At 34.3% G+C, this 144179-nt stretch overlaps 1 pseudogene; it reads right to left on the minus strand.

Annotated features, from left to right (window-relative positions):
- Window positions 1–125671: 125671 nt before the first annotated feature.
- On the minus strand, window positions 125672–126627 carry LOC127546779 (glyceraldehyde-3-phosphate dehydrogenase-like; annotated as a pseudogene).
- Between the last annotated feature and the right edge of the window lie 17552 nt (window positions 126628–144179).

A 144179-nucleotide genomic window follows, 5' to 3' on the forward strand; every position in this document is an offset into this window, starting at 1 on the left:
TGCTCTATCCACTGTGCCATCTAAATGATCCTTACAGTAGATTTCTATACCTAATTAAGTGTGTTTGTTATTCACTCTTTAAGCCAATTCTGATGAGTAAGAATCATTCACTTTTCCTTCTTTATTGTAAAAGCCTTTTCTGCTTCTTTTATGTGAGATAATTTATCCCATTCTGCTTCTCTCTTTCCCTTTTTTCCAGTGTATCCTCCCATATCCCTTTCCCTTCCTATTCAACCCATACTTGGGCCCTCTATTCATAAAATCTCTTCATAACTACCCTAATAATGATAAAAATTATTTGAGTTACAAGTATCATCTTCCCATATAGTAATATTAACAGAGAAATTTTAATAAGTCCCTTATGATTTCCCTTTACTGATTGCCTTTTTATGCTTTTCTTGAATCTTGTATTTGAAAGTCATATTTTCTCCTCAGCATAAGTGTTTTTTATCATAGATGCTTGAAAGACCTCTATTTCATTGAATTTCCATTTCCCCCTGAAGCATTATACTCAGTTTTGCTGTGTAGGTGATTTTTGCTTGTAATCCTACCTGCTTTGCTCTAAGGAATATCATATTTCAAGCCCTCTAGTCCTTTAGTGTTGAAGCTGCTAAATCTTTTGTTATCTCAACTGTGGCTCCACCATATTTAAATTGTTTCTTTTTTACTTCAATAGTATTTTATTTTTCCAATTACGTGTTCTTTAAGATTTAGTGTTCACTTTTTTCTTCTTCCTTCCCTTCCCTTTCTCCTCCCTCAAAACAGCAAGCAATCTGGTATAGGTTGTATATGTACAATGATTTTTAAACATATTTGAATTGTTTCTTTCTGAATTCTTGCAATATATATTTTTTTGACTGAGGAGTTCTGGAATTTGGCTATAATATCCTGGAAGTGTTCATTTGGGGATTTCTTTTAGGAGGTAGTTGATGGATTGTTTCATTTTATATTTTGCCCTCATATTCTAGGCCATTAGAACAATTTCCTAATTTCTTAAAAGAAGGTGTCTAGGTTCTTGTTTTGATCATGGCTTTCAGGTAGTCAAGTAATGTTAAAATTCTCTCTCCTGGATCTACTTTCAAAGTCACTTTTTTTTTCAATCAGATATTTTACATTATCTTTCATTTTCTTTATGCATTTAACTTTGATTTAGTGTTTCTTGATTTCTCACAAAAACATTAGTTTCCATTTTCTCAATTCTAACTTTTAAGGAATTATTTTCCTTAGTGAGCTTTTGTACCTCCTTTTCCATTTGGCTAATTTTTTTAAAGATATTCTCCTCATTGCCTTTTTGCATTTCCTTTTGTATCATTCCAATTTTTCTTTCCAATTTTTCCTGTACCTCCCTTACTAGATTTTCAAAATCCCTTTTGAACTCTTCGATAGCCAAGCCCAATTCTTATTTTTGGAGGGAAGGCTCTGCAGACAAGAGCTTTGACTTTTTTCTTTTTCTGAGTGTGTTTTGATCTTCCTTGTCACCATAGTAACTTTCAACTTTTTCTGTGTGCTCATTTTCCCGGTGTATTACTTAGCTTTTAATTCTTTATTAGAGTAGATATGCTCTGTTTGCATGTCCAAAACTTCAAGGGTTTTGAACAGCTGTTTTCAGAGGTCCTTCTAGAGATGGGTAAGTTTTCTGTTTTTCTATGATGGTATGACCTAAGGAGAAGTGTTTTTTATTACTCTTGTATTCTGTACTCTGGGTCATAGGAGATCACAAGCACTCTTTTCTGCTCTGGAACTGAGCACTGTTTCACTGTGGCTCTAAGTTGTAGTGTCCTAGGGTTCCTCCTCACCCTGGGACTGTGAGGCAGGACTGTGTCTGGAGTGTGAGCATGGGCCAAGCAGCAGAGTACTGCCTCAGTGCTAGCAAGGAGACTCCTGTAATCTCCTTCTCACTTGTCTGTGGGCTGAGACCCTCGGAAGTAACCAGTGCTGATTCAGAGGCTCCCCAGCCCTACTCCTAGTTGGCTCAGGCTTGGGCTGTCCTGGCAAGCTGGGTCTCTTTCATCCCAGTCCAAAAAGCCTTCCCTGCTGATCTTCTAAGTTATCTTTGGTGTTTGTGAGTCATGGGGTCTGGAAATGGCCAAAGTCGCTAGTGATTCCGAGGTCCCAAGGACGTCATCTAGTGTTGGGGCCATGGAGTATGGCTGGATCAAGCTACTCCGTTCTCACCCTGGCTCAGCAGAGCTTTCCTGCTGACCTCCTAAGTTGGCTTCAGCCGGAAAATTGCTTCATATTCCTTTCTGTGGTTCCTGCTGCTCTGGAAGTTGTCTGGTATCCTTATTTAAAGGTATTTGGAAGGGTTGGGGAAGAACTCAGGCAAACTCTGCCCTCATTCTGCCATCTTGGCTCTGCCTCTTATTTTTTAAAATTTATTTTCACCATTTCCTTTGGAAGCATAGAGCTTGTTTTGTTTGTGACTAATCCTTCCCTCATTCTCATCCACCCTGTTGCCAACCCTTTGGAATTTAATGTATTACTACTACAAACTCGGTGCATGTGTTTGTAGGGGGCTGGAACTCTGAAGACATGTATGTGAATCAAGGACAGCATGGTGCTTGTGGTTGAGCATCTACTCAGTGTAAGATAATGATTTTCTCTGATGATGTAATGGTTGCATGGACTCTGTGTGCTGTAAGTGATGTAATCATACTTGGGTATTTAAAGGGGGTCTCAGACAGAGACGACTCTCTCAGCCACAGCTCTCAGCTACAGCCATAGAAAAGACTTCAGCCTCCAGAGTCCATCTTTGCCACTTGGCAGCTCTCCTACCTCCTTCACTTCTCATCTAAAGACCAAGGACTCAGGCTTATCCTGAGGTCCTCCAGAAAGTTAGCCAGGACATTACATGTGTTCTGTCATGTTTGGACTAGTTCTGACTAACACAAATAAAAAAAAACCAGTAAGTTGTTTTCTTAATATATCAGCCACCAGTTAATTTTATTAAAAAGAAGAAAACCAAATTCCCAACATCAAAAAAGAATTCACAAGAAATAAAGGAAAAGATGTTAGAAACTATTTTGATCAATTATATGCCAATAAAATTTACAATGTAAATTTAAAAAAAATGAACACTTATAAAAATAAAATACCTGAATTAAGTGAATGAGGAAAAATAATATAAACAATCCGATGTCAGAGTAAAATATTGAATGAACCATAAACGAACTTTCATTTATTTTCTCTCTCTCTCTCTTTTTTTTTTTTTTTTTTTTAGGCAATTGGGATTAAGTGACTTGCCCAGGGTCACACAGCTAGACAGTGTCTGAGATCAGATTTGAACTCAGGTCCTCCTGACTTCAGGGCTGGTGCTCTATCCACTGCGCCACCTAGCTGCCCCTCATAAATGAACTTTCAAAGGGATGTGAAAGCTAGAACTATATTGATTCACAAGTAAATTCAGTAAAATATTTAAAGAATGATTTATTCTGATATAATATTAACTATTACAAAAATAGCAAAGGAAAGGACAGTTTTACCAGATTTGTTCTATGGCATAGATATGGTCTTGATACACAAAAGAAGGAGAAATAAAACAAACAAAAAAACTAGACTCACATATATTGATGCAAAATTTTAAAATAAAATATTAGCAAATAAGCTTAACAAAATTGCTGCTTTAATTCTTAAAGAAGACTAAAGTGAGATGGCTATATTGGGGTTAAAGTACAGTGTATTTAGCAGCAGCTAATCTCATATATACATATATATATATAAAATCATATACATATAATCATATATATAAGCTCAAAAGACTACCACAGGTTAGGCACAAATATTCCTTATGAACAGTTGTTTCTAAATGTGTACATCTCACATTTCTTTAGAGCTACTGTAATTCTGTTTTGCTCATAGAATAGTGCCAAAGAAGCTAAAACAGCATATTAGAGGAATTTACTTTATGACTAAATTGGATTTGTTTCAGTAATGTAGAACTGGTTTAATATCAGGAAAATTATAAATTTAATTATCCATATTAGTAACAAAAGGGAAAAATATGATTCATAAAAAGTACAGACAGAGGGTTTGGGAGGTTTTTTGTTTTTATTTTTTAAAAGGACCTTTCCACAAAATGATAAAGACTCCCTAACCAAAAAATGATATATTGATGTACATAATGAACATGAATACTTTCCAATAAAATGAAGAGTAACATTGATGTCTATTGTTATCCTTTCTATTTGACATTGTGCTAGAAATGTTGTCTGTAGTAATAAGACAACAAAAATAAAGAGAGTAATTATATTTGACAAGTGTAAAGACATGATTTTTGAGATAAGAATTCAGTGTTTTTAAAAAAAATTTGGGTAGAGAAATGTAAAACAGTATGCCAGAAACTGGACATAAACCATTATTTTATACAGCTTCCTAAGATAAAATCAAAATGAATACATGACCTAGATATAAAGAAATATTACAAGAAAATTAGGACATGGAATATATTACTTATCAAACTTATGAATGGCAAATAATTTATAATTAAGCAAGGGATAGAAAGCAAAGCTATGTATAAAATGGATAATTTCAATTACCATAAATTAAAAACTGTTTGTTCCAATGAAACAAATGAAGGCAAAATCAGATGGAAAACAAAATTGGGGTAAAAATATAGATAGTTTATCAGATAAAGGTCTTATATAAAAATATATAATAAACTTTGTCAAGTCTATAAAAATATGAGTTATTCTCCAACTAATAGCAAAGTATATTAACGGGCAATTTTTCCTTGAAGAAGTCAAAGCAATTTATAGTCATATAAAAAATGCTCTAAATCTTATTAATTAGATAAATGCAAATTAAAAACAATAACTCAAGATGTCAATTTATAACTACCAGATTGGCTAACATTTTTGAAGGGGAAAAGCAACAAATGTTAGAGGGAATGTGGAAAATTGGAATACTTATTCATTTAAATTATCTATCCTTTGACCTAGCAAAAGGTCTATTTCCAAAGATGATTAGAAGAAAAGGAAAAGAATCTATACAGTCTAAAATGTTTATAGCAGTTCTTGTGATGGCAAAGAACCTCAAATTACAGGGATTCCCATCAAATGGGAACTGGCTAAATAAATTGTGCTATGGGATGATGATGGAATAGTGTGCTATGTTATAAGAAATGAGATTGATGATCTCAGAAAAACATGCAAAGATTTGCACTAAATATTGAAGAGCAAATGACTAGAACCAAGAGAACATTTTCACTATCACAATAATATTAATTTAATCATTACTTTGAGTTAAGTTATTTTGACTATTATAAATCAAATTAACTATAAAGCACATATTGAAAGAGATGGTATCTGCATCTAGAGAAAAAAACTGATAGAAGCAAATGTATCTAGTACATTTACTTTAAAAAAACAAAAAACAAAACTATACTCAATGTGATAGGACTATTTGACAGTAACTGATGGAAAAATAGATGAAATTAGATTATGCCAGAATTTCACAACTTTAACAAAGACTAACTTAAAATGAAAACATACCCTCAATATAAAAGACGTAATAAACATAAAAATCACATCATAAATAAATTATTAAAAAAAGGAAAAAAATCTTTTCAGATTTATAAGCAGAAGGAAACATCATGACCAAATAAGAGATGGAGATTATAGATAGATAATATTAATGATAGCAAAATTTACAGAAATGTAATCAATAAAGATAAGATTAAAAGAAGAAAAACTAAAAAGAAAAAAAAAACATAGGAATTTTATCTAATAAGGATCTGTACTGCAAGATATAGTAGGTGGCTAGTGTCTAAAGTTTTAATAACTTTGATAGAAAAGATGAAATCTATCTACACATATATGTATATATGCATATAGATGTACAAAATAATTTCTAATTAGTAAAATGAAAATTAAAATAGTTCTGAGATTCTACCCTAATGCTAATTTAATTTATAAAGTTGACAAAAAATGAAATTGACCAATGTTAGAGGCATTGTAGGGAACAAGTGTTTCACTGCTTTTGGACTTGTAACTTGGTACAACCATTCATGAAAGGAATTTGGAATTATTCACAAAATGTTACTAAACAGTGCATTCCCTCTGACCAAATTATACTACTCTTAGGCCTATATCCCCAAAAGATCAAAGAAATAGGAATGTGTTTTTTATGTACAATACAGCAGATCCTATTGTGGTACCAAAAAATTGGAAATTAAAGAGATACTCATCAATTGAGGCTGAAGGGCAGTGACTAGCTTGTGAAAAGCTCACTGTCAGATTTTTATTATGAGCAGTAATCATCAAAAGCTATAAATCAGACTTTAAAAATATTTAGACTTAAGAAAGTAATAATGGAGATCAAATTTAAACAGATATACACATATATTAGTATTCTTAAAAAAAGAATATATGTATTTCTTTTAGAGAGCTTTACTGTTAAATATTTATCAATACACCCCTGTATTTCCCTCTAAATATTATTTAAGTTCAGTGAAAGTGTAATAAGTATCTCAGAAATGAAATTAAGAATAAGGCCTATATACAAGTAACGCTGATGCTGCTGCCCCCACGTGTAATGCTGATGTGCTGTCTAGTGTTTCTAAAGCGGAAAAAGGCTGTGATGTACATTATCAAGAAAATACATGTATTAAATAAGCTTTGCTGAAGCTTCTGGCTGAGAATTTGATGCTAATGAATCCACAATGTGGTTCTACTGCTACTACTAATTCTACTACTATAACTCCTCCTTCTGCTTTTCTTCCTCTTCCTCCTCCTCCTCTTTCTTTTTCTCTTCCTACTACTACCTGAAATTATATATTGCATTTTGAGGTTTGCAAAATGCTTTGCATCCATTATTTCTTTTGAGCTTCACAACACCACTGGGAATGGCTGAATAAATTATGGTACAGTCGATTCTCATCATTCATGGTATTTATGTTCTCTATAGTCACTGTGAACAGTGAATTAGCCAATACTGAACCATTGCTCCTAGGAGAAATATAAGGTTCGTTTCTTTGAGCCTCTAGTCACAACATTTACTTTACCACTTTACAGAGCAACCTCATGTACAGCAAATTTCCTTTTACTTTTCCTAGATGAACCACATTGTTGATTCATTAACATTGAATTCACAGCTAGCAAGCACTATAATTCATGCCTCAACAAAGCTTATTTAATACATGTATTTTCTCCATAATACACATCACAGTCTTCTTCTGCTTTAGCAACACTAGGCAGCACTTCAGCATTACACGTGGGGGCTATTTTAAATAGTGAAATCCCTAACAAAAAGACCATAAAAATCTAAAAAAAAAATGTGGTACTAAGTAGAGTATAAAAAGGATAATTATTTACAATATGAAAGCTATGACAAGAAGGCAGAGCATTCCCTTGTTTTTTCTCAATTGGGACCATGCATATCAGGTGACTAAAATGTAATACCACTCTGCATGTCCACAAATGACCATGAAAGCATTTTGAGTATTTATTTTGGGATTACAAATATATTTTAGTAAGTAAATTTGCAAATTTTGAATCCACAAACGATGAAGAATGATGCTATATGAATGTGATGGAAAACTATTGTGCTATAAGAAGTAAGGAAATAGATGATTTTAAAGAGACAAGGAAAGATTTATATTGACCACTGCAGAGAAACTAAGCAGAACCAAAAGGACAATTTAAACTGGATGTCAATATTTTCTTTTTTAAAATGAATTAATTTAATTTTTTTCCAGTTACATTTAAAATAATTTAAAAAATATTTGTCTTGAAAACTTTAGAGTTTCAGATAATTTACACCATTTCATTTCTCCCTTTCCCTTTCTCCAGGACATTCCTGTCTCATTCCTTAATTTCATTTTTTAGTATTGTAAGTATTTTTAGTATATAAGTATTTTCAAAAATGAACAATCTTGAAAACTTTTATGAATTGGTAAAGACTAAGATTAGCAGAAGGTAAGGCAATAATAATTGTAAAGATACACAATTTGGAAATTGTAAGAACTATGATCATCAATACAGTAAACCTCCATCATTCCCCAATATTATGATGAAATATTTTATGATCCTCCTGACAGTTGATGGATTTATAGTGCTGAATGAAATATATATTTTTATAAACAGTGATGCAATTTGTTTTGCTTGACTATGGAAGTTTATTACAAGCAATTTATTTTTCCATTCTTTTTCTTTTTCAATAAGGGATGTGTATGTGTGAATGTGTGTGTGTGTGTATGTGTATGTGTGTGTGTGTGTGTGTGTGTGTGTTGGGGGAAGGAAGTCAAAATAAAATTTTATTATTAAAACACTTTAGAGGTATGTGTATTATTGATGTGTAATGTTGCATTCACTTTCAGGTGAAAGTCATATTATTGGCTTCATTAATTATTTTAACTTGTTAACAGGAGAAGTCTCGTGGAATGTGGGCAATCTAGAAATGTTTGTAAAGTAAAAATAAAGCATGTCAAAAATTTTTTAAAATATTTTTCATACAAGTAGTTCCGATCTCATCACTTTCTTCTTCAGTAAACTCCAATGGCTTTCTATGGTCTAGATAAAAAGTCTTTGCCATTTAGAGCCTTTCACAACCTAATGCCAACCTATTTTGACAATTGTGTTATATATTACTCCTCCTCTAGTACTCTGTAATCAACCAAACTGATCTTGTCTCTATTCTTAACACATGTCACTCCATTTCCCCTTTCTTGGCCTTTGTGTTAATCACCCTCCCACGTTTGAAGTAGAGAAATTTCTTCCTATGCAGCCAAAGACATTTTTAGGGGAAGTTTTATATTTCTAGAAGCTTACTTGCATAAAATAGAGAAAAAGATCAGTGAATTGGACATGCAACTAAAAAAAGCTAGAAAAAGATTAAAAAAAAACAATTAAATGCCAAATTTTAAATTCTGAAAACAAAAGGGGAGATTAATAAAGTTGTAAGAAAACTATTGAACTAATAAACAAAACTAAAAATTGATTTTATGAAAAAACCAACAAGATAAGCCTTTAGTTAACTTGATTAGAAAATGGAAAGAAGAAAATCAGATTGTTAGTGTCAGAAATAAAAAAGGGTGAACTTTCCACCAATGAAGAGGAAATTAGAGCAATAATTAAAAATTATTTTGTCCAACTGTAAGTCAATAAATCTGATAATCTAAGTGAAATGGAGGAATACCCACAAAAATATACATTGCCCGTTTTAAAGGAGGAGGAAATAAATTATTTACATAATTCCATTTTATAAAAAGAAATTGAACAAACAATTAATCCACTCTCTAAGAAAAAATCTCCAGGGCTAGATAGATTTACATGTGAATTCTATCAAATATTTAAAGAACAATTAACTCCAATACTATGCAAACTGTTTGGAGAAATAGGGAAAGAAGAACAACTATCAAACTCCTTTTCTGACACAGATATGGTGCTGATACTTCACCAAGTAAAGTCAAAATAGAGAAAGAAATTTGGAAACCAATTTTCCTAATGGATATTAATGCAAAAATCTTAAATAAAACATTAGCAATGTGATTACAGCAAGTTATCCCCAGGATAATACACCAGGACCAAGTAGGATTTATATATGAGGAATACAGGGCTGGTTCAACATTAGGAAGACTATTAGCATTATTGACTATATCAATAATCAAACAAAGATCATCTGATTATCTCAATAAATGAAGAAAAAGCATTTCACAAATCCAACACCCATTCCTATTAAAAACACTAATGAATATAGGAAATTAATGGAGTTTTCCTTAAAATGATCAGTAGCATCTATTTAAAACCATCAGCAAGCATCATATGTAATGGGGATAAACTAGAACCATTCCCAATAAGATTGGGGTGAAACAAAGTTGCTCACTATCACCATTACCATTCAATATGTATTAGAAATGTTAGCTTTGGAAATAAGAGAAGACAAAAAAATTAAAAGAATTACAGTAGATAATGAGGAAATCAAATTATCACTCTTTGCAGATGATATGATGATATACTTTAAAAATCCTAGAAAATCAACTGAAAAACAACTAGTAATAATTCACAACTTTAGAAAAGTTGCGGATACAAAATAAATCTGAACAAATAATATGCATTCCTTTATGTTACCAACAAAGTCCAACAGCAAGAGATAGGAAAAAAATTCCATTTAAAATAACTGTAGGTACCATAAAATATTTGGATTCTACCTGCCAAGACAAAGACAGGAATTATATAACACAATTACAAAACACTTTCCACATGAATAAAGTCATATCTAATCAATTGGAAGAATATCAAGAGCTCATTGATAGGCTGAGCCAATATAATAAAAAATGAAAATTCTACCTAAATTAATCTAATTAGTCAGTGCTATACCAAACTGCCAAGAAATTATTCTACAGATCTACAAAAAATAATAAATAAGTTCATCTGAAAGAATACAAGGTCAAGAATTTCAATAGAATTAATGAAAAAAGTATCAATGAAGGTGACCTAGCTATACCAGATCTAAAACTATATTATAAAGCAGCGGTCATCAAAGCCATTTGATATTGGCTATAAATTACAGTAATTGATCAGTGGAATAGGTTAGGTTCACAAGGCACAATAGTCAATGACTATAATAATCTAATGTTTGATAAACTCCAAAATCTCAGCTTCTGGGACAAGAACTCACTATTTGAAAAAAAAAAAGTTTCTGGGAAAATTGGAAATTAGCATGACAGAAACTAGGCATTTACTCATATCTAATATCCTATGCCAAGATAAGCTCAAAATGGGTTCATGATTTAGATATAAAGAGTGATACTAAAAGCAAATTAGAAGAACATAGGATAGTCTACCTCTCAGATCTGTGAATAAGGAAGACATTTGAACCCAAAGTAGAACTAGAGAATATTACAAAATGCAAAATGGATAATTTTGATTATATTAAATCAAAGTTTTTATACAAACAAAACCAATGAAGACAGGATTAGAAGGGAAGCAGTAAACTAGGAAAAAAAAATGTTTATATCCAAGGGTTCTGATAAAGGCCTCACTTCTAAAATATATAAAGGATTGATTCAAATTTATAAGAATACAACCCATTCTCCAATTGGTAAATGGTCAAAGGATATGAACAGGCAATTTTCAGATGAAGAAATTAAAACCATTTCTAATCATATGAAAAAAAAAAAACTCTAAATCACTATTTATCAGAAAAATACAATTAAGACAACTCTTGAGTACCACTACAGATTTGCCAAGATGACAGGAAAAAAATAATGATGAATGTTGGAGTGGATGTGTGAAAATTGGGATGCTAATGCATTGTTGGTGGAGTTGTGAACTGATCCAACCATTCTGGAGAGCAATATGGAACTATACCTAAAGAGTTATCAAACTGCAAAGAGAGCATAAAAAAGGTTTCCCAGATGTGCAAAAAGGTTGGGACAGCCCTTTTTATAGAGGAAAGAAAGTGGAAACTGAGTGGATTCCCATCAATTGGAGAATGGTTGGGTAAATTGTGGTATATGACTCTTATGGAATATTATTGCTCTGTAAGAAATGACCAGCAGGATGATTTTAGAGAGGCCTGGAGAGACTTACATGAACTGATGCTGAGTGAAGTAAGTAGAACCAAGAAACACTGTACACAGCAACAGGATTATATGATGATTCAGCGAAGTGATTCACGCTAGTTCCAATGGTCTTGTGAGGAAAAGAGCCATCTACACTCGGGGAAAACTGTGGGATCAAAATACAGTTTCACTTTTTTGTTGTTGTTTGCTTGCATTTTCTTTTTTTTTCTCATTTCTTTTTCCTTTTTGATTTGATTTTTCTTGTACAACATTATAATTGTGGAAATATGTATAGAAGAATTATACATGTTTAACATGTATTGAATTACTTACTGTCTAATGGAGGGGATAGAGAGAAGGGAAAGAGAAAAAAAAATTGAACCCAAGGTTTTGCAAGGGTAAATGTTGAAAACTATACATGTGTTGTGAAAATAAAAAGCTATATATATGAAAAAAATTTCTTTCTAAATCTGCCTTCCAGAATCTCATTGTTTCTTCCTTTACGATGAAGATCAAGCACTATCCTCTAAGTTAGTGGGCTTAGGCCCCTTTTACATGTACTCTTAAAAAACACTGAGGAGAACAAAGAGCTTTTGTTTTGTTCTTTGTATCTATTGATATGTATCATATTAGACATAAAACTGATACATTTAGAATGTGTTTACTAATTCATTTAAATAGAAGTCAAGCTATTACACATTAAAATTAGAAATTTTGTGAAAAAGAGCTATATTTTTCAAAACAAAAAAGTGAGAAGAGTTGCAATCTTTTACATATTTTGTAAATCTCTTTGGTGTCTACTTTAATAGAAGACAACTAGATTTTCATATTTGCTTCTATATTCATTCTGTTGGGATATGTTATTTTGTTTGAAGTATATGTTTAAAAAAAGATGACCTTACACAAATATGTAGTTGGAAAAGGGAGGATTATTTCAATAGACAAAAAAATCTTAGCATTACTATGAAAATAATTTTTACCTCAGACTATGCTTTGAGAATATATGTTCTGCATGAATCCTTTCCTCCTCCCCCTCATTGTTAGTGCCCTCCCTCTGGTAAATTTGTTTGTATGTATATTACATTTTAAAAATACTTATTTTCATATATTAAGTATTTTCCCTCTCCTGTATGCCATTTCAGAAAAAGAGAAACACAAAATCTTTGTATCATATAAATAGGCATGAAAACCAATTCCTTACATTAACTATGTCACAAAAATATTTTTCATTCTGGATATTAATTAGTCCATTCCTTTCCTTTCATGAGATATTTTTCTTTTTATTATTAATTTTTGGAAACATAATTTCTTTTCTATAATTTTTAGTTTTTTTCTTTGGAATCAAAATTGATCATTGCATTGATTAGAGTTCTTATGTCTTTCATACTTATATATGTAATTTTCTTTACTTTGACAATGTATGCTCTGTGAATAGGAATTATTTCATCATTTGAATTTGTAGCTTCAGCTCCTTAAAAAATGCCTTATTTATTATAGAGACTTAATAAAAGCTTATTGATTAATTAACTGCTAGGACTACTGGGAATATAGACAAAAAAGGTATAGTTCCTTCTTTAAACATTTGTGCACTTGTTAAGGCAATAAATTATGCATGTGACATAATTAGCATATTTAAGACATCGTGTACAAAGAAACAAGAAATAGGTTGTAAAGTTCAGAATATAACTTCGGCAGAGAGAAATTTCCCTGTGACCTTAAAAATTGTGAAGTAATCAAATGGTATACACAGTTTGGTTGCTCCTTGAGAGCAGGAACTGCTTTTGCCTCTTTTGTATCATCATTGCTCTCCAGAATGTCTGGATCAATTCACAATCTACTGACAGTACTGTAGTGTCTCAATTTTTTCACATCCTCTTCATTTATCATTTTTCTTTTTTTCTTGGTCATATTAGCCAATTAGATAGGTGTGAGATGGTATGTCTGAGTTATTACAATTTGCATTTCACTAATGAAAAGTAATTTAGAATACTTCTTCCTATGGCTATAAATAGCTTTGATTTCTTTTCTCAAATCTTTTCTTTTGACCACTTATCAACTGGGGAATAGCTTTTGCTCTTAGACATTCAGTTCTCCATGTATTTGAGAAATGAGGGCTCTATTAGAGATACTTGCTGTATATATTATTTCCCAGCTTTGTTTTTTCCTTGTAATTTGGGTTGCATTGGTTTTGTTTGTATAAAAGCTTTTTAATTTAATATAATCAAAATTATCTATTTTATATTTCATCATGCTCTCTGGGTCATGAACCTGTAACACAATTTCTCCTTTAAAAATTTGGATGTTCTACCATTTGTTTCATACTGATATTGTTTTATTATCTATGATACCTTTTAGTAAAATATAGTTGCCTTATTTTCTCTTTTAAATGCATTTATTTTTGTTTTTGTTTAGCTGAGATCAGGATTGCTATCCCTGGCTTTTTTTTTATTTTTACTTCAGCTCACCCTATCCCTTATGTTTTACTCTGTGTCTCTTTGCTTCAAATGTGTGATTCTTATAAACAACATATTCTTGGATTCTGGTTTTTGATACACCCTGTTATCTGCTATTGTTTTATGGGAGAGTTCATCCCACTCACATTCACAGTTATGATTACTAATTGTGTCTCTCTCCATCCTATTTTTTCCAGTAGACATCTTAAAGTCAATATGTCCAAAATGGACCTCATTATCTCTGTTCCAAAACCTCCTTTTGCCCTCCTACCTTCCTTCTTATCAAAGGGCAACAGCATTATACCAGTCCTTTAGTCTTAAAATTTAGGTGTTGTACTGAATTTCTCAGTATGTCTCATTCCCCAGATCTAATTATTTATAAGGTCCTTTGATTTCACTATTGCAACATCTCTCAAATTTCATCCCTTTTCCCCTTGATATTTCCAACACTCTGGTGTAGGTCCTCATCACCTCATACCTGGATTATTGCAATAGTTTCAGTAAACTCTGGTGACTTTCTATTGCTCCCTGGTTCAAATAAAAATGCCCTTTTGGGTACTGAAACTCTTTCATAGCTTAGCCCCCTCCTAGGAACTTTGATCCAGTTATCCTGGCCTTCTGGCTTTTCCACAAATATACTATTTCATGTCTGTACTCCAGGCGTTTTCTCTGGCTATCTTCCCTGCCTATGATACTCCCCTTCCTCTTCTCTGACTGCTGATCTCCCTGACTTCCTTTAAGTACCAATTAAAATCCCACCTTCTACAAGAATCCTTTTCTAACCCCTCTTCATTTCAGTGCTTTCCTTCTGCTGATTATTTTTTATTTCTCTTATATATAGTTTGTTTTTCTTTACATAATCCACCCTGTTAGATTATGAGCTCCTTGAAGGCAGGAACTGCATTTGTCTCTTTAATGTTTGGCAAGCTGTTGGCACAGAGTAGGCACTGAACAAGCAACTGATTGATTGCTCTTTATGTAGACAATCCCCAGATCTATATACTCAGCTCTATTCTTTCTCCTCAACTCCAGTGTATATCACTTAACTGAATCATCCAAAATGGATGTCCTCCAGATATCTCAAAACTAATATTTCCAAAGCAGAAGTTGATATCTTCCCTTCTACTAACAGACTTCTCTTTCTATTCCCTATTTTCTATTCCCATTTCTATGATAACTATCTTAGTCTCCCAGGCTCCAAATGTGCGTTTTTCTTTACTCCCTATTCCCAATCAGTTTAGAGCTTTTATTGATTTTACCTGCATAACACCTTTCACACTCATTCTTTTTTACTCATATTGTTACCTCCATGATTCATATCATGTATGATTGATTTCTGATTGGTCTCTCCTTACCTCATCTCTAATCTATCCTTCATATAGTTGCCAATTTATTTCCCCTAAAGTACAGTTCTTTGTCATACCCCCTCTCAAGAAGCACCAGCTCTCTATTACCTCTAGGATAATTTAAAAAGTGTTTTCTGTTTGTAATTTAAAGACTTTCAGAATTTGGTTCCATTTTACTTTTTTGTATTTATTAAGCATTATTTATTTTCATTTACTCCACATTTCAGTCAAGTGTCCCATACTTGTGTTTCTTGTATGTGGTGGTCCACTTCTTGTCAATTCATTTCTCCAAGTGAAACCATAGGACAATCCATTGTCACACCTTTTCCAGAAGAAATTGTAGTAATTATGTATTTACTGTTCCCAGGACAAGGGAAAGGAAGGGGAAGAAATGTGTGAAGCAGCATGGTCAATGCTAAGGACATGACTGACATGGATGATCAGATGATATGTTATATGGTCTAAATCCAGCTAGTTTATGACAAGTCCTGTACATTTGTATTGATTGACAGAAGCCAGGACTACAGATTTTCAGGATAAAGCAGGCATCCTCAAACTACCCAGATGTGGCAGCTGAGGACGATTAATCCCCTCACCCAGGGCTATGAATTTTCTTTATTTAAAAGCCCACAAAACAAAGTTTTTGTTTTTACTACAGTCTGGCCCTCCAACAGTCTGAGGGACAGTGAACTGGCCCCCTATTTAGAAAGTTTGAGGACCCCTGGAATGGCTTCAAAAGTAAGTAGATTGTCAGTCAGGCCAAGGTCTTAGAAGGTCTGATGTTCTCTGGGGAGCAAGCTGGGTAGAAAGGAGATAATAATTGAATTTGTGGGAGCTAATGAAATTTGTAAGATAAGAGGATATAGAGATAAAAGATGAAAGTTCATGTCAGAATTTTTTTTTGGGGGGGGGCACTTATAGTTAGTGTGCAGGATTTGAATAATGATTTCCATAAGGAAATTTAGAGGTAGTAACCAGAGAGGCAGAAGGTGTATCAAGATAGAATGTTCTCTTGAAAATCCACAGACAAAAGGGTATCCACATCCTAAGATTAACAAACAATATTATGTACTGAAGAGAGTTTAGGGAAGGTGCAGATTGAGAAGGGCCAATGGAGTTAGTCATAGAGTTGAGGCTTGAGGTCAGAACTTAGATTCTAGGAAGTTGAGAAAAGAACAAAAAGAGAATTGAAACAAATATAGAAAGGTCCCCTCTCCCAGGAGTTTGACTATGCAAGAGAGAAGAGATAGTTTTAAGGGATGGCAGATAGTAATGAAAGGTTTTTTTTGTTGTTTTAAATGTTTCCAATCCAACAAGCATTATTTTATTTGCTGTTTTTACACAGAGAGAGAGGTGTGTCCTCATTCGACAATTATCTTGAAACTGGTAATTACAGCTGTAGCACTGAGGAGTTAAATAACTTGCCCAGGGTTGCACCACCAGTTTGGGTCTGAACAAAACTTGAGTTTAACTTCTCTGACTGAATCCAACTTCCCATTCACCGTACCACACTGCTTTTCTGATCTCTCAAGTTCCTTGCTGTTCTAGCTTCAATGACATGATATCATCAAAGTAGGAACACACTTGATTAAAAACACTTTTCAAAGAGTTCAATGAAAACTAGGTGGCTATGGTTCAAATGTAAGTGCTTTTAAAAAGCACCCTTTTAGAAATTGAATTCCTGACCATTAGAGAAAATCTGTGAGCTACTCCTTGTCATGGTACCTGCTTGGGCTGCCTCTGAGATGGTCACTTGGTTTGCCACTGGGCATCATTGATTTCCCGTCATGAAAGAATTGTTATATCATCAATTTGATCTCTCAGCATCTATTTTTGAAACCCATGGAGTTAATAGCAGAGTCATGGGGAAAGAGTAGATACATCTTCATCCCTGTTGAGAATGCCCTCCTGATTCCACTCTTTCATAACAAACTCATTCATCCCTCACAGTTAGTTTAAATCCTACCTCTTCAGAGTAGTCTCATCATATGTAAAAACCTTGCCCAAAGTATTTTCTTATTTCGCATATCATTAGAAGCTTCATGGTCATCTAAAATTGTCCTATATATCTAAATCTTGATTTGTACCTTCCACAGGACTAGGCTCTAGCTCATGCTCACTGAATAATTCTGGCTTGAATTTGAGAATTATAGGATGTTAGCGCTTGAAGATGCATCACAAATCATGCAGTACAGTCCCTTAATGTGAAGAATGAAAAATATGAGATGCATAGAGGGAGAGTGAATTGTTGAAATTCCTAAAGCTAGTAAGGGAAATACCCCAAACTTAAAACTCCAAGTCCAGTCCTTTTTTTAAATTCTAAGACAGGAAAGACAATTTAGTTTAGACTTCTACCCCAGGTTAATGGTAAAGAAAAATTAATATCTGGCACTAAGCCCAGAGCCTTTCAAACATTCATAATATCTATTGAATTATCAGAAAAATATAATTCATACTGATTAGAAGAATATTCTCAGGAATAGAAAATATAGATAACACTTTTAAAACCATTAATGTTATCTTAAGAGACCACAACAATCACATAATGTGTTATTAATGTAGGAACACTTTAGAAAACAAATATTAAGCTCAATCTGTAACAAAGTGTGCCTTTTGGGTATAGAAAATACAAAGAAATCTTCATGTTCAGAGCATTTTTGAAACTAGTGTCCCATTAAAAGCCTCCCAAATCAATTGCATTCAAATTAAGTTTTTTTTTTTAAATCATAGTCTATTGAAAACAAAATGTTTTCAAGTATTATAACTATTTGTAGACGGCCAAGTGTACTTGAAACAAGTATACATACATCCATCAGCATGGGAGGTATTACACAAGCATATAGTAATATAACATAGGTTAGTAGTGATGTAACAAACAGCATGGTCATCATGAGGAATTATACATGTCTGTATGTAATGACTGCGTATTTAAAATCAGCCGGAGTCAGGAATTCAGGTTAAGGGAAAAATCTTCAATCTTTATTGAAGTGAAGAGATGAATAAGGATTGTGGTAGCAATATGGGCAAGAAAGATTGCGATAGCAATATGGGCAACTGCAACAGGAAGCCAGCTAACAGAGGGAGATCTGAGCTGAAAGGGCCGTGGCAATGGCAAAAACAAGCAGTCTCTCCTCCCCTTCCTTTTCCACTCCCCTGCCTCCACCCACCAAAATCATCATTTCCTATACAACACATCAGGACTTGCACAAAGAGTGGGCACGGGCCATTCTTTCTCCAAGCTTATAAATTAATAGAGTATAGTCCAATTACTATTTAGCCTCAAGTGCTTGGGACCTCAGTGCATCAACTCAAACCTCAACCCATTACATCCGTAAGTCCTGAAATAGTCCAAAACCAATCAGTTGTCCATTACTTCATGTGTCAGGGATTTATGTATACTTGTTTCAAGTACACATGGCCCTCTACATATATCTTCCTTCTAGGACTTATGGGCATGTATAATTCCTCATGTTGTTTGTTACATCACTACTAACCTGTGTTATATTACTATATGCTTGTGTAATACCTCCCATGCTGATGGACTTATGTATACTTGTTTCAAGTACACTTGGCCCTCTATAACTATTATCTCCATTTTATTCCTGGGAAACAAATTCCTAAGATGTTTGGTGTTTTAGCCAAAGTTATTCCCATGCCTAGTAGTGGACAGACCTGAGACTAGAATGTAGGTGTCAGTAAACCCTGTGACAGTTCTCCAGCAGCAAGCAGTTTCCTGAATTCACTGCATTTCAAGGCAAAGGATGTTCAGTTGTTCCTTATGGGGCGCTTCAGAAATACCAAGAAGCAGCCAAATAAAGCATCAGGACAGTTGCAACAGCAGAGATCTCAGTTGAGCTGGTAAGTTTTCTTTTTTTCTTTTTCCATCTTTATTGAATCAGATTTATCAACTGACTGATCCACTGTAAAAGTAGAAAAAGCATTGAAATGAGCGAATTTGAATCCTTATTTTATGATAAATCCTCATTTTACCTATTTTAATATATTTTCTTTTTAAATTTTGAGTTTCAAGTTCCCTTCACCACCTCAGATTGAGAATGCCAGTCATATGATATGAATTATACATGTGAAATCATACAAATCATATTTTGGTATTGACCATATTTCAAAAAAATCAAGAAAAATAAAGTAGGAAAATTAAACTTCAATTTGGATTCAGAGTTCATCATTTCTCTCTCTGCTGATGCATAAATTTTTTTTCATCATGAATCCTTTAGAATTGTCTTGGATAATTATATTAATAAGAATAGGAATGCCTTTCACAGCTGATCATTGGGACATTGCTGTTACTGAAAAGAATACTCTCCCAGTTCTTTTTATTTTACTTTGCATCAGTTAATATGGATCTTGTGATGTTGGTTTTTTTTTTTTCCTAAAACCAATCTCTTTATCATTTCTTATAGTAAAATAGTAGTCCATCACAATCATATATCACAACTTATTTAGCCATTAACCAATTGATGAACATCTTCCTTTTCGATTCTGTCACCACAAAAGAGCTGCTTATATGGATGAATGTGTGTGTGTGTGTGTGTGTGTGTGTGTGTGTGTGTGTGTGTTTATGTATGTATGTAAGCTTTTCCTTTTTCTTTGATATCTTTTGGATTGAGACCTAGTAGTGGTATTGCTTGGTCAAAGGGTATGCACAGTTTTATTGCCTTTGGGGCTTAGTTCCAAATTGTTTTCTAGAATGATTAGACCAGTTTACTACTCTATCAACAGTTTATTAGCATACATATTTTTCTACTCATCCCTCCCAGAATTTGTAATTTCTCATAGGCATGAGATGATACGTCAGAATTATTTTAATTTACCTTTTTTTAAAATAGGGATTTAGAACATTTTTTAGTGTAGCTATAGACAGCTTTGATTTCTTCTTCTAAAAACTGCCTGTTTGTATCCTTTGAAAATTTATCAATTGGGGAATGTCTTATTTTTACAAATTTCACTCAGTTCTATACTCAGTTTATGTTTAAGAAATCTTTATCAGATAAGCTTGTAAAAAATTTACGCTATTACTCACTGTGGTATCTTTTAACAAAATGTAGTTTCTCTGATTATCTCTTTAAATTAGATTTATATTTTGATTTTGCTTTTTCTGAGATCATGATTACCACTCCAGCCTGCTTTTAGATTAGCTGAAGCATATTAGATTCTGCTCCAGCCCTTTATTTTAACCTTTTATTTAACTTTTTAATGATATGTTTGCAACATATCATTCGATTTTAATTTCAGATACACTGTTATTTGCTTCCATTTCACAGGCTAACTTATCACTTTCATATTCACACATGATTACTCTGTATTTCCCTCCATCGCACTTTAGTCTATTCCTTTCTTTCTTTTATTCCCTTTTTATTCTGTTCCTTCTCAAAAGTCTATTTTGCTTCTAATCACTACCTCCCTTAATTTGTTCTCTCTTTTATCATGCATTAATGTTCTGTTACTCTCTTCCTCTCTTATTTCTCTTGGGTAAGTTGCATTTCTATATACAATTGTGTGTATACATATGCATACATATACACATACACATAATATACATTCATATATACATATATATCTGTGTATTTTTTCCTCTTTGAACGAATTCTGATGGGAGTGAGATTCAAACATTAGCTGCCACTGCCTCCTCTATTTTCCTTCGCCACTGTAAAAGCTCCTCACTACTTTTATGTGAGAAAATATTCCTGATTCTACCTTTTCCTTCCCCAGTGCACTTATCTTTTTCATCTCTCTTCATTTTTTTTGAAGGGCAAACATGCCAACACAATCAGCTTATAAACATGTCTTTTATTTAACTGCCCTAATTAAGATAAAATTCTTAGGAGCTATAGATCTCATCTTCCCATATAGGAATGTAAGCAATTTAATTTCATTGAGTTCCTTATGATTACTCTTTCATATTTACCTTTTTATGTTTCTCTTGAATATCACATTTTTTTTATTTCACTCTGGCCTTTTCATCAGGAATGCTTAAAAGTTCTCTATTTCATTAAATATCCCTTTTATCCTGAAGTATTATGCTCAAATTTGCTGAATATGCTATTCTTGTTCGTAATCCTAGATCCTTTGTCTTTTAGAATATCATATTTCAAGCTTTCATTATTTTGATATGAAAGTTGCTTGAGCTTTTGTGATTATGCGTAAAGCTTGAATTGTTTCTATCCAATTAAATAAAATTTAGACCTGGGAGCTCTGGAATTTGGCTGTAGTGTTCCTGTTAGTTTTCATTTGAAGATCTCTTTCAAGAGATGATTGGTGGATTATTTCAATTTCTATTTTACCTTTTGCATTTAAGATATTGTGACATTTTTCCTTGATAACTTATTGAAATATGATATTTAAACTTTTTTTGATCAAGGTTTTTAAGTAGTCTGATCATTCTTAAATGGGCTTTTCTCAATCTATTCTCCAGGTCAGGTATTTTTCTGATGATGAATTTCACATTTTCTTCGAGTTTTTTTTTTTTTTTTTATTCACTAAACTTCACTTTATTATTTGTTGATATGTCATAAAGTCATTAACTCTGACTTGTTCAGTTCTAATTTTTAGGAAATTATTTTCTTCAGTGAGATTAAGCTTCTTTTCTTTAATGAATTTTTGTGTCTCTTTTACCAACTTGTTAAATTTTCTTTCATAATTTTCTTGCATCACCCGAATTTCTTTTCTCAATTTTTCCCTTTCTGCTTTTATTGCTTCCAAAAATTCTTGTTGGGCTTGGATCAAATTAGCATTTTTCTTTGAGGCCTGTATACATTGTTTTGTTCTTTTGAGTTTATTTCTTGGTTTTCCCTGTCAACATAGTAGTTGTTTAAGGTCAAATTTTATTGTTACTACTGCGAATTTTAGTTCTTTTAGCTTTTAATTTTGCGGTCTATTTCTTGACATTGGACTTTTTGTTAAACTTGGGTTTTTTCCTCCTCTACTGTACAAAACTTCAGGCTGTTTGATACTGCTATTTTGAGGCTCTTTCTGGAGGATTTCATGTTTTCAGTGCTTCCAAGTTGATGTGATGTGGGGAAAGGTATGGTCACTGCTCTCCTGGCCTGCTCTCTAATCTTTATCCTGGAAGGTTCCCAGAAATCCTCTGTGCCCTAGAATTACAATCTAAAACTATATATAGTCTGCAAAGTTGAAAATCACTGCAAGTCCCCCCACCCAAAGCAATTGGGATTAAGTAATTTGCTCAGGGTCACACAGCTAGGAACTGTTAAGAGTTTGAAATCAGATTTGAACTCAGGTCTTCCTGACTTTGGGGCTGGTTCTCTATCCACTGTGTCATTTAGTTGCCCCCAAATCACTGCAAGTTTTACCCAGCTACATGCAAGGGTAGCCTTTTTGACCACTCTGACCAATCTCCTTACCATTTCAGGTTTGAAAGCTCCTGAAGCTACCGTTGCTACTGCTGCCATGTATGCTGGCTCTGAAGGCTTCTGCCAACATATTAAGTTTTATAAGGCTTGAAAAATATTTTTCTTTGACCTTTTATTGGTTCTGCTGTTCCAAAATTTGATTTGAGGCATTATTTTAAAGTTTTATCCAAGGAAGATGTTGAGATATTTCAGCTGGATTGCCTCTAATCTATCATCTTGGCTCTATCCCCTGGCTTAGATATCGTAAAAAAACAATTCTCATCTCTCCAGAATGTGATGGCTAAATGTTACAACTCAAGTAGACTGATGGTAGGCAAAATTCACAGTTTAAAGTTATTATTTTCCAAAAGAAATTAAGTATTGTCTACATAATTCAATAACAAACTGAAATGTTGCTGATTTTTCCTTCTAAAAACTAACTTTATTTTTAAACATTTCCTCTTTATTTTTGTTATATTTCAGCTTACCCAGAGAATTCAGAGTTTATACTTGTCAATATTAATAATGGCTGAGGGAACAAAGGAAGCCATGATGATGGAGAGAATTTTACCCTCTGGATCTAGCAAGTGATGGTAACTTTCCTTGATGAAAAAAAAAATGATCATCAGGCTATTTTTGATCATGACTTTCAGCTACTGCAATAATTTTTAAATTATTTATCCTTGATTTATTTTCTAGATTAGTTGTTATTCCAATGAGATATTTCACATTTGTGTGTGTATGTTTTATCTGTTAAAAGTCTGTTTTATTGTTTCTTAATGTCTAATGGAGTCATTGTCTTCTAATCCCCAAATTTTATTTCTTAAGGAATTATTAGTGAACTTTTGCACTCCTTTTTCCATTTGGCCGATTCTACTTTTTAAGGAATTATTTTCTTTGATATTTATATTCCTCTTTTAGCAATCTGTTGACTGTTTTTCTTGATTTTCTTTCATCATTCTTATTTCCCTTCCTAATTTTCTTCTACCTCTCTTATTTGATTTTTAAAATAATGTTTGATCTCTTTCAGGGCATGTGAAGCCAATTCACATTTTTCCTTGAGGATTTGGATGTAGCTATTTTGACAATGTTTTCTTCTGAGTTTGTGTTTTATTCTTTTCTTTCACCAGAGTAACTTTCTATGGTCAGATTATTTTGATGCTGCTTATTGATTTTTCCAGCCTATTTATTGACTTTTAACTTTATGGACAAAGTTGAACGCTGCTCTTGAAGTGGAAGGTGAACTGTCTCAAGTTTCTGGTTTTTTTGTACCACTGCTTTTTTCAGAGTTAGTTCTAGGGTCATGTAGGTTTTCAATTCTTTCAAGGTAGCATGGTATAAAGAGAAGAATAGTCATTACTCTTCTAGCTATTCTCTGTTCTGTGAGTACTTTCTTCATTCTGGAACTATGTTCAGGGCCCTAGCTCCTGCTAGTGCTTCTTTTCATCCTGATATTGTGACTCAGAATTATATATATATATATAGTTAATGCATTATAGTCCTGTTCTCAGTAATCCCAGAGTGTCTCCTGTAATCTCCTTTTAACAAATTGTCTGCCCCCTTACCATCCATGGACTCAGTTCTCCTGAAAATGTACTTTTGCTGATTCAGTCTCCCTCAAGTACAAATGCTGGTTTGCCAGGGTGTAGCTTGAACTGCTATGGCTTGTGTTAATGCTCTCCACTTTGATCCCAGTGAGATAGACTTTTCCTGACAAATTGCCTTGGAATAGCAAAGTGTTTCACCTCACCCTTTTATTGATTCTGTTGCTCCAGACTTTGAATCATTATTTTAACATTGGAGAGAAATTTGAGAGAATTCAAATGAGACCCTCTCTGTATTCCTCTATTGTGGCTCCACTAAGCTTTTCTTTCTATTCAAAAATTTATTATTTTTATTTTTCCCCAGTTACATTTAAAAGTTTTTTATATTTGTTTGTAAAACTTTGAGTTCTAGATTCTCTCCCTTATTCCACCAGCCTCCAGTAAGAAAGTACATGTGAAGTTAAGCAAATCAAAAAAGTCATGTTGTAAAAGAGAGAGAGGGAAGGAGAGGGGGAGGAGAGAAAGAGGGAGAGGGAAAGGGAAAGAGAGAGACATGGGAGATGAGAGATGAGAGAGATAGAGAGAGAGATGAGAGAGACAAGAGAGAGAGAGATGAGAGAGAGAATGTGCTTCAGTCTGTATTCAGACACAGTGAATTCTTTCTCTGGATATGTATAGGCTTTTTTAAATCATAAAACCTTCAGAGTAGTAGTGGATCATTGTTTTTCTGAGAATAGCAGTCATTCACGGTTGATCATTCCAGTTCATTACTATTACTTTGTACCCAGTACATTTCACTTTACTGGAGTTCATGGAGGACTTTGCCCGTTTTTCTACAAACATTCTACTCATTACTTTCGATGGAACAATAATAATCACATGCCACAGTGTATTTAGCCTTTCCCTAGTTGATGGGTGTCCCTTTAGTTTCCACTTTTTTATTCTGAGAAAAGAACTACTATAAATAATTTTGTACATATAGATGCTTTTCCTTTTTTAAAAATCTCTTTGGGGATTCATACCCAGTAGTGATATTATTAGGTCAAAGGTTTTGCATGATTTTATAGTCCTTTGAGCGTAGTTCATATTTTTTGATCATTTATCACTTAGGGCATAGCTCTTTTTTTTTTTTTTTTTTTTTTTATAAATTTGACTCAGTTCCCTTTAAGTTTGAGAATTGAGGCCTTATCAGAGAAACTTGCTTCAAAATTCTTTTTACAATTACTATTGCTATTTCTCCCTTGTTTATTTTATTCTTTCTCTCTTTTTACCCTGAGCCTTTTCAGAAGTATTTTGCTATTTAACACTCCCTCCCCCATATGTCTTCTTTCATGTCACTCTCCCTCTTCCCATATTCCATTCCCTTCCTAATTTCCTGCTAGATAAGAAAGATTTCAATACCCATATTGAGTGTGTATATTATTTCCTTTTTTGAACCAGTTCTGATGAAAGTAAGCTTCGCTCACGCATCCTCGCCTCTCCCTCTTCCCCTCCACTGTAAAAGCTTTTTTTGCCTCTTTTATGAAAGATAATTTAGCAGGCCATTCCATTTCTCCTTTTTCCTTTCTCTCAGTACATTCCTTACTCACCACTTAATTTCATTGTTTTAAAGATATTTTCTCTTCATATTCAACTTACACCTTTATCATTAGTCCATATTTATCCCTTCTAACTGCCATACTAATGACTTATAAGAATCATGATCCGATGTAGGAATGTAAACAGATGAACTTTATTAATTTCCATATGATATCACTTTCTTGATTATTTCCTTATGCATTCCCTGAGTCCTGTATTTGAAAATCATATTTTCTATTCAGCTCTAATATTTTCATCATGCATTCTTGTAAATTCTCTATTTTATAGAATATCCACCTTTTTTTTTTGAAGGATTATAGTCAGTTTTGCTGAGTAGATGATTATTGATTGTAATCCTATCTCCATTTCTTTCCAGAAAGTCCAAGAGGATTTTCCAAGTCCTCAATCCTTTAATATATTGAATCTTGTTATTATTATCCAGACTGTGGCTCTACTGTACTTGCATTGTTTCTTTCTGGATACTTACAATATTTTCTCCTTGACCTAGGAATTCCAGAATTTGGCTAAAATATTCCTGGGAGTTTTCATTTTGGGATCTCTTTCAGGAAGTAATCAATAGTTTCTTTACATTTCTATTGTACCATTTGGTTCTAAAATATCAGAGAAACTTTCCTTGATAATTTCTTGAAAGATGAAGTCTAGACTTTCAGGTGAACCAATAATATTTATTTATTTTTGTAGAGGGCTACAGATAGTGGGGGAACTCTGGGTAAGGTATAAGACTCTTCAGCCCAGAGGGAACCTTCTGACAAGGTCTGGTTTAGCTCCTCACCTCCCTAAATGTCCTCACCCTTCCTGAGAAGTCAAGGAGGGCGTGACCATCTGTGTTCTACTTGAAGCAAGGGATACTTACAGTAAGAGACATTTACATATCAATAGCAGGATGCTTATAGTTAACATATGCTATAGCTAACACATGCTAACACGTGTGCTGTGGTGATGTAAAGCTACCCTAGTTAGCACTTGAGCAGTGTGCTGTGGTGATATGGTGATGTAATGGTTCTACAGTTGGCACATGCTCACTGTGCTGTAGTGATGTAATACTACTAAGGTATTTAAAGATTGAGAAGCTTGAAATAAATGGACTCCATCTTCCACCAGCCTGATGGGTCTCCTACCTTCTTCAGTTCTCCAGTAAGACCAAGGTTGGGCTGGTCCCTAGATCCTCTGGAGAGCTAGTCCAGACAATATATTTCAGCACCCCAGTGTGGGGGCTCTAGAAAGTTCATTACATATTTTATGGTAGTTATTTTTTATTTTTTTAAATATATGCAGGTGTAATTTTCAAAATTCACTTTTGCAAAATCTTATATCACAAAATTTTATCCCTTTCTCCTCTTTCCCTAACATAGCAAGCAATCCACTAGAGGCAAATGTGCAATTATTCTAAATATATCTCCATATTCTTTATGCTGTTCAAGAAAATCAGATCAAAAAGGAAAATAAAAACATGAGAAAGGAAAAGAAAAACTTCAAGCAAATAAACAAACAAACAAAAGTGAAAATACAATGTCTTAATCAATATTCATTCTCCTTATTTCTCTTTCTGGATGTGGATGAGACTTTCCCATAAGTCTATTAAAATCATCTTGATCATCTTATTGAAAAAAAGCCAAATCCATCACAGTTAATCATCACATAATCTTTTTACTGTGTACAGTATTCCCTTGGTTCTGCTCACTTCATTTAGCATCAATTCATGTAAATCTTAACAGACTTTTCTGAAAATCTGTTCATCCTTTCTTTTATAGAACAATAATATTCCATTACATTAATATATCATAATTTATTCAACCATTTCCCAACTGAGGGGCATCCATTAAATTTCTAATTCCTTGCCACTATAAAAAAGGCTGTTACAAATATTTTTGTATATACCAGTTCTTTTCCCTTTTTTTATGATCTCTTCAGGATGCAAACACAATAGAAACATTGCTGAATCAAAGGGTATGCACAGTTTTATAGCCCTTTGGACATAGTTCTAAATTGCCTTTCCAGAATGGTTGGATCATTTCACAACTACACCAGAACTGCATTAGTGCCCCAGTTTTCCCATATCCCCTCCAACATTTATCATTATCTTTTACTGTCACAATATGAGAAGTGTTGAGTTGCATTTGAGTTTGCATTTCTGTAATCAATAGTGATTTAGAACGTTTTTTCATTTGGTTATAAATAGCTTTAATTTTTTCATTCAAAAATTGTTCATATCCTTTGATTATGTATCAATTGGAGAATGGCTTATATTCTTATAAATTTGAATCACATTTTAGAAATGATGCCTTTATCAGAAAAACTTAATTTAATATTTTTCCTCCACCTTTCTGCTTCCCTTCTATTCTTGGCTGCAAGACCAATAATTTTAAAATTATCTCCCCGATTCTATTTTTCAGATCAATTGTATTTGCAATGACATTTCATATTTTTTGTTTTACTTTTTTGTATCTTGATTTTTCATAAAGTCATTAGCTTCCATTTGCTAAAATCTAATTTTTAAGGAATTATTTTCCTCAGGGAGCTTCTGTACCTCTTCCCATTTGGCCGATTTTGATTTTTAAGGCATTTTCTCCTCATTAGCTTTTTATATTTCCTTTTAGATCACTCTCAATTTTCTTACTAATTTTTCTGCTATCTCTCTAACTTGATTTTAAAAATCCCTTTTGAGTACCTTCATCTTGTGAGACCTGTTCTCATTTTTCTTGGAGGCTTTTAGGATATTATCTTCTTCTGAGAATTTGTTTTGATCTTCCTTGTATTATAGTAACTTTTCATGGTCAAAATCATTTTTTCTGTTGTCTGCTCATTCTCCTAGCCTATTACTTGGCTTTTAATTCTTTGTTAAAGTAGGACTCCATTTCCAGGGTGAAGGGTTCACTCTCCCAAGTTTCAGGGAGTTTGTGCAGCTGTTTTCAGAGATCCTTCTGGGGGACTTGACTTTTACTCTGGAGCTGTTAGAAATGTCCCTGCCCCTCAGCAGTTGTAAGAACTAGTGTGCTAAAGCAACAGAGTCCTTCCTCAATGCCAAAAAAAAGACCTTTTTTGAGCCGAGACCTCCAAAAGCTGCTGCTGCCATCACTGCGCATGCTTTCTCTTTGTTTGCTGGTTTCCCAAGGTCCTCCTACCCTATTGACAACCTTTCACGCCAACTACCAAGTTGTCTTTGGTGTCTGGACTGAGAGATCTAGAAATAGCTAGTACATACACTATTTCAGAGGTTCCTACAGAGATTCCTGCTTTGCTGGCTTGGAGCTGAGAGGTCTGGGAGCCAGAAGTCCTGCTGCTGCTGATTCAGAGATCCATATACTTTCTGCTTTGCTGTTGTGGGGCCAGAATTGGGATGAGAGCCAGGGCTAAGGCTAGGGCTGGGCTGGCATGACCTGCACTAAGAGTGCATGCTGACACTTACCCCAGTTTTGCAGATCTTTCCTGTGTACCTTCTAAGGTCTGTCTCTTAAGCTGGAAAATGTTCTACTCTGTCCTTTTGGCTATTACTGTATACATTGTTCTGGTTTGGCTATTTCACTCTTCTTTATTTCATGAAGATCTCACCATAGTTTTCTAAAATTATTGAGCTCATCGTTTATTAGCAGAGTAATATTTCATCATGAACATATTCAATAATTGATTTAGTCATACCCCAATAAACTTATTTGTACTTTATTCAAAGTTCAAATTTTAGTTATTTGAACTTTATTCAAATATCATGATATGATGATATGCTTAGAGAATCCTAAAGAGTCAACAAAAAGAAAAAAACTTGTTAAATCAATGAACACTGGCAAATTTGTAGAATATAAAATGAATTTACACAAATTAGCAGCATTTCTGTATACCAACAAAATCCAGTTCAAAGAGATAAAGAAGTTTCATTTAAAATAACTGCAGACAATTTAAATGCTTTGGAGTCTACCTGCCAAGACAAATCCAGGAATTATATGAACTCAATTACAAAGTTTTCACACAAATAAAGATAAATGTAAGCAATTGGAGAGACATTACTTACTTATGGGTGTGCTGCATTAATGTAATATAAATGACAATACTTGTTAAATTAAGTAGTTATTCAGTGCCATACCAATCAAACTAATAAAGAAGTGTTTTATAAAGCTAGAAAAAATAATTACAAAATATATCTTGAAGAACAAAAGGTCAGGAACATCAAAAGAATCATTGCTAAACATGTAGGAAGGCAAATTATGGAAAATTATGCCACAAAGTATTACTTATAAAAAAAAAATCTGGTACTGTATAAGTAATACCCATACTACATACAGGAGTAAATGACAATAATTACCTATTGTTTCAGTAAACCTGAAAATCCTAGTTTGTGGGGCAAGAATACACTATTTGATAAAAACTTTCAGAAAAATTAGAAGGCAGTCTAGAAGAAAGTAGGCACAGACAAGTATTTCATAATGTATTACAAGGTGAGTTTAAAAAAAAATGCCTATCTTTAAACACAAAAGATTGCAATATGCAAAACAGTGAAACATGGGAAAGGGGTGGGGAGGGGAAGAGATATTTGTCAGATTTATTTATAAAGGAATAGTTCATGACCAGGAAAGAGAGATGATTGTGAAGGGTAATATTAATATTGTTGATTACATTAAATTAAAAAGATTTTACAGGAAAGAAGTTAGGGACTTCCGGTTAAGATGGCGGAGAGGAGGCTCACAGCTGCATAAGTTCCATGCTTTCTCTCACTATCCACTTCATTACAAGCCTCTGAATCAATGCTTGACTGAAAAAAACCCACATATAGTTACCAAGAGAAACCATCCTTGAGATCCGCCAAGAAAGGTCTGTCTTTACTGGAGGGCTGGGACGGTTTTGGATCGGGCGCAGGCTGAGGGCAGCAGCAGTGAGAGCACGGGAGCAGACTGGAGAGGGGGGTGGGGAGTGATCGCAGCCGTCTCTGCGGGGAGAGCTTCGCTACAGGTTTGGATACTTTGCTCCGGCAGCAAGTCAGCAGCCCAGCAGAGAAGCTAAAAACACCGGGGCTGAAGAATACAACCCCAAACAGCTGGAGTCTCTCAGGATCTGGAGATCCCCCCTTTTCCCCCCACAGTGACTCAGCACGCTCTGGGCTCAGATGCACACAGTCCTGCTAGTGCCTCACTGCTGCCCCCTGCAGTCTGTAGAGGAAACTCGATAACATACCCAACCCCTCCCCCAAAGAAAGACTCCAGTTTTTTCTGTTTTTCTTTGGTAGTTTGTCTCTGATTAATAGACAGAATGAGCAAGAAGCTGAAGAGGACTTTAACCCTTGACAGCTTCTACACAGATAGAGAGCAGACTCTAAATCCTGAGGAGACTAAAAACAGGCAGTCCCCAGGTGATTCCCCAAAGGAGGAGATCGTCTGTTCCTCAGCACAGATGAACCTCATAGAAGTGATTAAAAAGGCTCTCACAAGGGAGCTAGAAGAAAAATGGGGAAAGCAGAGTGAGGCTTGGCAAAAGGAGAGGGAAGCTTGGGAAAAGGAGAGGGAGGCTTGGCAAAAGAGCCTGGAGAAAGTTAAAGAGAGAGTGGATAAAGAAGTAAAATCCTTGAAAAATAGGATTGGTGAACTGGAAAACAAAATTGGCGAAATGGAAAAAAATTCCACAGAACAAAAGAACTCAATTGGACAATTAGAAAAAGATTTTTTAAAAAGTGAGTGAAGAAAATACTTCACTGAAAATCAGACTTGAACAAGTGGAATTGAATGACTCGAGGAGACAAGAAGAATCAGTCAAGCAAATCCAAAAAAATCAAACAATGGAGAAAAATGTGAAATACCTTCTGGGGAAGACAACAGACCTGGAAAACAGATCCAGGAGAGACAATCTGAGAATCATTGGACTTCCAGAAAAACATGATGAAAAAAAGAGCCTGGACACTATTTTCCAGGAAATTATCAAAGAGAACTGCCCAGAAGTCATAGGAACAGAGGAAAAAATAAACATTGAAAGGATTCATCGATCACCCACTGAAAGGGATCCTAAAATCAAAACACCAAGGAATATAGTGGCCAAATGCCAGAACCCTCAGATGAAAGAAAAAATACTGCAAGCAGCTAGAAAAACCCAATTCAAGTATCAAGGAGCCACAATAAGGATCACCCAGGATCTGGCAGCATCCACATTAAAAGATCGAAGGGCCTGGAATATGATATTCCGAAAGGCTAAGGAACTTGGTATGCAACCAAAAATAACTTACCCAGCGAGAATGAGCATCTTTTTCCAGGGAAGAAGATGGACATTCAATGAAGTAAGCGAATTTCATCTATTTCTGATGAAAAAACCAGAACTTAACAAAAAGTTTGATCTACAAATATAGAACTCAAGAGAAATCTAAAAAGGTAAAGATTAATCTTGGGAACTATATTTTGACTATATAGATGTATAAAGAATACATGTATACCTTGTTCTAGAAATTGATGTGGAAAGGACATTGTATCAGAAAAAGGGTAAAGTGGGGGTAGTACATCTCATGAAGAGGCATAGGAAACCTATTATATCTGAGAGAAAGAATGGAGGGGGATGAATATAGTGGGTATCTTACTGCCTTCAGAATTGGCTTTAAGTGAAAAATCTTAAGACATTCAATCTATGGTGAAACTTCTCCCACCTCAATGAAAAGTGAGAAGGGAAAAGTGAAAAGGGAAGGAATAAGCTAAGCGGAAGGGAATACGGGAACTGGGAGGGAAAGGGGTAAGATAGGGGGAGGAACTCTAAGGCGGGGGGAGGGATACTAAAAAGGGAGGGCTGTGAGAAGCAAGTGCTGCTCACAAGCTTAATACTGGGAAGGGGGGGGAAAGGGGAAAGAAGGGAGAAAAGCATAAACCGGGGTTAACAAGATGGCAAGTAATACAGAATTGGTCATTCTAACCATAAATGTGAATGGGGTAAACTCCCCCATAAAGAGGAAGTGGTTAGCAGAATGGATTAAAAGCCAGAATCCTACAATATGTTGTTTACAGGAAACACACCTGAAGCGGGGAGATACATGCAGGTTAAAGGTAAAAGGTTGGAGCAAAATCTACTATGCTTCAGGTGAAGTCAAAAAAGCAGGGGTAGCCATCCTGATCTCAGATCAAGCTAAAGCAAAAATTGACCTAATTAAAAGAGATAAGGAAGGACACTATATCTTGCTAAAGGGTAGCATGGATAATGAAGCACTATCTATATTAAACATATATGCACCAAGTGGGGTAGCATCTAAATTCTTAAAAGAGAAACTAAGAGAGCTGCAAGAAGAAATAGACAGTAAAACTATAATAGTGGGAGATCTTAACCTTGCACTCTCAGAATTAGATAAATCAAACCACAAAATAAATAAGAAAGAAGTCAAAGAGGTAAATAGAATACTAGAAAAGTTAGATATGATAGATCTCTGGAGAAAATGTAATGGAGACAGAAAGGAATACACTTTCTTTTCAGCAGTTCATGGAACCTATACAAAAATTGACCATATATTAGGACATAAAAACCTCAAACTCAAATGCAGTAAGGCAGAAATAGTAAATGCATCCTTTTCAGACCACGATGCAATGAAAATCACATTCAACAAAAAACCAGGGGGAAGTAGACCAAAAAATAATTGGAAACTAAATAATCTCATACTAAAGAATGATTGGGTGAAACAGCAAATCATAGACATAATTAATAACTTCACCCAAGAAAACGATAATAATGAGACATCATACCAAAATGTATGGGATGCAGCCAAAGCGGTAATAAGGGGAAATTTCATATCTCTAGAGGCCTATTTGTATAAAATAGAGAAAGAGAAGGTCAATGAATTGGGTTTGCAATTAAAAATGCTAGAAAAGGAACAAATTAAAAACCCCCAGTCAAACACTAAACTTGAAATCCTAAAAATAAAAGGTGAGATCAATAAAATTGAAAGTAAAAAAACTATTGAATTGATTAATAAAACTAAGAGTTGGTTCTATGAAAAAACCAACAAAATAGACAAACCCTTAGTAAATCTGATTAAAAAAAGGAAAGAGGAAAATCAAATTGTTAGTCTTAAAAATGAAAAGGGAGAACTCGCCACTAACGAAGAGGAAATTAGAGCAATAATTAGGAGTTACTTTGCCCAACTTTATGCCAATAAATTCGACAACTTAAATGAAATAGAAAAATACCTCCAAAAATATAGCTTGCCCAAACTAACAGAGGAAGAAGTAAATATCCTAAACAGTCCCATCTCAGAAAAAGAAATAGAACAAACTATCAATCAACTCCCTAAGAAAAAATCCCCAGGACCAGATGGATTTACATGTGAATTCTACCAAACATTTAAAGAACAATTAACTCCAATGTTATATAAACTATTTGAAAAAATAGGGACTGAAGGAGTCCTACCAAACTCCTTTTATGACACAGACATGGTACTGATACCTAAACCAGGTAGGCTGAAAACAGAGAAAGAAAATTATAGACCAATCTCCCTAATGAATATTGATGCTAAAATCTTAAATAAAATATTAGCAAAAAGATTACAGAAAATCATCACCAGGATAATACACTATGACCAAGTAGGATTTATACCAGGAATGCAGGGCTGGTTCAATATTAGGAAAGCTATTAGCATAATTGACTATATCAATAACCAAACAAACAAAAACCATATGATCATCTCAATAGATGCAGAAAAAGCATTTGATAAAATCCAACATCCATTCCTAATAAAAACACTTGAGAGCATAGGAATAAATGGACTTTTCCTTAAAATAGTCAGGAGCATATATTTAAAACCATCAGTAAGCATCATATGCAATGGGGAAAAACTGGAACCTTTCCCAGTAAGATCTGGAGTGAAGCAAGGTTGCCCACTATCACCATTATTATTTAATATCGTATTAGAAACACTAGCCTCGGCAATAAGAGTCGAGAAAGAAATTAAAGGAATTAGAGTAGGCAATGAGGAAACCAAACTATCACTCTTTGCAGATGATATGATGGTATACCTAGAGAACCCCAAAGATTCTACTAAAAAGCTATTGGAAATAATTCATAATTTTAGCAAAGTAGCTGGCTACAAAATAAATCCCCATAAATCCTCAGCATTTTTATATATCACCAACAAAACCAAACAGCAAGAGATACAAAGAGAAATTCCATTCAGAATAACTGTTGATACCATAAAATATTTGGGAATCTATCTACCAAAGGAAAGTCAGGAATTATATGAGCAAAATTATAAAAAAGTCTCCACACAAATAAAGTCAGACTTAAATAATTGGAAAAATATTAAGTGCTCTTGGATCGGCCGAGCGAACATAATAAAGATGACAATACTCCCTAAACTAATCTATTTATTTAGTGCTATACCAATCAGACTTCCAAGAAAATATTTTATTGATCTAGAAAAAATAACAACAAAATTCATATGGAACAATAAAAAGTCGAGAATCTCAAGGGAATTAATGAAAAAAAAAATCAAATGAAGGTGGCCTAGCTGTACCTGATCTAAAATTATATTATAAAGCAGCAGTCACCAAAACCATTTGGTATTGGCTAAGAAATAGATTAGTGGATCAGTGGAAAAGGCTAGGTTCACAAGACAGAATAGTCAATTATAGCAATCTAGTGTTTGACAAACCCAAAGCCCCTAACTTCTGGGAAAAGAATTCATTATTTGATAAAAACTGCTGGGATAATTGGAAATCAGTATGGCAGAAATTAGGCATGGACCCACACTTAACACCATATACCAAGATAAGATCAAAATGGGTCTATGACCTAGGCATAAAGAACGAGATTATAAATAAATTAGAGGAACATAGAATAGTTTATCTGTCAGACTTGTGGAGGAGAAAGAAATTTGTGACCAAAGATGAACTAGAGACCATTACTGACCACAAAATAGAAAATTTCGATTACATCAAATTAAAAAGCCTTTGTACAAATAAAACTAATGCAAACAAGATTAGAAGGGAAGCAACAAACTGGGAAAACATTTTCACAGTTAAAGGTTCTGATAAAGGCCTCATTTCCAAAATATATAGAGAACTGACTCAAATTTATAAGAAATCAAGCCATTCTCCAATTGATAAATGGTCAAAGGATATGAACAGACAATTTTCAGAGGATGAAATTGAAACTATTACCACTCATATGAAAGAGTGTTCCAAATCATTATTGATCAGAGAAATGCAAATTAAGACAACTCTGAGATACCACTACACACCTGTCAGATTGGCTAAGATGACAGGAAAAAATAATGATGAATGTTGGAGGGGATGCGGGAAAACTGGGACACTATTGCATTGTTGGTGGAGTTGTGAACTAATACAACCATTCTGGAGAGCAATCTGGAATTATGCCCAAAAAATTATCAAATTGTGCATACCCTTTGATCCAGCAGTGTTTCTATTGGGCTTATATCCCAAAGAAATACTAAAGAAGGGAAAGGGACCTGTATGTGCCAAAATGTTTGTAGCAGCCCTGTTTGTAGTGGCTAGAAACTGGAAAATGAATGGATGCCCATCAATTGGAGAATGGCTGGGTAAATTGTGGTATATGAATGTTATGGAATATTATTGTTCTGTAAGAAATGACCAGCAGGATGAATACAGAGAGGATTGGCGAGACTTACATGAACTGATGCTAAGTGAAATGAGCAGAACCAGGAGATCATTATACACTTTGACAATGATATTGTATGAGGACATATTTTGATGGAAGTGGATTTCTTTGATAAAGAGACCTGAGTTTCAATTGATAAATGACGGACAAAAGCAGCTACATCCAAAAAAAGAACACTGGGAAACGAATGTGAACTATCTGCATTTTTGTTTTTCTTCCCGGGTTATTTATACCTTCTGAATCCAATTCTCCCTATGCAACAAGAGAACTGTTCGGTTCTGCAAACATATATTGTATCTAGGATATACTGCAACATATCCAACATATAAAGGACTGCTTGCCATCTAGGGGAGGGGGTGGAGGGAGGGAGGGAAAAAAATTGGAACAGAAACGAGTGTCAATATAAAGTAATTATTAAATAAAAATTTAAAAAAAAATAAAAAAAAGATTTTACACAAAATAACTCAATCAAAATTACAAGGAAAGAAGGTAGTTGGAGGAAAAATATAGCAAATTTATCTGATAATGCCCTATTTTTTCAAATAGTTAACAGACAAATATATAATATGTTAGAGCTATAAAAATCAAAGCTATCAAAATCAAATAAGGTCTTCTAAATCACAAATTAAAGAAATTAAGATTAAAATATATTTGAGTTACCACCTCACACTCATTAGACTCCTTAATATGACAGAAAAGGAAAATGACAGATGCTGGATAGAATGGGGGAAAATAGTGGACTAATACTCTATTCATGGAGTTGTGAACTGATCTAGCCTCCTCATTGAAAAACTGACTTGTAAAATAGATTCAGGAGAGACAGTATCAGAATCATTGTACTATCTAAAAGCCATAATCAAAAGGTAAAAAATGATGACAGCTTATTTGAGAAATTATCAAGAAAAACTTCTCTTTTATCTTGGAACCAGAGATCAAAATAGTCATTTAAAGAATCTACTGATCACTTCAAGAAAGAGATCTTAAAATAAAATTTCCAAACAAAATTTTATAACTATCAGATCAAGAAAAAAATACTCCAAGAACAAGAAAGAAACATTTCAAATACTGGGGAGTCACAATCAGGATAACCCAGAACTTGTCAACTGTAACATTAGAGGATCAGAGGTTATGGAACATGATATTACGGAAGGCAGAGTAGCTAGGGACTACAATCAAGAAGCACCCTGCAAAAACTAAGACTAATACATCAAAGGAAGAAATTATTGTTCAAAGAAACAAGAAGCTTTCATAAGACCAGAACTAAGACAAAAATTTGACTCCAATATTAACACCCAGGAAAAGCATAAACACATAAAAAGTGGGAAAAAATATAAGGGATTTAATAGAGATAAACTATTTATATCCCTACACAAGAAAATGATACTTGTAATTCTGTGTAAATTCTGGGCTAGCTCCCTGGAGGCCTCAGAAACAGTCAGAGTCAGGATAATCAAAAGTCCTTTTTTAGGGGGAGAAGTGAAGGAGATGGACGAAACTTCCAGGAGTTTTGCAAAGGATCCTTCCTTGATTCTAGTGTCCAGAATCTCCATACTTTTGTCTTCCTCATCCTGAGGCCAAGGGAAATTCTCTGCTTTTTTCACTCCACTCCCTAATCCTTACCTACAATTCTCTTAACCCCAAGTATTGAGCAAGCATTAACTGAGAGAGGAGAAATTCAAAGCATATGCTAATAGAGTTATTGTCCAATAGGTAGCCTTAAGTGCTTGGTTGTCTGATTCAAGCACACCTTCTAAGAGTTTCAGCCCTTTACAATTCTGAAAGACTATACCAATAATAGGAAAAAAATATACATAGAGGGAATGGATATGAAGTGAATTTGAGGAGATCACAGAAAAAAAAGTTAAGGGATAAAAAAGAGGAATACATGAGGTGCAGAAGAAAAGAAGAAATACAATGGTATAAATTATTTCACATAAAAAGATGTAAGAAACTTATTACAGTTGAGGGAAAGATGGAAGAGTGGGCAATAAGCATCACTTGAACCTAATTTTCTTTAGTATTGGTTCAATGAGAGAATAGTATAAACATTCATTTGAATACAGAAATCTATACTACCTGACAAAGAAACAGGAGGGGAAGAGATTAAGTGAATAGGATGGGATGGAGAGTGAGAAAACAAAAGGCAAATCATGGGAGGTGGTGTTCAGAAGTAAAACATTGGTAAGGAGGGAAAGCATGAAAGTAGAGTACAAACAGAAGAAAGAATGGGATGTAGTAGCACCAGTGGTACACATAGCTATGAATATGAATGGGATGAACTCTCCCATAAAATTGAAACAAGTAACAGAGTGGTTCAAAAACCAGAATTCTACAGTATTTTGTTTTTAAGAAACACGTTTGAAAGCAGAGAGACATATACAGAGTAAAAATAAAGGACTGGAGCAGAATCTATTATGCTTCAGTAGAAGAAGGAAAAACAAAGCAGGGGTAGCCATCCTGATCTCAGTAAAAGCAAAGGAGAAAATAGGTCTAATTAAAAGTTATAAGGAATGAAATTACATGTTGCTAATTCTTTGATAAGATCTCATTTGTCAAATATATAGGTAACTGAGTGAAATGTATAAGAATACAAGCTATTAGCCTATTGCTAAATGGTCAAAGAAAATAAATATAGTTGTCAGATGAAGGAATCAAAGCTATTAGGAAGTATTCTGGGAAGATGGCAAAGTAAGTAAAAAAAATTCCCATCTTTACAGATTTCCCCAACAAGGAAAACAAAATTGTACCTCAGAGTAAATATAAACTGGTGAAAAACAAATGAGTCTTGGGATAGAACAAGGACAACTTGAGAAGACCTGAAGAAAGACCATCCCAGCACCAGGGTTTAACCAGTATGCAGTGTAAACAACTCTAAGCAGGGAGCCCTGGACCTAGCTGGGTCCAAAGATAGCCTTAGAACAGATCACAGGAACTTTAACCTCCCAGATTGCCTGAGAAATTGTCATCTGAGTCCACAAGGACTGAGGGAAACTTGGCTGATGAGGAATGCCAGACCCAGTCATGCTCCTGAGATGCTACCCTGGGAGAGAAAAAAAAAATTGAATTAATAAATAAAACTAAGAATTGGTTTTATGAAAAAAACAATAAAATAGATAAACCTTTGGTAAATCTGATTAGAAAAAGGAAAGAGGAAAATCAAATTGTTAGTTTTAAAAATGAAAAGGGAGAACTTTCCACCAATGAAGAGGAAATTAGAGCAATAATAAGGAATTACTTTGCCCAACTTTATGCCAATAAATTTGATAACCTAAGTGAAATGGATGACTACCTCCAAAAATATAGGCTTCCCAGATTAATATAATTCTTTATTTATAATCCTCCAAAACAGATAATGAATGCACCCAGAGAGAGGACAGTGAGAACTGAATGTGGATCATAACATAGTATTTTCACGTTGTTTGTTTGCATTTTGTTTTCTTTCTCATTTTTTTTCCCCTTTTGGATCTGATTCTTCATGTGCAGCCTGATATTTATGAAAATATGTCTAGAGGAATTACATGTTTTACATATTTTGGATCACTCACTGACTGGTGGAAGGAGAGAAGGGAGGGAAAAAAAGAGAATACAGGGTTTTGTAGGGATCAATGTCAAAAATTATCTGTGTATATATTTTGAAAATAAAAAGCTATAATTTAAAAACATCTATAAAGAAATAAAGAGGGAGGAAATAGGATAAAATACAGTATAGAAGGGTTTTTAGATTAATGAAAGTGGGGTAAGGTATATAGATTAATGAGAATGAGATAAAGAGGGAGATTAAAAGGGTGGGGAGAGAAGCTGTGGGAGGAATCCATGAGTCGGGGAAGGTTAAGTAATAGCAAGGCAAGTTAAGGAATAGAAGTAGAAGAGTTAGAGGGGATAGGGATTAAGACATATATATAAACATAAGAAGGATTAGGAGTAGAATTTATTTAAAAAAAAAAACTGGGTTAGTAATTATTGATCCAGACAAACTTAAAGAATCAATCAAGAGAGAGATCTACATTGTATGTCAGCCACATTACGATTGTTGTGCATGCATGTCCACATATGTGTAAATATGTATGTGTGCAGATGTATGCATGTGTATTTATAGATATTTGTATACATGTGGGTGTGGATATGAATATATAAGTATATAAATACATCTGTCCCTAACTGTACCCTACTCGAGTGATATGGGGAAGATGAAAAGGGAAAGAAAAGAATAAAATAAAAAGTGCATAGTAAAGGACAAAAAAATAACCAACAAGGAAACAAAGAAAAATGGATAGTCATGAATATATTATTGGACATGCTTTCTTGAAAAGGAAATTTATTGTTGTATATTTAAAATTCTCCCTGATGTTCTGCTAGGTACCTGATAATATACATTTTTTTTTTTATTTTCCTTTTCCATCTTTTTCTACTTTTTTTTTCTTACTTAGTTTTAAACAATAACAAGAAGTAAATCAAAGCTATCTATAGGCATATCTGTAAGTTTAAGTTTTAAATCAATTTTGATTAAAGAAATACAAATTAAAACAACTTTGAGAGAGACCACTTTACATCTATTAAATTGGCTTAATATCACACAAAAGGAAAGGAGATGATATCTGAAAATAGAACACTAATGTACTGCTGATGGACTTGTGTACTGACTAACCATTTTGGAGAGCAATTTGGAACTATACCCAAAGGGCAATCAAATTGTATATAGCTTTTGACCCAACAATATTACTATTAGATTTGTATCACAAAGAGATCATAAAAAAGGGGAAAGGACCTATATGGACAAAATTATTTATAGCAGCCTTTTTCATGGCAAAATATTGGAAACTGAGGGAATGTCCATCAATTGGGGAAGTGATTGAATAAGCTGTGGTATATAATTATAATGAAATCCTATGGTGTAATAAGAAACAACAAAAGGCAAATTTCAGAAAAATCTGGAAAAATTTGTACAAAATCATGCAAAATGAAGTGAGCAAAACTGGAAAACATTGTACAAAATATCAACAACATTAGTGTAATGATTAGCTATGAATGATTCAATTCTTCTCAAGCAACAGAATGATCCAAGATAAATACAAAGAATTCATCAAGGAAAATGCTATCTACATCTAGATAAAGAACTGAGGGACTCTGAATGCAGATAGAAGCATACTTTGCTAATCAATAGTGATTTTAGAGACATTTTTAAATGAATATAGATAGCTTTGATTACTTCATCTTAAAATTGCCTTTTCATCTTCTTTGATCATTTATCAATTTGATTGTTTACTAATCAAATCCTATAAATTTTACTTGTTTGTGTAGTTCAGAATTTATGTCTTTATCAGAAAAATTTGCTGTAATTTTTTTCACAGTTATACTTACTATATATCTCCCTCCATACTATTTTTCCTGTTTATTCTATTCTCCCTTCCCCTTTTCAGACTGCCCATTCTTAAATGTGTTTTGTTTCAGACATTTGCCTTACTCCATTTGCCCTTACTTCTATCACCACAACTCTTCTAATATCTCTTTCCCTTCTTACTTTCCAGTATAGTTAGATTTTCATATTTGACTGTGTATGTTATACACTTTTTGTCCAGTTTCAATGAAAGTAAAATTCACTACTCCCCCATCCCACTCTACCCTACCTTCTCCACTATAAAAGCTCTTTAATACCTCTTTTAAGTCAGATAATTTACTCCATTTTGCTTCTCCTTTTCCCCTTCTTTCAGTGCATTTTGTTTTTTCACTCCTTACTTTTATTTAATTTTAAATATAAATATTTTCTTGTATTCATTTTGTCCCCTCTGAGTCTAACTATCCTAATAAGAAATTTTTTAGAAGTTAAAAGTATCATCTTTTCGTGTAGAAAGGTAGACAATTTAACCTTATTTAATCCTTTTTGATCTCTCTCGCTCTCTTTCTTTCTCTCTCTCTCTTTGCTGAGGAAATTAGGGTTAAGTGACTTGTTAGGAAGTGTTAAGTGTCTGAGGTCAGATTTGAACTCAGGTCCTCCTGATTACTACAGAGCTCTATCTACTGTGCCACCTAGCTGCCCCGATTTCTCTTTCTAATTTACTTTTTTATTCTTCTCTATTGTCTTGTATTTGAAAATTACATTTTCTATTCATCTGTGGTCTTTGTATCAGGGATGCTTGAAAGTCCTCTGTTTCCTTGACTAGCCAGTTTTTTTTCCCCCCAATAAAGAATTATACTCAGTTTTGCCGAGTGTGTTAATCTTGGTTATAATCTTAAATCTTTTCCCCCCTTAGATGTCCTATTTCAAACCTCCAGATCCTTTAATGAAGAAGGCGCTAAATCTTGTGTTATCCTGACTATGGTACCACAATATTTTAATTGTTCTTTTTTATCTGTTTGCTGTATTTTCTTCTTGAACTAGGGGTTCTAAAATTTGGTTCTAATATTACTGGGAGTTTTCATTTTGTGATCCTTTTCACACATTGAGCAATGGACGTTTTCAACTTCTATTTTTACCCTCTGGGTCTATAATGTCAAGGCAGTTTTCCTTGATAAGTTCTTAAAATATATTTTCTAGGCTCTTTTTAAAATCATGGCTTTTGGGTATTTCAATAATTCTTAAATTAGCTCTCCTCCATCTATTTTCTAGGCCAGTTGTTTTTCCAGTAAAATAGTTTATATTTTCTTCTATGTTTTAAATTCTTTTGGTTTTGTTTCATTGAACTTGTTGAAGTATGCTTTCCCCAAAATTAGCCTTCATGTCAGATTATTTCCAACTTCCCTCTCTCCTGTCTCAGATTCTAACATGAAATAATGACTTCTATTCATGATTTTTGCTCTAATTTTTATCAGATCTAGTATTGACTTTTTGTTGTTAAGATTCAAATCTTGGAAATATATTCTTAATAGTTTCCTCATATTTTAAAGAATGAAATTATCATTATTGTAATTTAAAAAATTGCTATTCCTCTTTTAGATAAAGAGAGTATTCTCATAATGTCAAGATAATTGACTTCTCTACTATTATATTAATGTTTCTGTGGAGTTTTGTGATTTATTTCCTTACTATGTTTTTCTTTTTTCTTTCCAATTTGGATAAAGAAGGGGAGGAGAAGAAAAAGGAGAGAGAGAGAGAAAGGGAGGCAGGGAATGAAAGAAGGAAGTAGATCTCTCTCTTAAAACTTCCTACTTCTATTGTTGAGTTCTTCCTCGGTTCTATTTTTTATGAAAGAGTCCAAGCCAGTTTTCTTCTGTCTCCTTATTTTTGAACTTCAAAAACATATCTCTGAGCTGGGTTCTTCAGTCTCCTCTCGTCCTTTTCATCTTAATTTTCAGCTCACTTTGTATATTGCAGCTTCTTTTATATATCCTAAAAGCAACTCCTTGATAACAGAATCTGCCTTCTTTTTTTGTATTTGTGTTTTCATTACTTAGCAAAATGTCTGACACATACTAAGCCCTTAGGATATGCTTATTTCCTTCTGTTCTTCTTTTACTCAGTTTTCTGGCTTTGATTACATTTAGCTAACATTTATATAGTATTTTAAGATTTACAAAGTCTGGTATATTAGCTAATTTAATATTTCCAGCTAGCTGTGCAGTGGGGTACATACATAATCTCAATTTTATCTCAGTTTTATGGCTGGATAAACTGAGATTGAGAGGGAAGTTAAATAACATGCCCTGTATCACACATGTATTAAATAGTTCAGGCAGGATTTGAACTTAGGTCTTCCTATCTCCAAGTCAATCTCAGTATCTATCACATCACCCAATGGCATCAAAATTCTCATGAAAGATGATGATGATTATTATTATTTTTGTCTACCTTAGTTTTTACTTAGATGTTTCAAAAATGTTTTCCCCTTACTCGGTACCTAGATTTTTGCATATGAGGTTAAATTTCTAATATACTATACTAATACTCTTCCTTTTCTTTTTTACCTTCTCTGTTGCTTTTTGCAATTTATGTGCTCTCCCAGAGTTATATGTTAGTCATGGGTCTCATGTTAACCTCAGCGATACTAATGAGACCATATAACCCTGGTTCTTTATTTAAATAAATAGTAAATAGTATAAGCAAAAGGTGAAGATTGGATAGCATTATATATTAAGAATCCAGTAAATGAGTTTAATTGTCTATGAATAAATACTACAAAATGAAGAAAAATGATCCAATACTTAAAGAGACAGAGGTTCCTTTAGGATTTGAGGAGAATATGGATCCATAACATGTTCTTTCTGAGTGGTTTAAAAGAGAAATAAGAATTATGAGAGAATAATATATGGCCTGCACAGCAAAAATAATAATCAAAATAGAAAAACTAGAATTTGTAATTGTAAGATTCAGTAAGGAAATAAAAGAAAGACCAATAGATTGGGAATGCAGATACATAAAAGTGAAATACAATTTAGAAGAAGAGAAGGAAAAATAAAAGAATATATGCTCACTTTGCAAGCAAAATGTACTGATCTTGAAAATAGGAAGAATAGACAACATAAGAATGATAGATATTCTCCCAAAAGAGTACAATCAGTCTAAAAAATCTTAACAGAAGAGAATTTAACAGAAGTTTTGAATATAGAAATTAAATCACAATTGAAAGAATTCATAGATTGCTTTCAAGCTATAAATTCCAAATAGTTGTTAAATTCACCAGTTCAATTCAGAAACAAGTCATGCAAGCTATTAAAAAAACAGGCAAATACAAAATAAAAATGATAAGACAGATCTATTTTGCATCCGCTTACAAAAAGGAGAATGGAATGGAATAATGTGTTCTGAAGAACACTGAAGCCTAGGATACAGCCCAGGATGTCCTATCCAAATCCAAATGTACATGTAATGGGCAAAAGATGGATATTAAATAATGAGAGTTTCAAAAGAAATATTTAGAAAGAAACATTTTTATAACTAAAGAGATTATTTGCTTCTTCAACATCTCAAACTGCAGAATTGTAATTGGAATGAATAAATGCAGATAGCAACAGCACCAGAGTGGCAGTAGTCACTATACTAGTGAGACTAGTATACTATTAAGACTTCATTCCATTTACATAGTAGTAAATACTAGTGAGACTTCATTCTAAAGAAACACAAGGTGACAGATGTAAAGGGGGAAATCTGGTAGAACTAATGGTAAAATGATAGACAGGGGATCATTAGACAATCTGATGAAACCATGGCTACAAGTGAATGCTTTTCACTGTAACATTCACAGAGTACAAGAAAGAAGAGGTAATCTGGGGAATAGAGAATAACATTAAATGTCTAGTAATGAGGAGTAATGCCCTTTATGGCCTGAGGGGAAAAAAAGAATTTTATGGGGGAGAAAGAAGGGAGGACGATTGAAAATGAAGAGAGAGAAAGAGATGATTGGGAGTTCCACTGATAAGTGGGTGACAAGAAACGAGTATTTACATTGGATGAGGCCTGAAGGATTTGGTACCTTAAAAGTCTACTTGTCCTGGGAGGTGGTGTGAGATGGAATCCCTGGAGGAAACTGTCCTTTGGAGGAGTGGAAGAGCATGGACACAAGGGAGGAGATTTCTAGGGAAAGGTGTGGGGAAATGGTCAACAGACAGATTGTTGAGTATGTGCCTGACCATGGGTCAGTATCCCCTCTGATATATGCAACAACTAGCATTGCTCTTGGAGTGTAGCATAAGTGAAAAGGGTAGAGTGCTAACAGAGCCGAGACTGAATACAATGAACACTATGATTGTATAAAGAGAACAAAGACTAGATAATGATAGGGGTCATAAATCAGAGAATGAGGGTCTGTAATAAACCGAAAGAGAATGTATATAGAGAGTGGGAAAAATACTTGTTGGATGGATTGCAAAAATGAAAGAAGAAGAAAAAACTGCTAATGAATAGGGCTAGTTGAAGGGTTAGAGATGAAGGTGTATGTGGTTGAAAAGAAAAAAAGAGCAATTAATCTCTCTCTCTGTCTCTGTCTCTATCTTTCTGTCTCTCCCCCTTTATAGAGAAAGAGAAAAAGATGAAGAAAAAATAAATAAAAGCATAATGGGAAAGGGAAACAAGAAGAGAAAATAACTGCTGGAAGGGTAGATTGTCAATGGGAATGTGATAAATAAAATTAAAGTAAAATAATTGAAGATAGAAAACACTGTTTATTAAAGAATAAAGTAAAATCATAACTTTAAAAAACACATCTTTGGAGATAGATGGAAAAGCTACAATTGTAAATTTAAATGTGTATGTATTAGATAATCCAATAAAATGAAAAAAAGATGACAGATTAGGAAAAAAAAAACAACCTTATACTCTGTTGCTTATAAGAAACATATTTGTTTAAAAAAAATGCAAAATTGAAGAGATAGGGGAAAATCACCATGCATTAAATGAATCAAAAATTATGAGTTGCCATCATTTTATTGAAAAAAGCAAGAACAATTATTTTTTAAAGGCACAAAGACACTATTTTATCTTCAACTGAATCATAGATTATGATCCAAATGGAATTAAATTGATTTCTGAAGAAGCTAGAATTAAAAGATTTATGATGACTCCTAAATGGGACAGCAAAGAAATACATATATTGCTCAGCAAACATGAAATTTTCACAAAATTTATTTTTAAATTTTAAATTTTAAAAAAATTTAAAAAAACTTTAAATAAATTTAAAAAGACAGAATAGTTACTACAGAGTTTTCATAGAAATTGGTTTGGGGACCATATATAAAAAGTTTGAGCATAAATTCAGACTTAAAAATGAAATCTTTAATAATGAATGGATCAAAAAACAAATCATAGTAGCAATCAATAACTATGTAAAAGAAAATGATAATGATAAGACAGTATACTAAAATTTCTGAGATCCAGCTAAAATAGTCCTTAAAAGGAAGTCCAAACTTTATGGTAATGCATCAACAAAATAGAAAAATAAAAGATTAATAAACTGAATATACTTTTACAATATGTCAAATTCAACATATAAATAAACCTAAATAAACACAAAAGTAGAGATATTAAAATTACAGAGAAAATGAATTGAAAACAAGAAGATAAAGTAACAAAAAATTAAAATTTACTTTTTTGAAAACATTAGATATTTGTTTCTCATTTTTATTAATCTGAATAAAAAGAATAATTCAGGAAATCAAATTAATAAAATAGCAAATTAACAAGGTGAAATCACTTTGAACATATTATGAACAGTTATTTCTTAAGAAAATTGAAAGCATAAAGGAAATGGAGGAATATTTTCAGAAATATGAAATTCTCAAGAAGTTGTAGTCATGTATAAATAGGACAATAAGAGAACATGGCGTAGAGCATTCAAGTGAATATTAAGCAGAAGTAGAAACAATTTAATTTGTTACCAAGCTGTATTGCATAGTCAGTATCAATGGAGAAATGTTTTGTCACCTGAGCATATTATGTCAATAATATTAATGAAAATATTTTTTTCTATCTCTTCTCTGAGTCTGTCTCTCTTTATCTTTATTTAACTTTTTTCTCTCTTCCCAGAAAAAAAAAGGGGGGGGACCTAATTACTAGAGGAAAATGAAAGGGAAGAAAATGCTTCGTTGTGATAGTAGAAAGGAGAACTAGCATAGTTTGACATGCCTCCTAGATTTGAGAAGTGATGTCAAAGAGTAGTTTGCTAGGGAAGAAAGGAAGATACACTGCAATTAAAATCTACAGAAAAGATCACTCTAACAGGGTAGAAACATCACAAGAATGAAATGCTAAAAATGCAGAGAGAAATCATTTAAAAGTGGAAGAAATATAGGAATCTTCTAATAATATCACTAAGAAGGTACAGAGAACCCTAACCAACTGAGATTTTAAAATGACATTTGCTGAAGATAGAAGCAAATTCAACAAAAGAGGAAATTAAAGAAAAGCATGACAAGATGCAGTAACAATGGGATAAAGAGCATTATAGTTCCAAATGCTCTGAAGATAGTGAGGAAAACTAAAATCAGCAAAAAAAGAACTTAAAAAGGAAAAAAATAAACTTTTGTGTGAGAGATAGAATGAGTTGGGGGGGAATAATGAGTATTAAATAAAAATATAATACCAGTCTATTTTAAGGTTAGAATAAATGATAATTGATACCATGAAGAAAGTAAAGTTGTTCAAGTCCCCACCCTTTTTTTGTTCTTTTTTCCCCCAAGGAGAATGAGTTTTGGGCTGGAATGGCAGGACAATGATTTGTAATAGAGTTGATACCCAAGAACAGGAAGAACTAGCAGATATGATTGCTGAGAAAGTGTCAATGGTCATTGGAAAATTTTGGAGAATGAGAAATGTCTAAGACTAGAGAAGGATAGCTGTTGTTTTAACTTTTCTAGAAATTAAAGAGAATGGAATTTCCAATTATAAATCAGGGGATATGACATATTTTCCTAGTAAAATTCTGGAATGTATTAACAGAGATATTTAGTAAACATCAAGAAAAGCAAACAGGGATCACAAAGAGTTAGCAAGGTCTCATTTAGAATAGGTCATTCTAAACTTATTTCATTTACAAGGTTTCTAACTGAAAGATCTGAAGAAATTGTACATATAATTCACCTAGATTTTAGAAAAAAAATGGCAAGATATTTCATTTTATTCTCATAGAAATGATAAAAGAGGTGTGTTGGCTAGACAATAATTAGGTATATTCAGAAGTTATTGGTTAGATTCAAAGATGAGTAATTAATAGCTCAATGCCACTTAGGAAGTAGGACTGTAACAGAATGTCCCAATTCACTATGCTTGGCTCTATGTTGTTTAGAATTTTCATTGGTCACTTAGGGAAATAAAGACATCAGAATTTAAAGGTTATGCAAAGTTTAGAGAGACAACCAAAATACTGAATGGTGGAAAAGTCCCCAAAGAATTTGATGACAGGTAACATTTGGGATTGATCAAAGAAGATGCAATCTAGTGGACATAAATAAAATGAAAATAAAATATATGATATAAAACTTTCATAAAGTATAAAAATAAAATAATAAATATTTTATTGGGGTCAAAAATTGACTTCACAATACAAGAGTGGGAAATACGTTTAGACAGTAGCTTGTCTAAAAAAAATTTATAGCTTTTATTTTTAATAAATATTTTAGTAAGATGGATTTACATGTGAATTTTACCCAACATTTAAAGAACAATTAACTCCAAAGCTATATAAACTATTTGAAAAAATAGGGATTGAAGGAGTCCTACCAAACTCCTTTTATGACACAGACATGGTACTGATACCTAAACCAGGTAGGTTGAAAACAGAGCAAGAAAATTATAGACCAATCTCCCTAATGAATATTGATGCTAATATCTTAAATAAAATATTAGCAAAAAGATTACAGAAAATCATCCCCAGGATAATACACTATGACCAAGTAAGAATTATACCAGGAATGCAGGGCTGGTTCAATATTAGGAAAAGTATTAGCATAATTGACTATATCAACAACCAAATTAACAAAAGCCATATGATCATCTCAATAGATGCAGAAAAAAGCATTTGATAAAATTCAACATCCATTCCTAATAAAAACACTTGAGAGGATAGGAAAAAATGGACTTTTCCTTAAAATAGTCAGGAGCATATATTTAAAACCATGAGTAAGCATCATATGCAATGGGGAAAAACTGGAATCTTTCCCAGTAAGATCTGGAGTGAAGCAAGGTTGCCCACTATCACCATTATTATTCAATATTGTATTAGAGACACTAGCCTCAACAATAAGAGTCGAGAAAGAGATTAAAGGAATTAGAATAGGCAATAAGAAAACCGAACTATCACTCTTTGCAGATGATATGATGGTATACTTAGAGAACCCCAGAGATTCTACTAAAAAGTTATTAGAAATAATTCATAACTTTAGCAAAGTTGCAGGATACAAAATAAATCCCCATAAATCTCAGCATTTTTATACATCACCAACAAAATCCAACAGCAAGAGATACAAAGAGAAATTCCATTCAAAATAACTGCCAACAGCATAAAATATTTGGGAATCTATCTACCAAAGGAAAGTCAGGAATTATATGAGCAAAATTACAAAAAACTTTCCACACAAATAAAGTCAGACTTAAATAATTGGAAAAATATTAAGTGCTCTTGGATAGGCCGAGCGAATATAATAAAGATGACAATACTCCCTAAACTAATCTATTTATTTAGTGCTATACCAAGCAGACTTCCAAGAAAATATTTTAATTATCTAGAAAAAATAACAACAAAATTCATATGGAAGAACAAAAGATCGAGAATCTCAAGGGAATTAATGAAAAAAAAAATCAAATGGAGGTAGCCTAGCTGTACCTGATCTAAAACTATATTATAAAACAGCAGTCACCAAAAACATTTGGTATTGGCTAAGAAATAGATCAGTTGATCAGTGGAAAAGGTTAGGTTCACAAGACAGAGTAGTCAATTATAGCAATCTAGTGTTTGACAAACTCAAAGATCCTAACTTTTGGGATAAGAATTCATTATTTGACAAAAACTGCTGGGATAACTGGAAATTAGTATGGCAGAAATTAGGCATGGACCCACACTTAACACCTTATACCAAGATAAGATCAAAATGGATCTATGATTTAGGCATGAAGAACGAGATTATAAATAAATTAGATGAACATAGGATAGTTTATCTCTCAGACTTGTGGAGGAGAAAGAAATTTGTGACCAAAGATGAACTAGAGACCATTATTGATCACAAAATAGAAAATTTTGATTCCATAAAATTAAAAAGCCTTTGTACAAACAAAACTAATGCAAATAAGATTAGAAGGGAAGCAACAAACTGGGAAAACATCTTCACAGTTAAAGGTTCTGATAAAGGCCTCATTTCCAAAATATATAGAGAATTGACTCTAATCTATAAGAAATCAAGCCATTCTCCAGTTGATAAATGGTCAAAGGATATGAACAGACAATTTTCAGATGATGAAATTGAAACTATTACCACTCACATGAGTGTTCCAAATCACGATTGATCAGAGAAATGCAAATTAAGGCAACTCTGAGATACTACTACACACCTGTCAGATTGGCTAAGATGACAGAAAAAAATAATGATGAATGTTGGAGGGGATGTGGGAAAACTGGGACACTAATGCATTGTTGGTGGAGTTGTGAACGAATCCAACCATTCTGGAGAGCAATCTGGAATTATGCCCAAAAAATTATCAAACTGTGCATACCCTTTGATCCAGGAGTATTACTACTGGGCTTATACCCCTAAGAGATCATAAAGAAGAAAAAGGGATCTGTATGTGCCAAAATGTTTGTGGCAGCCCTGTTTGTAGTGGCTAGAAGCTGGAAAATCAATAGATGCCCATCAATTGGAGAATGGTTAGGTAAATTATTATATATGAATGTTATGGAATATTATTGTTCTGTAAGAAATGACCAGCAGGATGAATACAGAGAGGACTGGCGAGACTTACATGAACTGATGTTAAGTGAAATGAGCAGAACCAGGAGATCGTTATATACTTCAACAATGATACTGTATGAGGATGTATTCTGATAGAAGTGGATTTCTTTGACAAAGAGATCTACCTCAGTTTCAATTGATCAATGATGGACAGAAGCAGCTACACCCAAAGAAAGAACACTGGGAAATGAATGTAAACTGTTCGCATTTTTGTTTTCCTTCCTGGATTATTTCTACCTTCTGTATCTAAGATATACTGTGACATATTTAACATGAATAGGACTGCTTGCCATCTGGGGGAGGGGGTGGAGGGAGGGAGGGGAAAAATTGGAACAGAAGTGAGTGCAAGGGTTAATATTGTAAAAAAATCACCCTAGCATGGGTTCTGTCAATACAAAGTTATTAAAAAAATAAAAAAGTAATTTAAAAAATAATAAATAAATAAATAGATATATTAGTAGGAGTCAACAGTGTGATTTAAATACCAAAACAGCTAGTATGCTCTTGTATCAACTTAAGACATAGAGCTTTCAGGAATAAGAAATGTTTATGCCAATATACTCTATCTTGTTAAGACTGCACTTGGAGTACTGTGTTATGTTTTGGGAAGTAGAGATATGGATGAAATGGAGAAACTCCACAGGAAAATATCCAAGATGAATAGGTCTTATGTTCATACTAGATGAGCACAGAAACAATTGGAAATGTTTAGTCTGGATTTAAAGATAAAAAAAGAAATTAAACAAAATAATCCAAAACAAAACAGAAAGTTTATGATGAAGTATTTTTTTTCAAATACTTGAAAGATTATCATACAGGCAAGGGATTAGATTGTTTTCCTTGGTCCCAGAAAGAAGTAGAAGCTAGGTGATGACAGCAAATACTCTGATCTATCTATTTATCACCTATCTATCTATCTATCTATCTTTCTACTTCCTAACAGTGAAAGCTGCTTCAAGACCTGGATTCAAAGCCCATCTTTGCCACTTAATACTCTGTGAATATGGCAAGGTCATTTAGCTTCCTCAGGCGTCAAGGTCCTCATTTACAAAATAGAAACATCAGACTGTTGTAGGTAGGTAATAGGTAGGTAGTAACCAGTAAAATCCTACATCTAGATTAACTTGGTCACATTAGATTTTTACCCCCATTGATGATTTCCTGAAGGGATACCTGGAAGTTAATGGATTTCTTGTCATTAAAGGTCTTCAAGTCAAAGTTGGATATTGACGATTGCAGCTTAAATCTGCCTGTCTGTCTTTCTCCCTGTCCCCCTCTTTGTGTTTAAACTTGTGTGATTCTATAATCTTATGAAATTTATCTCCACATTAGAAGTGATTATTATCAATAATGTGTACACTTGTGCATAGGCAGTTGATTTATTGTTAGCTCCTTTCTTGAATTTTATCTTTTGGAATTTCTAATGGTATTTTATTACTACAATGTAATGACTCTATGATTTTTATATTGCTAGGTATCTACTAGCAATCCTTTTCTCAACCTTTTAATTTTTGCTTTATATAATTTTAATTACTTTTGTAAATACTTTGGACAAAAACATTCTTTCCAGGTTTGTTAAGGGAGCTCCATCTTTGGTTCGAAGCCTCTCGTCCTTATTTGGTAAATCATGGACCAAGAATCTAACTTCCATTGTCAGATGTAATTTTCTTAACTTTTCTCAAGTCTCTCAATAAGCGTTGATTAAACTAATGTGTCTCAAGAATTATGCTAAGATCTTAGATCTTAGAGAAAGACAAAAAGATAGTTCCTGCCCTCAAAGATATCACAATCTATCAGTAGAGATAACATGGGAACTGTGTGCAAAAACAACGCATTCAGTATAATTTGGAGATTGTTTCAGCAGGGAGGCACTGAATTTAAGGACTGGACAAGTATTCTTCCTGAAAGAATTATTTGCCTTTTTCTTCTGAAGCCCTTGATTTTAGTGGTCAACAGTAATGACAACAACATTTGTGAACTTCAGATTTTCAATGTCTTGCCTAAGGCTTGGGGGGAAAAAAATTTCCAGGTTACTTTTAGGCATAACATTCGTTTTCAGATAAATCACTAGAAGTGATGTAGTAGTCATTAGGTTTTCTGGATCTTTGATGCTTTTCTATCATTGTCTTAATAAACCAACAGACCTTTCTATTATCATTTTGACTGTTCAATAGATAGCTAATAGTCTTATTTTTATTCAAATGATTCTGTCTTCCTACTCAGGAATCTCTTTATTTTCACATTGGATGTGAAATCCTTTAGGATCCAGGTCCATAGGATGTGAAGAAGCTTTCTATTAGATTCTAAGCTAATTTTCCAGCTTGATTTCATTTACTTCCCTTCATGCTATCTACAAGTTAACTAGTATGAGCCAGGAGGTATTTCCGATTCCTGACCTTGTTTTAATTCTATGTATTATACAGTTTAAGAAATGCTTATCAAATGAACACACGGTTAATTTCTGGAGGCAGTATAGTATAGTCGAAAAAATGCTGAACTACAGTCAGAATCTATAGTTACTTACTACTCTGTGAATGTGAAATGGTCATCTAGCTTCCTCAGGCCTTAAGGTCCTCAATTACAAAATACAAACACCAGACTGTTGAGGTTTTTACTATCCTAGAGCTAGATTATCCTGGTCACATTAGATTTTAACCCCCATTGATGGTTTCCTGAAATTGATTCATACTGCCACTATACCTTTGTTTGGAAACTATTCTGATCCCCTACTTTTAATATACATGCCTCCTAAAAGATAAATTTCCAAATTTTATTTATCATTATTATTATTATTTTGGTAACATTGAGCATCCTAGGTAGGAAGATGTGGTCACAGATGTACTTCTGAGCAGTTAAACTGTATCCCCAGGCTACACCATGTGTTGGTTTCACTGTGCTTTGAAGCTCTGACCTAAATGTTATTTAAAATTCCTTTGTTTTCTGAAATGAGTTTTGTTCAGAGGAAAGAGGCAATTTCATCTCCCATCCCCCTTTGTAAAACAGCATTTTTCATGCTTGTTAGGATAACACTGGCTCTGGTCCAGTTTTTCACCTAAGTACTTAATCAGATAGGACTAGACATTTTGGAGAGGGGATTATACACACAATAGTACTGAAGAGTCTCTTTGGAGTTATTCCAGTCTATTACATTCTGAATCCTATACAGTGTAAACATCTGAGAGAATTAATAAACTCCATTTGCTGAACAAGTTTACCCTTATCCCTACTCTCCTAACACTTGAAACACATTCAATGAATCCTCATTGCTAATAGGATAAAATCCAAATCCTAAAGTCTGGGTGTCAAAGCCTTTCTCAAGTTGTCCTCATCCTGCCCGTTCTTATTTCCTACTATTAATTTTCATGAACCTTCTATTTTGACTAAAATGACCAACTCACATTTGCCTCAACATTTTAATGCTATTTTATTTTTCCAAATACATGCTAAGATAGTTTTCAATATTCACTTTCACAAAACCTTGTATTCCAGATTTTTATTTTTCTCCTGCCTCCTCCCCCTTTCCTAAGATAGCAAGCAATCAATCTAATATAGGTTAAATTGTGCAATTCTTCTAAACATATTTTCGTATTTGTCATGCTGAGAAAAAAAATCAGATCAAAAGGGAAAAAAAAACCACGAGAAAAACAAACAAGTAAACAGCAATAATAACATCACCAAAAAAAAAAAATCCCAATGTAAAAATACTGTGCTTTTGATCCATATTCATTCTCCATAGTTCTCTGTGGATGTGGATGACACTTTCCATCACAAGTATATTGGGATTGATTTGAGTCACCTCATTGTTGAAAAGATCCAAGTCCATCACAATTAAACATATAATCTTCTCTTTACTATGTACAGTGTTTTCTTGGTTCCACTCACTTCATTCAGAATCACTTCACAATTCTCTCCAGGCTTTTCTGAAATCAGCTTGATCATCAGTTCTTATAGAACAGCAATATTCCATTATTTTCATATATCATATTCAACTTATTCAACAGAGTGACATGCTCAATTTACCGTTCCTTGACACTACAAAAAAAGGCTATTACGAACATTTTTCCATGTGTGAATTTTTTCTCTCTTTTGTGATCTTTTTGGGATACAGAATCAATAAAATCACTGCTGCATCAAAGGGTATGCACAGTTTTATAGCCCTTTGAGCATAATTCTGAATTGCTCTCTGCAATGGTTGGATCATTTCACAATTCCATCAACAATACATTAGTATCCTAATTTTTGTACATCTCCTCCAATATTTATCATTATCTTTTTCTGTCGTCTTGGCCAATTTGAGAGATGTGAAGTCATATTTCAGAATTGCCTTAATTTGAATTTATCTAAGAAATAATGATTTAGAGTATTTTTCATATGATTATAAGTGGCTTTAATTTTTTCAACTGAAAATTATCTGTTCACATCCTTTGACCATTTATCAATTGGGAAATGGCTTGTATTCTCATAAATTTGAGTCAATTCTCTATACATTTTAGAAATGTGCCTCAATATTTTTTGAAATTTTTAATTTTAGAAGTTGTTCTCTTCTTTTCTCCACTCATTTAAATGTCACGTGTCATAAAAAAATCAATGAAGTTTTGTAGAAGTGATCTAGTTGGAGATCATCTTTCTTCAAGAAAGGAAATAATGTTGAGGACATGAAGGAGGAGAGATTCCCATGGATGAACTTTGTCAGGGAGGAATTAAAAATGAAAGTGGGAATTCATATGGAACCTGATGGATGAAAAAGCAGTGAATAGAGTCCTGACATGACCTAAACTCTAAGTCTTCTACTTACAACTTGTTTATGTTTGATTATGAGAGAAAAGCGAGGAGATAGAGACAGAAACAGAGAGATAAATCAGCAAATAAGCATTTATGCTGCAAGTGGGATGTGGCAGATCCTTTTAGGTGCTGGTGATAAAAGGACAAAAATGAAACAGTCCCTTTTCTTAAGTACCTTAACACTTTAATAGAGAAGACAACTTGTATATTTATAAGCAAGTACACAATATATATTTAATTCAAGTTCCAAAGTCCTTGGAGTATATTTTAAAAAAAATTTTTTGGTAGAGATTTACATTTGATTGAAATATGAAATGGAGTGGGGAGAAAATAGTTTCTTCAGTTTCTTTGTGTGTCCTCAGATACTGCAGTCATTTTGAGTTACTGAAAGTAGATGGTTCAAGGATGAGAACAACTGGTAGTCTCCAGGGAAGAGGTTGACCTAAGAACTGGCAATCTCTATTATGCCCTTATCCCCAGATTGCAGCACCAAAGACATTGGGGAATTTTCCACTGGATGAGATCTGGGACTCCTTTTGTTAATGGGAATTACCTCATTCTAAATGGCAAAGCTGGTTCGCTCTGTATTGTTTGTAATATATTGTCATATATACATAGATACAGATATATAGATGTAGATCAGGGTAGGGAATGTCTGGCCTGCAGACTGTATAAGGCTCACAAATCATTTGCTAAAGCAAGTGTAAGCAAAGCGATGATAAACTGAAAGCTAGGTACAACAATCTCCTACTGCTTGAATTCTGAAAGTCGATGATTTTGTATGGCCCATGAATGATAGTATAAAGGCCCTTGGCAGAAAAAAATGTTTCCTACCCATAATATAGAATAGACAGGTAATTAGATTTTTAAATGTTTTTTTTTCCTGATTTCCCTTTGGCTATTGATAGATAAATGGGTTTCTTTATTATGCGTTATATGTATATTCATTGTGGAAATGATATTTGCAGGGAAGGAAGTCAAGCCTTATGCATATCTATTTATCTATCTCTCTATAGTTTGGGGTTCTCCTTTCCCCCTTAATGATAGCCAAAATAAGTTCAGCTTGAATATAAAGCCATATCTCCTAGACCAACAATATTTAAGATATGATTTTATATCTATCTCTGAATAGAGTAGAATGGTCTGCCTCTAATCTCTTAAATCCCTACCTTGTAGGAAATAAAGTCTCCCTTAAAGAAAGATGAGGGGAGAAAAACCTAGAGATGTCTATTCTGTCTGTCTTTGAGCCTTTCAACGATACCCTCATGGAGATAGATCCATTACAAATAAATGATAAATGCATGATTATATTTATGAGGAAGACATTAGGTAAATGGGGTTGGTGGTGGTGGTAAGAGTTAGGAGAAGTCTATAGAAGAGGTGGTAATTGAGTTGAGCTTTGTTGGATATGAGAGATTTTAATAGGTAGAAATGAGAAAGTTCATTTCAGGCTTGAGAGACAGCTTGTATGAAGACGTGGAAATGTGAGATGGATTGTCATATGAGAAAAAGAAAACATCTGGTGTGACTGAATCAGAATTAAAAAGGTGAGTAATGTATAATAAGTCTGAAAAGGTATGTTCAACCAAGTTTTAAATGGCTGTAATGCCAAATACAATAGGTTATATTTGATTATGAGATAGGGATTTACTAGTATTTATTTATTGGGATGGAAAGTTAAACAGTTAGACCTGTCTTTCAGAATATCATGTCAGAGATGATAAACTGAGATAGAACTTCTGGATATTGGATATATATATCTACATACACACACACACACACACACACACACACACACACACACACACATATATATATATATATGATGCTGTAATGCAGAGATTATAATTTGAGCTTGAGAGTGTAGGGTTTTTATTCTTTTTCAACTCAAAGATATAAATCAAATGTAGAATATTTCAGTACATTAAACAGTGCCACTACCCTGAATCTACCCTCCTCCCATTGTGTGTGTGTATGTTTGCAGGGGGAGAGAGAGAGAAAGAGGAGAGAGGGGAAGAAAGGGAGCCAGCCAGACAGGCAGACACTCAGAGAGACAGAGAGAGAGAGAGAGAGACAGACAGAGAGAGAGAGATGGAGACAGAGAGGGAGAGACAGAGACATAGAAAGGAGAGAGAGAGAAGCAGAGAGAGAGGAAAAGGGAGAGGGAGAGAGAAAGAGAGACAGACAAATAGGCAATAGTATAGGGAAGAGAGAGAAAGGAAATACAACTGGAAAATTTAGGAGAAGGGAAAGAAGGTTAATGCAAGAGGGACTTTAATAGAGACATTTTAATGCTTCAGAGCAGCAACAAAGAGGGCAGAAGACCCTTTCTGGGCCTTGCTTTAAACTTTTCTAAAAGGAGAGATTTGGGCTAGTTATTCCTTAATAGCTCTTCTAGTTGTAAATCCTATACTCTCTGGTATCCCACATCCTGTATTCAAAGACAAATAGAAAGGAACAAATCTCCAGGAGGAAGGTGTCTTCCAAGCAGACTGGAGTCACAGGGTTGGGAAAGAAGGGTCCTAGCCTTGGTTCCTGGTGATGAGAGGTCAGCGTTGCCATGACAACACTTCAGGCTACTCTGACCCTAGGAAATGGGAAATGTTGGGCTAATGGCTCCATTGTTAGAGGGCAGCAGGTAGGAAGTTAACAGAATAGTCAAGAAAACATTGCTGTAAACAGTAAGGCACTGAGTGGCTGGTCAGCCTCACAAGTACCTCTCCTGCTGGATGTAGAATTAACTCCAAAGCTCAGCGGCAGACCCCAGGGAAAGCCAAATGGCTTCCTCACTCCCCTGCAGTTTGGAATACTCTACTTTTTTTGTGTGTCCCAGACTCTCCCTAGATTTGGCCCCGTCCCTGGTGAGTTGATGCCAGATCCAGGTGCAGAGGTAAATACAAGATTTGCTAGTCACATCTGCTTTGTTCAGCCTTGGTGAAGGGCAGAATCCTGACTGTAAGAAAGATGGTGCAAGGTGGGGAATGATTTAGTAGAATTAGAGAAGCAGATTTGGCCATTGGGCAAGAGACAAATATCAATGAATAGAACTAGGGCAAGAGTGAATTTATGTAAAGGTCTTGAGCTACTAGTCTAGAGCTCTTAATATTTAGATTTTCTAAACATAGAATTGTTCTCCAAGTTTGAAACCATAATAAAAGTTTATGTATCATTGTAGTATTAATTAGATTTTATATAGTCTAATAGTGACAAACTCAGTAAAAACAGGTTTCTGTGGATCACATTTTGACTTAGAAAATCACAATTAATATTAGCTCTGTTTTCCTGTATTTTAATTATCTTGTTAAACACTTCCCAATTACATTTTAATTTTTTTTCAGTCTTCACACAGTTCTTGGCCAGAGATTGACACCGCTGACATTTTAGAGATAGGAAAATTAATACCAAGAGAGGAGTAGTAATTTACCTAATATTATATTACCTAGTTTGGGACATAGATATGAGTGGCTAGGAAAACAAAGGGAATTTAAGCTTCTCCAGATGATCATGAGAGAGAGATATAGGAATCCCAGGCAGCTGTTTTTGTTGTTGTCATTATTTCTATTGATGATGATGATGAAGGAGGAGGAGGAAGAGGAGGAGAAGGGGGTTCTGGTGCTGGTGCTGGTAGTGTTGTTAACAATATGTAGAGTAGGATAGTACATGCCTATAGTGCCTTAATACTGAATAGTATGGTAGTATGGGGCTTGTAGATCCCTCGCAGGGGTCTTCAAATTTTTTAAATAGGGGGGCCAGTTCACTATCCCTCAGACTGTTGGAGGGCTGGACTATAGTGAAAACAAAAACTTTGTTTTGTGGGTCTTTAAATAAAGAAACTTCATAGCCCTGGGTGAGGGGGATAATTGTCCTCAGCTGCAGCATCTGCTCCATGAGCCGTAGTTTGAGGACCTCTGCAAGGTCTTGAGATCTAAGCTACAGTAGTGCTAAATTTAATAAATTATCTGTGATTTAAGTGGCCCAGATCAGAAATGCAGCAGGGTCAAATCTTCTCTGACAATTGATGGCAAGGCTGAAAATGAGAGTGATGGCTCACTGGGAGGGTTGAGGAGACTCGGTTTCTCCCACCCTAATATTATTTTATTATTATTGATATCTTGTATTTTAGTGGAAAGTATATTACAGTGGGAGACCTATATTCAAATCCAACCTTTGACACTTTCTTGCCTGTGGTACTTATGTCATTTCCTTTATACATCATTTTTCTTATCTCTAGTAGGTTGGATTAAGTGAACACTAAAGTCCCTTCCCTTTCTGATGGACTGTGATTCTTTATAAATTGGTGCCAGCACACCTGAAGTCTAAATTAATTTTCATGGTGCCATCTTGACTCTTATCTTGAATTGCAATCCCATCCCCATGATGTGATTTCTCACTTGGGTTTGCCCTGGTAAATCATTGTCAGCGGCAACAGTTTATTGATCTGCATTTCTTTATTTTCTCACCTCCCCTCTTTTCCTCCCCCATGGGATAGTTTTGACCTAATACTACACATGCTAAAGGAAACATTCAGAAAGGTGAGCTGGGAGTGAGTGAATGAGTGAGTGAGTGTGTTAGGAAAGGCAAGAGAATTAGGCATTCCTTGGCATTCCAAGGCTCAAAATAGGGCCCTCTGCTTCTCTACCAGCTGTCTCTCCTTCCCCTTCTTCTGCTTGAAAGGGCATAAATTGTGTTCATTGTGCTACACCATATGCAGGAGCCTTTACCCGTCCTTATAGAGGTGTGGTGTGTTGGAAAGAGCACTGAGTTCTGAGTCATAGAACCTGGCTTTAAACTGCAGTGCTGCTACTCATTACCTGTGTGGTCTTTGGCAAGACATCTAACCATAATAATAATTCATGCAAAAACTTTCTTTAGAGCAATCCTGTTATGTAGGCAGTGGTAGTATTATCTCCATTTTATAGTTGAAGTTTTCTGATTTATCTATAGGGAAGTGATTGACCATGGCCATATGGATATAAAACATCCAAATCCAGAGCACTTTTCAAAACACTACTGTCTTATGATGATAATAAGAATGATGATGACATCATTGATGACAACAAAAATAACTTGCTAGGCTTATGGTTCGTGTGCCATTCTGATGTTACCAAACAGGATTATTTAATCTCCAACTATAGATTTTGTCACTAAGAAACTATGGGATTGTTAGTAAATAACTTTAGTAAATAACTTTACTAATTAGTAACCCCAAATTAGTAAATAACTTTACTGAACCACAGTTTAGGTTTTTCTCATGTGTATATCCAGATAGTAGAGGGTGCAGAGGGGAAAGCATAATAATCTCTGGTTATGATATTAATGGACCTAGTTTTTTATCTCAAATTGGATATGTTTCTTTCCTGTATCCCATGATTTATAGAAACTCTGCTCACCTTGTCCACTATTCTCTGGGGCTTTCATTCCATAATTAACCAATGAATCTCATTCTAGACCTCTTACTCCCATGTTTCTTCTTTTTTCTAACAGTAACAAATATATGGCTTCATTTTGCTCAGAACCCTCCCCTTATCTCCAGTAGATGATGCTGAATCCAAGGCTATTATAATATTCCTTGCTAAGTGTTATTACTCCTAACACCATTGAAACAACAATCTGAATACTTTTTTCTCACTTCCACCAGTTCCAGAATCTCTCTGCCACCATTACTCACAACTTCTCTCAGGATTTACTCTATTCAAATGTATCACTCAATCTATATCCTAATTCCACTTATCTATTAAAACTCAGATAATTTGCCTCACTTTTTTTTCAGAGTTCAATACCAGGATCACAATATTATTCTCCACCCAATTTGTGTCCTCATACTTGGAGAATCTATAATTATATTGATCCACATTTATCTAGATGTCTATATGCACACATATTTTGAAATGGAGAAATAGGTAGTGGGAGTTGAACAAATTAAGGAATTTGGAAATTAGAGTATTTGGGACAATATCAGAATCTAGTTATATATTGAGATTGAAACATTGAAAATTCCAAATTCCTTAATTTGTTCAATTCCTATGATACATTCATCTACTTCATCTAAACCCAGAAGTGATCATACCATTGATCTTACTATTACCCACATGTGTTCCATTCCCTTGATCGAGAACACTAAACTTCATTTATCAAATTTTAACTTTCTATAATTTATCTTTCCCTTTATCTCACGCCTAGCCTACTTTCCAGCCTCATCATGATTCCCAATCTCTCTATGCCTCATTACTTTGCCAGTTTCTCATCCTTATTCTAGCTCCACACTCCTCTTTTCTTGATCTCTGTTCTTTATTTAATTAGTTCATATCGTTACAATACTTTGAAATCCATTATTCTCCTGTTCTATCACGGATTGTATCTTTCAAAAACCCCAACCCTGGAATACTTCCATTGCCTCCTGTATTTTTAAGCACACACTAAAATGGATCTCTACACAGTTACCAATGATACTTTAAATGTCAAAACTGATGTCCCCTCATTCGTCCTCATTGTTGTAGCATTTGGCACTGTAACACCCTCTTCCTGATACTCTGTCTTCTCTAGGTTTTCATAACAAAATTCTCTCAAACTAGATATCCCATAGGCATTTAAAATCAAACAAGTTCAAAATGGAATTCATTTTCCCTCCTGAACATACTGCTTTTCTAAGTTTTTCTTTTTACTGCAGAAGACATCACCACATGTCTAGTCACCCAAGTTCAAACTCAATATAATCCTCAATCTTACTCAATTCACAATCCAATTAGTTGACAAATTTTATCATTTCTTACCCTGCAACATCTTTTCCTACCACTTTAGCTTGGCCCTTATTAATTCTCACCTGGACTAATGCAATAACTCTTTAATTAGTCTCTCAGATTCAAGTCTCTCACTACTTCAATCAGTCTTTCAAACAGCTGCCAATATAATTTTCCTAAATTGAAAGTGTGACTATGTCAGTCCCTTACTCAATAAATTCCAGTGACTTCCTATTACTTCTAGAATAAAATGTGATGCCCTCTGTTTGATATTTAAAACTCTTCACCATCGGGTCCTATCATACTCTTAAATATTATTTCCCTCCATGCACTGCAAAATCCAATCATATTGGTCTACTGAGTTTCTAATAACACACAGTTCAAACACTATTTTCTTCATTAAATATTTCCTGACCCCTCCTCAATTATTAGAGACAGACAGACAGACACACACACACACACACACACACACACACACACACATATATATATCCTTGTATTTCATATTTATGTATTACATATATACATATATGTATGGATATATATAGAGAATATATATATGTGCATATATATAAAGAATATGTTATATAGGTAATGTATATATAATGGGAATATATATTATGAGATAGGTTAATGTATATGTATATAATGTATATATATGTTAAAAGTATAAATACATGTGTGCACATATAATTTATACATGTATGTTTTATATATGCACATATTCTCTATTCTATATCTTTAGAATATAAGCTCCTTGGGAAGCTATTATAGTAGAGTAAAGTCAGCAATCTAGTCAAACTATCCCAGCATTCCAAACAACTTTAATGCCTCAAATTAAATTTTGGAGTGACAAAGCCAACAAAAGGTAAGGGTGAAACATTTTGTGAGACTAAGAGAACTCAGGAGGTTGGCAGTATAATTATATGACACCAAGGAGGAAACTATTCTGGGGTAACAGTACTAGCAGTTGTCCTTGAAGGCATTGTAACAATGGCAGCAAGAATATCAAAAACTCTCAGTCCAAACATGGTAAGGGATAATTGGTCTTAAAGAGATTTCATGGGACTGATATGGAGTCATCTAGCACTGACTGGTAAATTTATTGGCCATTCACGTTTCTGGATTACAGTATCAGGCACTTGGGGTCGGTCAGTTATCAGGGAGCAAGGACCCTAGATGCACTTCCAAGGCAGAGATGAGTGCTATGGCTTGCAGCTGTAGGAGAGCAAGGAGTCTGGCTACAGTACCAGGGCCAAGAGAAGTAGTGATACTTGTAGATACAAGGGAGCAGTGCACCTTCTTGAATATAGATGAGGACACAAATTAGACAGTAACTACATCTCTCCCCAGATTGCCCATTTTGGAAGCAGTGAAAACTTGCAGATCCACAGAACTGACTTTGTAAACAATAGCATGGAAAAAGACTGAAGCTTAGGGCAGTGACTTTTCACCACCTGTTAAGCAAAGCCTTACTTTAACATAATGTTCAAAGTTAAGATATAGGCCAGATGAGTGAACAAACAACAACAAAGACAAAAATGCACCATGACCTTAAAAAGCTACTATGGTAACAGTACCTGTTCCAAAGAAGACAATAATATGAAAACAATTATAAACAAAGATTCTTTTTTTTATTTTTAAATAACTTTTTATTGACAGAACCCATGCTAGGGTAATTTTTTATAGCATTATCCCTTGCACTCACTTCTGTTCCGATTTTTCTCCTCCCTCCCTCCCTCCACCCCCTCCCCCAGATGGCAAGCAGTCCTTTACATGTTAAATAGGTTACAGTATATCCTAAATACAATATATGCATGCAGAACTGAACAGTTTTCTTATTGTACAGGGAGAATTGGATTCAGAAGGTATAAATAACCTGGGAAGAAAAGAAAAAAATGCAAGCAGTTTATATTCATTTCCTAGTGTTCTTTCTTTAAGTGTAGCTGTTTCTGTCCATCCTTGATCAATTGAAACTAAATTAGATTTCTTTATCGAAGAGATCCACTTCCATCAGAATACATCCTCATACAGTATTGTTGTTGAGGTATATAATGATCTCCTGGTTCTGCTCATTTCACTTAGCATCAGTGCATGTAAGTCTCACCAGTCCTCTCTGTATTCATCCTGCTGGTCATTTCTTACAGAACAATAATATTCCATAACGTTCATATACCACAATTTACTCAACCATTCTCCAATTGATGGGCATCCATTCATTTTCCAATTTCTAGCCACTACAAACAGGGCTGCCACAAACATTTTGGCACATACAGGTCCCTTTCCCTTCTTTAGTATCTCTTTGGGGTATAAGCCCAGTAGAAACACTGCTGGATAAAAGGGTATGCACAGTTTGATAACTTTTTGAGCATAGTTCCAAATTGCTCTCTAGAATGGCTGGATGTGTTCACAATTCCACCGACAATGTATCAGTGTCCCTGTTTTCCCACATCCCCTCCAACATTCCGCATTATCTTTGCCTATCATTCTAGTCAATCTGACAGGTGTGTAGTGGTATCTCAGAGTTGTCTTAATTTGCATTTCTCTGATTAATAATGATTTGGAGCATATTTTCATATATATATATATATAGCCGTTTCATATGGCTTTTATCAGAACCTTTAACTGTAAAAATGTTTTCCCAGTTTATTGTTTCCCTTCTAATCTTGTCTGCATTAGTTTTGTTTGTACAAAAACTTTTCAATTTGATATAATCAAAATTTTCTATTTTGTGGTCAATAGTGATCTCTAGTTCTTCTTTGGTCATAAATTCCTTCCTCTTCCACAGGTCTAAGAGGTAAACTATCCTATGTTCTTCTAATTTATTAATAATCTCATTCTTTATGCCTAGGTCATGAATCCATTTTGACCTTATCTTAATGTATGGTGTTAAGTATGGGTCAATGACTAGTTTCTGCCATACTAATTTCCAATTTTCTCAGCAATTTTTGTCAAATAATGCATTCTTATCCCCAAATCTGGGGTCTTTGGGTTTGTCAAACACTAGATTATTAAAGTTATTGGCTGTTTTGTCCTTTGAACCTAACCTATTCCATTGATCAACTAAGTCTATTTCTTAGCCAATACCAGATGGTTTTAGTAACCGTTGCTTTATAATATAATTTTATTAGCCACCTTCATTTGATTTTTTTTTCATTAATTCCCTTGAAATTCTTGATCTTTTGTTTTTCCATATGAACTTTGTTGTTATTTTTTCTAGGTCATCAAAATAGCTTTTGGGGAGTTTGATTGGTAGAGCGCTAAATAAATAGATTAGTTTAGGTAGTATTGTCATCTTTATTATATTTGCTCACCCAATCCAAGAACATTTAATATTTTTCCAGTTGGTTAGATCAGACTTAATTTGTATGGAAAGTGTTTTGTAGTTTTGCTCATAAAGTTTCTGATTTTCCCTTGGCAGATAGATTCATAAATATTTTATACAATCAGTAGTTACTTTAAATGGAATTTCTCTTTGTAACTCTAACTGTTGGGTTTTGTTATAAACAAAGATTCTAAGAAAAATGCAAATCGGATACAAGAATTCCTGGAAAGTTAAAGAAACAGATAAAAGTGGAAGAAGAAAAAATGAGAAAAGAAATGAGTTATGCAAGAAAATAAATACAATTCATAGCTTTGTAACAGTGGCACAAAAATACTGAAGCAAATAACACATTTTTCAAAAATGGCATAATGGGGAAATAGGGGAAGAGCCAAGATGGCAGAGAGCAGACATGACTTTCAGTGACCTCCTCTGATCTTCTCTCAACTGACAGCAGATTGAGACTCTGAACTGGTCCTGAAGTCACAGAACCTACAAATATCTGAAGTACAACACATTCCCAGAAGAAGATACTTTGGAAGAACTACAGAACAGGTCTGTTTCCAATGGATAGGTGGACAGTCTGCCGAGCCCAGACTACAGCACAGGGAACCTGGGGCAAGAAGCTGGAGCACAGAGTCTGAGCGTTGTAGTTTCTATGCACCCGGGTATCTTCTGTGAGCTTTTTAGCCTACTTTGTTTTGATTGCAAGCAGGTGGTTTGGCAGATTTGCTACAAAAGGCAAATTGTAAAGTAGTGAGCCGGGAAGAAGTGGGACCTAACCGCCATTACCCAACATTGGAAATCAATCAGCAGAACTGCCCCAGGGTAAACTAAAGCAGCTGTCACTCCTTTGCATTGAACAGATCTCAAGCCTTAAAAAATGAGTAAAATAACACAAAGAACTCTCACCAGTGACAGCTTTTATGGAGAGAGAGAATAGACCTCAAATCCTGAGATTCCTAAGGCAAATCAACTCCAGATGAAGCCCTACAGGGAGACATGCACTGGTCCCCATTTCAAAGGCTTTCTTGAAAGATTTCACAAAGGATCTTTAAAGAAAGCTAGGAGAAAAATGGAGAAAGAAATAAAATCTTTTCAGGAAGGGATGGGAAAAGCATATAACTCCCTACAAAATAAATTTGATGCAAAAGAAGAAGCATATAACACTTTACAAAATAGATATGAAAAGGATATCAATTCATTGAAAAACAGAATTTGTGAAATGGAAATAAAATGCAATGAACAAAAATGGAATAATGCTAAAGGAAGCCCCAAAATTTAGTGAATAAGAGAACTCTTTAAAAACCAAAATTGATTAAATGGAAAAACAGTATGAGTGCTCTTGAAGAAAATAATTCTTTAAAAATTAGATGGAGAAGTGGAAGCTAATGCCTACATGACCCATCAAGAAACACAAACAAAGTCCAAATAGTGAAAAAGAATATAGAAAAAAATGTAAACTATCTCATGAGACACAACAACTGATATGGAAAAAATAGATCAAAGAGAGATAATTTAAAGTACATCTAAAACATGATTTTTTAAAAAAAAAGATTCTCGGCATCATAATTCAAGAAATTATCAAGGAAAACTATTTTCATATCTTAGAAAATAAAATAGAAATCAAAATAATTCTCCAATCATCCCCTGAAAAATATGCAAAAATGTAAACTCCCAGGAGTATTATAATCAAATTTCAGAGCTTTTAGATCAAGGGGAAAATTCTCCAAGCAGCCAGAAAAAAGAAATAAAACAAAAATTCAAATATCATAGAATTGTATAGGGGTGGAGGACTTGGAATGTTATATTCTGGGAGACAAAGGAGCTAGGATTACTACAAAGAATATCTTACCCAGGAAAACTAAGTGTAATCCTACAGGGGGAAAATGGACAATTAAAAATTGAGAACTTTCAAATGTTCCTGATGACCAGAGCTAAACAGAAAAATTGACACTCAAGCAAAAGTATAGGGGGGGTGAGCCAAGATGACACAGAGTAGATAGGTCTTTGAGCTCTTTTGGCTTCCTGCAGATCAACACCAGATTAATCTTCTGAATGGGTTTTGAAGTGACAGAAATCACTAATATTTGGAGTATAACATATTTTCTGCAGAAGATATTTTGGAAGAACTTCAGGAAATATCTGTCTCAATTGGGCAGGGCAAGTATTGCAGCCCACTGAAGGTGCAGTGCAGAGAGACCCAGGGCAGAATGGCCTCCTCACAGAAAGGGAATCTGGTGGGAGGCTTTTAGCCAAAATATAGCAGTGTTTGATACTCTATCCTTTTTCAAAAGTCAGTGGATCAGCAGACTAGCTGTGAGACCTCCAACACAACTATAGAAGGCAAAGAGTGAGCCCCTGAACCCCTGCATAACAAGTGGGACTTGGCCATACTCAACCAGCACCATAAGGAAGCCAGCAGCACCAACTTCAGTTAGTGTAAAGCTGCTGTTGCCTGTAGAAGAATCTTGGGACAATCTCCCCTTTGCTCTAAGAGCAGACCTCAAACTTTAAAAAAAGATTGAAAAAATCAAAAGAGCTCTGATAATAGACAGCTTTTACCCTGAAACTCTGAGGACACTAAAGGCAAAACATCTCCAGATGAATGCTCAAAGTGTGATATAAGTTGATCTCCATCTCACAAGGCTCTCTTGGAATAATTCAAAAAGGATCTTAAAAGAATTAGAAGAAAAATGTGGAAAGGAGATGAGAGCTCTGGAAAAGGAAGCACAAAAATTATCTTTTAAAAATCACTCTTTAAAAATAGTCTGGGCAAAATGGAAAAAAGAAAATAACTCCTTGAAAAACAGAATTTGTGAAGTGGAAAAAATATACAATGAACAAAACAACTCATTTAAAAGTTCAATTGGCCAAATGCAAAAGGAGATAAAAAGGCTAACTGAAAAAAAAAATAGTTCACTAACAATTAGAATTGAACAAATGGAAGTGAATAACACAATGAGACATCAAGAATCAGTCAAACAAGACCAAAAATTGAATATAGCAAAAAAGTAAAATACCTCATCAGAAAAGCAGTTGACTTAGAAATTAGATTCAGAAGAGACAATCAAGAATGATTGTCTACCTGAAAATGGTGATTAAAAAAAAAAGAGCCTAGACAACATCTTTCAGAAAATCATGAAGGAAAACTGTCCTGATGTCCTAGTACCAAAGGGTAAAATAGCCATTGAAAGAATCCACCAATTACTTACTGAAAGAATCCCCAAAATGACAACTCTAAGGAATATTGTAGCTAAATTCCAGAATTGTCAGATCAAGAAGAAAATACTGCAAGCATCCAGAAAGAAACACATAATAAAAGGTTAGGAAAAAATAGACCAAAAATTAATTGGAAACTAAATAATATAATCCTGAAGGAAGGAATGTGTGAAACAACAAATCATAAAAACAATCAGTAATTTCATTCAAGGGAATGACAATAATGAGATAACATATCAAAATTTATCGGATGCAGCCAAAACAGTTCTTAGGGGAAACTTTCTATCTCTAGATGCTTATTTGAATAAAATAGAGAAAGAGAAGATCAATCAACTGGACATGCAACTAAAAAAGCTAGAAAAAGAACAAACTAAAAAAAAATCCTATTTTAATACCAAATTTGAAATTCTGAAAATTAAAAGGGAAATTAATAAGATTGAAAATAAGAAAACTATTGAATTAATAATGAAAAATTAAGAGTTGGTTTTATGGAAAAAAACAATATAGATAAACCTTTAGTTAATTTTGTTAGAAAAAGGAAAGAAGAAAATCAAATTGCTTATATCAAAAATGAAAAGGGTGAACTTTGCACAAATGAAGAGGAAATTAGAACAATAATTAGGAGTTATTTTCTGCACATGTATGCCAGTAAATCTGAAAATCTAAGTGAAATGGATGAATACATAGAAAATATAGACTGCCCAAATTAACAGAGGAAATTACTGAAACAGTCCCATTTTAGAAAAAGAAATTGAACAAAAATAAGTACATGTAGATTCCTTCTAACTACCCTAATAACAATAAAGTTCCTAGAAGTTACTAGTATCATCTTTCCATATAAATTTACAATTTAACTTCATCAAATCCTTTATGATTTAAAGTTTTTTTTTTTTCTGTACCCAATCGAGATTATTTCAACAAAAATGCCAGGAATAAGAAAAAGAGATTAAATAGGATAAGGGAGAAAAGAGAGGTAGAATGAGAAAATTTTTCTCATGCAAAAGAGGTTCATATGGAAGTTCTTTTATAGTGAAGAAGAAAATGGTATGTCAGACAATGCTTGAACTTCACTCTCATCAGAATTGGGCATGGAAATCTATCTTATCTAAGGGGTAAATAAAAAGGGAAGAAGATAAAAGAAATTAGGGAGGACTATAAAAGTGAGGGTGGATTGAGGGAGATAGATGCCAGAACCAACATAATTTTGGAGAAAAACTGGATAAAAAAAGAAAAAAAAAAGGAGAAACAGAAAAACTGGGTATGGAGAGAAATATATAGCAATCACAATTGTGAGTGTAAATGTGAATATGGACATGAATGTGATGACCCAAGAAAGTGGAAGTGGATAACAATGAATTAGAAACCAGAATAAAATAATATTCTGTGTATAAGAGACACACTTAAAACAGAAAGGCATACATAGAATTAAAATAAAGGGCTAGAACAAACTCTATTTCAGCTCAAGTAAATATAAAAACAAGCCAAGGGCAGCAATCATGATCTCAGAAAATAAAAGCAAAATTAAGCCTAATTAAAAGAGATGATCAGGAAAACTATATTTTACTTAAACATACCAGAGACAATGAAATATTAAAAATTTTTGCAGCAATCATTTTTGATAAAAGTCTCATTTATCAAATATTTAAGCAACCAAATCAAACATACAAATAAGAGCTATATTCCAATTAATAAATAGTTAAATAATATGAAAATGCAGTTTTCAGAAGACTAAATCAAAGCTATCTATAGTCATGGGCATGGGAAATGCTCCAAATTACTATTGATTAGAGAAAGAAAAATTATAATAACTCTGATGTATCACCACTTACCTATTAGGAAATACAAATGCTGTTTATGATGAATGAAAAATTAGGTACACTAATGGATTGTTGGTGGTGTTATGAACATGTCTCATTCTGGGAAACAAATATTTAGAGCTGTGCCCAAAGGGCTATAAAATTGGGCATAATCTCATCAATATCATTACCAGCTTTGTAATTCAAAAAGATCAAAGAAAAATGAAAAGCACCTATAATTATAAAAATATGCACAATAGATCTTTTGTTATGACAAAGTATTGAACATTGAGATGATGCCCATCAGTTGGGAAATGGCTGAACAAGTTGTGGCATATAATTGTGATGAATTACTGCTGTTCTATAAGAAATGATAAGGAGAATCATGTCTGTTGAAGCATAGGAAGACCTATATGAACTGATGCACAATAAAGTGACAAGAGCCAGGCCGATCATGTCACACAGAAACAGCAATATTATAATGATTTTCAAGTGTGAAAAACTTAGCTAATCTATGCAACACAATGATTTAAGATAATTTCAAAAGACTCATGATGAAAAAAAAAAGGAATCCACCTCCATAAATAGAATTGGTGAATTCTTGAGTGTGAATTGGTTTAATTTTCTCTGGTTATTCTTGTTTTGTATGATGTGGCTAATGTGAAAATATATTTTGCATGGTTTCACATATATACTTGGTATCATATTGCTTGCTTTTGCAATGGGTGGAGAAAGTCAGAGGAAGAAAAACAATTTGAAATTTAAAATAAAAAAATATTAAAAATAATTAATGAATCAAAATAAGAAAGAAGCTCTTTTAGCATAAAGAGTATTTTACTTTTGTCTCTTTCTCCTTGGTAGTTAACAAAATTCCAGTCACATAACAACTAAATAAATCTTTTCTCAATCATTGATCTAACTTTGATTGAGTCCTGACTATCCTGCCAAATCACATTGTGAATTTCTCCCAAGATTTATTTTCTTCATCTTTAAGATGAGCTGTGAACTAAATGATTTCTTAGTTCCTTTCCAGCTCAGACTTATAACATTCTATTCTTTTACTTTCTTTATAATTATAATATCCTATAATTCACCCACGTAATTCAGTAATTGTTATCTCTAGCTTATAGCTGGAGAATCTGGCACTTTAAAGGTCAGTGACTTGCCAAAGTTTATGTAACTTATTAGTAATCCAGTGCTAAATTCATAATTCTATGCCCAGTTTTTGATTCAATATGATCTCATTCATCTCCCTGCATTGGGATGAGAATGAGGTTAAAATAGCATATCACATGGTTCTCTATAAAATCCAAATCTCCTCTAAACAATGTCCTTCTGGGGTGCATCACTGAACCATTTACGGGGATTATTTATACCCTAGAACCATGAACATTTTGTAACAAGACATAAAGAAAAGGCTCAGTTCTTGTAGAATTTCTATTATTTTTTTCTCTGTTTCATCTTAATTATTTCAATTGTTGCTTTTCCCTTGGCCCCCTTCTTTTCCCTGCTTCTCTCACTCTCTCTCCTTATGTTTTGGGGTTTAAAAAAATAACAATTAGGCTCCGTTGATGAAGCTGAAAAGTAAATAAATAACAGGTGCAGGCAGGAAGCAGATGGAATCCACACTAGGCATGCTTCCCACTTAGCCTGGTGCAGGTTTATTTTCATCACTTGTTCTCTCCCTTTTCCTGAAGAAACCCAAATATTCCTCTGATAGCTCTGCCCTTTTATCAGATCACTCTTTTCCATCGTAATCTTCTTGGTTCCATCATAACCATCATACAGTCACTACAAGAGCCATAATGATGGTCATTTTCATATTCATAATGCTCATAACCATTATCTAATAATAATAATAGTAATAATATTGACAAATATTTATATAGTGTATTCTATGTGCTATTTCATTTGATCCTTGTAATAACTCTAGGAGGAAAGTGCTATTATTATTCCTAATTTTATCTGTGATAAAACAGAGGCAAAATAGGGGCTAAATGACACTTCCCAGATTTAAGTTTTTCAGTCTGGATTTGAATTCAGGTTTTCCTGACTCCAGGCCTGGCATTTTATCCATTGTGCAATATAAATGCCCACATTTAATAATTCCCCTCTTTTGACTAATTATCATTACCATTGATAAGCCTCTAATTATATGTGGTATAGTAGATAAATTACTGGGTTTGGAATCAGATTCATCTTCATGACTTCAAATCCAGCCTCAGACACTTACTAGTTGTGTAAATCTTGGCAAGTCACTTAGCTCTGTTTGCTTCAATATCTCACCTCTAAAATGAGCTGGGGAAGAAAAACTACAGCATTTTGGCTGAGAAAATCCCAAATGGGTATACAAAGAGTTGGACATGACTGAAATGACACAACAGCAACTACATTTGGATACAATTAGAGCCATAAGTCCAGGGGAAAATAAAGCCAAACTGAGGAGAAAGTACAAAAGTAGAACAATCTTTTTTTTTCAATATGGAGAAATCAAAAAGGTGTTTCTGTTTTGCAACCTTTTTGGTTTTCTTCCCTCTAGCTCTTAATATCTGTAAAAATGTTTATTTTAGAATCATAGATTTAGGTCTGGAAGGTAGTTTGATCTACCTGCCTTCCACTTTACTGAGTAAGAAACTAAAGCTGAGAGACATTACCATTTTTCAATCAACTGAAGCTCAGCATTATAGAGAGGGACCTGGACTTGGATTCCATTACTTTCTTTCCTGTAGTATTTAACATCACAATATAGACCTGATCTCTGTTTACAAATGGATTTGCTTTTTTGTTAAACTTTTCTAGGATGCTCCATTCTTGTCACCACTCTTGTAACTAAAAGTTTTCAGTGTCATATTATTACTTATTGTTACTTCATGACAAGGTCACAAAATTATAGGGTTTATAATAAAGTTATCCCAGTCATTATCTTATTTAACTGAAAATATTCCAAACAGTTATGTACACAGGTTATCCCCCAAATTTTAATGCAATATCAAACCATAAAATTCCATTTAGACTTTTGAGACATCCCATATATCCTTTGTTCAAGATTTGAAGCTACTCTTAAAGTTGAGAAAAATCATAAATTTCTTTTTTCTTTTGTGCTTTGACATTTTTATTTTTCTCAGTTAAATGTAAAACAGTTTTTACATTTGTTTTTAAAAACTTCGAATTCCAGATTCTCTTCTTTCTCTACCCCTCTTTCATTGAGAAGGCATATGTGAAGTTATGCAAAACATTTCCATAAGTCATGTTGCAAAAGAAAACTTAGATCTCTTCCTCCAAAAAAAAAAAAAAAAGTTTAAAAAGTGTTCTATCTGTATTCAGACAAAATCAGTTCTTTGTCTGGATATGGATAGGATTTTTCATTACAAGTTCTTCAGATTAGTCTTGGATCATTGTATTGCTGAGAATAGCAATGTCATTCACAGCTGAATATCCCAGAACATTGCTATTGCTTTGTACATAGTACATTTCCCTTTGTTTCATCGAGAACTTTCCAGATTACTTTGAGAGCATCCTGCTCATCATTTATTATAGAACAATAACATTCCATCATAATCACATACCACAATTTATTCAGTCATTCCCCAAATTATGGGCATTACCTCAATTTCCTTTTTTTTTTTTTTTTTTTTTTTTGCCATGAGAAGAGGACTATATTTTTGTACATGTAATTCCTGTTCCTTTTTGTTGTTGCTGTTGTTGTTGTTGTTTATTTTTCCATCTTTTCTGTGATACATGCTTAGTGGTGGTATTGTTAGGTCAAATGATAGGCAGGATTTTATAGTCCTTTGGGCATAATTCATATCTTTTGATAATTTATCAATTGGGGTATGACTCTTATTTTTTATAAATATGATTCACTTCTCTTTAATTTAAGAAATGATTGTGTATATTTTCTCTTTGAGCTGATTCTAATGAGAGTAAGGTTCATTCCCTCCCCTTCCCTCATCCTCTTCCTTTCAGATATATAAACTTTTTTAGCCTCTTTATGGCAGATAACTTACAACTCATTACCTTTTCCTTTCCTTTTCTCCCAGTACATTTATCTCCCACACCTTAATTCTTTTAAGGTGTTATGTTTTACTATTCAGTTCATTTGCATGTCCTCTTTTATACTCCTTCAAACTGCCATAACAATGAGAAAGTTTTTATGAGTTAGAAGTATCATCCTTCAATGTCGAATGTAAATAGATAAACTTTATTAAGTCCCTTATGATTTCTCTTTCATGATTACCTCCTTATGTTTTTCTAAGTTCTATATTTAAAATCAAATTTTCTATTCAGTTCTCATCTTTTCATCACAGATGCATGAAAGTTCTCTATTTCACTGTCTATTTTTCCCCCCTGAAGAATTCTACTTGTTTTTTGCTGGATAGGTGATTCTTGATTGTAATCCTAGCTCCATTGCTCTCCAGAATATCGTATTTCAAGGTTTTTAGTGCTTTAATGTAGAAGCTGCTAAATTTTGTGTTACCCTGAGTATGGCTTCACTATATTGAATTGTTTCTTTCTGGATGTTTTCAATATTTTCTTTTTGATCTGGGAGTTCCAGAATTTGGCTATAATGTTCCTGGAAATTCTTATCTTGGGATCTCTTTCAGGAGGTGATTGGTGGATTGTTTCAATTTCTATTTTACCTTCTGGCTCAAGAATATCAGTACAATTTTTCTTGATAGTTTCTTGAAAGATGAAGTCTATGTTCTTTTTTTTTTTTTTTTGTAATGACTTAATAGTAGAAAAACAATTAAATTTTCTCTCTTGAACCTATTTTCCAGGTCAGTTGTTTTTCAAGGAAATATTTCACATTGTTTTCTAATTTTTTTGTTATTTTAGTTTTGTTTTATTGTTTCTTGATTTCTCATAAAGTCATTAGCTTCCATTTGTTCAATTCTAATTTCTAAAGAATTTTTTTCCTCAGTGACCTTTTGTACTATCTTTCTCATTTGGCCAATTTTGCTTTTTAAGGCATTCTTTTCTTTAGTTTTTTGTATTTCCTCTTGTATCACTGTCATTTCTCTTCCAGTTTTTCCTCTATTTTTCTTACTTTATTTTCAAAATCCCTTTTGACCTGCGACCAATTTTTATTCTTATTGTTTGCTATGTTATGCTATTTCTGAGTGTGTTTTTTGATCTTTATCACCATAGTAACTTTCTATGGTTACAATTTTTTTTCTGTTTGTGTGCTTATTTTTTCAATCTGTTACTTGGCTTGGTTTTTTTTTTTTTTTTTTTTGTTTTGTTTTGTTTTGTTTTGTTTTGTTTTGTTTTAATTAAAGTAGGGCTCTGTTTTCAGAGTGGGGAGTGCAGTGTCAAAGAAAACAAAACAAAACAAACAAAAAAAGGACAAACAAACAACAACAACAACAAAAGGGGGCAGCTAGGTGGTGCAGTGGATAGAACACTAGCTCTGAATTCAGGAGGACCTGAGTTCAAATCTGGTCTCAGACACTTAATACTTCCTAACTGTGTGACCCTGGGCAAGTCACTTAAATCCAATTGTCAAAGCATTTCAGGGATTTTGTGCAGCTGTTTTCAGAGATCCTTCTAAGGACGTCTAAGTTTTCAGTTCTTTCAAAGTGTTATGATCCAAGGAGAAGTGTGTTAAAAGGACCTCTCTTTGAGAGCTGGCCACTTGAGCACTGTTTTCTGCTCTGGAACTGTGAGGATGATCCCCACCCCACTATGGCTATAAGATTCAGTGTGCCCCATTACTAAGTGTGGGCTGAGACCTCTGCAAGCTGCCTTGACTGCTAATCCAGAGAGACAAACCTTTGCTGCCAACCTGCGTCTTTGGTGTCTGAGGGCTGAGAGGTCTGGAAACCACCAGTACTGCCATTGATTCAGAGGCCCTTAGCTCACTGCTGGCTTGCTGGGGCCGGGCTGTGCTAGTGGGGCTTCCACTCCCACCCTAGTGCAACAGACCTTTATAACTGAACTTCTGAGTTGTCTTTGGCTGGAATATCATTGTACTCCATCTTTTCGTGGGTTATGATCTTCCAAAATTTGTTTAGAGTCATTATTTAAAGGAGAGAATTGGATTGAGTTCTTGCCTTTACTGTGCCATCTTGGCCCTGCCTCATCAGAGCATGAATTTAAGATTAAAAGATGGCTATGAAAAATCCCTGTGTAATCATCTTCGTTCTCATTTGGATTCCCCGCCTACCCACTTGCTGATATTATTGTTCTAAACCTGTATTTGCCATCCAGCCCTGTCACATCTGTTAGGGATCATTGAGAATTATAATAAATACTGATTTAATTATCCCACTGTGAAATTGGCAGCCCTGCTTGATAATCTGTCTAGCAGCCTTCCATGTCCAAAGAAATAATTTTTCAATGACCTTTGCTTGCCTTAAGAAGTTCAGGTGCTCCAGAGGGGACATTCATTTAACAGTTACAAGGTGCAGTCATAGCAGAATCATATGAGGCATTCCTCAGTGGTGTAGCAGAGAAATGTGGTGGGATCCTCTCTGTAATTTTTCAGAGTCCTGTATAACTCACAGTAGGACTAAGCATCATACTCCCATTCCTACCCACATTGAGGGAGGAGAGAAATGATTATACAGCAGTAGAGAGCTCATTGGACAGCAAGGATACTAGCAGCAAGCTCCATCCCCCCCCCCCCCATTCACATTCTCACTTTCCCCTGGATCTTTGAGCTAAGCCGTCAAGTTGAATATGGACAAAAGTATAGCTTTTGGACCTTTCTTGTATTTTTGTTCTAAGATTCCTAGCCTTAATATGCTAGAATCTGAAGGAGTGCCCAGTTGGGAGAAAACATCCCCCAATTTTATAAGCAGAAAGAATTTAGAAATGCAAAGCATATGCCTTTGAGTTTTTTGAGACCCTACTATTGCCAGGTTGATATCATAGAAAGACTTGGTATCAATGCAAAAAAAAGTCTTCCTAACAATTGAAGTTATCAAAAAAAAAAAAAAAATCCAGAATAGGTTGCCTTTGGACATAGTAAATTCCTCATTATGAGAGTTATTCAAGTAGAAGTTTTATGATCACTTTCCAGGAAAATGAAGAAGAAATTCATGTTTTGGGTAGGTATTGGGGATGGGGGGCAAGGGAGAGCAAATAGAAAATTCCTTTTTCTCACAGAGTTTGGAATAAATGCCTTCTACAATACCCTTCTACTCTAGAATTCATTGATGGTCCAGAAAGGCTGAAGCAGGTAGATAGCCCACTAGAGGGGCTATTATTAAATTTGAGACAATTATGTTCCAAAGAGGAAAAAAATAAGTAGAAGCATGAGCAGGAAACAACCCTGTTGTCCCCACCCCTGTTAAATATTGAATTATTTTACAGTTGATAGTTCCCTAGATTCTTTGACCTTTAAATGCTGAACACTACATGCCTGTTGAATTTTAATCAATTTATTTTTTTCAACTGGAAATGTCAGACTTCTGTGTGGAATTACTTGGTGCCGCTGCTGTGACAAAGATTCAAAGTTCAGCGTCTGAAGTCATGGAGGAGCAGGAGAGGCTCCGTGCATTAGGAGACTTAATTTGCAGGTAGCTAGATAAGGAGGGGAGAGAGCATATATTTTTCATTAGTTTGGCTTGGAGACCAACATTTATTTCATCTGCTGACCCTTGGCCTCATTAAAACAAGTCTGAGTATGCAATGAAATAAAACATTGCCTTATGTGGAGAGGATTCTGGGAAGATGGAGGGGTAGGTCAGAAAACTTTCAGCACTCTAAATTTCCTTCCCCCGAAGGACAGAATATTGCCTCAGAGCAGCAGAAATAAACAAAGGATAAAGCATTTGTCCCCCTAAAATAATATTAGAAGACCTGGGAATGATCCAACCTGGGGGCTGAGGTTTGGTCTGAGAAAAGTGCAAATATTTCAAGGCCACTCTGCAGAATTAGCAAACAACAAACACTGGAGGGCTGAGTTGAGAGGCAGCCTAATCCTTAGAAACTTTCATCTTGCAGACAGAGGTTGGGGTCTGAATGCTGAGCAGGAGAAGATTGAAAGACCTTCCAAGGGATGCTCACCAGACCTATCTCTGGTTGAGGATGCAGGGAGAAGGAGCTAGCACACACATGGTGAGTACAGTAGGAAGGACTGGGGACCCTATAGGCCATTGGCATTTGCAGGAGAGCTGAGTCCATGGTTTCCTTCATTCACGGAGAGGACAGCTGTATTTTGTAGCCACCTGAGGGACTGCAGGACCTATTTCAAGGTCATTACAAGGACAGTATGGATGGAAGCCCCAGACGTGGCTTAGGATTAGAGAGGAGAGACCAAAGTTGGACCCTGAGATAGACCTCAGAAAATAACAGTAAGAAGAATATGATGCTTGGGGCATCATCCCCTGTATCACAGGACTGCAATTTGATAACTCTAATAGCTGTTAAAAACAAAATAAAACAAATAAATAAAAATGAGTTAGCTAAGGAGAAACAACCCAACCAAAGATACTATGGGATAGAGAAGATCTGTGTTCATATTCATAGTAAAGTTTTTTTTTTTTAAAAAAACTTCTTTATCAAAGAGAAATAGCAATGATACTAAGCACAAAAAAGGGTTATTGGAAGAACTATAAAAGGTCTTATAAAATATAATAAAAAGAGATCAAGGAAAAATAAGAGAAAAAAGAGCAATCCAAGAATATCAAGAAAATTATGAAAAGCATGTCAACCAACAGGAAAGAGAAAATCAAAAACTTAAGGAAGAAAATAATTTCTTGAAAAGTAGAATTAGGCAAGGGGAAGCTAATGATATTCTAAGTCACCAAGAAGTCATAAAACAAAATCAAAAGAATGAAAAAAGAATAGAAGAGAAAATTAAACATCTATTCAGAAAAACAAATGATCTGGAGAAAAGATCAAGCAGAAATAATATAAGAATAGTTGGACTACCTAAAAATTAAGATAAAAATGAATATTGATACAATGTTTCAAGAAATTATTAAGGAAAATTATTCTGAAGCTTTAGAACAAGAAAGAAAAGTAGAAATAGAAAAAAATTCGACAATTACTACCTGAAAGAGATTCCAGTAGGAAAACTTATAATATCATAACCAAATTTCAAGGCTGTCAGATTAAGGAGTAAATATTGGAAGCAATAAGAAAAAAACAATTTAAATATCATGGAGCTACAATAAGGATTATTGGAGACCTAGAAACTATTTTGTTGAAAGACTGTTTATCTTGGAATACACTAGTCCATAGAGCAAGAGAGCTGAGGTTATGATCAACGGTAATTTATCCAGCAAAGTTAAATATAATACTGAATAGGAAAGCAACAGGATAGTTAATGAACTAAAAGACTTGAAGGTTTTTGTGACAAACCCCCCAGAACTTAAGGAAAAATATAACATCCAGGAGAAAAATAAGATAACCATTTAAGATATATTATAAGGGACTCAATAAAGTCACATTGTTCAAAGTTTAAAAAAATATCTCCCCAAAACAAAAGAAACAAACAAAAAACCCAGAATATTGCCATATGAAGACCTGGAATGGTAAAAGGAAACAGGGCAATGTAAAGGACTCTAGGCAGACAAAGAGGGTTGAAAAGTGGTGATAGATCTTAAAAGCCAGGTAGGTAGGTCTAGGGTTATTCTTTATAGCTGTTGCCCATCTATACAAAATCTATATAACAATCTATAGTTGTAGTTCTTGTGGTGCAGAACCAGGTATGCCCTTGGCTTTTATAGTCATAATTTTCATGAAGACAGATTTAAGCTTACCAGAATTGTAGATAAAAGCAAAACTAGGAATGATACTGAACAAAATGGATGAGTCAGGATCCAAATTTGTATCAATATTATAAAAATGAATCTCTAATGTGATCTAGGGACCTCTGGGATCATTGAGACCCTTCTGGAGAATCTAAGAGGTCAGAACTATTTTTATAATAATTCTGAGATATTTTAATTTAAAAAAAATTTAAATGTATTTTCCACTCATTATCTTCCTTCCCCCCCAAATTTATTTTATTTGAAGAAACAGAATGAGTAAAAAGAAAAACAGAAAAGCAACACAATACAAAAGAATGCAAAATAAAAGAAAAACATTATCTATCACATGCCCAGCAGAACATCAGGGAGGATTCAAAATATATAAAAACAAATACCAATTTAAAAAAGTATATATATTAGAAGAAATTATATAATTATAGATGGCTTAAATTTCATCATCTGAAAATTGACTGTTCATATCCTTTAACAATGATTAAATTTTTAAATTTTAAAATATCAATTGGGAATTTGACACAGTTCTTTATATAATTTAAAAATGAGACTTTTATCAGAAACACTGGCTGTAAAGATTTTTTTCCTAGCTTTGTATTTCCCTTTTAATCTTATTTCTGTTGGTTCTGTTTGTGCAAAATCTTTTTAATTTAATGTAATCAAAGTTGTCTAGTTTGCCTTTTATAATGTTCTCTAGTTCTTCTTTGGTCACAATTTCCTCCCTTCTCCAAAGATCTGATTGGTAGATTATCCCTTATTCTCTTAATTTGTTTATGGTATCATGTTTTCCAAATCATGTACCCATTTTGATCTTTATAGGATGTGGAATGTTTCTGATATATTATTTTTAAATTTTCATAGCAATTTTTGTCAAATAGTGAGTTCTTATTCCAGAAGCTGGAGTTTGGGGGTTTATCAATATCAAATACTAGGTCACTATAGATCTTTAATTATTGTCTTATGTATATCTAATCTATTCCACTGCTCCACCCCTCTATTTCTTAGCCAGTGCCAAATGATTTTGATTACTGCTACTTTATAATATAGTTTTAGATTTGGTTACTGCTAAGCCATCATCCTTTGTATTTTTTTTTTTCATTAATTTCCTTGATATTCTTGACCTTTTGTTCTTCCAAATGAATTTTGCTCTAGTTCTACAAAATAATTTTTGGCAGTTTAATTAGTATGGGCACTGAAGAAGTGGATTAATTTAGGCAGAATTGTCATTTTTACTGTATTAGCTCGGCCCACCCATAAGCAATTGATATTTTTCCAGTTGCTTAGATCTGGCTTTATTGTGTGGGAGGTGTTTTGCAATTGTGTCCCTATAGTTCCTGTTGTCTTGGCATTAGTAGAAGAAATTATATTCATGAGCCTCCATCTTTTATTTAATTCCTCATAAATTATTCTTTTGTTCTCTGCTGTGCACCTTATTTATTCTTTTCTACCCTTTGGATTCCCCACCCTAGCAAGCTGTAGTTAAGAAAGGATATATTTATATATACATATGCAAATGCATATATACACATATATACACATATATCTTGCTTGCATCTCCTCCACCATCCCTAAATAAGCTACAGTTAAGAAAAGATATATTTATGTGTACATATATAGATATATACATACATATACAGATACCCCCCCACACACACGTCTTCTCTATCCCTGCTGCCTTTTTAATTAAAGAGGCTTCCTAATTTGTCTTGCTATTATTTAACCTCCCCCCCTCCCCAAGGATCCCTCACTTATCTTCTCCTTTCGCTCTTTGCTTCCCCATCTACCTATCCCTCCCTCCTCTTATTTCTTTATAGATTTTGAAGGGTGCTATACCCTTCATGATATATTTGTAGTGTTGCCTATTGAACCCATCTCAATGTGAGTAATTTTCAGAACTTTGAGTTCTCCTCCTTCCTCTAATTCCTCTGTGTCTATTCTTCCTCTGCGCCTCATTTGTATAGCATGATTACTATTTTTATCTTTACTCTGCCAATCTTTCTTTTGAGCTTACTCTATTATTTATATAAATCTTAAACATAAAGTATACATATCCCCTGCAGAAAAAGCATAAAGAATTTGTCTATATTTACACAGTTTGTCCATGTTGAGTTCTTTAAAATATAAAATAAAATAAAAAATAAAAAAAATCTTTAATCTTGAGTCTTATATGTTAAATTTTCTGTTAAGTTTGGTTTGGTTGATAAAAGTCCTGAAAATCTGCAAGTTCTTTGAATGTCTGTTTTTTCTTATTGAAAATTATAAATAATTTTGCTAGATGTGACATTTTTGGCTGCAGGCCTAGTTCTTTTGCTCATCTGTAAATAGGATTCCAAGACCTGTGGTCTTTTATTTTAGCAGCTGATAAGTTTTGTACAATTCTAATTGTAGCAGTGTATTTGAATTTTTTTCTTGTTTTTGCAAAATTTTCTCTTTGTTCTGGGGGTTTCAAAATTTGGCAATAATATTCCTATGTGTTTTCCACAAAGAATCTCTTTGAGGTGGTAATCAGTGAATTTTTTTCTATTTCTACTTTCCCCTCATTTCCTATCACTCCAAGAAAATTTTCTAGGATTATTTCCTGCATTATTGTATCAAGGTTCTCTTTTTGGTCACAATTTTCTAGCAGTCCAATTATTCTTATATTTTCTCTTCTTGATTTGTTCTCCAGATCTGTTGTTTTTTTTTTATGAGTTATTTCATATTCTGTTTTATTTGCTCATTCTTAATAATCTATTTTTTAAAAAATTTTATTTAATAATTACCTTATATTGACAGAATCCATGCCAGGGTAATTTTTTTTACAACATTATCCCTTGCACTCGTTTCTGTTCCGATTTTTTTCCCCTCCCTCCCTCCACTCTCTCCCCTAGATGGCAAGCAGTCCTTTATATGTTGGATATGTTGCAGTATATCCTAGATACAATATATGTTTGCAGAACCGAACAGTTCTCTTGTTGCATAGGGAGAATTGGATTCAGAAGGTATAAATAACCCGGGAAGAAAAACAAAAATGCAGATAGTTCACATTCGTTTCCCAGTGTTCTTTCTTTGGGTGTAGCTGCTTTTGTCCGTCATTTATCAATTGAAACTCAGTTAGGTCTCTTTGTCAAAGAAATCCACTTCCATCAAAATATGTCCTCATACAATATCGTTGTCGAAGTGTATAATGATCTCCTGGTTCTGCTCATTTCACTTAGCATCAGTTCATGTAAGTCTCTCCAGTCCTTTCTGTATTCATTCTGCTGGTCATTTCTTACAGAACAATAATATTCCATAACATTCATATACCACAATTTACCCAGCCATTCTTCAATTGATGGGCATCCATTCATTTTCCAGTTTCTAGCCACTACAAATAGGGCTGCTACAAACATTTAGGTACATACAGGTCCCTTTCCCTCCTTTAGTATCTCTTTGGGATATAAGCCCAATATAAACACTGCTGGATCAAAGGGTATGCACAATTTGATAATTTTTTGGGCATAATTCCAGATTGCTCTCCAGAATGGTTGGATTCGTTCACAACTCCACCAACAATACATTAGTGTCCCAGTTTTCCCGCATCCCCTCCAACATTCATCATTATTTTTTCCTGTCATCTTAGCCAATCTGACAGGTGTGTAGTGGTATCTCAGAGTTGTCTTAATTTGCATTTCTCTGATCAATAATGATTTGGAACACTCTTTCATATGAGTGGTAATAGTTTCAATTTCATCCTCTGAAAATTGTCTGTTCATATCCTTTGACCATTTATCAATTGGAGAATGGCTTGATTTCTTATAAATTTGAGTCAGTTCTCTATATATTTTGGAAATGAGGCCTTTATCAGAACCTTTAACTGTGAAGATGTTTTCCCAGTTTGTTGCTTCCCTTCTAATCTTGTTTGCATTAGTTTTGTTTGTACAAAGGCTTTTTAATTTGATGTAATCAAAATTTTCTATTTTGTGATCAGTAATGGTCTCTAGTTCATCTTTGGTCACAAATTTCTTTCTCCTCCACAAGTCTGAGAGATAAACTATTCTATGTTCCTCTAATTTATTTATAATCTCGTTCTTTATGCCTAGGTCATGGACCCATTTTGATCTTATCTTGGTATATGGTGTTAAGTGTGGGTCCATGCCTAATTTCTGCCATACTAATTTCCAATTATCCCAGCAGTTTTTATCAAATAATGAATTATTTTCCCAGAAGTTAGGGGCTTTGGGTTTGTCAAACACTAGATTGCTATAGTTGACTATCCTGTCTTGTGAACCTAACCTTTTCCACTGATCCACTAATCTATTTCTTAGCCAATACCAAATGGTTTTGGTGACTGCTGCTTTATAATATAATTTTAGATCAGGTACAGCTAGGCCACCTTCATTTGATTTTTTTTTTATTAATTCCCTTGAGATTCTCGACTTTTTATTGTTCCATATGAATTTTGTTGTTATTTTTTTCTAGATCATTAAAATATTTTCTTGGAAGTCTGATTGGTATAGCATTAAATAAATAGATTAGTTTAGGGAGTATTGTCATCTTTATTATGTTCGCTTGGCCGATCCAAGAGCACTTAATATTTTTCTAATTATTTAAGTCTGACTTTATTTGTGTGGAGACTTTTTTATAATTTTGCTCATATAATTCCTGACTTTCCTTTGGTAGAAAGATTCCCAAATATTTTATGGTATCGACAGTTATTCTGAATGGAATTTCTCTTTGTATCTCTTGCTGTTGGGTTATGTTGGTGATGTATAAAAATGCTGAGGATTTATGGGGATTTATTTTGTAGCCAGCTACTTTGCTAAAATTATGAATTATTTCTAACAGCTTTTTAGTAGAATCTCTGGGGTTCTCTAGGTATACCATCATATCATCTGCAAAGAGTGATAGTTTGGTTTCTTCATTGCCTACTCTAATTCCTTTAAAATCTTTCTCGACTCTTATTGCCGAGGCTAGTGTTTCTAATATGATATTAAATAATAATGGTAATAGAGGGCAACCTTGCTTCACTCCAGATCTTACTGGGAAAGGTTCCAGTTTTTCCCCATTGCATATGATGCTTACTGATGGTTTTAAATATATGCTCCTGACTATTTTAAGGAAAAGTCCATTTATTCCTATGCTCTCAAGTGTTTTTATTAGGAATGGATGTTAGATTTTATTAAATGCTTTTTCTGCATCTATTGAGATGATCATATGGTTTTTGTTTGTTTGGTTATTGATATAGTCAATTATGCTAATAGTTTTCCTAATATTGAACCATCCCTGCATTCCTGGTATAAATCCTACTTGGTCATAGTGTATTATCCTGGTGACGATTTTCTGTAATCTTTTTGCTAATATTTTATTTAAGATTTTAGCATCAATATTCATTAGGGAGATTGGTCTATAATTTTCTTTCTCTGTTTTCAGCCTACCTGGTTTAGGTATCAGTACCATGTCTGTGTCATAAAAGGAGTTTGGTAGGACTCCTTCAATCCCTATTTTTTCAAATAGTTTATTTAGCATTGGAGTTAATTGTTCTTTAAATGTTTGGTAGAATTCACATGTAAATCCATCTGGTCCTGGGAATTTTTTCTTAGGGAGTTGGTTGATAGTTTGTTCTATTTCTTTTTCTGAGATGGGACTGTTTAGGATATTTACTTCTTCCTCTGTTAGTTTGGGCAAGCTATATTTTTGGAGGTATTTTTCTATTTCATTTAAGTTGTCTAATTTATTGGCATAAAGTTGGGCAAAGTAACTCCTAATTATTGCTCTTAATAATTCTTAATAATCTTAATAATCTATTTTGTTTTTTTCTTAATCTCTCATAGCTTCACTCACCTGATTATGATTTTCAAAGAGTTATTTTCATCTTTGAGACTCTGTCTCTTTTTCTAGTTGGTCAAGTTTTTTTTTTTTTTTTTCATAATCTTGTTTTTCTTGGAGGGCTTTAATTTTTTACTTTAGTTTTTCCTTACTGTCTGTCATTTGATTTTTGAATTTTTTTTTGAGTTCTATATATTTTCTCTGGTCAGGGAGCCATTTCACATTACTCTTTGGGGTAGAAGCTTTTTTTTTTTTTAACCAAAGTGTCCTCCTCTGAAGGTGAATCCCAGTCTTCCCTGTTCCCATAATATGTGCTGATGGTGGGTTCTTTCTATTTTGCTGGTTCATTTTAAAAAAATAAAATAAGATGTATTAATGTAAGTACCTCCAATCATAGGGGAAGGAAATGGTGCCTCAAGCTTCCCTTCAACTCTCTATGGTAACCAGGAACCCCAAACCAAGAGCTCCACCCTCCTCTGCCCCACAGCTTCTGCACTCACCAGGTGTACAGGTTCCTTCTTGCCCAGAGCTGTGTCTCAGCAGCATAGATGGGCCTGGCCTTCCCAGTCAGCCCAGGTTCACTCAGTTCTCCTGGACTCAAACCCCAACTCAATAAAAAATCCTGGAGGTGAAAGTCTCTGTGGTTCCTGCTGAGACTCCAGCCACTATCAGCTAGCTCCCCGGGTCCCCACTTGATGTTTCTATGAAGGTAGCCTGGAGATGTTTGGACTTAGCCAGGTTAATCCTGGTCCAGAGTCTTTCTTTAGTTTTTGTGGTTGTATCAGGAAGACCCCAGTTCTGCCCCAAGTCTTCTTTTTTTTCCACCAGTCTTTGTTCTTCCTGAGGTCCAAATTTGTTGTTTGTGGGGGAAATCAGGAAAGCTTGAAATTTACCAAACCACTCCACCATCTTCCCAGAATCCTCCCTGACATTATAATATCTTTCTTTTTTTTTTTTTTATTAAAGCTTTTTATTTTCAAAACATATGCACGGATAAGTTTTCAACATTGACCCTTGCATAGCCTTGTGTTCCAAATTTCCTCATCCTTTCCCCCATCCCCTCCCCTAGATGGCAAGCAATCCAGATATTTTAATTTCTAAAACAGTAAATGTCAATAGATACGAACCACATAAACAAAAGCTCTTTGGATAGGGCACTTACTTTTTAGAATTGTAAAGGAGTCTGAAAATAAAAAGTTTAAGAATACTGGTCTTGAGAGTTGTGACAAATTAATCAAGATGAAGTTTCATCGATATAAATGTAGTCTTATACATAGATTTTAAATCTGCCTTACAAGTATGAAATAGGAAGGTTGGACAAGATAAGATTTAACTAAAATGTCTTAATGTGATCTTAAACTTCATTAAGAGAGCTACAATTTCCAGATCATGGGAGGTAGTGACTCCACCTTATTCAGCCCTTGTAACCTCCTGCCTGAAATACCGTGTTTGGTGCTGGCTGCCACATTTTGAGGACATTGGCACATTGTAAAGTGTGCGGAGAATGGTAACCATGTTGAAGGGTGTCAAGATGATGACAGTGTTTGTTGAAGCTAAAATAACAATTAAAAAGGCCATGTGTAGCCAGAAGAAAAAAATAAAGAAAAAAATGGTACATTTGAAAAGTTGTCATGTAGAAGTATTAAAACACATACTGCCTGCTCCTAGGGCACAGAACCAAGAGAAATCGGTGAAAATTGCAGAATGTCATTCTACTCTTTGTTAATCAGTCAGAATTTTTTTTCTCTAAAGCAATTTCATCTATTCTTATCTTTTATATTCCATCCCTCTCCCCATTGTATTAGCTCCAGACTTCTCCCCTTCTGAGCCCGGCATAGATTCCCCTAGCTCAGTTATAAATTATCTAATATCAGGATACAATTGACCCCTCAACATACCCATCCTGTGTCTTCCACATCACTTCATGAAGACATACCTCAGAATGTCAGCTCTTCTCTCTCAAGCAGTGATGTGTGTCTAGGAGCTCCAACTTCTTTCTATTTATTTTGGAGAGAACAGAGTGATTAAACATGATGAGTAATTTTGGAAAGGTTGGGATCTATATTTCAGATCTCATTATATTACCTTATCTCCCAAACTCATTCCTCTTTTAAACTTTCTTACCTATGATTGTCAAAGATCTCATGAGTCCCCAGGATAATGCATCAAAATTATTTTTGATTATTCCTTCTCATACATCCCACATATCCAATCAGTTGACAGATCTTGCCATTTTTACTTTTACCACATTTTTTGTATCTGTTGCCTTCTTATTTCTCTTAAAGTCACTTCACTGGTTCAGCTCATAACCTCTCATCTGTATTGCTGCAATAAACACTTAATTCATTTCCCTGCCTCCAGTCTTTTCCCTTTCCAATTAAGAGATTTTTTTTCCTAATCATAATATAGTCTAGTGTATTCTAATTAACTTTAGGATCAAATATTGTTTCATCTTTATTTCATCATTCTAAAATTTATATGTGTGATTGAAAATAATATCCACAAATATTACCACAATAGAATTTGTATGTAATTTATAAATAAGTAAATATATACATATAGGGAGAGCATGATCATAGTTCCTTTATTTCTAAGGTAGTAAGATCAGAAAAGTTTGGAGATTATCAGCTGAGGAAATTAGCAGATTTTCCTTCCATTTGAGAAAATAGTACATAAACATTGATTGGACTTAGTATAGATGAATATACTTGTTCAGGTACAGGTTTTACCGGATTGCTTAGGTACAGATTTTTAATATCCATTCCAACTATGTAATTTTTATGACCAAAAAAATTCTGGTACTCAGAACACTGTTGAAAAGAAAAAAAAATCAAGAAACTGGGGATGCTTAGTCTAAACAAGAGAAAACCAACACACTGTGTAGAACTCCAGAGGGCAAAATATAGGCTGAGACATTCAGTATGGCTTCAAGAAAGCAGATTTAGGCACAGAGAACACAAGTACAAAGTACCAGATTTTGACCCCACAAAAGATAAATTCCCTAAAGAACAGGAGGAAAAAAAATCCATGTCCCTTAATCCATTTAATACAAATAATTCTAATTGTAATAATAAGGATGATAATAGCAACATTACTAAAAATGTTAAATATTTTAATCATTTCATTTTATTCTTACAAAGTTCTATTAGGCAGTTTAGAGCTCATTATTTTCATTTTACAAATAAAAAAATTGAGGTGCAGGGTGATAAAGTAGTATGACCATGTCACATCAGTCTATTGTTCCCATTTTACAGATGAGTATATTGAGACAGAACAAGTTTAAGTGACTTCTCCAGTCTCATCTGGCTATTAAGTTCCTGAAGCTAGATTTGAACTTTGGTCCTTTTGACTCCAGGTCTATCTCGCTATTCACCATTCTGTCTAGTATGTAACAGAATCAAGTCTTGAAATCAAACTTCAAACAAATCAACAAAAATAAGACAAGTTTCTTTTTTTTAAAAGGATATATTCACATCCTAGAATGCATGGGCCATCCTGTACATTCTTTGAAATCTGTTGGAAGAAAAGACTAGTATGAGCATGAGCAGTCTGAGAAAGAATTATGGAGTAGGGGAGGCTTGAAAGATGAATAGGTCAAGGATTAGTATATGTGCCAAAACTGAGCAATTTTCCCCTCTGCACAGTTGGCTCCGCCACTTCCACTCCCTCTCCGGGAACTTTGCAGGCGTACTTTTATCTCCAGGTTAAGAAAATGCCAAACTCATCTTGCACGGGTCTTTCCATTACCACAGCCATTATCATCCCTTGGCTGACTAGAAAGCTAACATTTAAGTTACAATATGGCTTGGGAGATAATAATAGTAAAGCAAGTCAATGTGCCAAGTAGCATAGATGTGAAAAAGCTAGTATTTAAAGTATATGGGATGACTTAGAGTAATGATCTGCAAACATTTTGGTTATTAATCCCTATAGTTTTTAAAATTATGTAACCCATTTATGTAAATATAATTACTTTTTAAATAAATTACATACATATGCTATATACTAATAATGACATATATTATAAAACCTACACAAATGATATGTATTTAAATGATGAGAAAAAAAGATGACAATATTTGATCTTGCAGATTGCAAGGAACCATTGGTATTTATTGAGTAGGGAATTATCATGGCCACACTTGAACTTCAGAAAAGCTTTTTGGACAGTTTTACGGAATGTAGCTTGGAAAGGGCAGGGAAGAAAAGCAGGGACACCAATGAATTGCCTCTTGCAAGATGAAAAAGTGGTGATGAATGAGGTGGTGGCTATGTTTGTAGAATGACTTGGATTCAAAAGGTTTTAGAATAAAAATTTTTCAATTGATTAAATGTGTGAAGTGAGGGAAAGTGAGAACTTGACCATGCCTTGACTATGACAACTTGATTTTAAACTTGAGTGACTAGAAGTATAGTTGTCCTGAGTTCATCCTGACTTCATCATCCTCAGTTAAATCTAAGCTCAGGTAATAGCTATATCACCTTAAATAAGTCACTTAACCCTGTTTGCTTCAGTTTTCTCACTTGTAAAATGAACTGGAGAAGGAAATCACAAACCACTCCAGTAACTTTGCCAAGAAAATCCCAAATGGGGTTACAAAGAGTCAGACACAATTGAAATGATTAAACAACAAGAAAAGTAGTACAATTAAAAAGTACTTGAAGTTTTGGGAAATTATTCCTAAAAGCACAGTCAGTGTTTATATAGGTTTAATTGTAAAATAAAACAAACAACAAGTGAAAAGAGAGAAAGAATTAGAGAGAAAGAAAGAAGGGGAAAAAAGAGAGAAAGAAAAAAATAAAGAAAAGGAATGGAAAGAGGAAGGAAGGAAAGAAGGAAGGAAGGAAAGAAGGAATGAAAAAAGGAAAGAAGGAAGAAAGGCAAGAAAGAAGGAAGGAAGGATGAAAGGAAGAAGTATAGACATGTTCTCCATAGTAGTTGAAAAGTTCAGAAAGGAAGACATGAATTGTGGGGAAATATTATTTAATGATATTTGTGATAGAAATTGCAATCTATTGGCACCTGCCTATCATTTATACTCATTATCCAATCCCAAAATTAAAGGGGATTTGGTGTGGTGCAAAAACCTTCACTGCTACAAGGTACATGGTCAGGTAGGGGTTTTAGAACCAGACAATGGATTTGGTTCTGAAAACCCTAAAAAAATCATAAAGGAAGAAAAGGAAAAGTTCAGAGCTTATTCAATTGTAAGATGGTGGAACAACATTAGGAAGTACTGTTGTGTTGGAAATAACCTTCAGTAATATGAAGAATTGGGAGAGAAGCAACGTATCTTTCTACACTGAGTAATTTATTTACTTGAGAGCATATCCCATACCTCCATGATGCTAGCACTCCATCCCTCCATTTGAAGACATTTTGTCTAGATGATAGAATACTGGATTAAAATTAGAAGACTTGTGCTCTTTGAATGTCTAGCCCTAATTTGCAGTGTTTTTTTTTTTTTTTTTTTTTCCATCACCTTCATCCTCTGAGAATCAGATTATTCTGTAAAAGGAAGGAATTAAACTAGATGCTCCCTAAAATCCTTTTAGCTCTACCACACTGATTTAAGATCTTTTTCAGCTCTCATCACAACAATAATAATGTTAATTAACTATGTACCAGGCATTGAGTTAAGTGTTTATAATCATTTTCTCATTTGATATCATAATACCTTCAGGAGGTAGGTGCTACTATATCCCTATTTTATAGATGAGGAAATTTAGATTTAGATTTAGATTAGAAACTAGATTTAGATTCAAGTCTTCTTGTTTCCAGGACCAGAACTCTAATCACTTTGTCACCTCCCTTGTGATTCCTATTCTTTTAAATGAAGTTTTTGAATGTAATCCAATGATACTTTAACTTTCTCCTTTCATTCATAGCCTCTTTACCTTCAAATTCTGTCTCCCTTCCTTGAGAAATTTCCTGACTGCTACCATAGAATATGAGATGCGTTTGTAGTTCAGTGGATGAATCAGAAATTTGACTTTATCTCAGTCTCTATTAGGTGGGACCTAATCTATCAACTGGCTTTTTCTATCACTTTAGTTTAGTGGAAATCACAGAACTAAAAGCCAACACATCATACAATGTATCATAGTTTAGTTTCTTCTCTTTTTGACAATTCTAGAGGGCTAAACATCATTAGCGCTACTATTCTATTTTATAAACAAGGAATTGAGAGATTAAAGCTCTAGCTTATATTATAGTCATTGAATATCTGAATTGAGTCTTGAACCTGAATCTTTTAACTTTAGGACCCAGTTTTTTTTTTTTCCCAGTTTATTTTTAAAGATTTTTGTAACCCAAAGACAGTTAAAAGGAAGAGTGGCTGTTTTAGCATTTAAAAAAAAAAAAAAGGGGAAAAAAAAAAAAAAAAAAACAGTGTTAGAAAGTACTCCCTTACCTTGCCTGTGACTAATTTTTCTGAAAAGCAGCAAGGTGTACTGGGGAAAAAAACAAACAAATACAGGAAGGGCCTTAGGAACCTTAGGTTCCTGTCTTTTCTCTACCACTAAAAGTCTTATAGTTCACCCTCCTTTTGATTTCCTTTTTCGTCATCCTATAAATTCTCAAGACTAAATGAGGCCCTGGGAAATATGATTGTGATCAGGATCTGATGAGGAAAAACCATCCCAGGAAGCATAGAAAGCACAAGAAAGACAATTTGGTCTATAATTGGGAGGCTTGAGTTTAAACAAAACTGTGCTATCACAGGCAAATCACTTTACTATTCCTCATCCACATAAGGTGAATGGTGAAAATAATTATATTACCTACCTTACAGGGGTTGTGGATGGCAAATAGTTTGTAAACCTTAGAGTGTCATGTAAATGAATCAAATAATTATTCCCATTTACATGTTCCAGACTTGTTCCAAACCCACACACATGAAATTGTTTCCCACTTCAAGGGGAAATTGTTAATGGCAAGTAACAAAGCTGGAAGTCACGTAATACAACTCTTGTATAGTGAATATTCTTGGCTGCTGCATCCTAAGAAGCATGGGACTTTTCCATCTGATTTGAAGCTGAAACCTCTATATTTTTTTCTTCTGTTATAATGTGAGCCTCTTAAGAGCAGGGGCAATCTTGTTATTTTCTACTTTTATTTCTAGTGCGTAGTGCAGTGTCTTACATAGCAAGAACTTAAGAAAAAAAAAAAAGAATTGATTCATTCTATGAACAGGGGGAAGATGACTTAAAGACTTTCATTGTAAAGTACGTTTTGAACTAAATTTTCTCTAAATTTTCTTCAGTATTAAATGCCAATATTCTAAAAATTCACTGTGCCTTGAATTTGATGTATTATTTTCTGGTCAAATAATATATACTTTTAGAATAAGAACATTTTTTCAAGATCTTTGTTTCACCGAGATCAGGGATGGCAAGGGATTAAAACAAGAAGTTGGCTGGGTTGCTGTTTTGTTATGTTCTGATTCTAATTTTGCTTCTCTCCCCTACATGTCTCTATTTTACTCATTTTGCACCATTTTCACTATTTCCAATGTTTTCTGGCTGAGAAATTTCCTGTCAGTGAAGAACTCCTTTGCACTGAAGGGTTAACAACTTGGAGAATACAGATTTGATTTCTTCCAGAAGTATAACACCAAAACACACATAAGACACAGACACATGGAGAGACACCAATACATGTATCATGGATGCTTTTTGTCTTTACATGAAGTTATCTTCTACACCAACAGACTGAAGGAAAATAATTAAACAAAAGCATTAGATAAATAAAACTTATGTGATCATATATAGAATATTCTGTCTTAGTAGCTCCCTATCTCTCTCCTGTAAGAGAAAGGAATGTTTCATTATTTCATTTCTAAGAAATCTGATATATCTATATACACATATATGTATATTTTATGCACACACATTTATACACATATGTGTACATGAATGTATACTTATACACATATGTGCATGTACACACATACATACATCTCTCTGTGAATCTTGCTTTCCTTATTGATAGCATTAGTATAAAAATATATGCACCACTTACATTTAATTTAATTTGGCAATGTGTTTTTTAAAGAATTCTATATGCTTTGACAGTGAGAAAAAAACAATAAAAGTGAGATAATATCTGACCTCAACAGATATAATTTAATGAAGGGAAATTAACATAGTCATAGATAATTATATTTGTATGTATGGAACATTTATATGCATACACATATGCATACATACATATATGTACACAAAGAAAAATACATTTTGGGAGGAAAATATACATACATAGATATGTACAGAATATATTTAAAAGTCTATACAAGGTGATTTTGGGCACAGGGAGGAGATGAAGCAATAAAATCCGGAGATGTAGATGTTGACATTTGAACTGTGCTTTTAAGACAATTAGGGATTCTATAAGGTGGAGGTAAGGTATGAGTGAATTCCAGGTATAAGGGAAAACTGGCTAAAAGGCATGGAGCTTTCAGAGGGGATGAATAAGGACAGTAAGTTCTGTTTATGTAGACTATATAGGGTATGGAGAAGTGTGATATGTAACAAGAGAAAAGGTAAGTTGGGAGTAGGTTGTGAAAAGTTTATTTGATCCTACAGGTGATAGAAAGCCACCAGAGCTTTTTGATGTGTGTGTGTGTGTGTGTTTATGGGTGTGTGTCTGTATGTCTGTGTGTGCGCTGGTGACATAGGCACATGTGTGCTTTGGGAAAATTACTTTTTCAATTGTTTGTAGAGAAGATACTAATGGGGAAATCTTTAAGTAAGAACACCAATTAAGGTGACATTATAAGAGTCTAAGTGAAGATTTATGATGGCCTGAAGTAAGGTAGTAGCTGTGTGACTAGAGATAAGGGGACAATTTTATGAGACGATATGGAAGAATTATTAATAAAATTTGGCAAAAGAGTAGGTATTGGCATGAGGAAGAAGGAAGAATCAAAGATGATTCTGAGTCTGGAAACTTGGATAAATAGAAGAAATGTGATTCCGTCACAGAAAGAGAGAAGTTTAAGAGATGGAATAAATTTGTAAAGGATAGGGGAGAGAATGGTTTCCACTGAGGACAAATTGAGTTTTGGGATTCAGTGGGAACTTCATTTGGTGGTGGACAGAAAACAGTTAATGATGGAGGACTAAATTACAAGAGAAAGAGTAGGGTTGGATATATTGGTTTAGAAACCTTATATATCAGTGTAATAAGTGAACTCATGGAAGAAGGTGAGAGAGGAGAGACAAGAAAAAAAGCTCCAAGATAGGTTTAGGGGAAACATGTTCTTGTTGGAATGAGTAAGATGATGATATATAAAGGAGAAAAAGAACGAACATTTAGACAAGAGATACGACAAAGACAGTGAACTGGAAGACAAAGGAGAGAAGTAACTGCAGAGAAGTGAAATAGGTTTAATACTGAGCAAAGGCCATAGAGAGAATGTTTTATAAGCATTAGACATGGTCCTAAATTTCAACTCTGCTGATTTTTTCATGTGTAATGTAAAGTTGTCACTTAAATTATCACTTCTTCCTTTTTTCTTTTCTCCCCTTTTCCCTCTCTCTCCTTCCTTCTCTGTCTCTGTCTCTCTCTGTCTCTCTCTCTCCCTTTCTCCCCTCTTTTTTCTTTCTTTCTGTCTCCCTTCCTTCATTTCTTCCCATCTAGTTCTCATTTTTTCTTTTTTTCTCATTTGTAAAAAGAGAGAATTGAATCATAAGACAATTAAAAGTTAATTCCAGTTTTAAATGTATTACCTTATGATCTTATGGTTTAGTAGTAGAGAGATTGTTAGAAACTTTGGAAAAAGTAGAATGAATTGGACGGTAGGGTTGGAAGTCAGATTATAAGAGATTGGGAAATGAGTTGCACTCATTAAAATGGAGGCCACAAATAGTATGTTCATTAGGCAAGACTGAGACATGGAAAGCAGCATTTCTGTATTGGTATTAAGGAAATACTAAAAGAAACAGGAAATCAACTAAGGGTAGGAAATTCCATTGAATCCACTGAGATGTGAAGGTAGCAATGGAGGCTTAATTAATAGGGATGAAAGACTAGTGGAGTCATGGGGGAAATATCTCTGCAGAAGCCCTTTAAGTATTTGGACACTGCCTTCTAAATGCATAAAGTCTTGTCTCTTCAACTGACATTAAAAATGTAGAAAAGCTAAGAACAGCAACCAAAAGAAAAAAAAAATCAAACAAATTCTAATCCCACTCCCTAAATAAAAAATAAAATCCCTTACCTCTTCATCCTTTGCTAATCACAAGCTCCATTCATATTTGAAAATGAGTTGTACTAGGAACTATTGATTTTCTTTTTGCTCTATCTTTGTGTTTTTGGCCAGGGTTTTAACTTTAAAGAGATGGAATACACTGTGACTGACTTCTTGCAGTGTCTATTTATTGGCTACCATATGGTCTAAATGTGAGATTTAATTAAAAGGTGAAGCAATAATCACTAAGAAAAGACAAAGTGACAAGAAAGGGAAGACCTTGCTCATGTTGAGAGATAAAATTTCCAAGTCTTATGTTCATAGATATTAAGGAAGAGAAAGAGGATTTGAAGAATCCAATCTTACATGACTAGCAACTTTTTTCTAAAAAGGATTGGGCATAAAATCATAAGACCTGAGTTTAGTCTTGCTGCCTAAACACTACTGTGAAATATTGACTGAGACACTAATCCTTGATTTTCTTTCCTATAAAATGAAAGACAGAAGTTCTACATCAGAAAGAACAACTAGCATTGGAGTCAGATGAACTTGACTTGAATCCTGTTTTTTTTTTTTTTTTTTTGCTTGTTATTTAGGACATATTCTCAGTGGGTTTCACTTTCCTAATCTTTAAAATGAAAGCAGTTGCACGAGACCAAAGTTTTTAACTTTTTTTCTGTGATAAGAGTCCCTTTTATTTTGGTGAAGTTGATGGACCCCACCTGAGAATAATGCATTTAAATGCTACATATCTTTTTGTCAGTCTTTGCTTGTCTATCTATCTATCTAAAACTTCATAAGCTTCATATTGAATCTCTGCACTAGATAATTATATTAGCAGACATTCATAGTAGTTTGTACATATATTTTTTCATGATCTATATGCTCCCATTCAACCTTTCATTTTTAACTTCTGTAATCCTAAAATACTTGTATTCTTTTCATTATAAGATACAATGAAAAAAGGAAGGAAAATACAAACAAAGAAAGGAAAAAGAAAAGGAAAGGAAGGAAGGAAGGAAATATTTATTAGGCACTTACTATGTGCCAGGCATTGTGCCAAGTGATGGAGATACAAATACAAGCATAAAGAAAAATAGTACTTATCCTCAAGGAATTTATGTTCTAATAAGGATCACATAAAAAAGGGGAGTTGAAGAGTGGTGGCGAGAGATGCTGGTACATGTGCTGGGGATGGCTTGGGGGATAAAGTCCAAGTAATTAAGAGCAGGATTGAAAGGAAAATGAAGGTTTTCTAATTTGGGTCCTTCCATAATAATGACACCTGATAAAGAAATAACCAATAGGAGAAAGGGATGGTTCTGTCAGAGAGACATTTCAGAGAGAAGGCTCTATTACTGGGGAAAATTTCAGCATGAGACAGTATGCTTTCCACTACATCAGATTGAAGATTCCAGTGATTCCAAATGCATTTCAACTACACAAGGTTGCTCAGAAAAGCAGGCCTTGTGAACTCCTGGCTTTCTTGATGGATTCATTATGGACTCCCAAGCCCTGCCATTAAGAGTTGATTGTTTTCCTCATCAGAGTGGTTAACTGAAAATTGGATATATTACCCTATCACTTGTCTAGTCGAATCAGGACAAATTGATTTCCAGACATTTCTACCACCAGTGTGAATCTCAATAAGAAGGGAATTTGTAATTGCCTCCAAAGGTGGTGATGATTCAATAGAGGAGTGTGTTGCCCTGCTTTCCAGAAAGTGTAGAGAATGGGTTCTAACACAGTTTATAGAAGGAGGAAAAAATTATGGCAGGGGAGGGGCATAAGACAAGCTTGTCTAAGCCATTGGGACAATCAGTAAGAGGCTAAAGCAATTTTGAGATTAGTGTTTCTTTTTTTAATAGAAAAAGTTGTTCTTTCCCTGATGAAAAACTCACGCTGGCCTATTGTTGTAATCTCACCTCCACTCACAGTTTCCGATTGCTTACTTTCTGACCCACTTTTTTTTCTTATTCCTTTTCACTTGTTTTCTTCAAGTGCAGTTTTAGCTCCAAACCCTGGTAAGCACCTTGTTCAAATTGCTTTAATCTCCAAGTGCTTCTTATATTGATTTTAAATAGTTAAGCTGTCAATCAACCTTTCTCCTTGTGGTGCTGCTGAGGGCAGAGAGATTAAGACAACAAATAACTAGGCATAGGGAGGAAGTAGGTTTGAATTTTGAAAAGCATGCTAGCTACTAGCTAGTACCATTCTGTGTGACGCTACCTAACCCTTCCTAGCCCTCAGGGTCTAAGCTCACTCTATAACCTTAGACCCTCATACAGAGGGTAGAAAAGTTTCATATGATAGATTCACTCAGTGTTTAGGTTCCAGGAGGTCAGAAGATTAGTAGAAGCAACAATGAGCAGAGTTTTTTTTAGTTCTAAGAACCGAGTCCAAACTGGCTGCAATATGGTCTGTTTTACGTGTTATCTGACCTCAAACTCACAAATCCTGAACAAAAGCAGAAGCAAATCGTAAACCTGCAGTTCATTTGGGGCAGGGTTAGATATAAAGGTACAGTTCCTGGGCATACCCACAATTCAAATAATGGGTCTTCCAATGAAGTTCTTTGAGAAGTATGAATTAGTTTAAACTATAATCCATGAGCCCCTATCAATATATTTACTTTTAATTGTCAGTCAGAAGACACAATTAGTTCAAAGCAAAGACATCTAATGAAATAGCACGATTAAAAAATAGCAATAAAACATTTTTCTCAAAAATTTGGTTCATTTTTTTTTTTTCTGACAAATATGGATAGCAAAAGTAAATAGTTACATGTTTTAGTGGCCAGGATTATTTAATCTCTTGCCTCTTGAAGGCCTCTGAATCCTGAAAAGTGCTAGATTCTACTTTAAACTACTACAAAGTGGGACCCAGGATATGCAAACTGGTCTGTTGGATAGGTTCCCAAACTCCTGAGGATAAACATTCTCTTCCTCAGAAGTACCATCTGCTACAAAATACCAACCTCGAGGAATGACCTTGAAATTTTTAATCACCTTGCTTCTTAAGCAGACCTTTCCTCATCTACTGAATACTCTGCCTAGACTCAATTCTCCAATACTAACACACTACTACTTCCTTTTAGGAATAAACCCTACTCCCCAATAGTAGCTACTCAGTCTCTTTTTTCCATCCATCCCAATCCTATTACCCCACTTTCAGTGTCCAATTCTGTGTCTTCTTCATAAACCACAAACTTTCTTTCATCTTAAATCTCTTCCATTTTAATTTCTTCTATCTTGTGGCCCTCACTGAGACATGGTTCTGTTCTGATGATACTGCTTTTCTAGTTACTCTTTCTAGAACTGGTTGTACTTTCATTTAAAGCACCCTTTCCTTAAGTTTCTGGTCTTAGTAGGAGATTCAGAATGTGTCTTCCTCCCCATCTCTACCTCTTCTCTCTATTAGGTCTATTTTCTTCCTTCCTTAATTCCTTGCTTCCTTCCTTACTTCATTCATTCATTTGTTCATTCCTTCCTGCCTTTTTTCCTTCTTTCATTCATTCTGTTTCTTCCTGTCTTCCTTTACTCCCTTCCTTTCTCCCCTCTCTCTGTCCACATGGGGAAATCAGACCTTTATATATAGATGCTCTGCCCAAAGTAATGTAAATTTCGATTGCTGAAACCTCACAAAATATTTTGGCATTTGGGTCAAAGTTTTTTGTGTTTTAATTTAATTTTTTTTCCTTTTTATTCTATCATTTTTTTTTTAAAGTGCTCCATCGTTTGAAAAAATTAACAATTAGCAATTTTGTCCCATATGGTTTCATTCTTGATTTCTTGAAACTGAACTCCAGAAACCAGGCTTTGATAAAGCCCATTAAGATTCAAATGGAACTAACTGACTATATGCCTTAAATCCAAATCACTCTAGCTCCCAGTGATTGGCCAACAATAGATCTCAGTTCAAGCCTCACTTGGATACTACTTGGATTTTGAAGGCTTAGCGTGAGTGTAATAGTAATTGTTTCTGTCTTGTTCAGGAACTTTGTGGGACTTTTCATCCTTGCTTGATTTTTTTGGGGGAGCAAGCCAACTAAACTATTTTGGAGGAGTCTCATTTCTTATCTAACCTTAAATCACTGAATGGGGATTGTTTCAGATAAATTGAGACCTGGAAAAGAACTTCCCTAAAATGTCATGGTCTCACATTGCATTTGGAGTAATCTCCAGCCAGCTGTCCTAAAACTATATCTTGGTACTGGATTCTGATAACTCTGGAGGAGAGAGTGAGGCAGATGGATTATACAACTCTGCCTTACTTAAATCTGCAAGTCAAAATATCATCTTCCTGCTCTTACTGGTTCTCTTGGAGAACAAAAGATAAATAACAACCACAAACTATATACTCATCCTTTGAGGTTTATGCTTTTCCAATATAATTCTATCTAGATTTTAGGAATCTTCTATTTCCCTAGAGGACATTTTTCCTTTCTCCATGTTTTTAGTTTCTTGTTCATGGACTGGCTTACATTTCCTCCCATTCTCATGTATTCATTCTTGGGAATTTTAACATATACATTTTTATTCTTTTAAAAGTATATTAATAGGGTCAGCTAGGTGGTACAATGGATAGAGCACAAGCCCTGAAGTAGTTCAAATCTGTCCTCAGATACTTAACACTTCCAAGCTGTGTAACCCTGGGCAAGTCACTTAACCCCCGTTGCCTCAGGGGGGGAAAAAGTATATCAATAAGCAACTTTTAAAAGATTGAACTAACATTATCAATGATATAAATTTTCTAAACATAATATCAAGAGGAATGCAAATAAAAACAATTTTGAAGTTTTACATCACATTAAATGATAAATATTGGAAAGCTTATGGGAAAGTATCCAATAAATACAGTCTTGCTGGATCTGTAAAGTAGTTGTTTTGGAAATAATTTGGAGTTCTATTAAATATGCTAACTTCAATTCAGTACTATTCTTAAAGAAGTCATTAAACTGTACATTCATTTTGACACTACAGATATTACTCCTGTGCATATAATCCAACACAATCTAAGACAGAAGAAAAGGTTTAAAAATATATATTTATTGCTGAAATCTTTGTAGCAGAAAAGAACTAGAAAGAAAGTGGGTATCCAGTGATTGAAGGAATGGCTGAACAAATTGTGGTATATTAATATAATGTAATATTGCTGTATCATTTAAAAATAATAAATGAATACTTCAGGGAAACTTGAGAAGACATGATTGGATGCAGAGTGATACAAGCAGAACTACCAAAATTTACATAATTATCTCTAAATTGAAATATTTCAGAACTTTGAGAATAGAGTGACCAATTTTGACTTCAGACAATCTAGTGATGAGTTCAAGGGAATGAATGAATTCAATGAAAGAATGGAAGTATTAAACACTATTTTTGTGCTAGACAGCATGATAAACCTTGGGCACAAATACAAGCAAGCAAGAGTTCCTGCCCCCAAAGAAGCATGTATTACATTTTAATAGGAAACGATAATACATAGAGGCTTTGCTTTGAGAGCTACAGTTTGAAAAAGGGAATGTGGAGAAAGGGGCTATTGTGGTATTACATGAGTTTGATTGAGTGATTAGTCCAAAATTCAGCAAGATAAGGGAAATTCTCACAATACAAAGGCACATGGGTAGGAACTTGAGATTCCATTTAAAAGGAAACAAGTATCTTACTTATCAGTCAGCAGTTGCAACAGGTATGAAATGAAATATACATTTCCAACATAGTCAATTACTTTGTTTAATTGCAATTATTTGTTGGGAGAAGATAATATTCAGAATGAACTTTGGGAAGTGGGATGGTTAAAAAGAGAAATAACGATTTACAAATATTTACAAAAACAAAAACTGAAAAAATGAAGGGAAAATAAATCTATTCATGCACAACATTATGTTAATTAAGTGCTGTTCAGAGCAAGTTAGACATGATTATAAGATAAGAAAAACCTTGGCAAGTACAGGGTAGAAGGATGAGCCAAAATATAGAATAAACTGCATTCCAAAATTTCTAATAGTTTTTGTCAAAGTACACTCCAAATGGGTATACAACTTAGAAAAAAAATGGTATCATAAACAAATTATAAGGGAAGAAAATTACATTTAATTAATCCTATCAAATTGTCCAAAAAAAATGACTAAAAAAAAAAAACTTGTAAATATAGAGACTGTGGGAAACAGGAACTCAAATGAATTTTTGATAAATATTGTGAAACCATTTTAGAAAGAAATTTAATATATTTTTAAAAATGTGCCAAATACTTTATACTCTTTGACCCAGTCATAGTATTTTTATGTCTATATGCCAAAGAGAACAAAGAAAGTAAAAGGGACCAATACATGCAGTCATATTTTTGTCATCTTGTTTCTTAGAAGCTCCCCACTGGACATGAAAGTAATGTCTATTCATTAGGAAATAGATAACCAGATTAGGATATATGAATATATGGTATATTATTTTGTAAAATAATTGTTTCAATGGTCAATTTCAAAGCAAACTATTAAGAATGTATGAACTGAGGCAGAGTGAAGTGAGTAGAACTAGGAGAATAATCTTCATAATGGAAATAATGTAAAGCAATATGACTTTGAAGACAAACTCTACTCAATGGAATGATAAATCATGAGTTCAAAGAAAAAAAGATGAAACATACACACCTTCTGTGAAAAGCATGACTAAGATGGAAATTTGTTTAATTAGAATATGCATTTTTGTTATAAAGACATTTTTATTTTTTCTTCCCCCCTTTTTATAATTTAGTTGTTAGGAGAAGCTGTGAAAAGAAGACATGGTTATTCACAAAATAAATATGGACAAATAGAGGAAATATAGATAGATAGATAGATAGATAGAGAGATATATATATAGAGAGATATGTATACATTGATGTATGTAAATAATAAAATGTAGCAAGAACCAAGGAGAAATCCCCAAATTTTCAAACAAAGATTTAAACAGCCTATAACGCAGAAGGAAAGGTGGCAGCAAAATCTCCTTAGATGTCTTTGTGGGACCTGGAGCTAAAATGGTAAAGAAAAGACTTTCCCAAGTTCTCTCCTAAACACCTCCAAATACCTTTAAATGATTGTTCTAAATAAATTTTAGAGCATCAGGACCCCCCAAAAAGACTAAGTTTAGAAATTTTTCATCCCAGAACAGCTTGGAGGGTTTGTTGTACCAGGAGGAAACTAGCCCAGGCTGCATCAGCACAAATTCAGCCCCAGCAGAGTAAGAATAGGTCTGGGAGCCACTGAATCATCAGCAGCAATGGTGGTGGCTTTGAGAGCTTTCAGGCCACAGATTGCAAACAGGACAAATAACTGATCATAAAATTATAGGAGTCTCTTTGCTAGCACTGAAGAACTCTGCCCATACTTGGATCTGGATGGCAGTTCCTAGGTGAGAAGGAGCACAAGTACACCAGAGATTGCAGCTATATTTGAGCAGGGACTCTCATCATAATACCAGGGCAAAAAAGAGTGTGGTTGCACAAAGACTAGAACACAAGTTAGGAGGGTAGTAAAAACACCTCTGCTTAGATCATAACACCTTGGAAGAACTGAAGACTTAGGTCTCTAAAAGTTTCTCTGAAACAGCTGCACAAAACTTCTAAAGTTTGGGATGGTGCATCCTTCACCTTGGAACCTCTACTTTAACAAGGAGTTAAAAGCCAAGAAATTGTTTCTTAGAAGCTCCACACTGGACATGAAAGTAATGTCGACTCATTAGGAAATAGCTAACCAGATTAGGATATATGAATATATGGTATATTATTTTGCCAAAATAATTGTTTCCAATGAGTATCAAAAAAATCTGACCATACAGAATTACTCTAGTGCCAAGGAAGATCAACATACACATTCAGAAAAAGATAACAAAGTCAAAGCTCCTACATCCAAAATCTCCAAGGAAAATAAAAATTGTTTTTGAGCCTTAGAAGAGCTCAAAAGGGATTTTGAAAATAAAATAAGAGATGCAGAGAAAAAATCAGGAAGAGAAATGAGAATAATGCAAAAAAAATCGTGAAAAAGGAGTCAGCTTGTTAAAGAAGACACAAAAGAATACTGGAGAAAAAAATAGTACCTTAAAAAACAGAGTAAGTCAAATGGAAAAAAGAAATACAAAAAGTCAATGAGGAGTGTAATGCTGGAGAAACTGAGGCAAGATAAAGATTAGAGAGTTATTAATATTTTATTTGAAAGGGAGAGATTTACTGGGACCAAATGAATCCATGATTTGATCGCAAGGCTGAATGAGACTATTGTCTCCAAAAATCCAGCAGGGAATGATAAGGTAACAAGAATGATGACATAATGGGGGATGTCCTAAAGGGGGAAGGCACCTAGAATGACATAATGGAGGGAGATAGTGGAGATGGGGTGAGGCTCCTGATATTCTAATGATGTCTAAGTTATAAGACTTTTATCCTATAAACATTAAGAGGGAATGACTATAGCCTGAGGTCTAAGATATAAGACCTTTATCCTATCAAACATTCTAATGATTAAGAGGGAATGGTTATAGCCTGAGGACTTGGGGCAGAGGGAGGTAGGACAATGGGGGAAACTGTCAGCACATTTAAAGGGAATTATGGCACAACAGGAGAATGCCTTAAAAAGCAGAATTGGCCAAAGGGGGAAAAAATCTACTAAAGAAACAACCTCTTTAAAAATAGAATTGGCCAAATGCAAAAACAGGTAAAAAAGCTCATTGAGGAAAATAAATGGAAGCTAATAACTTTATGAGAATCAAGAAAACAAAACAAAAGAATGAAAAAGTAGAAGACAATGTTAACTATCTCATTAGAAAACCAACTGATCAGGAAAATAGAAGCAGGAGACATAATTTTAAAATCATTGCTATCAAAAAAAAAAAAAAGTCTTAACATTATCTTTCAAGAAATACATGGGAAAAAAAAAAAAACTGCCTTGATATTCTAGAACCAGAGAGTTAAAATAGAAATTGCAAGAATCCACCAGTCATGTCCTGAAAATCAAAGTGAAAACTCATGGGAATATTATAGTCAAATTCCAGAGCTTCAAAGTCAAAGAGAAAATATTGCAAGTATCCAGAAAGAAGCAATTGAAGTACTGTGGCATTACACTCAGGATAACATAAGATTTAGCAACTTCTCCATTAAAGAATAGAAAGGCTTGGGATATGATATTCAAGAAGGGAAAGGAGCTAGGATTACAACCAAGAATTACCTACCCAGCAAAACTGAGTATAATTCTTCAGGGGAAAAATGGATATTCAATGAAATAAAGTATTTTCAAGCCTTCTTGTTGAAAAGACCAGAGTTGGATAGAAAAATCTCATTTTCAAAAATAGGAGTAAGGAAAAGCATGAGGAGGTAACCAGGCAAGAAATATCTTAAAGAATTTACTGAGGTCGGACTGTTTGCATTCCTGTATGAAAAGATTATACTTGTAACTCAAGGATTTTGTCATTATGAGGGCAGTTAGGAGTATATATAGACAGAGAGCACAGAGGTGAATTGAATATGAAGGGATGATATTTTAAAAATAAATTTAGGGGCTGAAAGAGGAATGCACTGGAAAAAAGAGAAGGGGGGAGGCAAAATAGGGTAAATTATCACATAAAAGAGGCAATAAAAAGCTTTTACAGTGGATGGGAAGTGGAAAGTAAAAGGGAGTGAATGAACTTTATCTAAATTGGCTCAAAAAGGGAATCACATACTCAGTAGGGTGTAGAAATCTATCTTATCTTACAAGATAATAGGAAGGGAACTGGATGAAAGGAGGATGATAGAAGGAAAGGAAGATTGGGGAGAAGGTAGTCAGAAGTATAATACTTTTGAGGAGGGAGAGAGTGAAAAGAGAGAGATAATAGGATAAAAGTTGTGGAGGGAACAATTAGCAAGAGTAATTGTTAAAAAATATAAGTTTTTCTGATAAAGGTTTCATTTCTCATACAAATTTATAAATTTATAAGTCAAATTTATAAAAGTAAAAACCGTTCCCCAATTGATAAGTTATCAAAAGATAAAAACTATTTTCAGATGAAATAATCAAAGCTTTCTATAGCCATATTTTAAAAAATTATCTAATTCCCTATTTATTGGAGAAATGCAAAGTAAAATAATTCAGAAGTACTACCACATGCCCATTAAATTGGCCTATAGGACAGAAAAGGAAAATGATAAATGTTGAGGGAACATGGGAAAAATAAGACATTAATGCATTGTGGTGGAATTGTAAACTGATTCATTCTGAAGGACAATTTGGATTTATCCCCAAAGAGCTAGAAAACCATGCATACCCTTTGACCTAGCAATACTGGCACTAGATTTGTATAGCAAAAGAAATAAAAAACCAAAAAGTACAAAATGTACATATATACATATATATATGTGTGTGTATGTGTGTATATATACATATATATACACATACAAAAAGTTTATAGTAGCATTATTTCTGGGGGCAAAGAATTGGAAATTAAGAGAATGCCCATCAATTGGGGAATGGCTGAATAAATTGTTGCATGAAATTATGATGGAATAGTCTTGTGGTATAAGAAATAATGAGCAAGATGATATAAGAAAAATCTGAAAGGACTTCCATGAACTATTGTGAAGTAAAGTAACATCAATATTGTAAGATGTTCAATTGTGAATGACTTATTCTCAGAAATACAGTGATCCAAGATAACTCAGAAGAACACATGATGAAAAATGCTGTCCATAACCAGAAAAAGAACTAATAGTATCTGAATTCAGTCTGATTTGATTGAACTAACTGAAAAAATAAAGTTTTATATTATGCAATTATTTTTTATTTTTATTTTGCAAAATTTTATTTTTATTTTTTATTTTATTATGCAAAATACAAAATTTTTAAAAAATCCGTACTATACTTCCCCATATACTTTTTCACACTTCATGTGAAATATACATATAAATACATTCAAACATATATTTATATGAGTGAAAGTAATGAGTTGTTACTAGCCACATTGAATTTTTAAAAAATCTTATTTTTGCTAAAAATACTGTTAGGATTTCATTCATTATTGAAAGGTTCTCAGGACTCACTGCAATCTTTACATGTATATATTGTAATCACAGAGATTATGACATACATAATAAACATGTTAATTGAAGAAAATCTAAAAGTCATTTTTTGAAAAAGAAGAATGAACTAGCAATATACCCTTGGCTCAAATCTGTTTCTCTTTGTCTAGTTTTCTGACCTGATTAACCAATGGTAGATGTGGGAATGAATAATATAGGGAAATTATTAATTACGTTCACTTATATTTTATCTGATGTGACCTCAAAATTCAAGGATATATTCCAAAACACACACACACACAAATACCATTTTATTTATCGTGGGTCATTGTATTGCTAAGAATGACTAAGTTGTCCACAGTTGATCATCTTATAATATTACTGCTTCTTTGTACACCATACATTTCACTTTGCATCAGCTCGTGGAAGTTTTTCCATTTTTTTCTGAAAGCACCTTGCTCATCCTTCCTTCCCTTCTTCTTTCCTATCTTCCTCCCTCCCTCCCTTCCTCTCTCTCATCCTTTCTTCCTCCCCCTCTTCCTTCATTCCTCCCTTCCTCCTTTCCTCCCTTCCTCCTTTCCTCTTTCCCTCCCTCCTTTCTTCCCTTCCTCCTTTTCTCCCTTCTTTCTTTGTCCCTTTTTCCTTCCTTCCTTCCTTCCTTCCTTCCTTTTTTCTTTCCTTCCTTCCTTCCTTCCTTTCTTCCTTCCTTCCTTCTTTCCTTCCTTCCTTTCTTCCTTCCTTCCTTCCTTCCTTCCTTCCTTCCTTCCTTCCTTCCTTCCTTCCTTCCTTCCTTCCTCCCTCCCTCCCTCCCTCCCTCCCTTCCTTTTTTCCTTCCCTCCTTTTAATATTTAATATTTTTACTTTCTCAGTTGCATGCAAAATTATTTCTCAAAATTTTTTTTTAAACCCTGAGTTTCAGATTCTTTCCACTTCCCCCTATCTTCACTCCCCCTCCTCCATTAAAAGGACACATGCAAAACCATGCAAAATACTTCTATAAAAATAATGTCATGAAAGAAAAAATAGATCTCCCCCCAAAAATATTCTCAAGAAAAATAGAGCAAAGATAATAGTACTCTCCTATCTTTATTCAGACACAACCAATTCTTTCTCTGGGTATAGATAGCATTTCTCATCAAAAAGTCCATCAGAGTAGACCTGGATTACAGCATTGCCAAGAATAGCAAAGTTGTTCACAGATGATCATCTGATAATACTGCCACTACTTTGTACACAGTACACTTCATCCTGATCCAGTTCATGGAGGACCTTCTAGGCCCTTTGAGAGCATCCTCCTTTTGCTTCTCATGAGTCCTACATTTGAAAATCATATTTTCTATTCAGCTCTGATCTTTTCATTATGAATGCTTGGGAAATTCTTTATTACATTGACTATTTACTTTTTCCCCTGAATGATTATACTCAGTTTTTCTGGTAGGTGATTCTGGGTTGTAATCCTAGCTGCATTGCTCTCCAGAATATCATATTCCAAGCCCTCCGATCTTCAATATAAAAGCTGCTAAATCTTGTGTTATCCTGACTGTGGCTCCACTATTTCAAGTATTTCTTTCTGACTGCTTGCAATGTTTTCACCTTTTCCTGGGAGTTGCAGAATTTAGCTATAATATTTCAGACATTTTCATTTTGCAATATTTGTTTTTCCTTGATAATTTCTTGAAAGATGACATACAGACTCTTTTTAAATTATAGTTTTCAGGTTGACTGATAACTTTTAAATTATTTTTTCTGAATTTATTTTTTAGGTCAGTTGTTTATCCCACAATAAACATTCACATTTTTATTTTATTTTCATTCTTTTTGTTTTGTTTTATTGTTTATTGATTTCTCATAAAGTCATTAACTTCCATTTGCTCGTTTCTGATTTTTGAGAAATTTTTTTTTTTTTGGTGAGCTTTTGGTCTCAAGACATAAAGAGCTCAAATGAGATATTTTTTTCCTTTTTTTTTTTTAATATTTTTAACACACATTGCTTTATGAATCGTGTTGGAAGAGAAAAATCAGAGCAAAAGGGAAAAATCATGGAAGAAATAAAAACAATAACAATAAAAATAAAAAAAAATAAATGAACATAGCATGTGTTGATTTACATTCAGTCTCTTTAGTTCTTTTTATAGATGCAGATGGCATTTTCTGCTCAGTCTTTTGGGATTGCTTTGAATCACTGAACCAATGAGAAGAACCAAGTCTTTCTTAGTTGATCATTGCACATACTTGCTGTTATTATGTACAATGTGCTTCTGGTTCTGCTTGTTTTTCTCAGCATCAGTTCTTATAAATCCTTTCTTTCTTATAAATCTTTCTAAAATAAGCTTGTTCATAATTTTTATAGAACAATAATATTCCATTGACTTCATATCACAACTTAGTCATTCCCCAATTGATGGGCATCTACTTGTCTTTCAACTCTTTGCTACCACAAAAAGAGCTGCTACAAACATTTTAGCACATGTGGGTGCTTTTTCCTCCCTTATGATTTCCTTGGGATACAGATCCAGTAGTGACACTGCTGGGTCAGAGGGGATGCACATTTTTATAGTTCTTTGGGCATAATTCCAAATTGTTCTCCAGAATGGTTGGATTTCACAACTCCACCGACAACATATTACTGTTCAAATTTTCCCACATCCCTTCCAACATTTATCATTATCTTTTCCTGTCATCTTAGTCAATCTGAGAGATGTGAGGTAGTATCTCAGAGATGTTTTAATTTGCATTTTTCTTATCAATAGTGATTTAGAGCATTTTTTCATAATACTATAGATGGCTTTAATTTCATCATCTGTTCATATCTTTTGACCACTTATCATTTGGGAAATGACTTATAAATGACATATTCTTATAAATTTGTCATGGTTCTATATATATTTTAGAAATGAGACCTTTATCAGAAATACAGGCTGTAAAGATTTTTTTTTAACCAACTTTGTACTTCCCTTTTAATCTTGTTTCTGTTGTTTTTAATTGTGCAAAAACTTTTTTAATTTAATGTTTCATAATGTTCTATAGTTCTCCTTTGGTCATAAATTCCTCCCTTCTCCAATGATCTGATAGGTAAATTATACTTTATTTTCCTAATTTGTTTATGATATCATCCTTTATGTCCAAATTATGTATTCATTTTGACCTTATTTTGGTATGGGGTATGAGCTATTCTGACTTATTATATTCCAGTTTTTCAAGCAATTTTTGTCAAATACTGAGTTCTTTTTTCAGAAACTGGAGTTTGGAGATTTATCAAATATTAGATTTCTGTAGGCCTGATTATTGTGTCATATGTATTTAATCTGTTCCACTGATCTACCTCTCTATTTCTTAGTCAGTACCAAATGGTTTTGAACACTGCTATTTTATGATACAGTATTATGTTTGGTATTGTTAAGCTACCATCTTTTTTTTTTTTTTTTTTTTCATCAATTCCCTTGATATTCCTGATTTTTTTTTTTTGTTTTTTTGTTTTTTTGGGGGGTTCTATAAAAGAATGTTTTGGTAGTTTGATTGGTAAACCAATTTAGGCAGAATTGTTATTTTTATTATATTAACTCAGCCAAGCAATAAACAATTGATATTTTCCTAATTGTTTAGATCTAACTTTATTTGTGTGAGAAGTGTTTTGTAATTATGTTCATATAGTTCTTGGGTTTGTCTTGGTGGGTAAATCTCCAAGTATTTTATTTTGTCTACAATAATTTTAAATGGAACTTCTTTTTTTATCTCTTGCTGATGGATTTTGTCAGTAATGTATAGAAATGCTGATAATTTGTGTGGGTTTATTTTATAATCTGGAATTTTGCTAAAGCTGTTGTTTCTAGTTTTCAGATGATTTTCTAGGATTTTCTAATTATACCATTATATCATCTTCAAAGACTGATAGTTTTATTTCCTCATTGACTATTCTAATTCCTTTAATTTCATTTTCATTTTTTATTGCCAATAAAAATGGCTAAAGCCAACATTTCTAATACAATATTGAATACTAGTGTGATTATGGGCATCCTTGTTCCACCCCTGATCCCTGATCTTATTGGGAATGTATCCAGATTCTCTCCATTACAAAAAATGCTTGCTATAGGTTTTAGATATATACTGACTATTATTTTAAGGAAAGCTCCCTTTATCTCTGTGTTCTCTAGTGTTTTTAATAGGAATGAGTGCTATATTATTTTGTCAAAGCCGTTTTCTGCTTGTATTAAGATTATGATATGATTTCTGTATGTTTTGTTATTGATATGGTCAATTGTGGTAATAGTTTTTCTGATATTGAACCAGCCCTGCCTACTTGATGGTGGTATATTATCCTGTGAATGATTAGATTAAATTTTCTGTTGTTCTGTTTTTTTTTTTTTAATTGAAATGATTGAAAGTCTTTTATTTCATTGAACCTCCATCGCCTCCTCTGAAAGATGGTGCTGATTTTGCTGGGTAATTGATTCTTGGTTATAACTTTAAGTTCTTTGCCTTCTGAAATATGGTGTTCCTGGCCCTCCAGTCCTTTATTGTAGAATTTGCCAGATCCTGGGCTATTCTAACTGTTGCTCATATTTGAATTGTTTTTGTCTGGCAACTTGCAGTATTTTTTCCTTGAGATTGTAGTTTTGGAATTTCACAATGATTTTCTTGGGCTTTTCCTTCTGGGATCACTTTCTGGAGGTAATTAATAGATTCTTTCAATGACTATTCCCCTCTCTGTTTTTAGGATGTCAGTGATGGAGTTTTTCAATTTCTATTTTTAACTCTCTGGTCCTAGAACAGCAAGGCAGTTTTTCCCATAATTTCTTGAAAGATGATGGTAAGGCTCTTTTTTCCCTGAGCATGGCTTTCTGGTAGCTGTAACTTTAAAATTACATCTCCTGGATCTATTTTCCTGATCAATTAGTTTTCTAATGAAATAGTTAACATTGTCTTCTATTTTTTCATTCTTTTGTTTTCTTTTCTTGTTTCTTTATTCTCATAAAGTCATTAGCTTCCATTTATTTTCCTCAATGACCTTTTGTGCCTGTTTTTTCATTTGGCCAATTCTACTTTTAAAGGGGTTGTTTCTTCAGTAAAATTTTTTTTCCCCCATTTGATCAATTCTGCTTTTTAAGGCATTCTTGTCTTCATTGGCTTTTGTACTTCTTTTCCATTTGATCTAGTTTGTTTTTGAAGGAATTATTTTTCTTCTCAGTATTCTTTTTGTTTCTCCTTTAATAAAGTGCGGACTCTTTTTTTTGTGATTTTTTTTTTTTTTGCATCATTCTCATTTGTCTTCCCAATTTTAAACTCTCTCTCTCTTATTTGATTGTCAAAATCCTTTTTGAGCTCTTTCAAGACCTGAGACCAATATTTATTTTCTTTGGAAACTTTGGATGTAGGAGCTTTGACTTTGTTATCTTCTTCTGATTGTGTATTTTGCTCTTCCTTGGCACTGTAATAACTTCCTATGGTCACATTTTTTTTTTTTTTTGTTACTGGTTTTCTCAACCTATTTCTTGGTTAATTCTTTGTTGAAGTAGGGCTGTGTTTCCTGGGCAAAGGGTACATTATTTCAAGCTTCAGAGATTTTGTATAACTGTTTGCAGAAATATTTCCAGGCTCCTGTAAGTTTTCAGTTCTTCCAAGGTGATATAATCTAAGCAGAGGTGTTTTTACTACTCTCCTAACTTGTATTTTGGTCTGTGAGCAACTACAAGCTCTCTTTTCTGCCCTGTTACATTGATGAATGTTCCTGTTCCACTGTGGCTGCAAGCTCTGGTGTGATTGTGCTCCTTCTCACCTAGGAACTGCCATCCAGATCCAAATATGGGCAGAGCAACAGAGTTATTCCTCAGTGCTAGCAAAGAGACCCCCATTATCTTCTAACTAGTTGTTTGACCTGTTTATCATCTGTGGGCTGAGAGCAGCTGCTGATTCAGTGGCTCCCAAGATTTGCTCCTAGTTTTCTGGGGCTGGGTTTTTGCTCAGGCTGGCTTTTTGATGACATAGCCTTCACTGTGTCATGTTCCATTGTCATTGAAATATTATAAACCTTTCCTTCTGATTTTCTAAATTCTCTATTCCTGAAAAAATTATTTCACTTTGTCCTTTTTTGGGTTCTGTTATTCCAGAAATCATTTTTTTGGCTCATTTAAAAGGTTTTTTGAGGGGTTTGAGGGACAGCTCAGGTGAATCACTACCTTTTCTTAGCCATCTTGACTTCAATAAAACAGTTAAAATTTTCTCCAGTAAACCACTAGGGATCCATAGTTTTCTGCTTATGATCAAATTTGTTCGTAATTGTAATCTGTAATACAAATTAGGTACTAACCTAAATTGGAACATTCCCAATTGATAATTAATGAAATTAATTTTATCATGAACCTACCATTCATTATTTATCTGACTTTGGACATGTTATTTCTTTTCCCTAAAGTCTTACTTTCCTCATTTGTAAATTTCCTCAAATGTAAATATAAAATGTATTAGATGATTTCTATTGTCAATTTTTATCTCATAAGTCATTGAATCTAGAGATTTACAGACTTTTAGAGTCCAGTTAAGCTGATCCATTTCATTTTATAGTTGAGGAACCTGAGTCATATATTGGCTACCTCGCCCAAAGTAAGAACCACAGCTAAGACTTGAAACCAAAGCCTAGAACATAGTAAATATTTAATAAATAATTGTTGATTGACTTTGTGTTGTTATACATTGTACTTTGAATGTTCTATGTTTCCTAAGTACCATCTGCCTCTAATATTTTATGTTCGAACATTCACTATTTTAAGGTTTCATTGAGCTCTGATCATCTTAGAGTTTCTATGCAAAAATGTGTCTTTCCTCTGCAAGATTTTGATAGTTAGATCGAGATTCTCTCTTTCCTCAAATTATATCAGAGGTACTTGTTTTCTGCATTCATGATTTATTCACATAGGAGAATGTAACTGAGCCCATTGAGCCCATTGACTGACTCTCTCTCTCTCTCTCTCTCTCTCTCTCTCTCTCTCTCTCTCGCTCTCTCTCTCTCTCGCTCTTTTTGCATGTTTTTGTATGTGTGAAGCAGAGTTGTATCCTCAAAAACCTCTACTGTGACTTGACCATAGTAGATAGTTAATAAATGTTTGTTGAATGTAATCTGAATCCTTGCCCAGTTGCCTACCAACTTATCCAATCCCACTCTAATTCCTCACAAACCATGGCATTCCAAAGGTTATTAAAATGGTACCTGCCGTGAAAAGTTGTAGGGGAGAGACGTGAAATGGAAAAAGAAGAGTAAGAGGATGGAAGGCAAATCGGACTATTTGTAGGATGTGATGCCATTTTAATTTCTCAGAAGTTATGGCATTACTTATAGTGACAGATAGGCTATTTTGTTTCTTCATTAGGGCTCTTATTAATGCATTGCTAGATGTCTCTATCTAACTGCACCTGCTGTGTTAGAGAGGATAAAGTGGTGTGTATAATGTCAGGTCTATCTTGAGAACATAGGAGAGAGCTCTACTTAGGGTGACCAGGCAACAGATTGGGCTGTGAGTGGAAATTACCTGCAGAATTTTTATACTCTGTGCTTGTAACGAGCCTGAGATGTTTGAATGAATTCTTCATCGTAGCAATTGCTGGCAAGAGTGTCATCTATCTCAGAAAGGGACATTTTTACCAAAATGCAAGTCTGTAAACAAGCTGAGCTATGGCTGAATATGGCAGGAATCTTGACAGATAGCTTTCTTACAAAGTGGTGCTCTGGGTGTGGTGGACTCTTTTCCAGTAAGCAATGCCCTGGGGCTAGAAGACTCTGCTACAAATAGAAATATAATGATTTTGAAAAGAGGTGAACTTTTTCATGTATTTCATATGACTAACAGAGTACTGGAGAAAGGACAAATGAATGTTTCTGATTTATTTTTCCTTTCCTTCCTCCCTCCCTTTCCTTCCTCCCTCCCTTTCCTTCCTCCCTCCCTTTCCTTCCTTCTTTCCTTTCTTCTTTCTTTCTTTCCTTCCTTCCTTCCTTCCTTCCTTCCTTCCTTCCTTCCTTCCTTCCTTCCTTCCTTCCTTCCTTCCTTCCTTCCTTCCTTCCTTCCTTCCTTCCTTTCTTCCTCCCTCCCTCCCTTCCTCCCTCCTCTCTCCCTCCCTCTCCCTCTCTGCTTCTCTCTCTCTCTCTCTCTCTCTCTCTCTCTCTCTCTCTCTCTCTCTCTCTCTCTCTCTCTCTCTCTTTCTCTCAGAGTCAGAAAACTAGGGCTAAAGCCTTTGTTGTACTGTTAACTAGCTTTTTGACTATCAACAAATAACTTTTGAGACAGTTTTCACTATAAAAATATTAAATGGTTTACACTAGATGATTTCTATGACTCTTTAAAGATCTAATATTCTATGTTTTAGAGTGTAAGATTCTGTATTCTCTTGTCCTTTCCCTTTCTGAAATTCTGAGTTCCAAGTTGCTTCCATTTCTAAATCTTGGTTCTAATGTATCTTCTTATTCCGATGTTCTATTTTATAACATTCTAAAGTTCCAGCTCTAAAATTCCACAGTACACCTGTTCGACAATTTTGCCAAAGGCTGTCATTGCCCATTGGAGCAATATAGGACAAAAGCCCAGGGCTTCTTCCTATGATAAAACAAAAGAAACAAAAAAAAACAAAACAAAACCCTTTTTATTTCCAACAGCATCTTCCTAGATATTTAGTCCTGGAATCCCAAATGAACAAAATCAATCCCATTTTAGTGTTTACCTGAAAGGAATAAATATGTGCAGTTTGCAATGTATTCAATGCAATTCAGAATGGTATGTCATAACTATAATGACTGCAATTGAAACGACGCAGGTGAATGTTCTTTGGGAACATCAGCTGAACAAAGCCCAGATGGGGAAACTGCTTTTCCCTGAAGTCTGACTAACTATTATGTCTACATTCACCCTTCCTTTATAAATTCCTCTTTCCATACCAGTTAGGTATTAACAGATGAAGGTATAGTGACTTATTTATGTCTGACGAACTTACATGTAGACGAGGGAGGAAGGAAAGGGGAATAAGCATTTATATAAGTTCTTATTATGTGCACTGTGCTAAGTGCTTTTTTGCAACTGTTATATCACTGATTGCTCACAATTCTATGACATAGTTCTATTATTCACATTTTATACTTGGGGAAACTGAAGCAAACAGAGGTTAAGTGATTTGGCCAGTGTCTAAAGCTGAGTTTGAATGCTGCTCTTCTTAACTTTAGGCCCAGCTCTCCAATCACTGCTCAATCAGCTGCTTCTGAAGGTAGAAGTAATATTACCTCTGTGTCTCTAGAGGGCAGAACTAGTACTAATAGACATACATCCTCTTGTTATAGGCAAGAAGAACCTGGCTTGGAATAAGGACAATGATGATGATGATGATGATAACTTCCTAACAACTCTAGATACTTTGTAAGGTAGTGAGTTCCAGTAGATATCAGTGGATAATAGAGTCATTGGATTTGGAACTATAAAAGACATTAAAAATCATATTGTTTGACCTGTTAATTTTGTAGGTTATGAAATTAGAGTCTAAGGATTCTTGGTAGAAGGATAAAGAAAGGGGGAAGCTTCTTGTCATCATTGGAGTTGAACTCCTAAAGCCATTCATTTATTTATACATTCAAGAAAAAAATCAACTTTTATTAATAATACTATATGCAAATCATTGCGCTACGTGCCAGAAGAAAAAATAAAATGAAGAAATAACTTCCAATTCTGAGTTTCCATGATTTAATGACTATAGATTACTTCAAATTACAGGGCATCCAGCTCCAGGCCTACATAAATTGAAAAATAACACTATTGGTAACATTTGGAATATTTTCAACACCATATGGCAGGTGCTACATGCTCCCTCACCTTTGTCCCTCTGCTCAATAAAAACAGGTATCCTTAAAGTTCAGTTTTTCTATAACCTAGTAATGGCTTTTGTTGAGGCTCCTCCTACTAGGTGAAGCCCCTTACATTGAAATAAAGGGCCACTGTAACTATAGACTTTTTTTAACCTGGGATAAAATAATCCTAGGGTTATACCTGCCTGTAAAGTTGCTTTGAGATTAAAAGGAGGATAGTGTTAGTCAGTTGCTATGGAAATGTGGGTCTTTGTTCCATCTGATTCCAGACAGTGACATTGTTTGAAGGATAAGGAAAGGGAGAAGCATCTCATGATACAAGGTGATAGATGGAAGGCATATCTACAGTAATAACAGGGGAGATACATACAGGTTTATATATGTGTACACACATGCACACACATGTGCATATCCACACATATGTATATTTGGTTTGTGTATACATGCACATACAAGGCATACATGTATATACATGCATACCTACATATGGGGATGTCTACTCAGAAAAGGAAGCCAAAATGGTTCAAAAATATACTCAGATGGTGACAGAGGAGTCTGAGGTTCCATGTGCCTTTGCTCACCCTGAAAAATAGAACTTGTCCATGAGCTCACTCATGAAGGCTTCCAAGAAAAAAGAAATAATTAATACAAATGAACATATTGACATGTCCTGATATCAAAGCCCCAAAATTCTGTCTTCCTTTGCAACTGTCTAAACTTGGGTCAACTAAGTTGAGAAGATACTGTTTTGTTTTGTTTTGTTTTTTCCTGGAGTAGAAGATTGTAGAAAGATTCAAAGAATATATGCTAGACACAATCAGTTATAATAGGTTCAACCTTGGGGGAAAAACAAATGAACAAAACAGTAATCTAAATCAGAAATATCATTTTAACAGGATTCTTATTTGGGCATTATTATGGCTTGCCAGTGTGGAAAGAATGGACTGATTCCTTCAACACATCTTCTTGAGAATTTCTTCTTGAGAACTGAGATTTTTGGAAGAAGAAATATATCCATTATAATTTCTCTGAAAAACAAACAAAATATTAGCACTAGTAATAGAGAGATGGAAGGAGAGAGGGAAGGGAAAGAGAAAAGGAAGGCAGTCAAGGAGAAGAGTTAGGAAGAAGAAAGCTTTTAGGAACATTTTAGAGATAGAAATCATTAGTCAATTTGTCCAATATTTTGTATCTGTAGAGTCACAAGGACTAGAAATAATGTCAGTAAAGAATTGAGAAAAGGAAGAAGTTGCTAATGAAGATTGAAGAAGAATGATAGAAAAGACAAAAGAGGGAGATAAGGTGGAAGACAGGCAGGCAACAGGCAAGAAGGAAGGAAGGAAGGAAGGAAGAAAAGAAGAAAGGAAGAAAAGGTGGAAGGGAGGAAGTTTTTTCTAGTTCAGAATTATGTCCCAGATTCTAGTTCTAGCTCGCTTGCTAATTTGGTTATCTTATCTGTCAAATGAGGATAATAATACCTGTTCAGTCTAATTTATAGAGTTATTAAGAGTCTCAAATGATATATAAAGGTGGAAATTTTTTTGAAAATATAGCTTTCACATGGAAGATTGCGATATCATTAAAATAATTCATTGTTCCATGGAAAAAAGTGAATCAGCATTTTCATTAGTAGCCAAACACACACTTTGCTTTCATTGCATCTTGACCCTTCTAGCATTGATAAGAAAGACTGGTTGAAAGAGAGATTCAGGTGGTCTAGTAAATCCTCCTCCTCCATAGGTTGTCCCTACTATGATCCTGCATGCTAGACTCCAAGTGCTTGACCTGATTCATTATTATACAAACTAGAGTTGATGACTTGTTGATATACTATCCTGTGATAAACCTAATGGGATGGGGCAGAAGCCAGTGGATCTGGATTCAAATCCTCTCTCTGTCACTATTACATTTGGGGCCTTAAGAGACTCAGTTAAATTCTCTGAGGTTCATAAATCCTCTATCATGTAATTCATAATTTTCTTTCAAGGAAAGCTTTCTATAACCCCTAAAGCATTATAGAAAATGCAAGTTAACATTATTATTATTGCTATAGCCACATTTCTCCTATGCTGTGCTCATGGTCACATATGTTGGGATATCTGTTAGGAGATGGGGGGGGGGAGATAGAAGAAAGGATGGAAAAGAGAAGGGGAAATAGGAAGCATGTCTAGCTTGTACAAGCTGTCTCTAGGGCTAATCAAATCTGCTCCGCCAACAGCTGACATGGTTTCTCTGGGTGAAAACACACTGTCAGTTGTGAAGGCTGAGTGCTGTTCCCCACCCTGTCGAGCCCTTGTCAGTCACAGAGTTTAAACCCTTACAATACTCAGCATGGTCACAGCTTGTCGGCAGTTCTCCTGAACAGCATCTCCAAAGTGGGTGACAGCAGCCAGCAGCAGGCATCAGTGAGTAGCTTTCCAATCATGGGCCCTGTCCTTGGCAACAAAGGGGACTATTGACATACAATACAGAACAGACCTATACTTGAGAAGCATCTAGGGACAATCATCTGATACTAAATCAGAATCATGGAACATCAGAGATGTTATGGGACTTAGGAATCAATAAATCAATCTACAAATAATTGGTAAGCACAAATTATGCAAAGCTGAGTGTTAACCACTGGGGATATAACTGCACAGAATGAATGTCACTATCTAACTACACCCTATTTATATATCTATTTCTATTTTCTTATCTATCTGTCTGTCTGTCTATCTGTCTGTTTATCTATCCATCCATTCAACAAGAGCTCTGCTTTAAAAACACATGCAGAGTGCTTTGCTAGAAGCAATCCTCTCATGGAATTTATATACAGGTATTGTAGGATTGTTTCCCCTTCACTTAGATTGTCAGAAGAAAGGACCTCTTTATTACTTTATGAGTTTGAACTTTGCATTCAAAAGGCACTCACTGGCCAAAGCTAGCCTTTTTCTTTCTGTCTGGCTCCTGAAGAAGGAGTCAAAAACTATTATAAATCTCCTGGTACAGAGGCCAGCAGGCTACTTTCCCTACCCAGATTAACATCAAGTCATGAGCACATGAGCCTGCTATTACTTCCATCATTGCTGTGTCTTTTCTTTCCTGCAAAAGGTGAATGAGTATTAGAGATGAAACAGGTAAGGTTACTGTCTCATAAACTTCTTTCAAAAGGTCAGGAAAATGCCAGGGGTCCAGGATTTGAAATCCATGACTGAGACTATAAACAACCAAGCTCAGGGAGGAGCAACTAGAGGGAACTTCCATGGCAGGGATGTAAATACTTTATAGCGTTACTTTAGGTTTGAGGCTACTATCCTCAGAGAACAATCTTGTAGAGCTAGAAGTCCACCTCTTGTTTTTGTGTAGGCTGAATTAAGAATTAGTTTCACATTTTGAAATATAATTAAACTTTATTTTAAAATGTAAAAAAAATCCTTAGCTCCCTGAATATATAAAACCAGGAAAGGCTAGATTTGGCCTTTGTTCTGTAGTTTCCTGAATACTAATCTAGACCTATACTTTACAGAACAAGTAAGAAAACTGAAGCCCTCAGGAGGACTAGGGCTTGCCCAAAGTAACATTAAGAGTTGTTATCTGAGTTTCCTGATTTCTGGTCCAGTTTAATATAGTAGTCTTTCCAATATATCATGTTGCCTATCAGTCCATTCCATATTCTTTTACATTCTTCCATTTGCAATCACAAGATCATAAATCAAGGGCTGGAGGTAATCTTAAAAATCATTTAGTATAATTTTCTCATTTTGTAAATGAGCAAACTGAGGCTTGGAGGGGTTAAATAACTCATTCAAGGCCACAGGAATAATAATCAACAAAGTCAAGTCAAATTCAGCACTCAACCTGCTGTAATTCAATTTGATTAAACCAACATCAGCTAAACATTGACTGTAAATAGTGTGGAAGCTTTGATGGCTGAAAAATTTATCTTCTGTTCACTAACCTACAAGTGCTGATGCTCTCCATTTTTGATTAGGTTGATCCTTGGACAAAAAGTAATCTGTCCCAGGGAGTATGCTCAGAACTATTTTGAATTTGTCAGAACTTTCCAGAAGTTGTAGCTATTGACAGAGAACCTAAGGCATTGGGATTCACATTGGCTTCACCTAGTGAGATCAATGCTGAAGTGAATCATGAAACACCATGATTTCCAAAGAAGCAATATTGTAGGTAAGTCAAAGGGCATAAGAAAGCTCCTTAGGGATAATGATTGAATTCAGTGTATTCACATTAGTGATTTATATGAAAAAAAAAGTGATATAAAAGATATCAACAAGGAAATGCATTATCAGAAAAGAGGGAATGCTCCAACAGGAGTGGATTTTTTGCACTTCATGAAATATTAAAAGAAACATCCTGAGAGCCAGGTTGACTTGGTAAATTTTGCCTGAAGGACTTGTGAGAAGATATGAGGTGGGGAAGGGAGAAGGCATGATTGAGTTGTTATCCGAGGTGATGGAGAGAGGTACCAGAGTTAAACATGAACCCAATGTATTATTAAAAATATCCAAGTACACTATTCTAAGGAACTTTGGGAAATAAAACGTTTAGCAAGCCAAATCTCTGGCTTTATAGAGCTTATGGTGTAATGCTCCTATTTACTTACTTGGTGACTTCAGTCATGTCATATAATCACTCTGTTCCTTTGTTTCTTCCAGTGTAAAATAAGGTGATCTCTAAAATCCCTTACAACTCTAAATCTCTAAGTTCTATTAAGTTATTACATATAAGCAAGTCTGGATTCACTAGCTACATTGGAAATAGGCCCTGTTTTCTGCGTCTCTCATATATTCCACCATAGAGAATTGAGTTGGGCACAGAAAAATCAGGCCTTAATTTATACAGTGACTTTAGCTGCATTTGATTCTCCTTACTGAAGCAAGAATTCCAGAAGAAAGAATATAGTTTGTCTTTCTAATAAGGACAACCCTTCTTCATCTTCAGAAAAGTCAATGAACAGTTAGTCAACAAGTCTTTGTGAAGCATTTATTAAATGTCAAGTATACTGCACATAAAGCCAAATAAGAGGCAATTATTCAATTGTGTCTGATTCAACTCTAACAGCACTTATTGAATGCCTGGTATATATATGATGAAATGGGAATTAGGAAAGTAAGAAGAACTGGGTTAGAGCAAGAAGGTGCTTACACTATCCTTACAGACAATATCATTTACTGGGGATTTTTAAGAAAAGAACTAATTCCCAGTTATTCTCAGTTTTTTAGAGAATCATGATGGGGAGATAGTAGTGAGAGAAAATGAACTACATTATGCTTGAAAGTCATGCCAACTTTGTTGCCTCTGTTTCTTTTCTTTGTCTCATAATATTTCCATAATTTTGCACCTGGTACTTTCCTTGCCTCCTATCACTATACACTCATACTTCCTAAACTCTCTTGTAAACTTCTCAAAGCTCTCTCCCCTTGTCATGATGCTTTTGAATTAGGAAGTCTCTGGAAATTGTAAATCTTTGTATGTTACTATGCTTTCTATCTCATTACCAGAAAGAGAACTAAAAAGTTTTGCTCACTTGAAAAATTATCTTGCATGATCTCCTGGTAAAAATTTCTTAGTTAACAAGAATATTTTTTCAATCCTTATGAAAGCAAAGACAGTCCTTAAAAGAGTGGCATTTGTGGCATCTACTAGCTATCTATTGGGCAACTCAGAGCTTGATGCCCTAAAAACACAAGAGTGACATTTGGATTTAGGATATTGGGGTCAAATCCTGCTTCTACTACTTATTACCCAACTACTCTTGAGCAAGTCAGTTCACTTCTTGAACTCCAGATTTTCTAACCTGTCAAGTGATCTCTAGGTGATGTCTAATGCCCATTGTACATCAAAAAAATCAGTAGCAGCATTACACGTGAATCCTGAGGTGAACTATCTTCTTTTTTGTCCAGCTAAGAGGATCTAGTAAATAAAAGCTGAGGAGCTTTGTTGAAAAGTAAGCAGCAATCAATTCACAAATATTTACTGAGGATATATTCTCTGTCTGGCTTTATGCTAGTTTTCAAGATCCTTGCCCTTGTTGAGATTATAATTTAGGTGGGGGGAAAGCACATATGATGAGATAGTAAACAAAGAAAGCAGAGTAATTCATTTATTTAGTCAATATTTTTAAGTGCTGGCTTTGTTCCAGGCAATGTTAAAAGCTAGAAAATATTAAATTTTAATTCTCAGCTATTCCCTTGATTATTTTTGTGGTTTTGTACAAATCACTGACATTTGGGGGTTAAATTTTCCCTCCCATAGAAGAGAGGGTGGTTCTTCTTTGATTGTGATGGTTCATTGCAATTATAATAATCTATCTGTCTTGAGCTGATCTGTCTTCAGCTACAATAGGGAGAATAGCTCCAAATTGGCAGCAGGACTTGAACTGGTATTTGGAGTTGGAGAGGATTTTGATGAGAGAAGACAAGTACTGTATTGTTGGCTTGGGAGAAAAAAAGTGGAAGCAAAGGGATAAAGACAGAAGTGTCAAAAGTGTGTTTGGGGGCAGTGAGGAAATCAATCTATATGAAACAGAACAAAACTAGATATTGAAAGAAACTCTACTTAAAATGGGGTGTTCCTAAATCTCTAGAGTCACATAATATTGAGTTCCTTTCTTTGGAGGCAGAATGGTGGTGACAACTATTGAGTGAGAAACAATTTCATAACAATCTTAAATGCTGAGTATTTTAATTGAAAGGCAAACTGCAGAGGATTATTGTCAAGTAGTCAAGCAAATCTCTACTGGAACTTCTACTTGATTGGAGACCAATCAAAATGGTTCTTCTACCTTTCCATTCCCCCAAATCAACAGAAAGCCAATTAGAGGTACCTCCACACTGGAGTGCAGGAACCAGAGGACATCAGACATTAGGGCTACACCTTCAAGCATATAGTTCTGATGCTCATGTTGTTAAGGCTTAGTCCTATCTAGTGCAAATAGGTTAACAAATATTTATTGAGTACTTATTTTGCAACCATTATTATGGTAGGCATTATGTTTATGGCTCTATATATTTCTCTTTGAAGGGTTCAAAATGATAATTGTTAATTCATTTTGAATACTCTTTTCCTAATGGCTCTTAAAGAAAAGATTAGGGCCTTCTCAGAGTTACCAAAATGGAGCTCATGATACCATTCATTCTAAATGATAGGTCAGAGAATGAGGCAAGTTCTTTTCTTGCCTCTGTTACCCAGGCAAAATCATAATTAGGGATTCTGACATGGGACAATAATTAGAAGGATTGTCAAGGATAGTGAATTTGAGAGGATGACTTTGGGAGAGATTTTTTTATATTAAATATGATGATTTTATTGATGGTACATAATATAAAACTTTATGCCTCTCTCCTTATTACCGGGGTGCTTTGGGGCAAGAGTGAGAACAAGGTATAAAATCCTATATTGAGGGATATAGGTTAGGGATATCAGCTCTTCAATGGTGGTGTTCCTTTTTTGGCTCGAAATGAAGATCCATGACCTTTCACTTTATTCCATGGAGATCATTTAGATCATGAATTCAGTTGCACAGTTGCTATAATAGTACTCATTGTCAAGAAATGAGCTTGACAAAATGGTCACTGAAGGCAATACAAGCATCAGCATTAAAGGTAGAAGAATATGCCACTTTAATAATGGCAGGATGCAATCTGTTTCTCTGTGTAGCCCAAGATGCTACTCAAGATTCTCTCTAATATTTGCTTCACCATTTTCTTGATATCATAATGTTTGGTGGATTTTTTCAGGTGGTAGGTCAGATACCCAATGGACACACTGGGAATAGGAACACAGAAGACCCTACCATTCAGCTCAGGTACGACTTAGCCTATAGCCTTAGTAGCACCAGTGGAAGCAGGGGTAATAATTTGATAGCATTATGTCCATTATGTTACAGCTTGACAGAGGGACAATCTACTCTTTATTAAGTAGCAGTAATGGCATGGGGTGTGATCATGAATCCTACCACAATGTCAGAGTTGTCATGAATAATCTTAACTAAGGGGGCCAAGCAGTCTGTATTACAGGAAGTATTACTGACCCTTTTAAAGGAATTTTTGTAGGGTTTACTCCCATTATAAATGTTGGGGCATCAGCAGAAAGGCAGAGATAATGACTCACTTGGCTCCAAGCTTCAAGTGAGCACCAGACTTTTTTGTGGTAGCAAAGAATCACTAGACTCTAAACATACTCAGCTCCAGGTTCTCTCCTTTTAATACAGATAGGATTCTACTTCTGAGAAATGGTAAATGGCTTTTCAGTTGATCACCAACTTTCCATTTTCAGCCTTTATAAAGCCCTCAAAATTTGTAATGGGTGGAATAATATTAAAAACATATAAGCCATGTAGTTAAGGTCAATGAAGGGGTCCTGATGGCCACAATGTCTACTCTGCCTGAGTTGAATGCAGCCCGGGTCACCAGGTACCCATTACAGCCAAATCCTTTGATTCCAACATCGACCATATTATCTGAGGCATGCAGTTGTAGCATCTGATGCTGGCCCTGAGCTTGGGAGAAGAGATGACAGCCTTAGGGAATATTTTGTCTAGTAGTCAGCACCCAGTCATATCAATATTGTTTCATTTTTTGAGTTGAAGGAAAATTACATGCTAATTATATGTATATAAATATCTTCCATTAACTAGCATTTTCAAGGACTTATTTCTATTCCAATTTGCCCTTTCTCTGAATCATTGGGTTACTTTTTTGTCCTTATCATATATCATTTGAAATATTTTATCCATATCTGGGCTTTCTGAATTAAGAAGGACAATGAGGAGCTGGACAGTGTCCAGGGCAGGATAACCAAAATGGCAAACGACACTGAGTCTATGTCATAGAAGTAGAAGTAGAAGAAACTGAGTGTTTTCATAATGTGGGGGAGGGAAATGATTCATAGGGAAATATGATAATCGTCATCAAGCATATGAAGGGCTGTCATTTGAAGAAGGGATTAGACTTAATCAGTATAGACCCAAAAGTCTGAACTAGGAGCAATGAGTAGAAATTGTAAAGAAAGAAAAATTTAGACTCTATTTCAGGAACAACTTCTTGACTATTAGAACTATCCAAAATGGAGAAATGATGCTCTGTCCTCCACCTCTTTGGAGGTCTTCCAGTAAAGGCTGGATGACCACTTGTGAGATGTGTTATAATTGGGAATTTCTTTCATATTTCTCTTTGAAGGGTTCAAAATGATAACTGTTAGTTCATTTGAATACTCTTTTCTTAATGACTATTAAAATTAGGGATTTTCACTTTAATCCATGGAGTTGGCCAAAATGGAGCTATGATACCATTTATCATAAATGATAGGCCAAGGAAAAAGGCACACTTTGCTCCTGCCTCTTACTCAGGAAGAATGATAACTAGGAATTGTGACAAATTTGATAATAATCAGAGGGATAGTTGAAGATAGTGAATTTAGGAGGTTGAGAGGGAATATTTTTTGTCTTTTCTATCTTGAATTCTGTGATACCTTCTTGCTAGTAGTTCTCAGAACAGAGAGATCAGGGTCATCCAAATGAGTTCAATCCTTTAGCTTATGGATGAGGAAATTAAGGCTAAGAAATCTTCAGTAGGAAATGGCAAAGTCAGGATCTGAACCCAGGTTCTCTTACTCCAAATCCACTATACCAGAGTGCCAGGCTTCAAGGGGGCACTGATTCCATTTGTATCTTCTGACAGTCCTCAAGCTCAAAAACAATAGAATACCTTCCCCCCCCCCAGCCCCCTACGCCCCAGGTCTCTTATGTATGGTGTAATATGGTAAAAAACAAAAACAAACAAAACAACAACAACAACAACAACCAAAAACCCCATATTACTGAGAACAGAAAAATTTAATTCTAGCCCTAACTGGTCTGATGATCAGCTTTGTGATTTTTTAAGAAGTCATTTTATCTTTCTCTGATTGTATTTTTCCCTTTATAAATAGATTGGGAAAGGGAGGTAGAGGGTGGGGAAGAATAGGATCATCTCTATGATTTTTTTAAAAGAATCTCAGACCTGCCCTTAAGACTTCAGCTCCCCAATCTCCATATGTAAGAATCAGGGCAATGAGCCACAGGGTCTTGTGATTTCTCTATCTACATTCAAAGAAAGTTGAAGAAATAACTTTGTGACAACTTTGTTAATGTTGTTTCATTAATCACAGTTTGTGCTTCAAAACTGGAGACAATCTGTCCAATTAACATTAAGACTCCATAGGCCAGGTGCCACAGAGAAGCCTTTGAGATGAGGCCATTTGACACCATTGTTAATAAGGCTAACATTTCAAAAGTGGCTCACAAACAAAACAATCTGTCCACAACAGCTTGGGAAGATACAGACTTCTCACCTCCTTTGTTCTCCAGCCCTAAGAAAGATTCATTTTGATTCAGGTCATATCTATGAGTTCAATTGAATTCAAATCAATTTGAATCAATACAACTCAATTTTAATTCAAATGAATGAAAATCAAGGCTAAGTTTATCATGCTTTACTACCATCCAGTCAAATTGGCTTAATTACTAAATTCCTGACTTTCCACCTCCCATCTCTGTCTGTTCCCCAAACTAGGTTGATATACTCTCTTACCCAGCATCTTTAACAGTTCTTTTCAAATTACTCCTCCTTACATAGGCTTTTTTTTTTTTTTATTCCAGCAAGTGTTAAGTGTTTTCCTTCAAATTCATCTTTTATTTGCTTTTTTATTATTTCCGATTTTATTGAAGTATGGAGTGGTAGAGAGAAAAAGTGGCCTTAAAATGACAAAGAGCTGGAAGTAGGTCTTGCTTTTAACACTTAGTGGATTTTAACATCAGCCTGGGCTGGGCTAATGACTTTATTATCTAAGCCACTGTTGCAGACTTTATAACACTGGCATCACAGATTTACTTTTTATGCCTCTGTACTTTGTATTTGTGGGTGTATTTTATAAACATACACAAAGGGGCCATTATTAATTTCCCAAACATACTCCTTGCTAGTTTTGTCAAGTCTATTTCTAATTCTTTAGAATAGATTTTCCCTATTTCTGCACATTAAAATATCCATTCTTCAAGACCTGGTTCAAATGCTGGATCCTTCATGGAAATTTTAATTTTACATATGACTTCATGTGTGCATCGATCATACCTGTTTTGCATTTTTATCTTGTTTGTCTTATCCCTCTCTTTCTTGAAGATAATCATCTTCTTGATTACAAAGATTTTTTGAATGGTTTTTATTTTTATTTATCTATTTTATTTGTAATATAAATATGATATTTATCTTATTTATTTAATGATTTAAATATTAAATATTTAAATAATATTTATTTATTTATTTATATTTATTTAGACCCTATATAATGCAACATCTGGACTTACAGGTAGTATATGATTAATTTTAAAAATTGATATACAATTTTCATATGAAGAAATTAAAACCATTTCTAGTCATATGAAAAAATGTTCTAAATCACTATTGACTAGAGAAATGTAAATTAAGACAACTGTAAGGTACCACTATACATCTCTAAAATTGCTAAATGACAGGAGAAAATAATGGTAAATGTTAGAGGGAATGTGTGAAAACTGGGACACTAATAAATTGTTGGTTGAGTTGTGGACTGATGCAACCATTCTAGAGATCAATTTGGAACTATGTTCAAAAGGCCATCAAACTGTGCACACTCTTGAATCCAGCAGTATCTGTACTGGGCCTGTATCCCAAAGAGATCATAAAAAAAAAAGGAAAAAGGACCCACATATGGAAAAAATGTTTGTAGCAGCCCCTTTTGTGGTGGCAAAAAACTGGAAACTGAATGGACTTCCATCAGTTAGGGAATGGCTGAATAAATTATGGTATATGAATGCTATGAAATGTTATTGTTCTATAGGAACTATCAGCAAGATGATTTCAGAAAGGATTTGGAGAGATTTATATGAACTGATGCTAAGTGAACCAGAACAACATTGTACACAGCAATAGCAAAATTGTGTGATGATCACTTTGATAGATTTGGCTCTTTTCAACAAGGAGATGATGCAGGGCAATTCCAATAGACTTGTGATGGAGAGAGCCATCTGCATCCAGAGAGAGGACTATGGGGATTGAATGTAGATCACAACATAATATTTATACTTTTTTGTTGTTAGCTTGCTTGTTTTTTTCTTTCTCATTTTTTCCCTTTTTTTATTTTGTTTTGTTTGTTTGTTTGTTTGCTGAGACAATTGGGGTAAAGTGACTTGCCCAGGGTCACACAGCTGGGAAGTGTTAAGTGTCTGAGGCCAGATTTGAACTCAGGTCCTCCTGACTTCAGGGCTAGTGTTCTATCCACTGCACCACCTTCCTGCCCCCTTCTTTTTGATCTTTTGTATATTCAAATGTGGGCATATGTATAGAAGAATTGAACATGTTTAATACATATTGGATTACTTGCTGTTTAGGGAGGTGGTGAAGGAAGGGAGGGAGAAGAATTTGGAACAAAGTTTTGCAAGGGTGAATGTTGAAAACTATCTTTGCATATATTTTGAAAATAAAAAACTTATTAAAAATTGATGAATTGAATTGAAATGAGTTTAAATGAGCTGATTTAAATTTAACAGAGTGGGTTTTGTTGTATTAATTTCATGTATTTTGAATTGGATGAACCTGACTTGAATTTAAGCAAACTAAAAGCATTTAATAAGTACCTAGTATGTACTGTCCTGGGTGCCAAAGATACAAAGATGAAAATAAAAGTTCTTTTACTCTCTAGTTTTCATTCTTTGAGGAAAGGTAATAATATCCACAGAGATAAATGTATATATACATATATTTGTGTGTACAAAATAAATATAAACTCTTTGAGAAAAATAAAGATTCTATTGTCATCTCTGTATCTTCCACACTTAGCACAACGACTGGTACTTAGTATGTACTTACTAATGCTTTTGGATCAATTGATTAAATTTTAACAAATTCAAGTCAGTTGAATCAAATTCAATGCACATGAAATTAATACAACAGACTCAATGCATTAAAATTAACTCAATTTATTCAAACTCATTTCAATTCAATTTTACAAAATTTTCCTTAACAACCTCCTACTTGCAAAATCCATATGCTGGATAATGTAAAGCATAGATAAGATGTGAAGAAAAAACCCATAAAATCTTTGTATTCAAATTGCTGATCCATCTTCAAGGCTAGGGTGAAGGGGGGGCGGGGTTGGGAATAATATATACAAAAACAAGAATAATGAAAAGCAGAATGGTAACATATATTTGGGAGGGAAAATTGAGAGTTACTTTCTGACAGAGAACTTGGGAAAGACTCCATGAAGGAGCTGGTATAACTAGGTCTTGAAGTATAGATAATATTTCAATATGCAGAAAAAAGTATGGGGAAAAAGAAAAGGGGTAGAGTCTGTTTTTTTTTTTTTTTTTTTTTAAGGAATTAGAAACAGGCCAGACAAAGGTGTTAAGAAATAGATTTGGGGATTGGTCTCTTTTGATGAAAGTGTCAAAAGTGTTGAAACAAAGAGTCATAAAAATTAAGTATGGAGATATTGATTGATAATTGAAGGAAAAGAAGGATTTTGATAGGTTGGTAACTTAGGCAAAGCTTCCCACCTGGGGAGAAAGCCTCAAGTACAGTTGCTGAGGTAAGGAATCTTATAGTATTTTTTTTTTTTCTTTGAGATGCAGTAAGAATATTTTAGCTAGGGCAAAGGAAAAGAATGAGAACTCAGGTCATAGTAACGATAGTGGGACAAGCATATATAGTCCTTAAATGAAACCAAGCCAATTCCATGGAAATATTCTGGACTAATAGAATCTTTAAAATGAGGGTAATGGAAGAGTGGAGATGTTTAATCCCCATTACCAGAGGAATAATTCAAAATATATGCCTTCATCAATGAGTTTCTTTGCCAATATTTTGGCCTCTTTTAATACTGAAAACATTGTGGATCCTTGATCCATTGTGGTAGCCTTAAAGGAAATGCCTAGATATGTGTAGGTATGGCATTAATGGACTAAAAAAGGCCATAAAACAGTAGATGACATGGTAACATCATTTGGCCTATCTCTTACCCATCTCACTTTTATAGTCATGACTGTGGCAATTGTTTTACACTTTTTGGGATTCATTTTCCTAATTTATAAGATGATAGAGTGAGGTATGGGAGATGATCTGTGTTATGGTAGATGATCTCTAAGATCCCACTTAGTTTTAAATCTTATTATTCTGACTGTTGCGGAAAGCATACTCTTCCTCCAGATTTTAAGTAACCCAAAATAGTGGCCTGATTCAGTACATTCTTGCTACTTTAAATTTTCCCAAAGGCTGGGCGTCAGCTGGTAATTACAAGTTGTATAGAGCTATTCAGCAGGCTGGGGTGGTGACAGACAATGCCCTGCCCATCATCCCACCCTTCTCCTCCTCCTGGCTGACTCCCCTTGGTTGTCCTTGTCTTTTGCTTGGCAGGCCCTTTAGGGGCTTCTACATGATTGCTGTAACCACTAAAGTCCCAGTGCACTGTTCCCCTTGTTGTTCCATCTGTCAACCTTCTCCTCCCCCTCTCCCCTGCAAGAACTTTGTGACCTTTCCTGCAGCCAGCATAGAGGACCTTGAAATTCATCCTGGAACTAGGGAAGGAGGGTCCAAGGGGTCATTTTTATTATGAAGGAGGTGGAGGAGAGAGGAGAGAACAGGGAAGCAGAATTCTCAGAGGTTGACACCTGAGCATCTAAACCTGCAATTTCCTCATTGATAATGGAGAAGCTTATTCCCTTTTACATAAGTCCCCTAATGACAGGGTAGGCGATGGACAGAGACAGGACAGTTGAAGCTTAAAATGCAAGGCAAAAGCATATTAAAAACCATATAACTATGTGAAATTAGAATAGGACAGAGAAAGGGAGAGGGCTGGACACTGGCAAGCTATAACCTTCAAGTTATCCTTGACTCTGCTATCTTCTGCTTACTCTGTTCTTCTCTGTCTCTCTGTCTCTGTGTCCGTCTCTCTCTCTCTTCCTTATGAATAAAAACCCTTAACAATTAATTCTGTCCAAAAGTGGAATGGGAAGGAAACAATGGGTTTATTCTCACTGGAGATCTTCAAGCCAAAGATTATTTTGTTTGGGGATATTGTAGAGAAGGTTCCTTTTCAAGTATAGGTTGATTTAGATGGCCTCTGAGGTTCCTTTAAGTTCTTGGATTCTGTGATTTTGTAATTTGGGGTTATGAACATTCTATTTCTGCCAAACATGTCACTTTAAACCCCTAGTAAATCCTTATCTTTATTTATATTATTCACTTGCCTAAATCTTTAAGAACCATGACTTAAATCACTTATGACCAACAAGTCAATCAAACGTCATTTGTTAAGCACCTGTCCCATGTTAGGTACTGTGAACAGAAAGGTAAAGCAAACAAAGAAAAGAAACTATACCTGTCCTCAGAGAATGAACATTCTTTTGTGTAAAACAACATATATACACATATGTGTGTATATGTATATAGTAAATATATAGGTATGCATGTGTGTGTGTGTGTGTGTGTGTGTGTGTGTGTATGCATGTATATACAAAATAAATCCAAGTTACTTTTTTGGAAGAAGTACTAGAAGCTAGCAGTAGAAAAAGAGAGGGAGAATTGGGGTGGAATGGGAACTGGTCAAAAGATTTGGTTGTTTTAAAGCCTCTTCATTGCTTCAGTACATGTATACTCCCTTAAGTGTGTATATTCTCTCTTTTAGTGCAGATCACAATCTATTCATGTCTTCCCATCCTGATCAGTCAGTAAGCATTTGTTAAATGCCTGCTATGTACCAGATATCGTGCTAAATACTGGGTATGCAAAGAAATGCAAAAAAAAGCTCTTGCTTTCCAGTCTAAAGCTCACAGTCTAAAGCAGAGAAACTATATGCAAACAGATATGTTCAAACAAAGCATATATAAAATAAATTGGGAAGAATCAACAGGGAAAGACATCAGAATTATGAAGGATCAGGAAAGACTTCTTGTAGCAAGTGGCCTTTTAGTTGAGTCTTGAAGGAAGCCAGGGAAACCAGGGTAAAAATGAGAATTCTAGGAATGGAGGACAGCCGGTGAAAGTCCCCAAAGTTAAGAGATGGAGTGTCTCGTTTGAGGAAGAATCAGAAAGCTAGTGACACTGGATCTATGGTAGAAAGGGGGAAGTTATATAGGGTTTCTTGTCCATATCTTTCCATAATAAACCTTTCATAAAATGTCCACTTTATATGCTTGAGACCTTCCTCTGATTTTTATCATGTTTCTTGACTACCCAGCACTGGTGTTCAGGATAGAATGTGACTGGAACATAGTAATGTTAGTGTACAAGATTAAAATTGAACAACTTGCCTCTCCTGTTTTCTCCTTCTACCCTCCCTTCCCCCACACAGGAAATTCTGGTTAGATTCAATCTGATTAATTTTTTTTTTTTCCAATCTGACTTAAAATCTGTCCAGATCACATTTTTGCTTAAACTTAACCTATTATTTCCTTTTGGATTTCTTTTACTTTTTATGGTGTTTTGGTCTGATTTTTGCTCCAGATCTGCAAACCATATGTCACAGGGATGTGTGGAGGAGAAAGGAGTTGGCAATCAAGAAATGAATGTGCTAGTTACAGGCCTATGCTATTTTACCATGTGATATGATTTTATCTCTCTGGGCCTCAGTTTCTTTTTCTATAAAATGCTATTTCCAGTGCCCTTTCGAGCTCTACATCCTGTTAATTCAATTAGTAGATTTTTCTTTAAGGATCTTCCCAACTCTGATTTTATAAGTGTAAGACAAATAATAAGCTAATATATAAAATAATGTAACATATAATATAATAATATAATGTCTCATGACATTAAATAGTCTACTATTCTTTAATATGTGATCTCTCCCAGCTTTAATATTCTGTTCTCAGGCCCCTCCTAGCTTTGACATTCTCTCTTTTCAAGCCACTTCTAATTGTAACATCTAACATTTTAAAGTCTCTTCCAGCTCTAACATTTTATGAGTGAATTTGAATGTCTTCATGGCTCACTGAAAGAGAAGTGTCAAAAGAGAGACGCCTCCCCAGAGGCTAGTCCACAGAGGTCTCCGGGTGGAAAAGTCAGTGACAAAAGAGGTAGGCATGTGACTCATAGGAAGTCTGAGCCATGGGGAGGAACTTAGAATTACTGTCAAAAATCATAATTTGCCCTGGCATGGTGAGAACCAGACTGATCAGTCTATTGGAAAGGCAAATGTTGAACATCAGAATGTGTTCCTTTTGGAAAAGGTTAGTGCCCTACTGAGCCTGGAATGTGATACTGTGGCATTTTCAAAAGCAGACTGCTCAAGAGGCCAGAACTGAAATGCCAGTGAATAAGGCCAGCAAACTGCTCTATTAAATCCCCACCTGTTGAAGTAATTCTTCTCAGGCTCTCCCCCTGCAACCCTCCACCATTTTTACTTTTCCTCACCTCTTGGTCTATCCCCATTCCAAATAATTAATGACATACCTCCCTCATTTCTATACCCTCTGGTGATTATTACCTATAATGATTGTCTATTGTTGTGGAGAGTACCATTAGCCTCCCAGTCATTCAAACTCACAATATAGATGTCATTCATAACTCCTCACTCTCTCATCCCTCACATTCAATCAACTTCAAAAACAGGCTTCTACATTCATAATATCCCTCCCATAGATCCCTTTCTCTGCTCTGATATTGCCACCACTCTATTACAGGCCCTTATTATCTCACTTTTACTTTATTGTGATAGGCTACCTGGTTGTCCTTCCTGCCTCAAGTCTCTCCCTATTTCAATCAAATTGATGTTTCCAAAATTGCAAGTGTGACTACATTACTCTTCCCCCTATTTAATCAACTTTAATGGTTTCCTATTACTTCTAGGATCAAATATAAAATCCTTTTTCTTAAAAAGCTATTCATAACCTCACTTCTTCCATGTTTCTAGTATCTTTTCATCTCACCTCACGCATTTTTTGACCTTCATCTCCTGACTCCATGCATTTCCATTGGCTTTTTTCCATTCTTAGTATTTCCTTCCTCCTTATATCTGTTTCCTAGTTTCCTTGGATTTAAATCTCAGCCAAAAACTCACTTTCCATAGGAAGTTTTTTTTTTTTAATTTCTTAATTCAAATGATTTTTTCATATCTCAGATACATCCTCTTTATAATTTTTTGTCCATAGTTATTGTCTGTTGCCTCCCCCTTTAGATTATAAGCACCTAAAGTTCAGGGATTGTCTTTTTTCATTATTTGCACCTCTACTTAACACAATATCTATAATGTAGGATGTATTTAATAAATGATAGTTGTCTGACAGTAACATGTACTAATTGTTATTATATAGCTAAAATATCATAGTTTACTTTCATATAGATTACATTTTTTTATTCTCACAACCAGTCAGATAGGATAATTATTCCTAAATTACAGATGATGATGACAATGATGATGATGATGATAATGATAATGATGAGGACTATGACATGTCAAGAAACATTTATTAGGTGTCTAACACATTCAGAGCAATATGTTAATTATGGGAGAGATACAAGGTTTTTTAAGGTTATGGATGTACAATTATTTTAAACATATTTCCATATTAGTCATGTATTGAAAAAAAAAATCAACACTAAAGGAGAAAACCCCAAGAAAAAAAAAAAAGTGAAAATGGTTTTGGTCTGCATTCAATTTCCTTGTTTTTTTCTCTAAATGAGAATCCCAAATTTATTATAATTATCATGGGTCACCATATTATTGATGAAAGCTAAGTCTGAAATAGTTGATCATACAATGTTACTGTTACTGTGAATAATATTCTTCTGGTTCTGTTAACTTCATTCAGCATCAATCCATGTAAGTCTTTCTAGGCTTTTCTGAATTCAGCTTGCTTATCATATCTTATAAAACAATAATATTTCATTACATTCATATACTATAGGCATTCCTTAATTGATGGGTATCCACTTCCAATTCTTTGCCATCACAAAAAGAGCTGCTGCAACATTTTTGCACATGTGGGTCCTTTGCCTTCTTTTATGACCTCTTTGGAATACAAAGCCACTAATGACACTGTTGGATCAAAAGATATGCATAGTTTTACAGACCTTTGGGGAGATACAAGTGTTTTATATGACATTGTCTTTGTCCTTATGAATTCAGTATGATAATACAAATACAACACATGTAATAATACATGTTAAGTATATTAGAAATTCTTCTTCTTCTCCTTCTTCTTTTTCTTCTTCTTCTTCTTCTTCTTCTTCTTCTTCTTCTTCTTCTTCTTCTTCTTCTTCTTCTTCTTCTTCTTCTTCTTCTCTATTACTCCAGGTTACTCTTCTCCATTAATCCTATTCCCCCCACAAAAGTCCTCCTTTGTAACAAATAGAGTTCAGAACAAGACATCATCTATGTATCTGTCTTGTTTGAACATATAAATATATACACCTCATTCCAAACCATTAGTCCATTATTTTTCTATGAAGAGATGGGAAGCAAGAATCACCATTAATCTTCTGGAGTTTTGATTGATAATTGCATTGATTAGAATACTTGCTGCTTTCATAGCCATATTAAACCTAACACAATTATCAGTCTTTCATATATACTTGTTTTTAATCTTTCATCATTATCCTGGCCTCCCATTTCAAAGTGTTGACCTTAAAGTAGACAATTCAATAATAAATTATATTCAATCTCTAAATCCTTTTTTTCCTTTCTCTTATTACTCTTCATATCTTCTCAAATCCCAACTTTGGTTATTCAACCATCTGCCTCCTCAACTCTTATATGAATATATTGTTGAATGCTGCCAAAGTAAACCACACAATCTTAATCCATTTGAACTGTTATCTAACTATGTTATCTAATCTTAACTAGTTCTTCACAATTGTTAGACACTCCTTATAACAAATCTATCTTCCAAGCCTTATTCCAAATCTATCTTCTCCAGACTCTTAAACAGCAATATCTGCCTTCCTTTCTACAATACTAAGGAAATTGAGTTAATCCACTATTAATTACCTCTTTTTTCTACTCTTCAAATCTCCTCCACATTGTTCTGCCCTTTATTTCCAGACTCTAAAGATTAAAAGGCACTTTTCTTTTTCACAATCAACCCTTCTACTAGTACCCAAGGATTCATCCTTCCTCTACTTTCTCTCTCTCAAGTAAGGCCTTCATCCACTTTCACCTGAACCATTTGAATAACCTTATATTTGTCCTCCCTGTATCTAGTGTCCTCTATTTGCAATCCATCCTGCACAAAGCTGACTAAGGTATAGATATGACTATTTCACTACTTGATTCAAGAAATTTGCTATCCTTTCCTTCTTATCTTGAGGAGGAAATACAAGCTTTGTAGCCTAGGGTTTAAAACCCTTTATAATCTAGTTCCTACCTACTTTTTCAGCCTTATATTATATGATTCCCCTTAAAATGCTCTGTATTCTGTTGTTTTTGTTTTTTACAGGAGAAGGTAAATATATTTATTGCCATCTGAAACAACAAATTAATCTAAATACTGCTACCAGAAATAATTATTCAGTTGACAAAGACATATACATCATATTTGTATCTGACCAAAATGCTCTAAATACCAAAATGAACTGATTGTTAGCTGTTCCTTGTTCTATTGCCTACCTATGCATATTTACAAACATGTTCTTTCAAGCCTGGAACATACTACATCCTTATTTCTGCTTTATTGATTAAGTGCCTTCAAGACTCAGTGTCTCCTTCTAGACTGATGCTTTTTTTGATCTCCCAGTTAGCTATTATCTTCACGTAGATGACTCCAAGATCTATTATCTAGTTTTTCTTTTTTAGCACTCCATCACCAATAGCTTATTAGACATTTAGAAGTCCAATATCTTAGAGAGCTCAAATTTAGCATATCCCTCCAAAAATATTCATTATTCCCTCAAAACCCACCCTTCTTTAAAATTACCTATTTCTATTAATGGCACTACCATTTTTCCAGTAACATAGGTGTGCGACCTTTGTGACATCCATGACTCTTCACTCTCATTTCCACACATATAATAGATTGTCAGATGTTTTAATTTCAATCTCCAACATCTCATGAATATGTCTCCTTTTTATCAACCATATAGTCAGCCTTCACCCTAGTTGAGATTTTCATCATCTCACACTAGACTGTTGCAGTAGTCTCCTAATTGATCTCCTTGCCTTAAATCTCAGTCTACTCAGTCAATTTACCACACAGCTTCTAAAGTGTTTTTTTTTCCCCTAAAGCCCAACTTTTACTCTTGTCACTTTTTTAGTTGATAAACTCTAGGAATTTCCTATTATTTCTAGAAACAAATAGAAATTATTTTGTTTAATATCCAAAGCCTTTCATAACCTCTCTTCAACCTACCTTTTCATCTTTATTAACTGTTACAAATACACTTCTATGCTTCTGTAAAATTTATCTTCTTAATATTCTCTATTTATAGAACTCTGTTTTCTGTCTCTATGCCTTTTTATTGGATGTCACCCTTGCCTGAAACATACTTTCTTCTTATTTCTCTTTTCATAGTTTCTTTCAAACTCATGTCATTTCTCATCTTTGATTTGAAGCTTTTCCTGATATTCAAGAAAGTATTAGGGGTTAAAAGGATCAAGAAAGATGGGGTAGAATGTGAAAATTGAGGGGAACAATTTTGTCAGTTTCATATATACTTGTATATGACCATATTCTCTTTCTAAAATATTTTACATATTTTTTGAGAACAAAAATTCTTACTTTTGTTTTCATATTCCCAGTAACTAACTAGTACAATATCTGGCACTCAGTAGAAGCTTAATAAAGGTTTTTGATTAACTGATAAATTTATTGTTAATATTCTATCTCTCCTCAAATTATCTTTGTCCACTTATGTACATATGCTGTATTACTCAGTAGTAAGCAAGCTTCTTAAGGGCAGGAACAACTTTTTTCATTTTTTTCCTCTGTGTATAATATCTTTCATATAGTAGACATACAATAAATGTTTGTTGAGTTTAGAAATCATGCTATATAACATTTAGGCACTCATCTTTTTAGCTGTGGAGCCTAGATCAAATGATACTTCAATTTGCTTTTTTAATTCTGGGGAATAAAATCCCTAGACCAAACGATACTTCAATTTGCTTTTTTAATTCTGGGGAATAAAATCCCCAAATTCTCAAGTTTAATTTCCCCAGTGAAGTCCTACATTGATGGAAGTGTTGAATAGTGAACTGATTGGCAACTAGCCACAGTCTAGATTGGGAAAACCAATTCCAGATGATTGTCTTAACATTTTTGCTTCGATCAAACATTCAAAGTTTGCCCTGAACATTGTTTAGATCACATATTTGGCAAGTGATACATTAATCGATCATACTTCTAATTTTAATTCACTGACATTTATCCCATCAGATAGCATTGAGATAAAATTTATTCAATTTCTTCAAAGGGAGGAGGGATGATTTCCTAAGAAACTTTATCTAACAGAAATAGAATCTGAATCTGCTAATTCTAGGACTTCTCCACCCAAGAAATTTGGATGAAACTCAAGATGAGCCAGAAGTCCTTCACTTCTTTATTTTTACAGCTCTGTCAAAGGAGCATAGCTACCCAACTAAGTTTCTGACATAAGCATTTGTCATTGAAGGCTATAAATCAAGACAAGTTCAGTATTTAGGGAAAAGCAAAGCTCAACACAAGGGCAACAGGGAGAACACATGCCATATTCAACTTTACAGAAATATTGGGTGTTAACATTGGAAAGTGGCTTAAATTAGAATGTTGGCATACTAGTAACAACTCATATTTATATAAAATCAAGTTTTTATATACATATATGTATATTGTATATATACATATTCATATACATATATATGTATTTACATATATATATATATTCATTTGAATTTCACAATCTTGGGATATAAGCATGTAGGAGCTATAATTATCCCCCTTTTGTGTATGATGAAACTGAGGATCAAGGAGGATAAGTCATTTGCCAGAGTCACAGAGAAAGCAAGGATTTGAGAAATGATTCTATCATAGATCTTTCTGACTTCCAAATCAAATACTATTCTGGATCTAGAGCAAGTAGAGTAGTTAGAATATGAGACTAGAGGGGGCAGAACCAAGATAGCGGAGAGTAGACAGGACATTTCCTGAGCTCTTCCTGACTTCTCTCAGAATCAACACTAGATCAAGCCTCTGAATGGATTTTGAAGCAACAGAACTCACAAATATTTAGAGGGTAACACATTTCTAGCTGAAGATTTCTTGGAAGAACTTCAGGAAAGGTGTAATTCAATTGGGCGGGGGTGGGGGTGAGGGGATGGAGGTGGGGGCGAGGGGAGAACACAGCACAGGAAGACCCAGGATGGAGAGGTCCCATGCAAGGAATATAATGGAAGGCTCTTAGCTAAAGTACAATAGCATTGGCTACTCTGCCCTGATTAAGAAGCCAGTGGATCAGCAGAGTAGCTGGGAGACCTCTAATGCAACTACAAAAGGCACAACCCCAGCATAACAGGGGGGGACTTGACCAGGCTTACCCAGTACAGTATGGAATTTTACAGCATGAATGGCCCCCAGGAAGTGAGAAGACTGTTGAAGTAGCTTGAAACAATCTCTCCTGTGCCTTAGGAGCTGTACTCAACCTTTAAAAATGAGCAAAGGAACAAAAAAGAGCTCTGACTGTAGATAGTGATTATGAAGACAAGAAAGAATAGAACCCACATCCTGAGGACACTAAAGGCAAGAACACCTCCAGAAGAAGCCTCAAAGGGACATGTGAATGTCTCCAACTCAAAAGGTTCTCTTGGAAGAATTCAAAATGGATCTTAAAAGAGAGTTAGAAGGAAAATGGAGAAAGGAAATGAGAGCTTTGCAGGAGAGTTTGGACAAGGAAGCATTGAAATTGATCGAAGGAAACAACTCCTTAAAAAACAGAATTGGTGAAATAGAAAAAGAGAACAACTCCTTAAAAATCGAATTGGTGAAATGAGAAAAAAAGTTAAATGAACAAAACAACTCCTGTAAAAGCACAATTGGCCAAATACAAAAAGAGGTAAAAAAAAAAAAATAACTGAAGAAAATAATTTACTAAAATTTAGAATGGGACAAATGGAAGTGAGTGATTCAATGAGACATCAAGAATCAGTCAAACAAGACCAAAAGAAAATCAAGAAATAGAAGAAAATATAAAATTCCTCATTGGAAAAACAACTGACCTGGAAAATAGATGCAGGAGAGACTATCTAAGAATTATTGTACTACCTAAAAACCACAATTAAAAAAAAAGAGCCTGGACAATATCTTTAAAAAAATCATCTAGGAAAATTACCCTGGTCTACGATAGCCAGAGAATAAAATAGGCATTGAAAGAATTCACTGATTATCTTCTGAAAGAAACCACAAAATGAAAACTTCAATGAATATTGTAGTTATATTCCAGAATGATCATATTAAGGAGAAAATACTGCCAGCAGCCTGAGAGAAACAATTTAAATATTGAGGAGCCATAATCAGTAATACCCAGGATCTAGTAGCTTCCACTTTAAAGGATCAAAGGGCCTGGAGTATGATGTTTTGGAGATCAAAGGAGCTTGGAATGCAGCCAAGGATCAGATATCCAGCAAAACCTTCATTTTAGGAGAAAAGATGGACATTCAGTGAAATGGATTTTTGATTATTTTCAATGAAAAATAAGAACTGAACAGAAAATTTATTTTCAAATATACAACTCAAGAGAAGCATAAGAAAAAAAAGGAAGAAAAAAACCAACAATTATGTTGTTTAAAGGTTAAAAATGTTTACATCTTTATATTGAAGATGATATATTTAACTTTTGAGAACTGTATCTTTGTTAGGTTTATGCTTAGAGGGTGTAGGTATAAGTTGACTTTAATGTGATGATAAAAAAAAAAAAAGAATGAGTTGGAAATGGATTGTACTTGAAGAAGAGGAAAGGTAGCTAAAAGAGAATAAATTACATCACACGAAGAGACAAAAAGACCTATCACAGTGGAAGGAAAAGGGGATGAAATCTCAATAGATTTGGCTCAATGAGATAATATCATGCATATTTAGACTGGTATAGAAACTTGTCTCTTCCTTTGGGGAAGTAGGAGGGAAAGGGGGAAAGGAAAGTGGGAGGCTAATAGAAGAGAGGGCAGAAGTAGAAGGGGAAAGGGATAAGAAAGGGAGAAGGGCTGAAAAAAAAGGGATAGCATATTGAAAGAAACTGTCAGAAGCAAAAAACTAGTGAGAAAGGAAAGGGAAAAAGGAGAGAGAAAAGTATAACTTGGGAAAATAACTTGGCAGGAAATACAGACTTAGTAGTTTTAATTGTGAATGTGAATGGGAAGAACTCTCCCATAAAACAGAAGCAGATAGTAGGGTGGATTAAAGGCAGAATCCTAGAATATGTTGTTTACAAGAAACACATTTGAAGCAGAGAGATACATATACAGTAAAGGTAAAAGGTTGGAAGGAAGAGAATGTTTTGTGCTTCAGCTGAAGTTAAAAAAAAAGCAGGGGCAGTGATTCTGATGTCAGGTTAAACAAATACAAAGATAGAGCTAATTAAAAGAGATAAAGGAAACTACTTCTTGCTAAAGGCTGTTGTAGATAATGAAGTAATATCAGTACTAAACATATAAGCACCAAGTTGTATAGCATCTAAATTCCTAAAGGAGAAGTTAAGAGAGTTTCAAGAAGAAAAAGACAACAAAACTATATTAGTGGGGGAACTCAATCTGGCTATATAAGCTTCTGGGATAAAACTCACTATTTGACAAAAATTGCTGGGAAAATTGGAAAAGAGTATAGCAAAAACTAGGCATTGACCAATACCTAACATCCTATATCAAAATAAGGTTGAAATGAATTAATGATTTAGACATAAAGGAGGATACTATAAGCAAATTAAAAGAATAAAGGATAATCTACCTCTCAGATCTGTGGAGAAGGAAGGAATTTATGGCCAAAAAAGAATTAGAGAGCATTATGACATGCAAAATTGATGATTTTGATTATTTT

Source organism: Antechinus flavipes, chromosome 2 (assembly GCF_016432865.1).
Source record: "Antechinus flavipes isolate AdamAnt ecotype Samford, QLD, Australia chromosome 2, AdamAnt_v2, whole genome shotgun sequence".
NCBI lineage: Eukaryota > Metazoa > Chordata > Mammalia > Dasyuromorphia > Dasyuridae > Antechinus > Antechinus flavipes.